This window comes from Rana temporaria, chromosome 5 (genome assembly GCF_905171775.1).
Source record: "Rana temporaria chromosome 5, aRanTem1.1, whole genome shotgun sequence".
Taxonomy (NCBI): domain Eukaryota; kingdom Metazoa; phylum Chordata; class Amphibia; order Anura; family Ranidae; genus Rana; species Rana temporaria.
In genome coordinates, this window is record NC_053493.1 from 241,363,483 (window position 1) to 241,507,661 (window position 144,179).

The 144,179-nt window shown below is 43.8% G+C and overlaps 1 protein-coding gene across 1 annotated transcript; it reads right to left on the reverse strand.

The window, feature by feature from the left end:
- Positions 1–4,983: 4,983 nt before the first annotated feature.
- Positions 4,984–120,772, reverse strand: PXDC1 (PX domain containing 1). The gene is made up of 5 exons (XM_040353646.1): positions 118,972–120,772; positions 46,685–46,776; positions 38,533–38,650; positions 20,227–20,338; positions 4,984–5,506 (listed from the first exon to the last, which is right to left on the reverse strand). Exons 1-5 carry the CDS (start codon positions 119,225–119,227, stop codon positions 5,389–5,391), a joined length of 696 nt encoding a protein of 231 aa, XP_040209580.1. The 5' UTR covers positions 119,228–120,772; the 3' UTR covers positions 4,984–5,388.
- Between the last annotated feature and the right edge of the window lie 23,407 nt (positions 120,773–144,179).

The window sequence follows — 144,179 nt, forward strand, 5'->3', positions numbered from 1 at the left end:
TCTCCAGCTCTAAGAGAAGTGTTGATTTGGTTTCATTCTTGTCTTTGTACTCAGTACCTAACCTCTGAAAGGCGTGTTTTGTTACATTCTGTTTCTAAACATCTAATCCAAACTCGATGAGAGTAAACTAATTTTCATTTTCAGCTGAGAAAACCCTGACATATTTCGCCTTGTTGTCAAGACTACGTGCTACCAATGCAAATCAAAGCAACAAGTACATTTTTATGTAGTGAGTTTTCTATTTTGGGTGCTTCATCACCAGCCAACTCCTACTCACTAATTCTCAGTTTGTGAATATAGAGGTCAGTAGATGACACAACAATGTCGCCAGTAGACTAAATTACTGACTGGTGTAAGCCCGCAATATTACAATGAAAAAGAAGGAGTACTTTGCATCATCGTAACTCAACAGTAACCTAAAATAACAAGGGATTGTAAAACAGAATATACCGTATATACTCGAGTATAAGCCGAGTGTTTCAGCCCTTTTTTTATGGGTGAAAATACCCCCCCTCGGCTTATATTCGAGTCAGTGAACCTGAATTCTTGACAGACGCGGCTTCCTCCTGGTGTTCCGTTCCGTGATAGGCATTTGATACTGTGTTCCGCCTATCACGGAGGTCCTCTCATCCTTGGACAGTTCCCCAGCAGAAACTGGGCCAGATTCAGATAGGTCAGCGGATCTTTAGATCCGCGTAACCTATCTGATTTACGTTACGCCGCCGCAAGTTTTTGAGGCAAGTGCTTTATTCAGAAAGAACTTGCCTCTAAAGTTGTGGCGGCGTATCGTAAATCCCCTGGCGGAATTCAAATTCCGCGGCTAGGGGGTGTGTAACATTTAAATCAGGCACGTCCCCGCGCCGAACGAACTGCGCATGCGCCGTCCGCTAAATTTCCCAGCGTGCATTGCTCTAAATGACGTCGCTAGGATGCCATTGGTTTTGACGTGAACGTAAATTACGTCCATCCGTATTCGGGAACGACTTACGCAAACAACGTAAAAAATTCAAAACTCGGCGCGGGAACGACGGCCATACTTAACATAGGATACCCCTCACATAGCAGGGGTAACTTTACGCCAGAAAAAGTCGAACGCAAACAACGTAAAAAAAATGCGCCGGGCGGTCGTTCGTTTCTGAATCGGCGGAAATCCTCATTTGCATATTCGTTGCGTAAAAAAAACGAAACGCCACCTAGCGGCCGGCCTGGAATTGCAGCCTAAGATCCGACGGTGTAAGTCACTTACACCTGTCGGATCTTAGGGAGATCTATGCGGAACCTGATTCTATGAATCAAGCGCATAGATCCGACTGACGGAATTCAGAGATATGACGGCGTATCAGGAGATACGCCGTCGTATCTCTATCTGAATCTGCCCCATTGTGTTCAGTATTCCGCCAATCACGGACGTCCTCTTGTCCGAGGATGAAAGAATGTCCGTGATTGGTGGAACACTGAACACAGTGTCTGCTGGAAGACTTAATCCGAGGATGAGAGGACCTCCGTGATAGGCGGAACACCTGTCAAGAATTCAGGTACTCGGGCACAGTGAGACTGCAATGGGCACAGTAAGGTATGGCACAGTGAGGTTGCAATGGGCACAGTGAGACTGCAATGGGCACAGTGAGGTATGGCACAGTGAGACTGCAATGGGCACAGTGAGGTATGGCACAGTGAGACTGCAATGGGCACAGCGAGGTTGCAAATGGGCACAGTTAGGCGTGCAAATGGGCACTGTTGACCCTCCTTTCCGCTTACAGTAGCTGCTGCATTCTCACCCTAGGCTTATACTCGAGTCAATAAGTTTTCCCATTTTTTTGTGGTAAAATTAGGTCCTCGGCTTATACTCGAGTATATACGGTACTTTTTAACTGTACTGTACACTTTTTCAATGGGCTCGTAAACAAAATATAACAAATATAAAACAACTTAAATATGAAGAGTGCTGTACTTGCACAGAAAATTATTTTTTAACTATGTTGTGCAGCCTACTGTACTATGTAAGCTGCCTTGAAAAATAATTCATACCTCTTGAAATTTTTCACATGTTACAACCAAAAACGTAAATGTATTTTTATTGGGCTTTTATGTGATAGACCAACACAACATGTAAATAATTGTGAAGTGGAAGGAAAATGATAAATGGTTTTAATTTTTTTTTTTTACAAGCATATATCTGAAAAGTGTGGTGTGTATTTCTATTCAGCCCCCATTACTCTGATACCCTTAACTAAAATCTAGTGGATCCAATTGACTTCAGAAGTCACCTAATTAGTAAATAGAGTCCACTTGTGTGTAATTTAATCTCAGTATAAATACACCAGTTCTGTGAAGCCCTCAGAGGTTTGTTAGAGAACCTTAGTGAACAAACAGCATCATGAAGGCCAAGGAACACACCAGACAGGTCAGGGATGAAGTTGTGGAGAAGTTTAAAGCAGGGTTAGGTTATAAAAATGATCCCAAGCTTTGAAAATCTCATGGAGCACTGTTCAATCCATCATCGGAAAATGGAAAGAGTATGGCACAGCTGCAAACCTACTAAGATGTGGGTGTCCACCTAAACTGACAGGAGAGCATTAATCAGAGAAGAAGGAGGGAAGGAGGGAAATCGACAGTGCTGTGGTGGGAATGTGGGGGGGGGGGGTGGTATCAGTCAGCAGAAGGACATGAAACCTGGAAAGGAGGCATTTTCCTCCTGAAGCCCCTGAATGCCAGTGGGTGAGAGATGAGGAGAAGCTGGCTGATCAGTTCTAGCAAATCCTGCCAATCCTGTTCAGGTGTGACAGGGAGGTCACACAGGCCTCCTGGAGCATGCGCAGCCACAGTCCGATCTGAATAATGTGTCCAAGTTTCAGACAGACTGGAACCCCGAGCACTATTCAAAACCTGGACAGGTGGCACTCTAGGGGCTGAACCCACCTCAATGTAGTGCGAGGGAGACACATCCTAGTTTTGTCTCTACCTGTGCTGTGGAAGGGTCAGATATGTGCTGGGGGGCTATTTGGGAGGAGAGAGAACTTTTGCTAGAAGGTGGGGTGGAGGAGGGGGCAAATATGTGCCGGGGGGAGGATTTTGGAAAAGAGTGGGCTTGTGCTAGAAGTTGGAGTGGGGTAGGGGAGAATGTGTGCTGAGGGAGTGCTTTGGGAACCGAGTGGGCCTTTGCTAAAAGATGGAGTGGGGAGGCGGATGTGTTCTGGGGGGTGCTTTGGGAGGGGAGAGGACTTGTGCTAGAAGGTGGGGGGGATTTCCAATCCAATCCCCTCTCTTCTAGCACAAGTCCTCCCCTCTCCCAAAGTGCCCCCCAGCACATATCCTCTTACCTTTGTTCTCTCCTCCCCAAATTTCTCCTCCATGTGTGCATTTTGAGCTGCCAGAAATGTACTCAATTCCTGTTGTAGGCTGACAACCAGTGCTGTATCTTGGCCTAGGCCTAGGCCTAGGGTGGCACTTTGCAGGGGGGCAAAAAAAAAACACCATCCCTGCATAAAGAGTCCCCACCACTTGCACTACTATTTTTAGTATAGCGCCATTCGTATGTGGCAGACTGGCCCGGGGGGCAGACCGGCAGCCACACTTTATAGAACTAGTATGGCAACCGCCAATACTAATAAGTGTGTGACACTGCAGCATAATGCTCCACCTACCCTCCTCCGTGGCATCCTTGGGAGGAAGTTATGATATATATTATAAATTAGTAAAAAATGTAAATTAGGGGGTGCACAAGTCAGGCCTAGGGCATCACATAACCTAAATATACCACTGCTGACAACACACAGCATTTTTGGAAAGGAATACATATGATGTATTGTAAATCAAAAGGGAAACGCTAAATACGTAATAATAACTAGTAATAACATGACAAACAAAGTTCTTAAATTGAATTAAACTAATCATTTATAAAACAGGCTAAATGAACACAACATGGGTAATGTGTAAAAAAAATCAAAACACGCAAAAGCAGAATTCAAATATATTTATTGAGGGTAATATTTTTTTTTAATTTCAATAAAATAGATTTTCGAATGTACTGTATAAAAGAATTAGGCTTTTTTTTCAATAATTTACTATTATTTACATTATAATGTTGTTTCTGTTAGTACACAGAACCGATACTCGTGTTCATTTCCATCCAGCAAATATATCTTTCCCATCACAGGAAATTTCACCCCAGCAGAAAGCCCCTTACAAAACAAACAATTAAAAATGTTAATATTGCACAAGAACTTACACTGGAATGTAGATGATGTAAGTGCAAAAAACAGCTGGCCCATTAGTGGGCATGTATAGAAGAGGGTCCCTGTGAAGGGACACTGTTTAGACCCTCATTTAAGGCCATTAGCTGTTTCACTTACATTCATGAGCTCTTGACGTGAGTGCCTCCTGTCCAGAGTCTTCCTCCGTGGTACAGCACATTGTACGTGCAAAGGCAACTGCCCATTGTACCTCAATCATTACCACGGACATCCATTTACTCCTCTATTCACTACAGATTTAACTTAACCTCAACAGTGCTACTGGTGCCACTTCCTCTGATGTTATCAGTACTAGTGAACCTGACTTTTCTTCAAACTAAAATAATAATACTCACTTGGGCGGTGATTCCCTTTCTCTACTCACTTGGGTCTGGTTCTTGCACAGAGGGGCCTTTATAATCGGCACTGACTGGAAGGGACTGTCTTCCTCTGTGTTGAGCACCAAGCCCATAGTATGGCTCTTGCACACCTCTAACGCACCCCCTAGTCCTTTTGGGCTCCTAAACGTGTAACTATCACTTTTTTTTATCTCACATACAATTGGCATATTTCTTAACATACTCATGTCCCTCATATCACAATATACTAAAATGGCAAATAAATCCATTTCATTTGGTCTTCATTGCACCTACTATGGATACATTGTGCACAACTGTAGGTAATGAAAAATTATAGCTTATGTTTGGTTGTTGATGATTATTCATCCAAAAAAAAAACCATAATGATTATTGTTCCTACGAAAAGCCCTTTCTCGTCAGGGTCTTTAACATAAATTACTGCAATATTATAACGTTGCTGCTGGTGTATGATGCTTTGATCTCCTGGCAACAATTAGGCAAACAATTCTGATCATGCACTATGTTCGGAAAAAGCCACGTGCATGCAATTAAAGCCTAGATAAGTATTATGGAATGGATATTTAGAACAAGCAAACCTTTATTTCAAGCTTTCCAGGGCATCTTCTGCCTCTCGTTCACATTAAGGCATTCTGAAAAGTCGACTGATCTTTTGCTAAAGTCTATGCGCTAGTTGCTAAGAGAAATGCATTTTAAAGTTTTAAAAAGGCCACAGGGATAGCAGCACTCAGGAGGTTTCACCTTCATGGTAAATAAATCCTTGCAGGTTCTTGATAACTTCAGTCTAAAATATCTGTTTCAAATGGAACCAGATGGTAATAGGACAAATTAGTAACATAAGCTGTTGGGTCATCGGCGTCCTCAGCCTCTTGAGGAAAATCTGTTCCATTTCCAAATCTGTAAGAAAGGACAAACAAAGGTAAATGAAACAATTGAAAACCACAGAAAAGAGTCTGAGACGTGCTGTGATAATGCCGCCTACTTGATTTGTACAAATTTTAGGAAACAGTTGGACATATAGGCATGATCTGACCTCCTTCACACAAAATACTTAAGCTGCTTGGTGCATAAACATGAACACTTAGGCCCCGTACACACGAGAGGATCTATCCGCTGGAATTTATCCGCGGATCACTTTCAGCGGATAGATCCGCTGGAATCCAGTCCAGGAGATTGATCCGATGGTCTGTACAGACTCACCGGATCAATCCGTCCAATTCCATCCCTCGCATGCGTCGTAATGATTCGACGCATGCGTGGAAGTCCTTATATTACAGCGTCGCGCACGTCGCCGCGTCATCATCGCGGCAACGGTGCGACACGTCACCGCGGAGGGAATTCCGCGCGGATTTTGATCTCATGGTTAGTACAACCATGAGATGAAAATCCGCCAGAGAATTTATAAATCCTCTCGTGTGTACTAGGCCTTAGACCGACCGAATCAAAATTTGTCTGGTTTGTCCAATTCATCTATGGGCAGGTTGGTTGTACTGAAGTTGATTTATCGATTGACTACAATACAGCCAGTCTATCAGGATTTTTCATGTGATCACTTCTGACAATTATAAGCACCAGCAGAGATCATTATATTCTGAAGGCGGGGAAACTACGGCTAAGGCTCTTTGCCGAAACGTGTCAGCGCTATAATTTTACTGTCACTGATGTAACCAATAAAGTATTTTTAAAAGTATTTCCTAAAGGATCACAGTGTTGCCATCTCTCTCCATTTCTGTTGCAGGAGGGATCTGTCAAGATTTTCGTCAACCCATGGTACCTTACAGTGGTCACTGGTTGAAGAACAAGCACACACAGAAACACTGCAGACTAAAAGTATAGAATTAGTTAACCTCCGTCCGGCTAGCCCCTTCTGACTGAAACTGAGTCTTTAATCTGCTGACTAATTCATCTAGACCAGGGGTGTCAAACTCAATTCCAGCGTGGGCCTGTAACAGGCACTCCTCGCGCCGTAACCTGTAGTGTGTTCCACACTGGCGCGCATTACGGCGACCGCGCAATGACGTTATCGGCCGGCACCGCGCGCATTCCACGGTGGAGTGTGGAAGTGCGCCTGCGCATCAGCGCTGGATTCGGTGCACCTGTTACCTGTCTAGAAAGGCATTCAGCTTATAAACAAGCCTGATTCTATTATTTTCAGCCGTACCGCTCTCCACGCTACAATACAGGTGTCTTTGCTGCCATACTGGACATCAACCTAGGCTGCAACATTATGGCCAGCTAGCAAAAGACCTTCACTACGTCCAGGCTGCCATCGCTGCGGACAACCTAAGAGATCTTTCTTGCTGACACCCTACACTACGGAATCCCTTGCTTCAAAACTCAAGCCTGCAAACGGATAAGTAGCAATTGTTTCACTTGTAGTTCTACAGGAAAACCTGCTACATATAATTACTCTTAAACATTTTTTGTAATTGCTCTTGCTTGCTAACTATTAAGATACTTCTTGGGATTGACTGGTGTGTCTTTAGCTGTCGCTGTAGAGCTTCTTAAAGGGACATACTCTCAAATTACCTGTGCTATAAATGCCTCTCTTATGCAATTAATAGTTGCTATAACTAACCATATTTACTACGTGCTTTACATAAGTTCTTACTTGTTTATGGGCCTATGTTACTGAACATGTTCGCCCTAACTTTTCTATGCTAAGGGTTGAGGTATTTCATACTTACTCCCTTAGCGAACTAATGCATTCTCTACGTTAAAGTGATATGATGTAGAGAACCCCCAAACTCCTGTTTGCGTGGAGTGACGCCCGGGGTCCCGTACTGATAATCACTATACATACAGCAGTGCATTGAAATCGTGATCTGTATGCTATAATTTTAAACGCTAAGCTTTGGTCACATGTTGTAATATGTCCAACCTTAGTAGCTCAACGCCTTTCTTTATGTGAGAGAGAGATGATGTAGAAAACCCCCCAAACTCCTGTTTGTGTGAAGTGACGCCTGGGGTCCAATACTGAATTCTCACATAAAGAAGTGCATTGAAATCCTTGCTAACTGCAGTTGTGGTTCTCTTCGTTCACCAGAGTTGTTACAGGGCCACATCGGCATTATGAAAGATTTTGACTATAGTAAGGGAAGAACAAAAGTACATATATACAATGCCTTTTGAAAGGTAACATTTGGCAATACAGAATTAGTGTGCCTAAATTTCCTTTCTGATATGTTGCATTCCCTTGAACTCCAGAAAAGCAGAGCACTTGATGGGAAACAGCTAGCAGCTCCCATAGTCGCTAGATCTGGACTGCTACTTTCTCACAACTGGTGCCTCAAATGGGCCGGTTGTCTCTGTAAGATTAGATGTCCAGCGCATTCCCCTCCCCATATCTTAGATGTCAAGAGCCACCCCACTATCAGAAGTTGAGTCCCCCACTCTCCCTTACATCACAGTGCACCCCCTTTTCTTATGCTGCTGCTGGGAAGAAGCTGGTTGCATTGCTTGAAAGCAGAAAGTAAGGGTCTGTAAAAGGACCAGAGGGCTGGAGCTCTCCTGCAGCTGCAGGAGAGGTAGGAGGGCCACATGCAATGGCCTGAAGGGCCTGATTCAGCCCATGGGCCTTGTGTCTGACACCTGTGATCTAGACCTATTGCTTTTGCTACAGAGTGACAGACGGTTGATGGGTGTGACTCCGTGTCTTGCCGGTATGTGTAATATTTCGGGCTACTTTTGTGTTTGGACTGTGATGGGACCCTTGGTGCCCTGAGTCTTATTATTACACTGAATTTATACCATTTCCCTGAAGAAGCCAATGTTTTGGTGAAACACGTTGGGATAATTAATTCTGTACTTGAAGTCAGTGTATTTGAATAGAACATTAATCTTTATATTTTGACAATTTTGTGTTTAAAAAAAATCTCTTTGTACAATAAATTACGTCTTCTTTTAAAAATGAAACTACTTGATTAATCGTGTGACTGGCACCATTATAATCCCAATCCTTCCTCCCTTTGCTACTACTATATCAGGGATGTGGTGCCATATCTAAAGAGGACACACTTGCCACCTTCCTTACACTTTTTACAGCATATGAAAATGACCCTAGGGCTTCTCCTGCTGATTGGATAAAAAAACATTATTTTATTTACAGTATATGCAATATTTCATATATACAATGCTAAAAAGATTTTGACTATAGTAAGGGAAGAACATAAGTACATATATACAATGCCTTTTGAAAGGTAACATTTGGCAATACAGAATTAGTGTGCCTAAATTTCCTTTCTGATATGTTGCATTCCCTTGAACTCCAGAAAAGCAGAGCACTTGATGGGAAACAGCTAGCAGCTCCCATAGTCGCTAGATCTGGACTGCTACTTTCTCACAACTGGTGCCTCGCTATTGTGATATAACTGATGAATTGCCTCAACCAACTAATACCAAGGTGCAGGAGGTGGGAGGAGATGGGCTACAGTCAGATATAACACATAGAAGACAGTTGACAATAAAAGTGTTATATTTAAAGCAGGGGTGCTCAACCTCTGGACGTGGCCCTCGGAGCCCTCTGATGTGGCCCTTGACCTCAAACTGAACGCAGAAGGTTTGCTGCGCTTTCAGAAAGTGCACCACACCCACAATATATAATAAAAGTCTTTGGCAAAGCAAAGCTAACCCGCAGGAAAGCTGCAGGTGCACTACTCTACTCTACACAGTGTTTGCAAACTGCAGCGTATACGTGTCAAAAGCAGCCTTATAGGGGGTTCAGGACAGTAAGGGCTTGTTTACATATGGGGTATGGAGGGGGTGAGTGGTTTTACCACACCCCCCCCAAACCACTGATGTAACAACAGGGGGGGCCAGGGTGGAATATACAGGAACTGATCCTCTCCCGTCTCCTCCTGAAACTGCTGAAAGCTCCTCCTCTTCCTCCTGCCGTCATTTAGCAGCTGCATGAATAAAATGTTCATTATGCTATTTAACCACTTGCTTACTGGGCAACTAAACCCCTTTCCTGCCAATTTTCAGCTTTCAGCGCTGTCACTTTGAATGACAATTGCGGTCATGCAACACTGGACCCAAATTACATTTTTATAATTTTTTTTCAGACAAATAGAGCTTTCTTTGGGTGGTATTTAATCACAGCTGGGTTTAATTATTTTTGCTAGAAAAACTAAAAAACTAGAAAAAAAGACCGAAAAAGCTGACAAAAAAAAGTTTCAGCGTTTGCTATAAAATGTCGAAAACAGGTAATTTTTCTCCTTCATTGATGTGCGCTGATGAGGCTGCACTGATAGGTGGCACTGATGGGCACGGATGGGTGGCACTGATGGGCGACACTGAAGGTCACTGATAGGTGGCACTGAAGGCCACTGATATGTGGCACTCATAGACAGCACTGATAGGTGGTACTGATGGGCACTGGTTGGTGACACTGATAGGCAGCAACGATAGGTGGCACTGATGAGGCACTGATTGGCAACACTGATGGGCACTGAAAGGTAGCACTGGTGGGCATTGATACAAGTGACAATGGTGGCCACTGATAGGTGGCACTGGTGGGCACTGCATAGCAGTAGTGGCTCTCCCCATTGGGGACTGATGTCCCTCTGACAGAAGCCAGTTATCAGCTTGTTTTTTTCTCCACTCCACTTCCATAGGCTGTGCAAAAATGCCCAGGTAGCCTAAACCCACTCTGTCCTGCCTATACGTCCAGATGGGCCTGGGGTTAGAAGTGCGTCCCCAGAGGGTGTTCTGGTTTATTCTGCACATGTACTCTTTATCCTTCTAGGAATGGGTGCTTCACAATGCTGAGCTCAGCCGCTGTTGCTACAGGAAGAGAGACCGCCCTGTGCATGCACGCAATTTTAATGACACTTTCAACCTCCAGAGGGGGTTCAACAACCTGGACGTTTTTGCAGACAGGCCAGCCCAGCCTACAGAAATAGAGTTAAGAAGGTTTTTTTTTTTAAAGCTGAACATGATATGCAGTGAGCTGGGGATGATGGATTGAATGGGGGTAGGGTTGTTAGAAATGTGCAGGAAAAGTGAACTAACTCCTTAACAGACCAAAATGAAGCAAAGAAAGGATGTTCATTGCTCGAGTTTACTTACATTTTAAATATGAACAAAGCATATCCCCTATCGTGTGTGCTCAATCCAGAGCACTAAGAGCCCTTTCACACTAGTGCGTTTTTGCCGCGTTTTCACGGTAAAAATATCGCTATTAAAACGCTCATAAAACGCTCCCCATGCATCTCAATGGACCCTTTCACACTGAGGTGTTGCGCTGGAGGAGAGTTGAGAAAAGTCCTGCAAGCAGCATCTTTGGAGCAGCTTTTGAGCGCTGAAAAAAACGCTCCAAATACGCCACTCTCCATTGAAATTGCGGTAAAACACGGTAAATCGCGGTAAAAACGTAGTAAAAATTGGGTTTTACCACTATTTTAACGCTCCGCTATAGGCGTTTCCAGTGTGAAAGGGCTCTTAGTGTCATTTCTGTCCACTGTCTTATTCTTCTGCTCTAACCACTTAAGACCCGGACCTTTAGGCAGCTAAAGGACCCGGCCAGTTTTTGCGATTCGGCACTGCGTCGCTTTAACTGACAATTGTGCGGTCGTGTGACGTGGCTCCCAAACAAAATTGGCGTCCTTTTTTCCCTACAAATAGAGCTTTCTTTTGGTGGTATTTGATCACCTCTGCGGTTTTTATTTTTTGCGCTATAAACAAAAATAGAGCGACAATTTTGAAAAAAATGCAATATTTTTTACTTTTTGCTATAATAAATATCCCCCAAAAATATATATAAAAAAAATGTTTTTTCCTCAGTTTAGGCCGATACATATTCTTCTACCTATTTTTGGTAAAAAAAAAAATCGCAATAAGCGTTTATCGGTTGGTTTGCACAACATTTATAGCGTTTACAAAATAGGGGATAGTTTTATTGCATTTTTTTTTTTTTACTACTAATGGCGGCGATCAGCGATTTTTTTCATGACTGCGACATTATGGCGGACACATTGGACAACTTTGACACATTTTTGGGACCATTGTCATTTTCACAGTAATTGCAATTTGGGAGTTAAACACAAGGGGGCGCTAATGGGGTTATGTGTGACCTCATGTCTGTTTCTAACAGTAGGAGGGTGTGGCTGTAGGTGTGACGTCATCGATTGTGATTCCCTATATAAGGGATCACACGATCGATCACGGCGTCACAGTGAAGAACGGGGAAGCTGTGTTTACACACAGCTCTCCCCGTTCTTCAGCTCCGGGGACCGATCGCAGGACTCCAGTGGCAATCAGGTCCGCGAGTCCCGCGGCCGTGGATACGAAGCTTCGGACCCGGTCGCGTGCACTCGCACGACCCCGCGGCTGGGCTTAAAGGGCAACGTACATATACGTTGATGTGCCCAGCCGTGCCATTCTGCCGACGTAAATCGGCAGAATGGCATGAAGGTTTGTTTCTTCTCTGTATATCACCTGAGGCCAGTTACTTCATCGATTTATTGGGTATATTTTAGGGTTTACAGCAACTTTAAGGTCAGCCATACATGGTTCAAATCTCAACCCTTTAACCTCCCTGGCGGTATGATTCTGTCTGGAATTACGTACCAATAGCGGTACAATTATTTTGCAAGGAAATTTGGCGTTTTATACTGTAGGCCTGTAATTCTTAGGAATAACTCATTTAAATCTGACCAAACAAGAGTCTAGTAGGCATCCCGGGTATGAATTTTTTTTTTAAAACAAAATTATAAATTATAATATAATAAATAATTATAACAAATAATATCATAATTAAAATAAAAATGATTCAATAATGTAATCAACTCAAAATCACTGAAATTTGTTCAGTTGCAGAATTGTCGCTGTCATTACTTTTATTTTCTTATGACAAATTTCCCCACAAATCACTATCGCTCAATTCTGCAAGTGATTATAATTTATTATCGCTGTTTTCTAGCTGCTCTAAAACCATTTCTGACATAAAGGGACACTTTTGGTTGCTATGGACAATCTACAGTTTGCAGTCAGAAAGAAAAGTTTTTATTATGTAAAAGTACATGTAGGGCACTGGGCAGACCACTAGGGACAAGGGGTGTGCGTATTTTTTACATACAGTACTGTAATCTATAAGATTACAGTATACTGTATGTAATGTGTTTGTTTACTTTTTTTAATTTGGCGCCGTTCTCCGCCCCCGTGCGTCGTAACGTCGCAGGGAATGGAGATCGGCGGCACACGGGGACACTGTGAATCGAGCGAGGACCCGTTCGCTCACACAGTGGGGAGACATCGCAGGATCCAGGGACAAGGTAAGTAACTTTGTCTGTGGATGCTGCGAAAGGTAAGCCGCACCGCTGCACGCTCTGCACTTCTACCCCGAGCGTGACTCGGGGATACCGATAGTAGCATGAAAAAAACACCCAGAGTCACGCTCGGGGATACCGCTAAGCAGGTTAATGGGCAGACTGAATGTACTCGATCAATCGATCAACTTGGGTACAACCAGCCTGCCGGATTCTCTTACGATTATCACTAGCGGTTGTTATCACTGTCTTCTCCTGGCGAGGATGGATTCTCCCGCCCACTGGGAGCAGATAATAGCTCAGCAGAAAAGATTCCCCAGTCAGCGCTATCTGTGTTGATGGGGGAATCATGGAAATTTCTTTTCTGTAACCCATAGTTGCAGGAATACAATTTGCACGGTGTATGGCCAGCCTAAGCCTGAACTCTGTGCTGTTCTGGCAGCCAAATCTCTTGCTATTGTCTAGAGAGACAGTTCAGTATGAACATGTGGGAGGTGGGATAGAATGGCAAGTTTTGACACTATGCTGAATTATTGGATCACTGCCAAGTAGAAAGGCCGAGAATGAGCCATAGCGGCAGGGTTTTGGTAGATGTTGCAGGAAGAGACAGGGTCACTTTTTAAGTAATATGAAAGTGTGGATCTTGCCAAATTGCATAGGCTGTCTGCTATGGAAAATCCATTTTACGCCATCTATAGTTCTCTAGTTGTTTTGACATGTTATTGACAAATATTTCATTAGATAACGAGCAGAAAATTTCATAGTCCTAAACCGAGAGCGGAGACAATTGACTGTGAAAATTGAAAATCCTTTTTCATTTCTTCTTTGAAACAGGAAGGAAAAAAAGAGAGCTGAACATAATTTTTGTGACTCTGTGGGCAGTGATAAAAATATCAGACTTTTGTCATCACAGAGGTTGTCATGAGAACAATCCAAAGACAAATAAGTATGACCTACTTGCATTACTTTAGCATATTATTTTTATATCAAATCTATATATAAATCAATTTCTTACCTTGTTCTATTTTTTTTTGTAATAAAATCTAGCTTTTTATAAATGTCACAGTCACATCACAGTTCTTAACCACACCTTTGACAGGATCTATTCTTTCAATATAAAGCTGGGGCACATACAGTTTCTGTGCCAATTTTCTTCTGGATTCATTAAAGTGGAACTCTAACTAAAACAATTTTATTTTTGCAAAAAAGTAGTGAACAATAAAAACGTTTGTCAGGTTTCTTTGCAACGGAGATTTCTCATTACTTCCTGTGTGAGCCCTAAAACAAGAAGTGAGGGGAAATCTTCCAAAGGAAAATATAGAAAGGATTTGCAAGCTTCCCCCCTTCTATCCAAAACACGGTTCCATGTTAACAGTTTGCTTGCCAGGGCCTGAAAAACTCCTGCCCAGCAACCTCAATGTGAAAGCCGGAGGTCTTTCACACAGATGCGATGCGCTGGCACAAGATAAAAAAAATCTCCTGCAAGCAGCATCTTTGGAGCGGTGAGAGGAGCGGTATGTATACCGCTCCTTCCCATTTAAAACAATGGGAAACCGCGGCAATATCTACCACAATGCGCCTCTGCATAGGCGCATTGCGGGCGGTATTAACCCTTTATCGGCCGCTAGCGGGGGTTAATACCACACCGCTAGCGGCCGAATCCCGCGGCAAATCCGACGGTATAGCGCCCCAGTGTGAAAGGGGCCTTATAGAAAAATAACAGTGGATTTTCCAGAAATGCAATCATCTTAAAAATTCTGTTTTGGGATTGTGTGGTGTCAGCCCTGCTCAGTTGTCTTTTGCTAAACTACTAGGATAGCCATACATGTTTACATTTCTCTCAGCCAAAGGTGATGACACCTAATGTAGAGGCTGTTTTAAATATCAAACTTGGAGAAACAGAGAGTAAAGCTGCTGTCTACATAATGATGATAATAATATCAAGGGGGTATCAAGGGGGTCGTCATAGGTGTTAAGCCCCAGGAACTGAAATCTTCTAAATAGTCTCCCTGTTAGATATTAGAAACTATTGGGTAGCTTGATACTTTAGAATCCTTACTTCGTTTTTTGTGGACTGGCCCTTGAAATGTCTAACATTGTTGCCAGTTGATAAATTGCATACAGAACGTATGTATTACCATGATTTCCAACACAACCTATATATTGTGGAAAGAACGTATAAAAGTAATTTGTATTAGGTAAAAAAAAAAAAAAAAAAAGTTTTATAGCCCCTTTTACATCTAATTCACTAAAGAACTGATGTAAACAACATTCAGTATAGGAAGGAAAAACACTTTCCTGAAGAGCCAGAGAGGGAAATCTTCACAAATTGCCAGTCTACCAGAAGAATCTAATCTTATCTGCGCCAGGCAACCTAGGCTTTGTTCAGATTGCTGCTTTGATCCCAAACTCTTTATCTGCAGACGTGCTTGGAAATTTATTAGCAGGTTTCTGCTGTAAATGTCAAAGTGCTGATGGGCACAGATTGCAGAGAACTGATTGCCTTGCTTCTCACAGATTATAGGAATCAGGTCTCCAAAATTTGGATGGCAGCACATTATGCGCTGTCCAAAAGCAGATGGAAGCTGCAGATTTAGGTATAGAAAGAAGCCTTTTGTGGGGTGTAACAGGTTATAGGGACACTTCAGAATAATTTTATTTTTTCAAAATCAAAATAAATTCTAAAACGAGTATAGCTATGCAGTCATGTAATGCTAAGATAACAAAATAAAGGGGTTGTTAAGGTTTGTTTTTTATTTTCTAAATAGGTTCCTTTAAAGGGGTTGTAAAGGTACTAATTTTTTCCCCTAAATAGCTTCCTTTACCTTAGTGCAGTCCTCCTTCACTTACCTCATCCTTCCATTTTGCTTTTAAATGCGGCAGAACAGCTTTTAAGTGCGGCAGAACAGCCGTCCGTGTGAAAGGGGCCTTACTCTTCGGGCCCCAGCTACTACTGGGTGGGGTGTGGAGGAAGATCACTCCACCAGGGAAGGTAAGGAGATAAACAGGCAAGTGGCTGGCTGGGACTTGAGCCAAGGCAGAAGAACATGTGAGTGGAGCTGAATTGGCATGCACCCGAAACTAAATAAATATTCCCTCCGCTCCAACCAGCACATGATCATCAGAAAGGAGCACAGATAATGGAAAAAATACACCCCCCTATGCTGTGTAATTCAGAATTTTTTTATTCTGCACTGACTGTCTTTGAAATTGCCAAAGTCCCTGTTCAAATCAAATCCGGAGACAAAACCAGGAACAGACTTGGTCCGGGGACAGTGTCCTCAATCTGCGGGCTGTCCCCTGAAACCGGGGGTTGTCTGGTCACCCTACCCTAAGGGATTCCTTTGATTTGCAATGATTACCTCTCACATCCTGTTTTGGCTATGGGACAGGAAGAAAGGGTAAATTTTTCCAATAGGACACCGATGCCCCCCCCCCCCCCCAAAAAAAAAGAAAAAATAACTTGACAGGGGTTACACTCTATCCAAAAAGAAAAAAATAGTTTTTCCTATAGTTCTACTTTAAATTCCAGTTAAATGCAGAAATACTTAATTGGTTGTTAAGGATTATTGGAGATTGGACTTTGCCTCTTTCAATTCAGTTGTAAAACAGACTTCATAATGTCGCTGAATGATTAAATGTTTTTAGTGTAAAAGCTCTTGCCACATTGGGTTTTCAGCTATATACTAGAAATGATATCCAAATCAAATATATTCTAGACTTCACTCTGGCCACAGTACATTAACAATATAAAAACATTTACTTGTATTGTCACATCACATCAAGTGATAACTTACAATAATCACAGCTTTAGTAACAGCATAAAAGGTTTGAAAGAAAGAACATAATCTTGAAAGAATCAAAGCCATATTATTTTTCAGCTATGATATGTGAGCTTAAATAATATATGCTGTATTGCCAAAACAACAAAGTGAATTAGGAAATTATTTTGTTCATCGGTTCAAGTGCCAAAATGTGTAATAGAGCAGCATGCTGCAGACATTTTGGCACCGAAGCTACATGATCAAATGGTTTAATTTTGTACCAGAGCCAAGTAAACAAATTCATAAACGTTCTCCTTCCTAATTCCCTCTCGGCAACCCTACAGGAGCTCGTCGTGGTCAGGGCAGAAGTGATCAGCAAGATATCAAGGAGTCATGTAACATTCAGGTGACCTGATCCAAAGCTGCAGAAGAACTGCCCCAGACCACTGCCATGTGTCTTGCCGTGAAAAGTCCATAACCCTGCTTTGTAATCTTGCTAACCAGTTCAGGTCCGACAGCAGTTAATCAATTCACGTTATCGTAATAAGACAGCAGCCAGGTGTGAGAAATAATATTCAGCTAGTAATGTTATATTTCACGGCTTTGGATAATGAGCAAGCTCATCGACTGAGGTGTCCCAGACACCAAAAATATTCACATAATGTGTTGTATCTGTGAAATACCATCAGTGTCTATCACATAAATGCTATACTAAAAGCTGTTTTTATTGAAAAATACAAACAAAGCAGGGGGACAATAAATTATTAAATATGCACTGTCACATAGAATAAAATTGTAAAAATAGACCAAAAATAGTAAATCGCAGTTCCGTTTAAAAACAAAGCAAAATGTAATGAAGAATAAAATGATCCACCATGGTTATAATCAAAATGTGTCAACTAATAAGGACAGAGGGATCCCTAGGTTAACCTGAGTCACAGGAGGACAGGATAGGTACAGTAAGACCCCTTTCACACTGGGTCGTTTTGCAGGTGCTATTGCGCTAAAAATAGCGCCTGCAAACCGACCTGAAACAGCCGCTGCTGTGTCTCCAGTGTGAAAGACCAGAGGGCTTTCACACTGTAGCGGTGCATTAGCAGGACGGTAAAACAAGTCCTGCTAGCCGCATCTTTGGAGCGGTGAAGGAGCAGTGTGTATACATCTCTTGTAATAGAAAAAAGCATGACAGGTCCTCTTAAATATGAGATCTGGGGTCAAAAAGACCTCAGACCTCATATTTAGACTTAAATGCAAAAAAAAAAAAAATTGTCATTTGAAAAAATGACAAGAAAATATTGCTTTAAGAAGCATGGGAGGAAGTGACGGTTTGACGTCGCTTCCGCCCTGCTATGCTATGGGGACAGGTGGGGGCCATCTTGCCCTCACTCGCATCCACAGCAAGCAGGAGAGAGAACACGATCGCCTCCGCCGCTGCCGACGGCTCTGGTAGCCAGCGGAGGGCGCGGAAGGGGGGGCCCTCTTCTGCCGCCGAATCTGCCACGGAGACCACTGTTATCGTTTACAGGACCGCTCAAAGAAAAGATGGATATCCCAGTTGTGGCAGCAGCTGCTGCCGTTACCGAGATATCCATCTTTAAAAACAGGACACATATATACATGAGCGGGTCCTAAAGTGGTTAAAGCGGAGTTCCGCTGCAGCTGCTGACTTTTAAAACAAGGACACTTACCTGTCCAGGGCACCCGCGATGTCGGCACCCAAAGCCAATCTATTCCTCAGCTCTCGGATGCTACCGCCACCATTCTTCTGGGACATGTGTGTCTCCCAAAAGACAACGGGGGGGAAGGAGAAGGCGCCGGAAGTGGCGTAGATACCCGCGGGTGGCTCGGATATCTATGCCCGGATGTGGGAGCAAAATACCTGTATTAGACAGGTATCTGCTCCCCCCTCCCCCTGAAAGGTGCCAAATGTGACACCGGAGGGGGGGGGGGATTACGAAAAACGGAAGTTCCATTTTTGGGTGGAATTCCGCTTTAACTCCTTTAGTAAATCAGGCTACCTACCAACATGTCTTTGGAGTGTGAAAGGAAACCAGATCACCCGGAGGAAACCCACGCAAGTACAGGGAGAACATACAAACGCCAAGCAGGTCGTGTCGTGGTTGGGATTTGAACCAGAGACCCTAATGCCCTTTGGTATCCCATGACCACGTCCCCTTCGAGACGAAACATAGGGAGGCGACGTTCTGACATCACCGCGCATTGTGATCTGACCTGGAAGAAACTGGCTGTTTGTTTGAGAGCTGGCCGGCTTATTTTACTGGATGCCTTTTATTCATTGACCTGATGTAAGTGCAACTCCTTTTATTACTTATTAAACGTGAGGATTTTACACTATGTGAGTCCCTTCCTCCTTCACATATACAGTACATCCCGTTTTGGCATATCGATTGAGACCATCCACCATTCTGACCATCTCGAGCTGGATAATCCCTCCTAGGATATCATCGCTTTATGCTGTATCTGATCTCCTATAATTTAGAGATCATTCAAATTTGGTAAGAGGCCGTGTGTGACTCTGGTGGAAGTGCCTTTATCATCACCTTTTTCCTTGGATGTTTCCTTGACCTTTTCACTTGGGAGACTATTTATTATGAACTTTCCTTCCTATATGGTGGACTTTATGTTGGATGACGATTCAATTACTACTGTTCACTGATTTTTACATGTATATTTGCATCAATGTATTTTTATTTTTACTATTGATCAGTACTTTCACTTATAATTTTTATCATTTTTTCAATTTTATTTTGAGGTTAGCTCTTTTCAGCACACAGCGCCATCACGCTTTATTAGCGCAACCTTCTTTCTATTTACCTAATGCCCTATACCCACAAGATATTTAAAGTGGACGTAGACCCTCACATACACCCAGTGAAGTGAATAGCCTCAGATGATACACAGGGATGAAAGAAATCTCCCCACATACATTTTGAATGTATATCTGCTGTCTTCAGCTTTATATACTGTTTAGAAAGTGCACATCATGTGAGAAATTTCTCTTCCTTATTCACCTGTGGGTGTGGATTCTTGCCAAACAATGTGAGACTGCTGATTGGAGGAAAGGCACACACCCCCACCCCATAGGCAGAAAAAGGAATAAACAATGCAGAGCTGTACTGTGAATAGACCAGCTCTCTGCTAATTTTTTTATAGCACCCACCCGACACAAAATTCAGCCTGGTTTTATCACAGTTGATGGAGAACTTGTCAGAAGTTTTAATGCAGATAACAGAAGAAGAGTTTATATCCACTTTAAGTAACTTTAAAAAAATTGTTCAACTGCTCTAAAACCCTAGGTTCTTTTTCTATGTATGCTATAAAAAAATAGCACCTATTCAAATCTAAGCTGGAAAGTTTGTTTCGTTTCATCTGTGGCCACGTGTGACTGTTGACATTTTAATATAGTTAAATACTAGGTAGAGTAACTGCTTTCCATATCCCAGGAAGTGAAATGACAAGGTAGGGTCATTACTATGAGTTTAGACTGGTAGTCTGGTAAGATGATATCCTGGCAAGCAGACAAACCCTGGAATTCATTTTACTGCAGTACAAGCAAAATACTCACAATGGATCTGTTGAATCTACGTCCAGGTCAGGATCCTTTACATGGGGAATGCTGTGGTCAATGACAATCGTTTCTGTATTGGCTAAACAAAAGCCATTGGAGCGCATGATTTCTATTAGGACAAAGAGGAAGGAAACAGAGACAAAATTACATGTTGAAGAATAAAAATAGTTTTCTTTCTATTTCAATAATTAGTCAAAGCAATATGTAATCTATTCTGTATCTGACTGTGGAAATAGTGGCCAGGCACTAATGCAAGATGTTGTCCTATGTGTGAGTAGTATCCATGAACCTGTGGAAGATATGCCCCTTGCCATATGTATATAGGTAACCCTAATAAATAGATTAGCCATAAAAGTGAGGTGTGCCGCCCCAATGGGGCATATAATGTATACATATATATATATATATTGTTTCTCTGAACCATTTTCTATGGACGTTATGTTTAGTTTATTTTCCCATGTTTCTTTTGTCTGATTTATGGCACACTTCCTTTCTATGTAATGCTCCACCCTTCTTCCTGAGTTCTGTACTTCCTGTGTAATGGAGACAGCTAACAGGCCACATGTAACATGGGCACATGTATTCTGCATAGTAAGCTACAGACAATATCATCTTTTGACCACATAAGTACCACAACCTATTCATCTGTTGTATCCTGTCATCTGTTATAACCCGATGTATGGAAAAAAAGCACCTCTGCGAATAGAATCAGTACTTGGTGAGTTCAAGCTATCTGATGAGGATTCCCTCAGTGATTATATCTGCTTATACAGAACAAAGACAAATCTCCTGCGCTCCGGTATTTTTTGGAAAGATGTTTGAAGAAAAGGTGAAACTCAATAGCAACTCAATTAAAAGGTATCTTCCAAAGTCTTGCAGCCCTCCTCTGAATCGTTGGAATTCATAGAACTAAAGGAAACAAAAAAGGAAAAACGGAGGGCGCACCGACCTAGTGTGATACTGATTGGTGGATTTTATTAAAATGGTAAAAACAAATCATAATACTCACAAAAGGAGTGTTAAAAACAGGCCTTGAGTCACAATGCAGCAAAGAACCAACACCATCGGCATAACACGATATTGTTTCGATCCGTGACCGTGGCTAGGGCTGACGCGTTTCAGGGGAGAACCCCTTTCCTCAGAGCTAAAAGGTCTGCAGTGCTTCCTCACCAAGGGACTTGTCTCAATAAATACTAACTTTAGGTAAGTGGTAAAGACACCCCTCCCATAAAGTAGGAGGTGCATGGCCGGAAACCCACCCACATGTCCACCACCTTTTCCTTTTTCCTCCCCTCCATGTCTATATCCAGCCATTCGTAGTATGAATACACAGTCCAGAATGCACTATACCCAGCAATGTATACAGAAATGTACATACAAATAACTACCACAATATGGCATCAATATATATACACACACACACACCACAAAATGAAAGACCTTTTCAATCAGAGCACTCAGCAGATTGCTGCCTCCAGGTACATGGTTACATAAAATCAGTAAAGTGTCAAAGTGTAGTGAAGCATCTCATAATCACCACTTCCAATAAGGGGTAATGGTATGGATGCACACTCTCCCCTTTGGGAACGTGCCATCTAGCAGGGAAGGAGACGCTCCAGCCTGCTGGTTCTACAAGCTGGAGCGCATTGTCACCGTATATGCGCCGCGCGCGGCGTCGATGACGTCACGCGCATGCGCAGTGGAACGCAGACTCGGCTGGAGCGCAAAAGACTTCCTCCACGTTGGGCGTGCGTTCCAGCAGCCACCTCGTCTAAGGAAGGTAGGCACAGCACTGCAAGTGGGGCTCGTGTGGCACATATGAGCAACTACATAGCCCCTTATTGGAAGTGGTGATTATGAGATGCTTCACTACACTTTGGCACTTTACTGATTTTATGTAACCATGTACCTGGAGGCAGCAATCTGCTGAGTGCTCTGATTGAAAAGGTCTTTCATTTTGTGGTGTGTGTGTGTGTATATATATTGATGCCATATTGTGGTAGTTATTTGTATGTACATTTCTGTATACATTGCTGGGTATAGTGCATTCTGGACTGTGTATTCATACTACGAATGGCTGGATATAGACATGGAGGGGAGGAAAAAGGAAAAGGTGGTGGACATGTGGGTGGGTTTCCGGCCATGCACCTCCTACTTTATGGGAGGGGTGTCTTTACCACTTACCTAAAGTTAGTATTTATTGAGACAAGTCCCTTGGTGAGGAAGCACTGCAGACCTTTTAGCTCTGAGGAAAGGGGTTCTCCCCTGAAACGCGTCAGCCCTAGCCACGGTCACGGATCGAAACAATATCGTGTTATGCCGATGGTGTTGGTTCTTTGCTGCATTGTGACTCAAGGCCTGTTTTTAACACTCCTTTTGTGAGTATTATGATTTGTTTTTACTATTTTAATAAAATCCACCAATCAGTATCACACTAGGTCGGTGCGCCCTCCGTTTTTCCTTTTTTGTTTCCTTTATATCTGCTTATACAGGCCAGGCATCAAGGTCTCACAAGGGATAAATCGCTTCACAACAATCGGAGTCAGAATAAGAGGTATTTTTAAATAAGGGAACTATCATGTTTTTTGCATGAAAAACAGGTCCTCTGATTTAAACCCTGCAACCTGTTTATTTGGTGGGTAAATATTTTTTTTTTGGGGGGAGCGGGAACCTAGTTTTGACAGGGTACCTGCCCCCAAATTCTGCTCGAATTTCCTATACGATCTGAGCGGAAGTTCTCTCCCCCTTTCTCCCTGCAATCTTCTGGGACACATAACAGGTTCCAGAAGATTTTCAGACCATTCAGCAGGCGCAGCACGACTCGCACATGTGAAGCCACAAGCCGTCACAGCCAGGTACCCACAGGTAAAATTCCAGCGCTGAGGAGAAGAGACGGAGAGAAACAATGGTTCAGGTGACCACATCGCTGGATCCTGGGATAGATGAGTGTGTGTTTATTTAAAGTTAGCAGCTACACTTTGTGTAGTTGTTGACTTTTAATAAACACAAAAACAACTAGAGCTCCACTTTAAGGCTGGGTTCACACTGATGCCAGATGCGGCTCGCAGCATCTGGCATCAGTGTCAGCAGAAATGTCAGCAGAAATTTAATATTTTTATATCAACATAAGTTTTAAAGGAAAGAAGTACAGTCAGGTGCATAAATATTGGGACATCGACACAATTCTAATCTTTTTGGCTCTATACACCACCACAATTGATTTAAAATGAAACAAGATGTGCTTTAACTGCAGACTTTCAGCTTTAATTTGAGATTATTTACATCCAAATCAGGTGAACGGTGTAGGAATTACAACAGTTTGTATATGTGTCTCCCACTTTTTAAGGGGCCAAAAGTAAAGGGACACTTGGCTGCTCAGCTGTTCCATGGCCAGGTGTGTGTTATTCTCTCATTATCCCATTTACAAGGAGCAGATAACATGTCCAGAGTTAATTTCAAGTGTGCTATTTGCATTTGGAATCTGTTGCTGTCAACTCTCAATATGAGATCCAAAGAGCCGTCACTATCAGTGAAGCAAGCCATCATTGGGCTGAAAAAAAACAAAACAAACCCATCCGAGAAATAGCAAAAACATTAGGTGTGGCCAAATCAACTGTTTGGAACATCCTTAAAAAGAAAGAACGCATCGGTGAGCTCAGCAACACCAAAAGACCACGGAAAACAACTGTGGTGGAAGACTGAAGAATTGTTTCCCTGGTGAAGAAAACACCCTTCACAGCAGTTGGCCAGATCAAGAACACTCTCCAGGAGGTAGGTGTATATGTGTCAAAGTCAACAATCAAGAGAAGACTTCACCAGAGTGAATACAGAGGGTTCACCACAAGATATAAACTATTGGTGAGCCTCAAAAACAGGAAGGCTAAATTAGAGTTTGCCAAACAACATCTAAAAAAGCCTTCACAGTTCTGGAACAACATCCTATGGACAGATGAGACCAAGATCAACTTGTACCAGAGTGATGGCAAGAGAAGAGTATGGAGAAGGAAAGGAACTGCTCATGATCCAAAGCATACCACCTTATCAGTGAACAGTGGCGGCTGGTGAAGTTTTAGGATGGGGGGGCGCAATACCCCGCCCTTCCACATTTGGTCCCTCCCACTTCTCATAAGCCACACCCCTTATAGAATCCACCACTCCGTCCCCTGTATTCCACTTGCTTCCACTCAATGTCAGGAGTATACAGCTCAACGTCACAGCACAGAGTATATAGCCCCAGCATCACAAATCATGGTATATAGCGCAGCCTTACAGATCGGTGCAAACAAACTAAAATATGACACTGTTAGTAATGAAGGACTCGAAATGGGCAGGAGATTACCAGAGACTGCGGACATACTGCACAAGATTACCAGAGACTGCGGACATACTGCAGGAGATTATCAGAAACTGCGGACATACTGCACAGGATTACCAGAGACTGCGGACATACTGCACAAGATTACCAGAGACTGCGGACATACTGCAGAAGATTACCAGAGACTGCGGACATACTGCAGGAGATTACCAGAGACTGCGGACATACTGCACAGGATTACCAGAGACTGCGGACATACTGCAGAAGATTACCAGAGACTGCAGACATACTGCAGGAGATTACCAGAGACTGCGGACATACTGCAGAAGATTACCAGAGACTGCGGACATACTGCAGGAGATTACCAGAGACTGCAGACATACTGCAGGAGATTACCAGAGACTGCGGACATACTACACAAGATTACCAGAGACTGCGGACATACTACACAAGATTACCAGAGACTGCAGACATACTACACAAGATTACCAGAGACTGCGGACATACTACACAAGATTACCAGAGACTGCGGACATACTGCAGGAGATTACCAGAGACTGCGGACATACTGCAGGAGATTACCAGAGACTGCGGACATACTGCACAAGATTACCAGAGACTGCAGGAATTACTTGTCCTGCGACTTGGGACTTAAATGTTGCATGACAAGTCATACCCCATGATTTCCAATGAGAACCGTTCATATCTGTGCGACTTCAAAGTAGTCCCTGCATTACTTTGGTCCCACATTGATGCAACTTGAGGTCCATAGACCTCCAGAATACACAGGCATTGCTTTAAGTCACATCAAAATTGCAGTAGAATTGTGCAACTTTCAGACTGCATTAGCCTGAAAGTCGCAAGATTCTGCCACAATTTTTTGGTGCGATTTTGCAGCGACTTGAAGCAATGCCTATGTATTCTGGAGGTCTATGGACCTCAAGTCACATCAAGGTGGGACAAAAGTAATGCAGGGACTACTTCAAAGTTGCACACATATGAACAGTTCTCATTGGAAATCATCGGGTCCAACTTATCCTGCAACTTTCCAGTCCCAAGTCGCAGGACAATTTGCAAGCGGGGGGTGGTGTGGTGTTGACGGCAGATATTTTCCCTGCACATTAAGTATAAAAAAAGTTTTTTTTTTAATAACTGGGGGGGTGGTCTGGTGGGGTAGTGTTACCGGCCACTATTTGTGCTGTAATTAATTTTTACATAGAAAATAAGTGTTGTTAATAAATGGGTAAATTAATTATAAAAAAAGTTTTTTTTAATAACCGGGGAGGGGGGGGGGGGCGGTTATTGAAAAAAAAGTTTTTTATAATTCATTTACCCATTTATTAACAACACTTATTTTCTATGTTAAAAATTAATTACAGCACAAATAGCGGCCGGTAACACTACCCCACCAGACCACCCCCCCAGTTATTAAAAAAATGCTGTCAACGACGCTTAGTAAAGGCAGCTGGTGTTGTTGTGTGGTGGGGTGTTGTTCCATACGGACATCATGGCAAGCAGGCAGGCATAGCACAGCTTACCTGTTCCTCGGTCGGGCGCACTGAGCTCCAGCAGTCCCGACGTCACTTCCTGTTTTTCAAGTGACGTCGGAACGAGCACAGAGACGAGCGGGTGCACATTGAAAGTGTGTGCACCCGCTCGGCGATAACAATGCTGTCCATTGCGCCGGAAGCAAGTGGCGCGATGGAGAACGCCACAAAAGCATTTTTTGGCTTTCAATGTAGCGCCGCGTCTGCAATCCCGTGATTGCACAGACGTGGCGCTACTCTTTCTGTAGCGCTGTCCATCGCGCCGGAAGTTAGTGGCGCGATGGAGAACGCCACAAAAGCATTTTTTGGCTTCCAATGTAGCGCCGCGTCTGCAATCCCGTGATTGCACAGACGTGGCGCTACTCTTTCTGCACTGTGCCCGGCGCGCGGACACAGTGCACATATAAGGCCCTTTTTTGGATTTTTTTTTTTTTAAAGGGACAGGTTTAAAAAAAAAAATGTTATTGACTGGGGGGCGGCGCCCGGGCGCCCCCTATGGACGGGCCGCCACTGTCAGTGAAGCATGGTGGAGGTAGTGTCATGGCGTGGGCATGTATGGCTGCCAATGGAACTGGTTCTCTTGTATTTATTGATGATGTGACTGCTGACAAAAGCAGCAGGATGAATTCGGAAGTGTTTCGGCAATATTATCTGCTCATATTTAGCCAAATGCTTCAGAACTCATTGGACGGCGCTTCACAGTGCAGATGGACAATGACCCGAAGCATACTGCGAAAGTAACCAAAGAGTCTTTTAAGGGAAAGAAGTGGAATGTTATGCAATGGCCAAGTCAATCACCTGACCTGAATCCGCTTGAGCATGCATTTCACTTGCTGAAGACAAAACTGAAGGTAAAATGCCCCAAGAACAAGCAGGAACTGAAGACAGTTGCAGTAGAGGCCTGACAGAGCTTCACCAGGGATGAAACCCAGCGTCTGGTGATGTCTATGCATTCCAGACTTCAGACTCTAATTGACTGCAAAGGATTTGCAACCAAGTATTAAAAAGTGAACGTTTGATATATGATTGTTAATCTGTCCCATTACTTTTGGTCCCTTAAAAAGTGGGAGGCACATATACAAACTGTTGTAATTCCTACACCATTCACCTCATTTGGATGTACCCTCAAATTAAAGCTGAAAGTCTGCTGTTAAAGCACATCTTGTTTGTTTCATTCCATTGTGGTGGTGTATAGAGCCAAAAAAGATTAGAATTGATTTGATGTCCCAATATTTATGGACCTAACTGTATAAGCAGGAACCGTGGAGTGAAGTTCCCACTGCTTTAAAACCTGAACTAAATTTTATGCAGCAGAGTTTGGGATGTATTTGTATTTTTTTATTTGACTTACTAATGCAGCGTGCACCTGCCTATAACCCTTAAATGCCAATGACAATTTATAGCTGTTGCAGGGGGAAGGCAGCTAGCATTGCCTGGCGTATTTATTTCAGAGTCATCACCATGAATTCTGTTACATTGCAAACTATAAAATCTGCCCTGGTGAAGCTCTTAATATAATAAATGCTGGAACATTATTTATAACCAGGTTAAACCAGCAACAACTAATAATTACAGTGAAACATCATTCTTGTAATAACCTGTCATGCCACCTAGTGGCAGAAAAATGTAATGAAGAATTTATCCATACTTCGAATCCCTTCAAAATAAAAATATTTTAACCGCTTCCCGTTCAGCGCAGGACAATGTACGTCGGCACAATGGCACAGGTGGGCAAAAGGGCGTACCTTTTCTTAGTGGGGGAATCGATCTACTGATCCCCGCTGAGCAGGCAGATGACAGGTCCGTCTCCGCTCACTGTGCAGAGATGGACCTGTCAAAGCCCCGCTCTTCTCTATGGGGGATTGGATGAAAACAGACCACCTGTCCATTTTCATCCTATTCACCAGACGGATGGAAAATATGGTGTAACGTGTCCCAGATGATTGCCGAGAGGGAGGGGGGAGAGGTGAACTTTCTTCTGGCGCTGCGGTGCCCAGGGAGGAAGTGGAAGCTGAAACCCTCTAAAAAGAGGGTTTGCGCTCCCCCCTCAAAAAAATGACATGACAAATGTGACATGTCAGGGGTCACCTTCCCTTAAAGCGGGGGTTCACCCAAAAAAAAAATACGGTTTGTACGGCAATTAAATAAAACATTTTTTTGGGCGAAACCCCCGCTTTAAAGCGGAAGTTCCATTTTTGGGTGGAACTCCGCTTTACAAAGTACTTTGAGTCACTGACTTATCTTAAAGAGTAGCTCCACATTCCTCTCTGGGTCATCTATGTACAATGCAGGGATTTTAACAAACTTTGTTGCAGATTCCTACATTTTGTTATTGTGAAGGAATAATTGTTTCTTTGCCTGTGTCCATGAACCTGTCTTGAAGTACTTTTATAATCATCAATCAGCTGCTGTACCCGCAGGGCTCTAATTAGAAAGTTGGCAGGGTGTGCATCCCTTTAGATGTAATTTCCCCTCGGGAGTATCGGACTATAAATTACCTTTTTGTTGCAGGGGATGCTCAAAATCTTATTTGTATCTTAGTGCAGACTTCTGGGGAAATCAGTAAGCCAATCACACAAGCAGGAATGTGGAGTTACCCTTTAAACTTTTGGATCTGCAAACTTGCTTTGGGTCAGTAAAAGAACTGATGCCAGGTTTTGTGCAAGATTAAGCACATGCTAAAGCCACTAAAAGCAAGTGTAAACTTGCTAACAGCTTGTTTAACCACTTCAATACACACATATATTTATATGACGTCCACAAGGTGGCTCTGCCATCCTGGGTGGACGTCATATGATGTGCTCGGGCCTCCTGGCCACTAGGGGCGTGCGCGATGTCCGCCAGGTACCCGCGATCGGCAGTTACAGAGCCAGGGACGTGGATCTCTGTGTGTAAACAGAGATCCACGTCCTGTCAGGGAGAAGAGACTGATGGTGTGTCCCTTGTACATAAGGACACCGATCGGTCACCTCCCCCAGTCAGTCCCCTCCCCCCACAGTTAGAATTACTCCCTAGGAAACAAAATTAACCCCTTGATCACCCCCTAGTGTTAACCCCTTCCCTGCCAGTCACATTTATACAGCAATCAGTGCATATTTATAGCACTGTTCGCTGTATAAATGTAAATGGTCCCAAAATAGTGTCAAAAGTGTCCGAACTGTCCGCCGCAAAATCGCAGTCCTGACAAAAATCGCAGATCATTGCTAGTAAAAAAATAACAAAAAAAAACACCATAATTCTATCCCCTATTTTGTAGGCGCTATAACTTTTGCGCAAACCAATCACAATATGCTTATTGCGATTTTTTTTTTTACCAAAAATATGTAGAAGAATACGTATCGCCCTAAACTAAGAAAAAATAAAATAAAATGTATTATGGCAAAAAGTAAAAGTCAGTCTATTTTTGTTTATAGCGCAAAGAAATAAGAAAACCGCAGAGGTGATCAAATATCACCAAAAGAAAGCTCTATTTGTAGGAAAAAAAATAACGTAAATTTTGATTGGAAAACCACGTCGCACAACCGCGCCATTTTCATTCAAAGCGTGACAGTGCCGAAAGCTGAAATTTCACATGGGCAGGAAGGGGGTTTATGTGCCCAGTAAGAAAGTGGTTAAGATGTGTATTTAGCACACCCAGACTGGAGCAGAAGGGTGCTGTAATACAGCAATTCAAGGCTTCACATGCCATGGCATATACAGGTCAGTGTTGCCAACCGTCCATATTTTTATGGACAGTTCGTAAAAACGGGCACTTTATTCCCCCGTTCGTAAATGTCCGTGGTTGCGGAAATGTGCCAGTAAAAATAGCCAAGATCGGTTCGGCTTGGAACTGCGCATGGAGATTGGAGGCAGGGGGTGATGATGGCTGCGGTGGCACCGTAGAGGGCGATGGAGGCAGGGGGCGATGGAGGCAGGGGGAGATTGGAGGCAGAGGGAGATTGGAGGCAGAGGGTGTTAGAAGCAGGGGGTGATTGGAGGCAGGGGTTGTTGGTGGCACCGCAGAGGAGGATGGTGGCACTGCAGAGGGTGGGGGATGGAGACAGGGGTTGCTGGTGGCACTGCAGAGGGGGATGGAGGCAGGGGACCTGGGGGAGATTGGAGGCAGGGGGTGATGGTGGCTGCGGTGGCACCGCAGAGGGGGATGGAGGCAGGGGGCAATGGAGGCAGGGGGAGATTGGAGGCAGAGTGTGTTAGAAGAAGGGGGTGATTGGAGGCAGGGGGTGTTGGTGGCATCGCAGAGGGTGGGGATGGAGACAGGGGTTGTTGATGGCACCACAGAGGGGGATGGAGGCAGGGGGCCTGGGGGAGATTGGAGGCAGAGGGAGATTGGAGGCAGAGGGAAATTGTGGCACTGCAGAGGGGGGTGAAGGCAGGGGGTGTCGGTGGCAGAGGGGGATGAAGGCAGGGGGTGATGTGACTAAATAATTTGCCCTTATTATATCGAAAATAACAAAAATATGTTTTTTTACCTTAATATCTCCCTTAAATCACATTGCTATTTGCCCAACATACTTGTTTGTAGCCTAAATACTGAAATTTGCACCTAAAAATTTAACATAGTAACTTTTGTGAAATGCCAGTAAAAACGTGGCTGCGCCAGTAAATTTCGGGTGTCATGCCAGTAAATTTTAATCTAGTAGGTTGGCGACACTGATACAGGTTTCTTTTGAGATCTTGTAAAAAAGATACATGAACTTGCTAAAACGCTTTGTAATTTCTGCTTTACATAATGCTCTTTAGATTAGCAGCTCCAAGCGGAAGCTTCTGTGTTTCTAGTTAATACAGACGTGCTACTACTATAAAATCTGGAAAACCTGGATAGTCAGGCACTTAAAGGATATGAGAAACACTGCTGTTAGGGAAGAGATGCATAAGAATGAATGCATATATGCCCACAGAACCTCTACATAAATATTTTATCCAGGGATACCACTGAAGTGAATGATTACTGCAGTGTCAGCTAACCAGTACTGCAGTCTGCAATCAGAGTACGCCTTTGGCTTCATCATCGATATACAGAGACCTATGGCTTTATACACCGATACCCCAAACACCAAGGAGTGCTCAGGGGTCATAGCTGCATCCTGCTGGAATGCCAACCCAAGAAAAAACGTCATCTTTCAGGAATGGCCATTAATACAATATTGAGGTTTCTCACCTTTTTTAAAAAATTACTATTTAAAAACACTTGCAATATGATCAATGTTTTAAAAGCAAATTTGTAAAATATTTAATGCAGTATTTCAATAAAAAAAAAAAATCCCATAATAAAAAAGGTTTGAAGGCTATTTTTATTTTGTATGGGGAAAAAAATGACTTCACCTCTAGGTGGCAATATAACATAAGAGATCCAATTTCTAACACAAATGTAGACGCTCACTCTAAATAAAGTGTGAAAGGGTCATCTAATTATCCCAGCAAATAAGAACATACTGCTTAAAGCAGAACTAATGAACTACTAATATACTTAGAGAAAACTTTTACTGTTCTGCTTTCCTATATTTTTTTGCTTTGCAATGGCACTTAGTCACACTAAAGTCACACTAAACTCTGGTTTAAAAAGAGAAAATGTTATTTAAGTACAGTGGAACCTTGAATTGTGAGTAACGCGGTTAATGAGCGTTTTTCGAAATACCAGCTTTTATGTTAAAAATCCTGACTCGGTCTGTGGGGTGCAGTACCGCATTTGGCCAGAGGTGCGGGGGCACTGGTGACACTCTGAGCCGTTCAGAGTTGTTTGGAAATACTTGTAAACACTCGTAAATACTCTGTTCTCAAGTGTTTCCGAGCCTTTCTGAGGGTTTCCAACGGCATATCAAACGGTCTCCGAGTGTCTGCGGCGCCCCCGCACCTCTGGCCACAAGCGGTATTGCATGCCATAGAAGTCAATGCAGAATGAATTATCTTTATTTCCATTGACTTCTAATGGGGAAGCTCGCTTTAACCGCTTCAATACAGGGCATTTTCACCCCCTTCCTGCCCAGACCAATTTTTAGTTTTTAGCATTGTCGCTTTGAATGACAATTGCGTGGTCATGCAACGCTGTACCCAAATGAAATCTTTATGGTTTTTTCCCCCACAAATAGAGCTTTTGTTTGGTGGTATTTGATCACCTCTGCGGTTTTTATTTTTTGCGCTATAAACAAAAGAAGAGCAACAATTTTGAAAAAAAAACACTATTTTTTACTTTTTGATTTTTAATAAATGTCACAATTAAAAAAAAAAAAAATTATATATATATATATATATATATATATATATATATATATATATATATATATATTTTCCTCAGTTTATACCGATATGTATTCTTCTACATATTTTTGGTAAAAAAAAAAATCACATTATCCTTTTTTATTGATTGGTTTGCGCAAAAGTTATAGCATCTACAAAATAGGGGATAGATTTATGGCATTTTTATTTATTTTACTAGTAATGGCGGCGATCTGCAATATTTATTGTGACCGTGACATTGCGACGGACAGATCGGACACTTTTGACACGTTTTTGGGACCATTCACATTTATACAGCGATTAGTGCTATAAAACTGCACTGATTATTATTATTATATTATACAGGATTTATATAGCGCCAACAGTTTATGCATACATACACATACTAGGGCCAATCAGGGTTGCCAACTTTCAGTAAATTTACGAACAGTTTGTAAAATCTGTACTTTTTGCATCTATCCTTGAATGTCCATTATGGACACGTAGACTGCATGTCCGTAACTGACATTTAGGCCCCATACACACGAGAGGATTTATCCGCAGATACGGTCCAGCGGACCGTATCCGCGGATAAATCCTCTCGAGGATTTCAGAGGATTTCTATGCGATGGCGTGTACACACCATCGCATTGAAATCCGCGCTGAAATCCTCTGCCGATGACGTGTCGCGCCGTCGCCGCTATTATGACGCGGCGACGGGCGCGACGCTGTCATATAAGGAATTCCACGCATGCGTCAAATCATTACGACGCGTGCGGGGAATCCCTTTAGACGGATGGATCCGGTAAGTCTGTACAGACGAGCGGATCCATCCGTTGGAATGGATTCCAGCAGATGGATTTGTTGAGCATGTCAGCAAATATCCATCTGCTGGAAATCCATCCCAGGGGAGATTTATCCGCGGATAAATATCCGTTGGCGTGTACACACCATAGGATCTATCCGCAGAAACCCATTTGATGGGATTTATCTGCGGATAGATTCTATGGTGTGTATGGGGCCTCATGGACAGATGCAACAATAATGGATTTTACAAACTGTTCGTAAATTTATTGAAAGTTGGCAACCCTGGGGCCAATTTAGACAGGAGCCAATTAACCTACCAGCCTTGGAGTGTGGGAGAAAACAGGGAGACCATGCAAACTCCAGGCAGGTAGTTATTGTTATTTTTATAGTCATGCTGGAATCTTACAGGATGGTAATGATGATTTTGACAATCTGGCAGACGGAGTGTAGGGATGTACTGGGAAATCCAGTAAGGGCAGGGTCGTCTTTAATGTGGGTCAAAAAGGGGTCGCTGCCCTGGGCCCAGTCATTGTTGCGGGGCCCAAATCAGCTGCCCACATCTAGTTTTCCCAGCCAGGGGCAGACTGACCATTCAAGTACTTGGACACTGCCTGAGGGCCCAGGGTCAATGAGTGGCTTCATGTCCTCCCTTCCCCCAGCTCCTCCCCCTCTTCCCTACTCCACGGATCTCCTGTCATGTGAAGAGCCCAGATAATGCCTGCTGCAGCTGAGCAGCTCCCTGATCTCCTCTCCAGCAATGATGATCTGTAATGGAGGACCTGCCTGAGCTAGCGCCTGACGATCTTCGTCTGCCAGAGCCTCAAGGTACTGCATGATGGTCCTTATCTGCTCGACACTGACAGCACCCTTTGAAATCAAGATGAGGGATGGACAGCGTGTTTAGTGTTTAGTCCGGGCTCGTGTTTCCATGACATTTGTCTCCCCCCCTTTTTTTTTTCCTTCCCCTCCCCCGTCCTTCCCCCCCTCCCCCCCTTCCCACATTTTTATTTTTATTTTTATTTAATTACATATGACGGGACTCACAGATCCATTAATATGCAGACACAGACAATCTCAATGTTTAATATTTCCATGTTCCATGGGGTATTACACCACAGGGCTTTATACTACGAGTGCATCTGTAGGTCGCATATTCATTTTTGGAACTATTTAGTTTTTGGATTTTCATATCCATTTTCCGTTATACACTATAATCGTCCTTTTTCATATGTTGTCCATTTGTGCTTTTCCACATTTTCACAGGACGGTTCGTCACCGCTCTACACTGCTTTATTGAGCATTTTTTTCTCAATTAATAAATTAACAAAAAAATGAAAAATGTTTTATATATAAAAAAAGATTTTCTCCACTTGAATATACCATAGATATACACTGCATTTTTTACTTACTTCTTTAGAATGCATCACTTTGCATCAATACACACTCACATATCACTGGGTTTCCTAGTTAATAAGAGGATCTATAGTACACCTCCTTTATTATTTTTTGAATCATCATTGGGATGAAGGTCTGCTTAATGGACACACCATTGCAACCATAGATACTTGAGTTTATACACTCATACAGCTTAACCCCCAAGATATTCGCACACTTTTTGGCATATATGGCCAATGTGGCAATCTAGAAATAGCATTTCACCACACGTGTATTCGTGTTTATATTTATTTCATCGCTTTATTCTTCTATATTCACGATCTATTTAACCTGTTGCCACATCTATACTGGCATATATTGTCTTGTTAAGAGGTTTGACAGTATTTATTCTCACTATGTTTATTTTACTCATATATGCTTAGTCTAAATAATATTTATGTGGATCACATCTGTTTTTTTGGCACCTTGGATTTTTGTTCAACAACATTTCACATTTGTTTTTTGTTTTTTTCTTTTTATGTTCCCTTGGATATGTATAGGCAGTCTGTAATCTGATATTGACTTCTGGTGTGCCCAATGATTGCGGACAACCCTCAGCCAATTATTCAATCAGGTCACACACTAGCCTCTGATCTCTATATATACTGAACAGTTTCAATGCATGTTAGCCATGAATAAGCACTGAAGCCAGTGCGAAACGTCGGTATTCTCCTGTTCCTATTGCTGTGATCTGCTGTGTTCTTGCTGTTGATTTGAATAAAGACAACCTGTTTGGTTTGGAGTGCGGCTGTCCATCCCTCATCTTTTTACCAATATTTGCCTTAGTGCATTGCCTGCACCCTTGGAGTCCTATATTTTTGAAACGACCCTACAATAGACCTACCTTGAGCGGTGATCTTCTCTCTCAATTACCCTTTGAAATCACCTACTGACCAAGGATGCCCCAAAAATCTCCACTGCTGGCTGCCCGTGATCTCACATACACAGCCCTGGTGATATGTATGCAATTCCACCGGCAGATGATGCCAACTACTGACTCCCTGTCATCATCATTATCCTCATTATCATCCATCTGTACCTGGCATCTCACCACCCTAACTCCTGTCATCATACTCCTTATAATCATACCCCCTGTACTGCCAGCTTCCTAACAACCTACCCCCTGTCATCATTATCCCCTGTATCGCACTGCCAGCATGTTACCCCCCATCATCATATCATCATCATCTTCAATCCTTGTGAAAAGGTTAAGAACCCTGATCTATGGTATTCGTTTTAAGAAATGTTTGTGTTCTAAAAGTGAAAAGGATAGAAAAGGAAACGGCTAAGAAACAGCATTATGTACCCAAACTCCAGGAGGTATTAGTGATTGTATATTTCTAGTTTCAGCACCAAGTATGAACAAAACCTATTCTTGCTTTATGGCGCTTTAGACTTGACTTACACCTATGGGCTTGTTAGGACGAGCGTATTACAGTACAATATATACAGTATGTGCATTGATATTCATATACGGTATAAAAAAAATGCAATTGCCCTTTAGTTCACCACAACGCACATCAATGACAAAAATAGTTCAGGTGATTTTTTTCATGCATTAAGGGTTGTCAAAGCGCATTCTAAGTGATTGTGCTACCCTAGCATAATGCACCTCAAGGCAGGAACAATGGGTCCTTAGTGTGATGGGTCTCAAAGACCTATAAGGAGGCTTAGGAGGTAGAAGGTACAGAAACAAGCTCAAATTTTCATATACAGTATCTCACAAAAGTGAGTACACCCCTCACCATTTTATAAATATTTTATTATATCTTTTCATGTGACAACACTGAAGAAATTACACTCAAAATAACTCAACACACAGCCATTAATGTCTAAACCGCCGGCAACAAAAGTGGGCACACCCCTAAGTGAAAATGTCCAAATTGGGCCCAAAGTGTCAATATTTTGTGTGGCCACCATTATTTTCCAGCACAGCCTTAACCCTCTTGGGCATGGAGTTTACCAGAGCTTCACAGGTTTCCACTGGAGTCCTCTTCCACTAATCCATGACGACATCACGGAGCTGGTGGATGTTAAAGACCTTGTCCTCCTTCACCTTGAGGATGCCCCACAGATGCTCAACAGCATTTAGGTCTGGAGACATGCTTTGCTAGTCCATCACCTTTCCCCTCAGCTTCTTTAGCAAGGCAGTGGAGGTGTGTTTGAGGTCGTTATCATGTTGGAATACAAAGGGAGGGAATCATGGTCTGCTTCAGTATGTCACCGTACATGTTGGCATTCGTGGTTCTCTCAATAAACTGTAGCTCCCCAGTGCCAGCAGCACTAATGTAGCCCCAGACCATGACACTCCCACCACTATGCTTGACTGAAGGCACTTCTCTTTGTACTCCTTAATTGGTTTCCTCTATATACGCTTGACACCATCTGAACCAAATAAGTTTATCTTGGTCTCATCAGACCACAGGACATGGTTCCATTAATCCATGTCCTTAGTCTGCTTGTCTTCAGCAAACTGTTTGCAGGCTTACTTTTAGAAGAGACTTCCTTCTGGGATGACAGCCATGCAGACAAATTTGATGCAGTGTGCGGCATATGGTTTAAGCACTGACAGGCTGACCCCTCACCCCTTCAACCTCTGCAGCAATGCTGGCAGCACTCATATGTCTATTTCCCAATATGTATATGACGCTGAGCTTGTGCGCTCAACTTCTTTGGTTGACCATGGCGAGGTCTGTTCTGAGTGGAACCTGTCCTGTTAAACCGCTGTATGGTCTTGGCCAACGTGCTGCATCTCAGTTTCAGGGTCTTGGCAATCTTCTTATAGCCTAGGCCATCTTTATGTAAAGCAAAAATTCTTTTTATTCATATCTTCAAAGAGTTTTTTGCCATGAGGTGCCATGTTGAACTTCCAGTGACCAGTATGAGAGTGAGAGCGATAACACCAAATTTAAAACACCTGCTCTCCATTCACACCTAAGACCTTGTAACACTAATGAGTCACATGACACCGGGGAGGGAAAATGGCTAATTGGGCCCAATTTGGACATTTTCACTTAGGGGTGTATTTACTTGTGTTGCCAGTGGTTTAGACATTAATGGCTGTGTGTTGAGTTATTTTGAGGAGACAGCAAATTTACACTGTTATACAAGCTATACACTCCTTTACATCGTAGGAAAGTGTAATTTCTTCAGTGTTGTCACGTGAAAAGATATAAAAAAATATTAACAAAAATGTGAGGGGTGTACTCACTTTTGTGAGATACTGTACCTTTAGATGCCTATATCTCCACATCTATGTGTTGTCAAAAGACAAAAGGTGCTTGTCACTGAAGATATCCACTGCTTGTGCATTTTTGTCATCACATACTCAGTTTGACTTGTACATGTTTTTACCGGTACCTAAAATGCGACAACATAATACAGCACATGCAGTAAACAACTGAATACTTCATTATGATTTATGAAGCATGAACAACGCAATTACAATAAGTTAGCACTGGCATGTTAAAAGCTGAAACTAAAAATAAGATAAAAAGGGAAGTTAATATATCCTTCAAGATTACGGTACTTTCTTCATAGCTAAAAAAAATGACAGCATCAAAAAAATAAGTATAAAAATAAAGAGCACAGCTAAACTTGACCACTTTAAGAAAATAAAGAAGGGCAAAGACCTACTATTATAACAGGACTTTCTGATTTTGGGAGTTTTTTGAACAATTACAGCCCAATTGACCTTTCTTATTCAGTTTTAGAATTTAGGGATGCAATATACAGTGGACTGAGGTTTACTTGGTATAGTTTACACATGCAGAGCAAAAAAAAGCCATTAAAACGAATACCATACTGTAGATATAAAGGTATATTCAATAAACCAAAAAGAAAGTATGGTAACCAACAATATCAAATCAAAAATCAATCATTTACATACTGATTGGTTAGGTTCTTGCACCTTGCATAGCATCAAATCTCTTTGTACTGCAGTACTGAAACAAGGGCAGTAATATTCAAAGCTGCAAATCCTCTTACCAGATATTTTAATAGGGCTCTGGAAACTTGGCTGAATCTTGTGAACATTATCATTTTTTAACACTTGGTCCAGTGGGGACCTCTCAAAGAAAGTGAGGACAACTTCTGATCTCGAATACTGTAAAAAATAAGAGAGAAAAAGACATAAGTATGAATAGGATGACTGAATAAATAAATAAATGAAGAGCTGGTATTGTTTGTACACACTGCTGCTTCAGAATACTGCTTACACAGGCATTTGCAATTTGTTAAATCATAAAAAGCTGATATTATGACGTCTATTCTAACAGCCCCCCAAACAAAACATTGCGAAAGTCTGGAAAGCTCCTACTTTAGATCCATTGGAGAGTAAAAACGGTAATGGATGATGTCAAATGATGACTATTTTAAATGACAAATTTGCCCTTTTTGGGAAGGCCTCCTTTTTCCACATCCTGGTTGAGTGAGGTACTGGTGATGCAACCCTGGCCTCACAGCTGCAACTTGGGAAGTTCCTGTCACATTTTGATGGAGGCAAACCCAGAGATTCAGGAAGTAAAGGGAGGCTCACCTGCCCTAATGCCCTGTACACACGATCGGTCAATCCGATGAAAACGGTCTGATGGATTTTTCCATCAGTTATCCGATGATGCTGACTGATGGTCAGTCATGCCTACACACCATCGGTTAAAAAAACGATCGTGTCAGAACACGGTGACGTAAAACACAACGACATGCTGAAAAAAATGAAGTTCAATGCTTCCAAGCATGCGTCGACTTGATTCTGAGCATGCGTGGATTTTTAACCGACGGACGTGCCTACAGACGATCGTTTTTTATCTATCGGTTAGGTATCCATCAGATAATTTTAAAGCAAGTTCCATTTTTTTTAACCGATGGAAAAATAACCGATGGGGCCCACACACGATCGGTTTGGTCTGATGAAAATGGTCCATCAGACCGTTTTCATCAGACAAACCGATCGTGTGTACGCGGCATTAGTGATGGCCACCATAAGTAGAAGGAAAAAATAACTAAGCAAAAAATAAAAACCCTGAAATTATCTATAAGTATCTGTCTGTAGATTGTCATAACTAAACATTTCTAAGGACCACCCATTGTTCTCTATGGGGCGGCAGATATCAGCAGACATGTGTCCGCCGTCACCCGCCGGCATCTGATCCAGTCTGCTAAAAACAGACTGATGGAGATACATTCGCCATCCGACTGCCCCATAGAGAGTAACAGGCTGTGTCCATGTCCATTCTGCATAGCTCCCTGTTATCCGCCTGCTCAGCAGGGATCAGCTGAGAGATCTCCCACAGAGCAGGTGGATCCACTTGGATGGATTCCATCCTGCGTGAAAGGGTGCCTTTGTTGTAATGTTTATGATATGGGTAAAGTTCATATTTATTGCGTTATCTCTGACCTAAGATCTATTATTAGGATTTGATTTTTGAGGTAATCGGCAGGAAAATTTGTTGTCAAGGTAATTCCACATGCTCAACTAGTGCTGACAGCAGGAAAACATGTATGAGACAGGGACATCCAGAAACAGTCCAAATACTTTTGTCCTGTACTTTTATTTTACAAGAAATCAAACAAACAGGCGGGCTTTGTACAGTAAATTTGTAGCATAAAACCTACATCTGCTCTTCTGAGCTAATTAAACGCAGGTAATCTCCTGACAAATAGGGCACTACTGGGTTTCCCAAATAAGTCAGCCAGGCAGTTTCTGTACCTCTTTAGTGTTCAGTCAATGACTTTCCACACAGTAACAGGTTCCCACAGCAGGAAAAATGAGAGAGAGAGACAGAAGCATCAATCAACTCATACATAAAGGCCGATGGACAGCTGAGATAATAAAGATGTCTGGCTACCAGGTAAGATGTGGACATAGCAATGGAGGCTTTATCCCAACAAAAAGCTCTACAAAGACCCAAGCTTCAAGACTCCAAGACTTATATTAAGATTCTGAGAAAACCAAATGTTTGTTTTCTACACATCAGCCATAACCCTCACCATGTGTCACTGAGAAACCTAGGTTACACTGTCCACAATCCTGACAGCCAGTGTCCCACAATATAGAAATATATAAACTGTATATTCCCAAGTGTGCTCTACATGTAAAGTATCCCCATACAAATGCCCAAAAATCTGAGACTAACAGGTCTTGAAACAGAGATACCGTATTTATCGGCGTATACCGCGCACTATTTTGCCCTGAAAGGGCAAAATCGTGGGTGCGCGATATACGCCGATACCCGCTTTCCCGCCACGAGTTTGAATACTGCGCCAGCATATACCGAACGCAGTACACTTGTGAATCTTCGGGCAGTCTCGGCGCCTCTCGCACTGACGTCCTGAGCGTACAGGACGTCAGCGCGACAGTTGCCGAGCCTGCCCGAAGATTCACGAGTGTACTGCGCTCGGTATATGCCGGCGCAGTATTCAAACTCGTGGCGGGAAACGAGCGGGGAGGACGCGAGGACGCCGGAGAAGGACCCCCGACCCGCCGAAGAGGACCCCCGACCCGCCGAAGACGGACACCGGACCCGCCGAAGAGGACACCCGAAGCCGGACCCGACGAGGCCGCCAAAGGACGCCGCACAAGACACAAAAACTGTAAGTACAAAAAAATGTTTTGTTCCACTTTAGGGGTGCGCGGTATACGCGGGAGCGCGTTATACCGCGATAAATACGGTAATTCAAAGTGGAAACATTTATTGGGATTAATTTACTAAAATTGGAGCGTGCAAAATCTGGTGCAGCTGTACAGTGTAGCCAATTAGCTTTTAACATCAGCTTTTTCAATTAAAAGTGGATGTAAACACGAAATGTTATTATTGTTTTTTTGCTGTCACAATGTAGAGTAAAAGATTTCCTATCATCTGTGCCCAGTCTTGCCACACAGAGTTAATCCACTTCCAATTGCATCTGTGTGAACTGAGCCTAAAACCTGAAAGCTGATTGGTTTCTATGCAGAGCTGCACGATTTTGCAGTCTCTAGGTCATGACAACACAGTGGGGGTTATTTAAGAAAGGCAAATCCACTTTGCACTGCAAGTGCAAACCTACAAGTGCAAAGTGCACTTGAAATTGCACTTGAAAGTGCAGGTGCTGTAAATCTGAGGGGTAGATCTGAAATGAGGAGAAGCTCTGCTGATTTTATTATCCAATCATGTGCAAGCTAGAATGCTGTTTTTTAATTTACCTTGCATATCCCCTTGGATCTACAGTGAGTGACTGCACTTCAAAGTGCACTTTCAGTGCAATTTCAAGTGCACTTTGTACTTGTAGTGTGCACTTGTAGTGCAAAGTGGATTTGCTTTTAGTAAACAACCCCCAATACAATTTTTACATTGAATTCCAAAGCAGACCTGCCAACATAATTTCTGATGCATTACAAAGGACACAGATCTCTCCTCATCTCCTCACACCCCAACTCCTTATCTCCATAACCCCATCCTGGGACTTGGGACTTGGTGTCACCCTTATTCGGAAAGGGGTACTACCAATTATTACACAAGCGTGATACTATTTAGACACCTTTTTGAATTTGTAATTGGCGCATGTGGCACAGTGCAACCTAATTGCTGGGGCTTCTACCAACCGCTTGTAAATTCCCATTAGATGGGGGGAGAGAGCCTGCTTGAGAAGTAATGAATTTCTTGCAGTGAGGTGGAAGGACAAACTGAACATTTTCGTTCCGTCTTCCATTCAAGCAGAAATGACAGTCCAAACTGCAACAGCGTGTTGTTGAGAAGCCCCTCTATGTCAAGGACTACAACCTTAACATGGGAGGGGTGGACTTCAAGACCAGGTGATGGGGTCGTACTTAGTTGCCCATAAGGCCAGACGCTGGTACAATAAAGTGTCTTTATATTTATTCCAATTGGCTCTGTTCAATGCTTATGTCCTATACAAAGCGTCAGAAAGAGGTGGATCCTTCCTAAAAAAAAACAGCAACAGATCATCACAGCCCTTTTGTATCCAGAAGGTCCTGTGGCCCAACTTCTCATTTCATTTGCAGTGAAGCAGCTGCATGAGAGGAATTTTCCAGATGTCCTCCCTGGTACCCCTACCCAAAGAGCACCCCAAAAAAGATGTTGCGTCTGTAGCAAATGCGCATATAGGCTTTTTTTGTCCCTGCTGTCCTGGCCAACCTGGTCTCTGCATCCAGGACTGTTTCTGTTGCTACCACACACTAGTGGATTAGTATAGGGTATAGCATGGCACAGTCTAGGGCACACATTCACACAGGGTCTTGAAAGATGTTAGATGGTTATCGCATTTTGAGAGACCCTAGCCTGGAACATTAAACGTTTTTTATAGTTAAGAAGAAAAAAAAAACATAAAAAATAAAAAAGCCAAAAATAGTTGTAGTTTTATTGAGTTAATGTTCTTATTGTTTTACTTTACTTTATACTATACTGCTATACTGTAATGTTTTATTGTTACTGTGTTTTATTGTTAAGCATTGTTTGCTTTGCAGGTACACTATTCTACTGTTTTACTGTACTGTATACTATACTGCTATATTGTAATATTTTATTGTTACTGTGTATTATTGTTAACTATTGTGTACTTTGCATGTATGCCATTCAGCTGCAGCAGTGACCTGTTTATTCTGAGAGCAACAGGGTTTGCTCTCAGCATACGTAAATCAGTGACTACATCGCTGTAGGAGATGATTTCACTACCACAGTTAAAAAAAGAGCATATATGGTGAAGCATCCCTATGCACCCTATGGGTGGACAGAGGGTAGACCGCCCCTATGCTTCGCCATATAATTTTTTCACTTTTATTGGCAGAGATTTCTTCATCCATGTTGATCAATGTGAATGGAGGAATCTGTTAGTTTTTTTTTTTTTTTTTTTTGGTTAATGGTCGGAACGAAAAAAAAAGAACATTGCATGTATGCACAGCATTAGAAGTAGGTGGATGCAGGGCGATATATTCTAATGGTGGGCATACCACACACTTTTTCTGGCAGAGATTTCTTCATCCACATCGATTGATGTTAATGGAGGAATCTCCACAGTCTGCATAAAAAAAAGAACATTACAATAAGTACATTACAAGCAGTGGGAGGGGATGCTCCCCCCCCCCCCACCCACCCATCACCTTCCGCATTTTTCTCGGGCTCTCCTGTCCCACTGGGGAACCCAAGAATGCAGCTGGTGGTTCAACCAACTGACCATGGAGCTGATCGGAGACCAGAATGGCTCCAATCATCTCTATGGCCTAAGAAACTGGAAGCTTCGAGCATTTCATCAGTTTCGACGGATATAACAGTGCCATTTTAAAATTGGGAAAGCATCTTATCAAACCGATCTTGGTGTGATCAGATGCTTTAGGGGCAGAGGAGAGATCTAGAGTGTAATAGACCCCAAATTTTAAAAAAAAGAGTACCTGTCACTACCTATTGCTGTCATAAGGGATATTTACAATCCCTGCAATAACAATAAAAGTGATAAAAAAAAAAGAAAGGGATGGTGTAAAACTAAAACTAAAAAGTAAAATAAATAATAATAAAAAATCATAAATTAAAGCACCCTTGTCCCCCTGTGCTCGTGCGCAAAGGCGAACACAGGCATCAGTCTTGTGTCGTATGTAAACAGCAATTGCACTATGCATGTGAGGTATCACCGCAAACGTCAGATCAAGGGCAGTAATTCTAGCAGTAGACCTCCTCTGTAAATCTAAAGTGGCACCATGTAAAGTCTTTTAAAAATGTATATCGTTTTTCGCCACTGCACAGACATGCGCAATTTTAAAGCATGTTGTGTTTGGTATCTATGTATTTGGCATAAGATGATCTTTTAGATTTTACCAAACAATTGGGCAATATATTGTCATGTTTTAAACACTTGTGACAAAAAAAATGTATATTCAATAGGCTCAATATGCCCCTCAGCTAATTCCTTGGGGTGTCTACTTTCTAAAAAGGGGTAATTTTTTTTTGGGGGGGGGGGGGGGGGTTATGCTGCCCTGCCATTTTAGCTCTTCAAGAATTGAGATAGGCATTCAGAAAGTAAAAGTTGCGTAAATTCCAGTATACTGTATATACCATAGTTTGTAGAAGCCACAACTTTTGCACAAACCAATAAATATACACTTATTAAGATTTTTTTTTTTTTACCAAAGACATGTAGATGAATATATTTTTCCCTAAATGTATGACAAAAATTATTTGAGATTTTTTATAACACAAATTTGAAAATATATATTTTTTCAAAATGTTCGATTTTTTTCCGTTTATATCGCAAAAATAAAAATAAAAAATAAAAGTGATCAAATACCACCAAAAGAAAGCTCTATTTGTGGGGAAAAAGGACATACATTTTGTTTGGCGTTGCATGACCGCACAATTACCAAGTAGCGCAGTGCCAAATTGCAAAAAATTCTCCGGACGGGAATGGAGTATAACCTTCCGAAGCTGAAGTAGTTAAACTGAAAAATCTAAAAATATAAGACATTCTGGCTATTAGTGACACATGCAGTAAGATAGTCTCAATGTTCTTCACATCAAAAGATGTATTTTGTTTGAACAAGGCAGCATTTCAAGAGGAAACGTTGAAATCATTAAAAATAATGGTATCAAGTGAAAGTAGGTTGTTAGATCTTCTTCTGGAAATTAAGCTGTTTAATTGTGGAACTTTACAGCTAACAACATGTTTTCATAGGTAGTTCTGTGATGTGTGAAGTCCAACCAATTTTTTATTTTTTTTGTTTTGGATTGTGGGAAAGGGTTAAACCATGTTCAGGTTTTTATTGCTATTTGTGTCCCCATTGGGACATCAACTCCTTCATGAAGTTTTACATTGTTTGATGACCCCCAAACATTTACATGAAAATAATATTTTTTTATATAATTAATTTAATAAATGCTGCTTTAAATATTAGTGCTATGATTTATTTATTTTTTAAATAATAATACTCTTTAATATCATTAACGTTGTTACAATGTTGAACTTTTAGTAAATGTACAGAAATCATATCTTTGGAACCACTCCTAGCACTTTGGGTGTTCAAACTGGCTCTCCAACAGTATTCGAAGTTGGGTGTACATTCAGTAAGGCTCCATTCAAACTAAGACAGGAAGTGCGGTGGCGGTAAATTGGCCGCTAGCGGTGCGGTTTTACCCCCCCCGCTAGCAGCCGAAAAAGGATCAATACTGCCAGCAATGCGCCTCTGCAGATTGATTTCAATGGGAAGGAGAATGGATGGAATGTATTTCCTTCCCAAAAAGTGAAGGGTGGAAGTTCAGAAACACACAACACATAGCTAGGCCAGTACCAACAAATGACAAATAGGGACAACTCAAGGCTGTCCACGCTATCTGGCTGAAAAGCCATGTGGGTAACACCATAGCACCTAACTGTCCCTGATTTCGAGGGACTGTCCCTGATTTGGAACAAAGTCTCTCTGTCTCTCTTTCCTCCTCATTTGTCCATCATTTTGGTCTAATCTATATACTGTATTTCTAGATAAAATGCACTATTTATCTTTCAAAAATTGTTTCCTAGTGCTAAACCTTTCATCCAATTTCTAAATTGCTGCATTTGTAAATTTCAAAAGCCGGTATAAAGCAATATAATAGTGGTATAAAAAAAACACATGTGGCTTTAACAATTTTTTTTTTGTATAATTCTCCTTTAAGGGGGGCGTGACAGAGAAATGTGTCCTATGCCTACATACTTTTGATAATAAGGGTCCCTCGTTCCCATCTCAAAAAGTTGGGAGGTATGGGTAACACTGTCTTGTAACTAATCACCTTACCTTGAGAATAAGGACTGGCATTGAGCGCTACAAAGGCCTTCATAGACTAATTTACTCCAATTGACCTTTCATCATTTATCAACCACCTATAGACCGCTCTTTTAGCCCCCAGTCATCCTCAACCCCTAAGATACTCTCATTGACTTTTGGAGGTTTTTCCATTTTACGGAACCCTTTTTTAAAGAGATTATGCCAGTCTAATGAAAATCTAGGTGTTATATGTGAAGCTTTATACAGTATATTTGGCTCCTTTGTCTACTTAAAAATGTGTTATAAAAATTAAAATGACGAATGAATAGACCAGGATACGCACATAAAATATACTATGATACTTCCACTCAGTTATCACTTTTTAACATATAGAAATGTCGTATATGACATACTTACTTTACAAGCCATATTTATGACAGTCTTCAGGAGTTTTTCAACTTCGTTCAGTCTTGACTCTATTTCATGGGCATCTTTTATTGTGATGAGTCCTGAAAAGGAGAGAGTAAGAGTTAAGAATGTGGGTAAATGTGTCTTTATTATTTCTAAGAAAGTTTAATTTATTACAAGCAGGCTTATTCAAAAAGGGATTACAAAAGCAAATATGGTGTGTTAACCACTTCCATACAGGGCACTTATACACCTTCCCGCCCAGACCAATTTTTAGCTTTCAGCACTGTTGCACTTTGAATGACAATTGCGCGGTCATGCTACACTGTACCCAAACTAAATTTTTATCATTTTGTACCCACAAATATAGCTTTCTTTTGGTGGTATTTGATCACCTCTGGGATATTTATTTTCTGCAAAAAAAAAAAAAAAATGACCGAAAATGTAGAAAAAAAAATGCGGCACTGATGGGCGGCACGAGTGGGCACTGATAGGCGGCACGGATGGGCTTGGATAGGTGGCACGGATGGGCACAGATAGGTGGCACGGATGGGCACAGATAGGCGGCACGCTGGGCATGGATAGGCAGCACGGATGGGCACGGATAGGCGGCACGGATGGGCACGGATAGGTGGCACGGATGGGCACTGATAGGCGGCACAGATGGGCACTGATAGGCGGCACGGATGGGCACTGATAGGTGGCACGGATGGGCACTATTGTATGTGTTTTACTAATGGATGCCAATCAGTGCCAAACAATGCCTGCCAATCAGTGATGCCCCTTGTGTCAGACTGACACCCTGCAACAACGATCGACGCGATGCGTGCCCCCGGGGGCCGCGCGGCGGCTCAGAATCCTGAGGACGTCATATGACGTCCAGTCAGGATTCTACAACCACTTTGCCGCCGTGAATTTGTCATTGGCGGGCGGCAAGTGGTTAAATAAAGTAACCCATAACAATACCCATATTTCACTTCACAGCAATTGAATCAAGTAAGCATGAAAACACTAATTGGTTACTGTATGGCACGCTGTACAATAAAGTGGATGTAAACCTCAGACATGAAATATGAATAAAGCATATCCCTCTATAGTGTGTACTTATCTCAATTAGGAGCGCTAAGTGTCATTTCAGTCTGCTACCTTCCTCTGCTATCAGCATGAGTCCCTTCTGACAAATTTTTATGACACAGAGAGAAAAAGGGTAACAGAGGAGGGACCCCCAGCTGATTGACAGCCTCAGCTCTGTTCCTGTGTGCTGTGTGAAAGGGCTGTGTGCTGTCCATTCCCTACAATCAGCTCTCATCGCTGAGCTTTGCAGAGTGTATTTTCAGCTCCCCCCCCCCCTTTTTATTCTCACAACTCAGACAAGATTTGTAAATTCTGGACTTTGAAAGGCTGTAAAGAAGAGAAGACTGAAGATAAACAGGTACAACTGATGTAGGAGGATTTTCTTCATCTCTGTGTATCCCCTAAGGCTAGTCATTTCACTATATATAATGGTTTATAATCACTTTAAGGCCAATGGTATGGTAGGAAGATGAAACCCAAAAACTTTAACAGTGTTCACTGTTGAAGAAAATGGCATAGATGTAAAGATGCCAGTGCCCTTCTCTACAGCAATGTTCTGTAAGCACAGGGTGCAGTGATGATGAACCCCCAGGAGTAGGTTTCAATGGGCAAGAAGGTTTAATGAAGGTTAAAACTACTTACAAAAAGGCAGGGGTAAAATTGCATATAAAACAATCACATGCAGACACCCCAGCGAGTGCGATAAAGTCAATGCTGTAGCTCCTCCTGACTAGTTTTGTTCAAAAGAACATTATCAAGTGATAAAGGAGTATCGGAAGTAGTGGGTCACATGCAGAACCTCTAGAAGTGGGTCACACAGGAAGCTAGAGGGTCCTGAATGCTGTAAATAATGGTGCATCCCTCCTCTCTAGTTATTGATATAGTGGCTATATAGAATTGCATGGATATGTAAACCTGAAGAATGGCTAACCAAATTTTTTGCTGTTTTTCTATTCTTTTATAAGAGTTCCATCCTTTTGCACTCTAGTCATTTAGGGCCGGTGCCCACTGGTGCGATGTCCAGCATCAGATGTGATTCCCACCGCACTGCAGAGCAAATCACATGCGATCTATGTGCAATGCGATTTCAGCCATACAGATAGTATGGCTGAATTCGCATCACATTCGGACCAAACCTGCACCTTTTTTTTGGTTGATCGGAATCGGATCGCATGGGTGTTCACACCTATGTGATTCGATTCCTGTCCGAATTTGCAGTTAGCACTGCAATTTGCAAACTGATTTGGGGGTGTAATTAACTTTCAATTGACACTCCCAGCAGTTTGCATAGGGCCGTATGAACTGTGGCCAGGAGACATGCAATGCGGGAACTCGCAGTGGATTTGCAATGTGAACCGAGCCTATATCTGACAGTTCAATTTATACCAACAATAGCAAAGCTTCAGTTTTGTTTTAACGTGTAAAGACCCCTTTGATCTCTATCTTGCTTAAAGGGGTTGTAAAGGTAAATGTTTTTTCACCTTGACCACTTGCCGACCGCCGCATGTATATGTACGTCCACAGAATGGCACGTACAGGCATATGGGTGTACATGTACGTCCCTGCCTTTCCGCGGGTCAGGGGTCCGATCGGGACCCCCCCCCGCTACATGCGGCGGTCGGATACCCGCGGGGAGCGATCCGGGACGACGGCGCGGCTATTCGTTTATAGCCGCTCCGTCGCGATCGCTCCCCAGAGCTGAAAAACGGGGAGAGCCGTATGTAAACACGGCTTCCCCGTGCTTCACTATGTCGCTGCATCGATCGAGTGATCCCTTTTATAGGGAGACTTGATCGATGACGTCAGTCCTACAGCCACACCCCCCTACAGTTGTAAACACACACTAGGTGAACCCTAACTCCTACAGCGCCCCCTGTGGTTAACTCCCAAACTGCAACTGTCATTTTCACAATAAAGAATGCAATTTAAATGCATTTTTTGCTGTGAAAATGACAATGGTCCCAAAAATGTGTCAAAATTGTCCGAAGTGTCCGCCATAATGCCGCAGTCACAAAAATAATCGCTGATCGCCGCCATTAGTAGTAAAAAAAAAAAAATTAATAAAAATGCAATAAAACTATCCCCTATTTTGTAAACGCTATAAATTTTGCGCAAACCAATCGATAAACGCTTATTGCGATTTTTTTTACCAAAAAATAGGTAGAAGAATACGTATCAGCCTAAACTGAGGAAAAAAATAAATTTATATATGTTTTTGGGGGATATTTATTATAGCAAAAAGTAAAAAATATTGAATTTTTTTCAAAATTGTCGCTTTATTTTTGTTTATAGCGCAAAAAATAAAAACCGCAGAGGTGATCAAATACCACCAAAAGAAAGCTCTATTTGTGGGGGAAAAAGGATGCCAATTTTGTTTGGGAGCCACACACCGCGCAATTGTCTGTTAAAGCGACGTAGTGCCGAATCGCAAAACCTGGCCTGGGCATTTAGCAACAAAATGGTCCAGGGCTTAAGTGGTTAATGCATTAAGGTGAAAAAACATCCGACAGCACCATCCCCTCAGCCCTTGTTTTACTTACCTCACCCCTCGAAAGTCCCGCGATCGTCCCCGTCATCCTCTTTGGTTCCCAGCCTGGCCGTTTATTGACTAGGTTGGACAGATTGATAGCAGAGCAGCCATTGGCTGGCGCTGCTGTCAATCACATCCGATGATGTGGTGCGCCGGGGGGCGGGGCCGAGTGATACGCGCCCGCAAAAGCTTTCCACCATGTGAGCTCGCTCGCATGATGGTGGAAAGCTCTTGCGGAGGGGGAGCCATGACAGCCGCCGAGGGACCCCAGAAAACATGGATCGGGGACACTCTGTGCAAAATGAGCCACACAGTGGAGGGAAGTATAACATGTTTGTTATTTTTTTTTTTATTATCTTTAGTGTCGCTTTAACTTGATGATAAACATTACAGTCAGTCAAATCAGACACACACACAGGTTATAATTATCCACTTTCTTATATAAAAGTAATATAAAATATGAATATCGTTTGGTTTGACTGAAAGAAATGTATTTGCCATTTTTTGTGCAATTTGTTAGACCACAGAACTGGGCATAGTAATCTAAAGCCACGAGTGACCACGTGTTACAAATAAGTGTACTGCACTGACTTGACTTCAATCTAATGCAGTTTAACCTAATTGAAAGCATATGCTTTGGCCTGAAGCCAATGACGAACTGTACTAATTAAACTATAAAAGCCTTAAGCTTAAGGACTTGTAAATCCTTAGTGTGTTAGCGCAGTGTGTGTATTCGAATATTTGGTTGGGATTTGCTGGTATAGTTAGAAAGTCAACCACATCATTTTACTACGGTAAACTCTGTGTTGCGAGGCAAATGTTCTTTGTCTTATATTCATTTATACAGTAGATTGACTTAAAGAAGAACTTTAGCATACATTTAAAAATTTGTGAGACGGACATTTTTTATTGCAAAAGACATACTATCTGGGATATTCATAAAATATCTTGGGCACTCTTTAGAATTTCCTTGCTCCTCCACACCACAATTGTCAGCGCAGGTGACAGATTTAAGTATCTGTTGGGTACAGGGACATTAATCTGGGGTGGCACCGACGCTGGAGTGTCCATACCACGGACCCTTTTGTTTACTTTCAGTTCTCGGCCCGGAAATTGGCTGACAGCTCACTGGGGCCAGAGTAGAGTCATTGGTTGTGGTGGCCTCCAGTGTTATAGCAACTACAAGCCCCATAGGGCAGGGGTGCCCAACCTTTTGAAGAGCGAGGGCCACTTAAGCGACTTGGTAACCGGTCACGGGCCACAATGAGCAGAGCGGGTGGATGGCAGCCCACTCTATTCTATACAACCCACTCTAATCTTTTATTTTTTTGTTTGCGGATCGGATTGGAGGTAGGCGTTTGTAAACGGACACAAGTCCATTTACATCCAACACTCCTTATGCCTCGTACACAAGATCGGTTTTCATGACAGGAAAAGTGCGATGTGAGGTTTTTGTCAGGAAAGCGACCGTGTGTATGCTCCATCACATCTTTTCTGTCAGTTTTCCTGCCAAGAAAAGATTGAAAGCAGGATTTTCGTGACAGGAAAAATTCCTATCTTAAATCGCGTTCGTCTGTATGCAATTCCGACGCGCAAAAAAAAACGTGCATGCTCAGAATCAAGCAGAAGAGCCAAACTGCCTATTGAACTTCATTGATCTCGGCTCGTCGTACGTGTTGTACATCACTGTGTTCTTGACGTTCGGAATTTCAGCCAAGATTAGTGTGACCGTGTGTATGCAAGACAAATTTCAGCCGTTTTCCTGTTGCTTCTCGGCTGGCTTCTCGGCTCATTCATTGGTTGATTGAAAGCAGCGCAGCCATTGGCTCGCGCTGCTGTCAATCGCATCCAATGACGTGGCGCGCCGGGGGGGGGGGGTGGGCCGAGTGATACAGTGAGCGGCTATAGCCGCCAGCTGTATCACTGGAGCGCGTCCGCAAGAACTAACCACCATGCGAGCTCGCTAGTATGAAGGTGATGAATTCTTGCGGGGAGGAGCCGAGACAGCTGCCGAGGGACCCCAGAATACCAGGTTCGGGTCAACTCTGTGCAAAACGAGCTGCACAGTGGAGGTAAGTATAACATATTTGTTATTTTTTTATTTTTTTTATCTTTAGTGTTCCTTTAAAAGCAGCCCAGTAACCACTGCAAAACAGATATGCCCATATATACTGTACACTGTGATTTTAGTAATAAACTTACCTTTAATAACAGTATTCTAAGGCCCCGTACACACGAGAGGATCGATCCGCTGAAATTGATCCGCGGACCGGTTTCAGCGGATAGATCCCCTGGTGTGTACAATCCAGCGGATATTTTTCCGCGGATTTTTTTCCCCGGGGATGGATTTCCAGCGGATCAAAATTTCTTAACATGCTAAGAAATCTATCCGCTGGAATCCATTCACACAGATTGATCCGCTGGTCTGTACAGACTCACCGGATCAATCCGTCCGAATCCATCCTCCGCATGCGTCGTAATGATTCGACGCATGCGTGGAAGTCCTTATATGACAGCGTCGCGCACGTCGCCGCGTCATCATCGCGGCGACGGCGCGACGCGTCATCGCAGACAGAATTCCGCTGGGATTTTGATCTCATGGTTAGTACAACCATGAGATCAAAATCCGCCAGAGGATTTATCCGTGGAAACGGTCCGGAGGACCGTTTCCGCGGATAAATCCTCTCGTGTGTACTAGGCCTATTCCATCCCAGAGCAGGAGATCGTGGGCCACATCAGAGGGCTCTGCAGGCCACATATGGCCCCCGGGCCACTGGTTTGTCACCCCTGCCATAGGGGAGCTGTCCATGGAATTGCTGTTCAATGCCCACTTTTACATTTGAATGTAGCACAACTCAAATGCATTTGTTTTCATATGCAAAAGGCTGCATTTGACCGTCTGCCTGCAATACAAACATATATATCTCCAGTGGAATCCACTGCATTCAGAGGACGGAAATCGCAGGATCACAATGCAAAGTAGGTCAAATGCAGCCCCAGAACTGGCATCCACTGTACCATTAAGGGAAATAAGACTTCTGAGTTGTATTTTATGAGCTTTGCAAACACTCGTTAAACTCAGGTTAACAATGCCTCTGAACACAAGCCATTAAAGAAAACGAAAAAAAGAAGACTATAATGATAAGGTTTACATTAATATATTTTTCTACAACTTTAGCTCTTTCTTTTTATGTTTGCTCTGTAGAAATGGTAATCTCACTCCCTTGGAAAATATTGTAAAGAGTTTTCCATGCCTATGCGTGTGAAAACAAATGTCACTGTTTATACCATCCCTTGAGTCCAGGTGAGATTAAAGTAGGAGAATGGGACGTAAAGGTTTAGGATGGCCTGTGGATGATGCTACTTCTGACATATCTCATTAAAAATACTAACCACTGTGCATAACCAAATTGTAATAGCATGTTCAGGGTCTTCCCAAGACCAGAAACAAATTATTACAAGCTATTATTTTAGAAGTTTATAAAACAGAAACTTAAAGCAGAACCAACGTTGAATATTTTTAATTCTTATGCTACTAGCATTAGTAAACGCATAGGAAAGTATATCATATTTGTTTGTTTTAAACTTTTTTTTCCTTTACATTTCTTCAGTTACTTTCTGGTTTCAGTGCCTATGAAATTGATGTCATACATCACAGGAGTCTTCAATAGGAGAGGGAGGGCTTTCTTAGCTAAGCACACCCTCTCTTGCTTGTATGCCTGAGCTATGGTCAGGTGGATTCCAGGAAGTAAATGCTACATGAATCATCTGCCATATTCAAGATGGCCACGGACAAAAGTGATTTCTCAACAAAATAAAGCATAGCGTTATGGATAGGGATGGGGGCGCTTGCTTTAAATATTAACAATTAATTAAATAGTGTTTTTGGTTTGTGGTGCCCATATGCAGTGTAGCTCTACTTAAAAGCCGAGGTCCACCCAAATTTTTGTTTTAAAAGCCAGCAGCTACAAATACTGCAGCTGCTGACTTTTAAAAAATGGACACTTACCTGTCCAGCGCGCCCGCGATGTCGGCAGCCGAGGCCAAGCGATCGCTCGTCTCTTGGCTGCCCCCGCCACCATCCTCGGTGAGGGAATCAGGAAGTGAAGCGTTGCAGCTTCACTGCCCGGTTCCCTACTGCACATGCGCAAGTAGCGTGGCGCGGCCTCACTAGTCCCCTCTCTCTTGGGGCCAGTGTGTTTCCCAGGAGACAGCGGGGGGGGGGGAGTGACGTGACTCCCACAGGAGTTTATGCCCAGAAGTGGGTGCAAATACCTGTCTTGGACAGGTATCTGCACCCCCCTCCCCCCTGAGGTGTTCTATCGGGTTGAGGTCAGGCCAGTCAAGTTCTTCCACCCCAAACTCGCTCATCCATGTCTTTATGGACCTTGTTTGTGCACTGTGGGAGTAAACAATGCCCCATCTTTGGTGTCAGTGAGAGGAACTGGGCTCCATTGTTTGTGCAATTGCGAGAAATTGTGCCCTATAATTGGTGTCTTTGGGCTCCATTGTTGGTGTCATTGGGAGGAACTGTGCCCCATTGTTGGTGATATTGGTAGGTATTGTGCCCCTTCATTGGTGTCAGTGAATGCAATAGTGCTTCCAGGGCCTAATGAAATCAAGCAAAAGGCTGGGCTCTGGCAAGCAGACTGGGTGGAGCAAGATGGCCGCCGCTCCGGAGCTAGGCCGAAGCCGGGGACTTTCCTAGGCCTAGGCTCCGGAGCGCTCCGCGGATCGCGGGGTGTGCCGATCCGAACGGGGTGGCCCGTTCGGATCACGGATCGGTGACGATCTGTTGCACCCCTAATTGGGAACACTGGCTGCAATGGGGACATTTTGCTGCAATGGGGACACTGGCTGCAATGGGGACATTTTGCTGCATTGGGGACATTTTGTTGCATTGGGGACACGTGGCTGCACTGGGGACACGTGGCTGCACTGGGGACACATGCTGCATTGGTAGACATTGGCAGGCTGCATTTTTGGGCATGGATAAAGTTGCTGTTTATATTTATAACTTAATTCTGCATAAAACATTTAAGTGTCATTTCATGAGATAATTTATGAGGGCGTGTCTAGGGGCGGGATTAGGGGGCGGGACATGGTAGGGGTTTGGCGGGGCAACTGGTGGCGAGTACGCCTTGAGGCCTGGCTAGTAGTTCAGGACTTGAAATTTTGAGCCCTGCTATAAAGGGCTAATTTTAGTTTTTTAACCCCATTATGTTACTGGCCAATTAATCGATTATAGAAATTGTAATCAATTCAGTTCATAATCGATTAGTTGTTTCGGCCCTACTCTCATCCCCTTTAACCATCCTAGCCAGCAAGTGCTGAACATCATGGTTTAGTATAAATTCAACAAAAAATAAATAAAGTGATTGTAAAGGATAATTTTTTTTTTAAGTAACAAACATGTCATATTTACCCCCACTCTGCAGCTCATTTTGCACAGTGTGGCACCGATCCACCTGTTCTGGGGTCCCTCGGTGGCTCTTGCGGCTCCTCCCCGCATTAGATAACCTCCTGGGTGACTCGCTCTGCCGAGGGGGTTACCTTGCGGGCGCACTTCTGAGTCATTCATTAGGCGTCCATAGCCGCCAATGTATGACTCTGCCCGCCGCCGCGTCATTGGAATTGATTGACAGCAGCGGGAGCCAATGGTTGCGCTGCTATTAATCTATCCAATCATGACACGAGACACAAGCCAGAGCTGGTGTGCTCGTCCCCAAGGAGAAGAAAAATGGGCTTAGTAAAACGGGTTGTGGGGGGGGGGGGGGCAGTGACCGCAAGAAGTTTTTTAACCCTAATGCATAGGATCCAAAACATGATGATTTACAACCCCTTTAATTTTATGTCATTACATAATTGTTAGTTAAACTTGATACAAACTTCTTTAAACTGGGTATTTTTTGGTGAGAATTATAAAATATAAAAAATCGTATTACTTTTTAGCAATCAGTTTGCCTATCACAGCCTTGGGAGCACCATGGGCATATAGGGTAATATCAAAGTGCTGGCCAGGATAACCAGAAGCAATTAATATACGAAACTCACAGAGAAAGGGAATGCAAAGCAGATTGGTGACTAGCAGGGATGGACTTTGGTTCGGCTCCAGATTCGATCTGCAATCATGTTGGGATGAACCCAGAAAGCAGCTGACATTAGACAACTTCCCTAGTGGGGCTCCCTTCTTAACCTTGGGACCCATATCACCCATGCAGTTTGTTATGGCTATAGGTACTCACTATCATATAGACATAGGAAATGATGGGAAATACAACATTTTAGAGATTCCACTAGAACAAGACGTGAAGATAAATCTTTTGCCGCGTACACAAGATCGGAAATTCCGACAAGAAAACCGTGGATTTTTTTCTGATGCAATTTTGGCCCAAACTTGTGTTGCATTTACTTTACACCTTATAGGCTTCATAAAATGAAACCCGAGCTCTCCGCAGATTGCTGAAGGTGTGGTGTCTCTCCGGGAGACTTTACACATATTTTCTGGGCTTGCCCTAAGATCCAGCAATATTGGACCAAGGTGCTAGATCTGATTGGTCTGGTCGCCCTGATTACAGTACCAATGACGATGGAGGTGTGCCTCTTGGGCCTGATAGAAACACTGGTGCCGACTGTTGCAAAGAGAACTTTGATTGAGTTATTACTCTTTTATGCTCGGAAAAATATAGCTATGCACTGGAAGAAACCCACGATGCCTTCTCTGACTCATTGGAAGCGCCTCGTAAACAAGAGCCTTCCCCTGTATAAAGATACATATGAAAATAGAGGGTGCCCCCTGAAATATGATAAAATCTGGCGTACATGGCTAGCGAAACCTACTACGGCTTGATAGTCAGGTGAAGAAGTTACGGATTAGATTTTTATGTGTCAGTTTCTAGGTACTCTGCCAAAACGGGGAAATGGAGGATTGTGTGCCTGATCACGGAATAGTTGGTTCTGATGATGGAGGAGACGTCTGACATGCTGGGTATCATGCTGTGTCCCGAGCATATACATGAGTTGTCCATTTTGCATGCCAATCATACAGAGATTTGTTAAGCACTATCTGATATGTTGTTTATGTCCCTGTTGTTCTCTCTCTTTTTTGTTTTGTTGTTTCTTGTTCAAAAATGCAATAAAAAAGATTTATAAGAAAAAAAAAAAAACTTGTGTTGCTTACACACGGTCACACAAAATTCTGACCGTCAAGAACGCGGTGATGTGTAACACTACAACGCGCCGAGATAAATCCGATGGGGCCTACACACGGTCAGAATTTCCGACCAAAAGCTCACATCCAACTTTTCTTGGAATTTCCGATCATGTGTACGTGGCATTTCAGTGGGGAAAAACCTGTGTAAGGGCCCTTTCACAGGGGGCGGATCAGTAATGATCTGCCTCCGTGTGTCCGTCAGCTCAGTGGGGATCCTCCGTAAAATACAACACGAGCACAAAGCACTTTTAGAATCACTCAGCACCTGGCAATTGGATTTGTTTACTTCCAATAAGGACATTATATTGCACTGGAAAAAAAAAAAAAAATGGTTTGTCAGCACATCTTTAAAGGGTTAATATAGGTACCCTAATGGTACAGGAATTTTACATTTTGCACATGTTCTTTACCTAGCAGTGTTTACACAATAGCACTTTAATTTGCACAGCACTGTGATATATATTTTATGCATTTTTTTATTTATTTTCATAGCTGCATTTATGATATATACTGTGGAATCATTCTAGTAGTTTACATAGGCACTTGGCATATTGGATTGTTTAGCACTTTGTGTATATTTTGCACACTGCACCTTATACTAGGAGCCTCTTTTATGGAGCATGTGGCTCCGTAGGACCAGCGCCAACTCTACTTTCTTTTTCTTCTCAACACTTCCTGTTAATGTCTTATTAAATACCATATTAAAGGAGAAGAATAACAAAAGCTATTTTGGCTTATCTTATCCTGGGGATCACAGGGGTGCAGTTCCTCACAGAGCCGGTCCAGGTTCTGAAAAGACCCCGATCATATGATGGGGATCCACCAAGATGCCTAGACCAGCGGCTGGCTCAGCCTGTCAGCAAGCCGTTGAGAGGCTGAGCCAGCCGCTTCGGCCCCTCTATAGCCCAACACTCCAGTGAGTGCTGGAGGAGCAGAGCAGAGAGCCGGTGACTGTCCCCAACTCTCTGCAGGCTGAATACCACGAGCTGAGCAATCAGCAGTCTTTAAGCTGGCGGGGGACAGATGCAGCATTGGATGGATACTGCATCCACCTAGGCGAGTACAATTTTTTCTAAAACCCTAACTTGTCTTTAAAACTTCACATACGCCAGGTCGCTATGGTGACAAGAAGTTTCATCCTGGCGCCTGGGCTGCCATCTGAATGCTCCCTACACCCTGCGCGTGCCCACCCCCCACTTGCCCATCTGCAGGCCCAAGACCGACATAGGGTACTGCCGGGTAAAGGGTTTTATGTAATTTTCAGGCCTAAAAAAAGTATTTTAACCACTTAAGGACCCACTCATGTATATATACGTCCTGTTTTTAAAGATGGATATCTAGGTAACGGCAGCAGCTGCTGCCACAACCGAGATATCCATTTTTTCAGTGAGCGATAAAGATGGTCTCCACGGCGGATTGGTCGCGAGATTACCGTTATCGGCGGCGTGAGAGGGGCCCCCCCTCCCGCCGCTCTCCCGCGCCCTCTGCCGCTTACCAGAGCCGTCGGCAGAGGCGGAGTGGATCGGTCCTCTCTCCTGCTCGACAGGAATACGAGTGAGGGCAAGATGGCCCCCACCAGTCCCCATAGCATAGCAGGGCGGAAGTGACGTCAAAACGTCACTTCCGCCCATGCTTCTTAAAGCAATATTTTCTTGTTGTCATTTTTTCAAATGACAATTTTTTTTTGCATTTAAATCTAAATATGAGATCTGAGGTATTTTTGACCCCAGATCTCATATTTAAGAGGACCTGTCATGCTTTTTTCTATTACAAGGGATGTTTACATTCCTTGTAATAGAAATAAAAGTGATCCATTTTTTTTTTCAAAAAATTATAAAATAAATAAAAATAAATAAAAAAAACTAACAATTTTTTTTTTAAATCGCCCCGACCCGACGAGCTCGCGCACAGAAGCGAACGCATACGTGAGTAGCGCCCGCATATGAAAACGGTGTTCAAACCACACAAGTGAGGTATCACCTATCACCGCTATCGTTAGAGCGAGAGCAATAATTCTAGCCCTGGAACTTCTCTGTAGCTCAAAAGATGCAACCTATATTTTTTAAACATCGCCTATGGAGATTTTTAAGGGTAAAATTTGACGCCATTCCACGAGCGGGCACAATTTTAAAGCGTGACATGTTGGGTATCATTTTACTCGGCGTAACATTATCTTTCACAATATATAAAAAAATTGGGATAACTTTACTGTTGTCTATTTTTTTATTCAAAAAAGTGATTTTTTTCCAAAAAAAGTGCGCTTGTAAGACCGCTGCGCATATACGGTGTGACAAAAAGTATTGCAATGACCGCCATTTTATTCTTTAGGGTGTTAGAAAAATATATATATAATGTTTGGGGGTTTTAAGTAATTTTTTAGCAAAAAAAAAACTGTTTTAATCTTGTAAACGCCAAATCTGAAAAACAGGCAAGGTCCTTAAGTGGTTAAACATGTGTACAAAATGCAAAAACACCTCTGAAAAAGGGTTAAAGGATAAGTACACCTTTGGGAACATGTTACATGTTTCACCCGTAAGATTTGTTCGTTTAAAAAAAAACTGTCTCCTAGATTCAAAGCAAATTTTTCAAGCCCTGACATACACAATTTACAATTAATATTTACACAATACCATTTGAAAGTATATTGACTTTACATCAACAATGATGATGGAAGACCCTACGTGTTTCCTTTCAATTTCTTCAGGATTATCATTGGTGATCAATCTTAAATATAACAGTAATGAGTAAGATGCATTTGTCATCTAATACATATATCTTCCATGAAATCCATTCAGAAGGAATTGTTCTCCAAAAATGATATGTATGGGTATTGATGACAAATGTATCTTACTTGTTAATATTATATGTTAGATTGGTCACCAACTGATACCCCTTGCAATCCTCTTAACAAAACATCTTAAGTATATTGCTCAGCTGGTCTTCCATCATTGTTGTTATTGTAAAGTTGATATACTTTGTAATGGTATTGTACAGCTAGTAAACCTTCAATTGTAAATTGTGTATGTGGGCTTAGTGTTGCTCACGAATATTCGTATTGCGAATATTCGGCTCGAATATGGCATATTCGAGTATTCGCGATATATTTCGAATTTCGCGGTGAATATTCGCTATTCCGAATATTCGAATTTTTTCAATTTTATTTTTAGAACAGATCACATCCTAGAGATCTCCATCGACGTCTAAAAGCATTGCTGGTATGATTAGAGACCTTGGGCCGAGTAGCTGAAGCGATCATTTTATCTTGACGAAAAATCGCAATGCGATTATTCGGCAATCGGAATATCGCGCGATTATTTTCTTCGCCCTATCTTCCGCATCAGAGCCAATCAGAGTGCTCCTACAGCAGTTGTCGAAATTCCGCAGTAAATATCGCATTCGCATTTTGCGAAATTTCGATAAAATATCACGAATATTCTGAGCCAATCAGAGTGCTCCTACAGCAGTTGTCGAAATTTCGCAATTATTTTCGCATTCGCAATAGCGAAATTTCGCAAACATTTCATTTCGATAGAATATCACGAATATTCGAATTTAGCGAATATTTCTCGAATATTCGGCTATATATTCGTGATATATCGCGAAATCGAATATGGCGTATTCTGCTCAACACTATGTGGGCTCCAACATGGTGTTTAATAAGGCATGAGCAGGGGTTGTACCAAAATGTATTTATTTACACTCATGAAGTGTGTTGTATGTCGCTTATAAATAAAGCTCTTTTAGTTTTATAAATTATAAGTATTGAGTCATTTTTGGTCTCTTGAAAGTCCAAAATTTTGAGTTTGAATATTTAATAGGGATGTCAGGAGATGCAATTATTTGCTGGATACTTTGGGTCCATATATGTCTATAAAACAAATAGGACCATTACATAAACTAAATCTCAGTGCCAGGGGTGGACTGACAACTCATGGGGCCCCCGGGCAATAGAAGATTATGGGGCCCCTGGGCTTACAGATGGCCACCACGCCAGGAGGCAGTGCAGAGGCAGGGCAGCTAAAATCTCAGGATTTTCACATCAAAAGCATGTCGGTTTTGGACATATCAGGGACAGATGTAAAAAAAACACAGATTTTTACATACTGTCTCTGGTTTTATTGAGCCTGGCAACCCTGATGGGGCCCCCTAGTGGCATGGGGCCCTCGGGCAGTGCCCGAGAGTCCCAATGGTCAGTCCGCCCCTGCTCAGTGCTCGTCTAAACAAAACATTACAATACAGGAGACTGAACAAGAGTATCTGGAGGGCAAAGTTGATATGGGCCGCACAAGCAGGTCTTCGTTCAGATAAATAACGTTTTGTTTCCACTCATGAAGTGTGTTTTATGTCGCTTATAAATAAAGCTCTTTTAGTTTTATAAATTATAAGTATAGAGACATTTTTGGTCCCTTGAAAGTCCAATATTTTGAATTTGAAAGTTTGAATATGTAATAGGAAAATGATTAGATGCAATTGTTTGCTGGATACTTTGGGTTCATATATGTCTATAAAACAATGAGGGCCATTACATAACCTAAATCTCAGCGCTCGACAAAACATAAAACAGTACAATACAAGAGACTGAATAAGAGTATCTGGAGAGCAAAGTTGATATGGGCAGCACAAGCAGGTTTTCGTTCAGACAAATAAAGTTTTGTTTCCAACGAAAATACATCTTGTATAAATACAACTTACTTAAAAAAGCAACTGTTTTTTTTATGCAAGTTTCACAAACTCTCCTTTTGCTGAAGAGTAGATTAGCTTACTTAAATTATTCATTACCTTTGAAGTAAGCTATAAAGCAGGTTCACTTATCATACATTTGGCAACGGCTGAAAGCCACTAGCTCATTAAATGATGCATGGGCCTGCTGAAAGGAAAACAAAAAGACAGCTTCACTGAAAATAAATATAGTATCTCGTCCAGTCCCTGCAAATTTCCACTTACTGAAAGTTTATGAAGAAAATGGGACCCAAGTAATTCCAGGATAGGTAGCCATACACAGTCAGATCTCAGGTGCCGAATGAATCAATGGAAAACCCTGATCTTTACAGCCTCATTTACACTTCTGTTTTCATGCTGTGTACGCGCAGTGCACTGCATTCATTTTCGATTGGCACCCCAACAACAATTGCATTGGACATCAGTGAACAAAGAAACACGTGCTGCATTCGGGGCCTGGACAAGGGGCGGGCAGAAAGGGATGGCTGCCCTGGGTGCACCAGGTATTGTAGAGATTGTGGCGCCGCTAGTTCCTTCTACTATAAGGCTGACAGGAGTAGTGACAGAGGCATCACTACTTCTGCCATCCCAGTGCCGGAGGGGGCAAGGAGAGGAGGAGAGAGCCGGGAGGAGGCGCAGGCTGTGCTTCCCCCCCACATAAGCTCACACATAATGCAATGCACTGAATAAAAATAAGACAGGTAAATTTTTTGGTTTATGGACACTCCTTAAGGACCTACTGAAAATGAAACACAGATGGGTACAAAAACGCAGGCACAAGTGTGAAGGAGCCCTAAGTGAATCCAGTACTATGAAAATATAAAAGCCTGTAACTGCTGACTTCAACTTCTAAAAACGCTAGTTACCTGGCTGTCACAGATCAAGAGCTCTGATTTCTCACTTTCTAATTTTCATGCTCAGTAACTGAGAAATTATTATTAATTACAGCTATTTAAAGTAGAAGTCAAGTCTGATTGGCGGCTTTGAAATCACACTGCAGTAGCGCGATTTTAAAGCTGCATACTGTGTGAACTGGGACTTACAGGATAGTTAGTATAGGGCAGTGATGGCGAACCTTGGCACCCCAGATGTTTTGGAACTACATTTCTCATGATGCTCAATTACACTGCAGAGTGCAAGAGCATCATGGGAAATGAAGTTCCAAAACATCTACAAATATTGACATTTTGGGCCCAATTTGGACATTTTCACTTAGTCGTGTACTCACTTTTGTTGCCAGCGGTTTTGACATGAACGGCTTTGTGTTGAGTTATTTTGAGGGGGCTGCAAATTTACACTGTTATACAAGCTGTACACTCACTACTTTACATTGTAGCAAAGTATAATTTCTTCAGTGTTGTCACATGAAAAGATATAATAAAATATTTACAAAAATTAGAGAGGTGTATTAACTTTTTTGAGATACTGTATATATTCTCCTAGTGTTTCTAGTATCAGGTATATAAAGATTATATATATAAATATTACCAAAAGTATTGGGACAACTGCCTTTACACGCACATGAACATTAATGGCATCCCAGTCTTAGGCCTTGTACACACGGTCGGACCAAACCGATGAGACTGGCCCTTCGGACCGCTTTCATCGGTTCACCTCTGAAATGGCCGTACGGCCTGATGTGTGTACACACCATCATTTCAAAATCCGATCGGGTCAGAACGCGGTGACGTAAAACACACAACATGCTGAAAAAAACGAAGTTCAATGCTTCCAAGCATGCGTTGACTTGATTCTGAGCATGCACGGGTTTTGAACCGATGCTTTTGTGTACTAACTATCGGTTTGGTCTGATCGGGCAGCGGTCCATCGGTTCGGTTTTGAAGCATGTTTAGAAATTTTGGACCGAAGGAAACCAGACGATAGCCTATACACATGGTCGGTTTGGTCCGATGAAAATTAACTTCGGTCAATTCTCATCGGACCAAACCGACCGTGTGTACGGGGCCTTAGTCCGTAGGGTTCAAGATTGAGTTGGCCCACCCTTTGCAGCTATAACAGCTTCAGCTCATCTGGGAAGGCTGTCCACAAGGTGTAGAAGTGTGTCTTTGGGAATGTTTGGGGTTGAGTCAGGACTCTGTGCAGACCAGTCAAGTTCCTCCACCCCAAACTCGCTCACCCGTGTCTTTATGGACCATGCTTTGTGCACTGGTCATGTTGGAACAGGAAGGGGCCATCCTCAAACCGTTCCCACAAAATTGGGAGCATGCAATTGTCCAAAATGTCTTGGTATACTGACACCTTAAAAATTCCTTTCGGGGCGTGGTCTGGACATGGCCGTGTGAAGACGCAGCTTCTTGGAGCTCCCGGCCCAGACCATCCCTTACCGGCTTTAATTGGCTAGAAATCGGCATGCAATCTGCCAAAAAGCGTAAGGGGAAAGCAGGTACCAGAAGAACCGGATCGAGTGCAGCAACAGGCGAAATTCAGCACTATTTCAGGCTGAACCAGCGCACTTCCCCTGGAACCCAAGCGACTGCACCACGCGGCCCTCCACGTGGAGATCCCGAGGAGGCCCCGGACTACAGTGAGTGGGCTGCAGCCCTTGACACCCCATGACACACCATATGGCACTCGCTACCCGGAGGCTGTGGATGGAGGGGAGACCCTGGGACTCTTTCGTGACGGACGTACGGGTAGATCCGGATCCGCGCCTCCCTGGAGTCTACCCCACCATCCTGTAGAGGTGGATGACTCCCCCCCCCCCTCCTCCGATGAACGCTGTTTCCTGCTACAATGGGGGAGAGATGGCGGGCTGCAGCCCGGATAGGTGAGACCACCGCAGATTCTGAGGGAGATCCCCACTGTCGCCCCCCTCCCCTTTTGCCCAGGGGTGGTGGGGAGAGCAGCTCATCAACCCGGGGGAGTACATGTGGAGGGCCCGGCTGCTGAGGAGAGGTGGGAGGACTATGGCTTTACGTGGAGGGAGGGGAGATGAACTGAGGCGGGTGTGGGGTTGCTCGCATCCTGAAAGAGCCAGCGAACATTCTGGAGCCGGAAACCACAGAACCCACTGACTTTCCTGAGGGGCCCCCACGGGGCTTGGGGCATGGCTTATTACAATGGCAGTGACACCTGTTTTTTTCTTTTATGTTTCTTTCTTTTTTGTTTTTCTTCCTCTTTGGGTGATCAATGGGGGGGCATGTACGGGGAAGCGGGCATATTGAGCCGCCACTATCTACAAGCCTGCTAATGGGGATGGGGCGGGAGGGAGCGAAACTGGGAGTAAGTTATGTACACCTGAATGTTATGCATACCGCCCTCCCTTTATAGCAGGTCGGCCAACTGCCGTTGAAATGCTCACAGTACCTGCACGATGTCAGATGGCTCCGCCTGTTCTGTTTGCACTGTTAACATTATTTTAAAGTTTTAATTGCATGTTAATTTTTTATGACCACTTCTCCTTTTTTCTCTACGGTTAGGCCCTATGCACTATATTGCCGTATCTTATCTCATCTTACCTGCCCGGATAGCCGGTGGGGGGTGGGGGGACCGGGAGCTTCGCTTCCCGGCTCTGTGTAACCCATCACCCAAATAGGATTGCGCTCGTATACCAGTGATCCGCTGGTGAGCGTTACAGCTAAAGTTAGCTAGATTAGCTCTCTTCTATTTCTCTGCCGCACGCACTAGTGCAGGCCTCCTAATCTCACTCTAACTACACTGGGTTCGCTTACCCAAGCTCTCTGACTCTCTTATACCCCTTCTTCCCCCTTCCATCCCCTCTTCCCTCCTGACACCTGTGAACATGGACAGGCTCACTATAATCTCGCTAAATGTGAAAGGATTAAATACTCCTGAGAAACGAAGGATGCTGCTTCATGACATGAAACGGCTGAATGCGGACATCGTCATGCTCCAAGAAACTCATTTTAGGGACAACAGTATACCCGTACTGAAAAATAGATTTTACCCCACAGTCTATCATTCCACATATACCAGGGCGAAGTCTCGAGGAGTCTCCATTTTGATCTCCGCAAGAGTGCCCTGGACAGCCACAGACACTGAAACCGATGACGAGGGCCGCCGTCTTTTCCTGCGGGGGACGATCGGGACAGAACGGGTCACGCTGGCAAACCTGTATGCCCCGAACAATCACCAGGAAAGATGGCTAAAACGCACGATAGAACAACTTGCACACTTTGGAACTGGACAGTTAATTGTGGGAGGAGACCTGAACATAGCCCTGACACCCTCAGAGGACACCTCCACTGGAATATCCTCGATGTCAAGGGAAGCACACCGCCACATCTCCGAGTCACTACACTCCTTACAGCTTATAGAAGTATGGCGGCTCTTCCATCCAGGGGAGAGGGACTATACGTTCTACTCAAAGCCCCACAAATCGTACTCAAGAATAGACTATTTCTTAATCCCCCACAGACACCTACATGCGGTTAAAAACACCACCATTGAGTCGATAACGTGGTCTGACCACGCCCCGATCTCAATGACGTACGCACTCTCGGAGGCCTACGGAGCGCAGAAGCGACCCTGGAGGCTGAACGAGAGTCTGTTGCAGGACGCAGACGTCTTGGCGGAAGTTGTTAGGGAGATCGGGCTCTACTTTCAAACAAATAGTACGGAGGATAGCGACCCTGCCATAGTCTGGGAGGCACATAAGGCGGTAGTTCGCGGGCTACTAATTAAGCATGGGACAAGACTAAAAAGACAGAGGACAGAACAACTAACGACACTTCTTCAAAAACTACAGGACCTAGAGATGAGACACAAAAGAGCCCCCTCGGGAGATCTAGGTTTGGAACTAGACGCAGTGCGCACACAGGTCACGGACCTGCTGCACTATAAGGCTAAGGCGGCACTACAGGTTTGCAAGCGGAGAATATACGAATCGGGGAACAAATGCGGAAAGATGCTAGCAAGGGCTCTCCGTGCGCAAAACTTAGCGTCATATATACCACACGTTACCTCCACCAGGGGACACAAAAAGACGTTACCTCACCAGATATCTCAGGAGTTCAGATCCTTCTACCAGACACTATACAACATACCCCCCCGACCTGATGACCCTAACCGAACGGCAGACTACTTAACGTCCTCTCTAATGCCAACGTTGACGAGCGAAGCGCGGACTCTGTTGGAAGAACCGATCACGTTATCGGAACTCCAGATAGCACTGAAAACCGCCAAGGCGGGGAAAGCTCCGGGCCCGGATGGACTCACGTCTCCTTATTATAGGACCCTCTTCCCTGCCCTTGGTGAGCGAATGGTGTCATTATTTAACATCTTAGGCACGGGTAAATCACTTCATCACACTACGCTTCTGGCACACATAGCAGTAATCCCCAAAGACGGTAAGGACCCTGGACAATGTGCGAGCTACCGCCCGATCTCCCTGCTAAACACCGATTTAAAACTCTTTACAAAAATCATCGCCACAAGACTGCAACAACACCTCCCTGACCTGATTCACTTAGACCAGGTGGGATTCGTCCCGACGAGAGAGGCAAGGGACAATACAATTAAGGTACTCAACTTGTTGCATGTTGCCAACACCACAAAAACACCGTGCGTTTTTGTAAGCACGGATGCCGAAAAGGCATTCGATCGAGTAAACTGGAAATTTATGTTCTCCACCCTAGAGCATATAGGCTTAGGCGAAAAAATGAGATGTTGGATCGCGGCGATATACTCCAACCCGACGGCGAGGGTAAGGGCGAATGGCGACCTCTCGGAACCATTTGCTATATCAAATGGGACCAGACAGGGCTGTCCACTATCGCCCCTCCTATTTGCGCTCTCGCTCGAGCCTTTTCTGAACCATGTTCGGCTGAACACGGATATTAGAGGGGTGGAGGTCGATAAAACACAATACAAAGTCTCGGCATACGCTGATGACTTACTGTTTTCCTTGTCGGAACCAACGGTCTCCCTGCCCAAATTGATGGCAGAATTTGAACGCTACGGGGAACTGTCAAACCTTGAGATAAATTTGAGCAAATCAGTGGCGATGGGAGTGGGAATACCGCTAAAACATCTGTCCCGCCTTCAGAGTAAATTCCATTTGAAATGGACAGACGAGGCACTGACATACTTAGGTACTCGCATACCGTCCAAGCTATCTCAGGTTTATAAACTGAACTTCCCTCCATTGCTAAAGACCATCCAGGGCCTACTGACGAAGTGGACTAAAGGGCTGCACTCATGGTTTGGGAGATGTAGCATACTGAAAATGACGATTTTACCAAAATTCCTGTATCTCCTTCAAGCCCTCCCGATATCCATCCCAGCAGATTACTTTAAGCGAGTATACACGACTTTTAAAACATTCCTGTGGGCGGGGAAACATCCTAGGATACATAAGAAAATGATTTCCCTACCCAAGCGACTGGGGGGCATTGCAATGCCCGATGTCCGGGCCTACTACTATGCGGCACAGTTATGCCGACTAGTGGATTGGTGCCGTCATGGGGACGTCAAGCTCTGGCCGAGGCTGGAGCAGGCCCAATGTGATATCCCCTTACAGCGGGCTCCCTGGTGTTACTCCACCATGCGAGGGGCCATTGGGCGACACCCACTCATAGGAAACACCATCGCGGTATGCACGAGACTTCTGACGAGGACAAATATGAGTTCTCGGACTTCCCCACTGCGCCCTGTTCTGGGAAACCCATCCTTTGATCCAGGAATACGTGACGGGAAATTTAAGACCCTGAAGGCACTAGGCCTTTACCAGGCATCCCATTTCAGTGTGGGAGGTAGGTGGAAGACGAGAGAGGAATTAATGGACCCAGGGGGTACATACTGTTTGGACTTTCTAAGGGCTGAACAATTAAGCCACTTTCTTGGAACTCTGACGCCGCCCTCCGCGACGGATCAACCTCTCACGTTACTAGAAGAATGGTGTACTGACACAGGGGTCCTGCCACATACCTTGTCCCTTGCACACGAGCTGGTAATTATGCCGCGGGAAGACTACCGCCTCCCGTGCTTCGCGAGATGGGAACGGGCGCTAAACTGTACATTCTCAGAAAAGAAGAGGGAAAAAATCCTTTTTCACACGCACAAATCTTCCATATGCACCAAGGTGCAGGAGACTAATTACAAGATCCTAACCGGGTGGTATAGGACCCCTGACCTGCTGCACAAAATCTTCCCTGCGACGTCGGACAGATGTTGGCGGTGCATGGAAGATAAAGGCACACTGCTACACATCTTCTGGTCCTGTCCTCGACTCCGGAATTTCTGGAGCGAGGTCAGACGGATTACGCAACAGTTTACGAGCCGTGAGATCCCTGATGATCCAGCATTCTTCCTTCTCCACGCGACTGACGCCCCTGCGCGGGTGTACAAAAAATCAGTAGTTCGCCATCTGTTGGACGCAGCCAAGGCATGCATTCCGATCCGATGGAAATCGCCTTCCCCGCCGACTATTGCCATGTGGATGCAGAGAGTAGGTGAAATCAATCGCATGGAGGATCTTATCCTAACAAGCCAGGATAGGCATGAGGCCTACACAGACACCTGGCGTGCATGGAATATCTTCTCATACTCCGATGAGGGGATGGCCCTTAGAGGAGAGAGGACCTAGACCTACACCCCGCGATTATATATATAGTTGACCCACCACAAGGGGAACAGGAGGCGACACAGTAGTGCTGGCCCCCACTGGTGGCGAACAAGATGAGATGCCCGTGTTCACAACCCCCCCCCCCTCTCCACAATACCCATACTCACACCCCCCTCTACACTTCAGACTTTTCGTTTCCCCCTTCTATTTACCCTTTTCTTTTTTTTTTTTTCTTTTTTTTTTTTCTCTTTCTCAGGCTATACTTTCTAAGAGAGTGTTTGCTCTCTGTCTCTACCTATTCCTTTCTGTTGCTACATTCTATATATATCTGAAAAGTTAGGGAATCGGGCCCATAGGAACGTGACGACCAGTATGACTCTAGATGTGCGTGCCGAACCGCACATGTAAACGGAGGGGAAACAGGGAGAGAGGTTGGCACTGTCGTTAGACATGCAGACCTGTCCCCATGCAGACAAGTGAATAGCTGTCCCCCTCGTTGTGCTGAACACTATTGGTTTACACTGACTACGTTGACTCATCTTAGACTCTGTGTTAGGCACTTTGATGTATCGTTCTAATTATTATATAACTGATTGTATTGTTGCGGAGGATCCTGTGGACCCCCTTTTCCCTGTTTATAAATAAAAAATTAAAAAAAAAAAAAAAAAAAAAAATTCCTTTCACTGGAGCTAAGGGGCCAAGCCCAACCCCTGAAAAGCAACCCCACACCAAATGATTTGAACCAGTACACAAAGCAAGGTCCATTAAGACATCAATGAGCGAGTTTGGGGTGGAAGAACTTGACTGGCCTACACAGTTTTGACCTCAACCCGATAGAACACCTTTGGAATGAATTAGAGTGGAGACTGTCAGCCAAACCTTCTCGTTAACATCAGTGCCTCACCTCACACATGCTCTTCTGGAAGAATGGTCAAACATTCCCATAGACACGCTCCTAAACCTTGTGGACAGCCTTCCCAGAAGAGTTAAAGCTGTTATAGCTGCAAAGGGTGGGCCAACTCAATATTGAACCCTATGGACTAAGACTGGGATGCCATTAAAGTTCATGTGCGTGTAAAGGCAGGCATCACAATAATTATATATATCATGGATATGCAATTAGCGGACCTCCAGCTGTTTCAGAACTACAATTCCCATGAGGCACAGCAAGACTCTGACAGCCACAAGCATTACTACCAAAGGCAGAGGCATGATGGGGCTTGTAGTTTTGCAACAGCTGGAGGTCCGCTAAATGCATATCCTTGATATATATATATATTCTTTATAAACCTGATGCTAGAAACACAAGATTTTCCTTTAATAATCATTCCTGCTATTGCAGCTTTCTGATCCCACACAAACTATTCTTTGATGAATAAGCAATAAAAAGGCAGCACATCTGGAAACAGCAAGCTTGGCCTCTGATGTGTACAATCGGTTACTAGCTGCTCCAAGTGTCTCTGCCTGAGGCATATGTAATAGTTGGCTTTTGTCCTGGACCTATAGATAATATAGCTAAAAAATGACTTTTCACATGAAAGAGCAGTTTGTAATGCATCTCATATCTAGGGATGAATGGAACATACATGCATGTGGCAGACAGTTCTCTCCACCATTTCATTTATTTTACAAAGCTGTTGAGTGAGCCATACTCACTGACCAGACAGATGTGAGGACCTCCAGACAAAACACAATGTGGTAATTATACACTGCATGCTATGGAACTGTACTAGTCATAGCAGGGTTTACTGGGGCACGAGTTATAATATGTACTATGAAATCAACTATTATAAGCAGGATATTATAACTTCTGCCAGTATCTTAACTTGTTTCTAATTATAAAATGATACGTGGCTATATGTTTTTACAGTTAAAGCACTCATCAATTTATGGGCAAATGTTTGGTCAAATTCTTGATTATATTAACCCTCTAAGACTATATATATATATATGTGTGTGTGTGTGTGTGTATATATATATATATATATATATATATATATATATATATATATATATATATATATATATATATAAAGTTTCTGTTTTCTTTATAATTTTATATATTCAACTAACTATCCATGCCTACAGTTTGAACCCAATTGGGGTAGGCTGGTCTAGGCTATCCAATACTATATTTTTTATAAGATTAATCTTTAATAATAATTACAAATGACTAACATGACAATGTTGATCTGTATTGTTAAGTAAATAGTTTCAATAAAAATGTATTGTTCAAAAGAAATAAAATCATAACAGTGTCTTTTTTTCCCCAAAAACTGTAGGCATGAAAAACGGCTGCAGTGTGACATACATTTTTTTTCAACAATTTCTATTTTATTGTCTAGGATCTCTGCTAAAAAATATATATATAATGTTTGGGGGTTCTAAGTAATAATACTGTTTTTTACTTGTAAACAAAAAGGGCCAGAAAAAGCTTGGTTCTAAAGAGGTATCACTCGCCTGGACAGCGCAGTCTGTTATCCTGGAAAAGTGGGATGAGAAGAAGGGGCAATAGAGTTCCTAAGCTATGGAGCTGCGTGTTTCTATGGTTCATTCATAAATAATAACATATTCGATTTTCCACTCCAGCAGTATATAATAAGATTGCAAACTGTAGAGACATGTTAGCTCTAAAATGTATTGGAGATTTAGTTGACTAAATATGACTAAAACCTGGTATCTTCATATTTTTGGTAAAAAAATCGCTATAAGTGTTTATTGATTGGTTTGCGCAAATGTTATAGCGTCTACAACATAGGGGATAGTTTTATGGCATTTTTATTAATATTTTTTTTTACTAGTAATGGCGGCGATCAGCAATTTTTATCATGACTGCGACATTATGGCGGACACATCAGACACTTTTGACACCATTTTGGGACCATTGTCATTTTTACAGCGATCAGTGCTATAAAAATGCACTGATTACTGTAAAAATGACACTGGCAGTGAAGGGCTTAACCTGAAGGGGGCGCTGAAGGGGTTAAGTGTGTCCTATGGAGTGCTTGTAACTGTTAGGAGGTGTGGCTTGTCGTGACACGTCACTGATTGTTGTACCCGATGACAGGGAACACGATCAGTGACAGTGTCACCTAGGCAGAACGGGGAGATGTTGTGTTTACACTAGAATCTCCCCGTTCTTCAGCTCTGTGACCCGATCGCGGGACACCAGCAGCGATCGGGTCCACGGGTCCCATGGGCGCCGTCACAGAGCTCACGGCAGGCCACACCTCCTAACAGTTATAGCTCAAAAAATAAAAACCGCAGAGGTGATCAAATATCACCAAAAGAAAGCTCTATTTGTGGGAAAAAAAGGACGTCAATTTTGATTGGGAGCCACATCGCAGGACCGCGCAATTGTCAGTTAAAGCGACGCAGTGCCGAATCGCAAAAAGTGGCCTGGTCTTTAACCAGACAAATGGTTCGGGGCTTAAGTGGTAAACATTGAATAAGTGCTTACGCTTTATCTTTTCATTGGGGTCCAGTGTTAATTTTGGCATAATATTTTGATTTAGTTTTAGTCTTAGGACTAAAATTGCATTTTAGTTTTAGTCCCATTTCAGTCTTCTACAATTGTTTTAGTTTTAGTCATATTTAGTCAACTAAATCTCCAATACATTTTAGAGTTAACATGTCTCTACAGTTTGCAATCTTATTATATACTGCTGGAGTGGAAAATCGAATATGTTATTATTTATGAATGAACATGCACTACAGACCAGTGTTAATTTTAAAGCCAAATAAAAATGTAGTTTTTGTTTTAGTCATATTTTCGTCATCTCAATGGTTTTCATTTAAGTTCGACTAAAATAGCATTCATTTAGTCGACTAAAAAGTTTTAGTCAACAAAATTAACACTGTAGGGGTCCAATTAACCACGTCCCGACCGCCGCATGTACATATACGTCGGCAGAATGGCACGTATAGGCACATTGGCGTACCTGTACGTCCCTGCCTAGACGTGGGTCGGGGGTCCGATCGGGACCCCCCCCCCCCCGCGACTTGCGGCGGTCGGGTCCCCTCGGGGAGCGATCTGGGACGACGGCGCGGCTATTTGTTTATAGCCGCTCCGTCGCGATCGCTCCCCGGAGCTGAAGAACGGGGAGAGCCGTGTGTAAACACGGCTTCCCCGTGCTTCACTGTGTCGGCGCATCGATCGCGTCATCCCTTTTATAGGGAAGACACGATCAATGACGTCATTCCTACAGCCACACCCCCCTACTGTTGTAAACACACACACAGTGTACACCAAATCCTACAGCGCCACCTGTGGTTAACTCCCAAACTGCAACTGTCATTTTCACAATAAAGAATGCAATTTAAATGCATTTTTTGCTGTGAAAATGACAAAAATCCCAAAAATGTGTCAAAATTGTCCGAAGTGTCCGCCATAATGTCGCAGTCACGAAAAAAATCGCTGATCGCCGCCATTAGTAGTAAAAAAAAAAATAATTTATAAAAATGCAATAAAACTATCCCCTATTTTGTAAACGCTATAAATTTTGCGCAAACCAATCGATAAACGCTTATTGCGATTTTTTTTCCAAAAATAGGTACAAGAATACGTATCGGCCTAAACTGAGGAAAAAAAAAATTTTATATATGTTTTTGGGGGATATTTATTACAGCAAAAAGTAAAAAATATTGCATTTTTTTCAAAATTGTCGCTCTATTTTTGTTTATAGAGCAAAAAATAAAAACCGCCGAGGTGATCAAATACCACCAAAAGAAAGCTCTATTTGTGGGAAAAAAAGGACGCCAATTTTGTTTGGGAGCCACGTCGCACGACCGCGCAATTGTCTGTTAAAGCGACGCAGTCCCAAACTGTAAAAACCTTGGGTCTTTAGGCAGCAATATGGTCCGGGGCTTAAGTGGTTAATGCTTATCGGTGGCCCTGATGGAAGAAGTCTAAGTTCTTCATTCTAAATACCGTATTCTAGATTTTCTCATACAGACCATATCAAATAAATGAATTTTGTTGCTGTATCTCCAGAACTGAGTGCCAGCAGTCTGGCCAGTCGCACTATTTAGCTAACAAGGCACACGGTATACAATATACTCACTGGGGGACATGCACAATACTTTCTATGTGACCTGTTTAAAAAACACAGGATCAAACTACAATCAGCAAAACAGATCCTGTTTCCACTAGAATAATGAAGGGCATGCAGAATAAAACCTTTCTCCATTGAATCAGATCTCTTTATCCAATGAGGCTGGATAGATCTAATGCCATTTAGCGATAAATATTACACACAACATCTGCTTGGGTGGAGAGAGACAATAACTTTCAGTACTGAAAAGACTTATGGGGCAAAGTTGAAGTTAGGAGTAAAGAGCATCCCCAGGCACACTACAGGGCGCACACAGAGCTTCTCTGTCAGCATCTGGCATCTTACTGATGCTTCCCTGCCAAATATACGGGATCGCTTTCAGGGCGATAGAAGAGGAACAACAGCAATTTGGGACTGTGTTAAAAAGAAACCAAGAGAAATGTGCTCATCAAAGTCCAGAACGGCAGCGAAGTGAGGGATTTCAGGGTTACCGGAGAAAGGAGATGAGGTCATTAGACGTTAAATAAAACGTATCTTGACACTTTTATAATGACCAAAACCTGGCTACTGTTACAGGACGCCATTTCCCTGAGGTCATGCTATATCAACGCTTGTCCTCCTTGTTTCAGTCAAGGCTCCCTTTAAAATTATGCACAATCCATTTAAAAATGTATCACGCATAACGCAGCAGGCTCCAAAAATGTAGGATACCCAACATTAAAGGGGATTTATTTTTACAATGCAGATATGCCTTTGCACACTGTCAGGCCTCGTACACACGACCAAGTTTCTCGGCAAAAAACAGCAAGAAACTTAGGGGTTTTTTTTGTACATTTTTCGACGAGGAAACTATCGAGGATCCCGTCGAGCCAAAAAGAGAGCATGTCTTCTTTTTCCTCGACGGGAATGGAGAAACTTGCCTTGTTGAGTTCCTCGACAGCCTAACAAGGAACTCGACAAGCAAAACTATGTGTTTCGCTCGTCGAGTTCCTCAGTCGTGTGTACGAGGCTTTACTGATTGTATTCCAGCATTCCAGCTTTTCTCTTCTTTGTCACACAGCTAATGTGACCCCAGTGCTGTTGGAGGAGTAAAACAACGAGGTGCTTCTTCTATGACATCATTGGTTGTAAGGAGGCAAGCGGCTAACCATTCCGGCATTCAAGGTTTTATTGCTGTGTAAAAAAAAAGCAGGCTTGATCCACCCACTGGTTAGTTGTCAATTTTTGGCCAGCTTTGGAGCAATTTTTAGGCATTTTTCCACAACATTTCTGAGGAATCCAGAGGGAACCCCAGGGTGTTGCAACACCTTCAATGAAAAAGACTGTGCTCTCCATTGAGGGCTATAACCACTTGCCGACCAGCCGCTGTCGTTCTACTGCGGCAGGTTGGCAAGATCCCGCGAACCGTCGTAGCTGTACATAGGCCCCATGAAACGGGATAGCAGGCACACACGCCCGCTGCATCGTGGGGTTGCGATGCTCATGACCGGCTGCCGCGAGCGATTGCGGGCACGAGAGGCAGAACAGGGACGTGTGTGTGTAAACACACAAATCTCTGTTCTGTTCTGTGAGGAGAGACGGATCGTGAGTTCATATTAGCTAGGAACCGCGATCTGTCATTTCCTCTACTCCAGTGGTTATCAACCTTTCTAGTGCCGTGACCCCTTGATAAAATTTCCCAAGTTGTGGGGACCCCTAACATTAAAATTATTTTCGTAGCGTGGGTTGTCAGCATCCAAGGCAAGACAAGTAATTTACGCTCCCTTTTTCTTTGTTCCTCCCCCTCTTTTCCTCTCCCTTCCATGTATTCTCTATTTGTATTGCTTATCTTACTCCTTGGTGGGGGGCTGCTGCGAAGAGGCTGAGTGGGTGGCCGCAGGCTCCAGGGACAGCCCTGTTGGGCGGCGGCAAAAAGGCTGGGAGAGCAGTGTGGGCTTCAGGACCAGCCCAAGATTTGGTGACCCCTGGCAAATCATCATTCGACCCCCGAGGGGGTCCCAACCCCCAGGTTGAGAACCACTGCTCTAGTCAGTCCTCTCCCGCCACAGTTAGAAACACACCTAGGGAACACAAGTAACTGCTTGATCGCCACCTAGTGTTAACCCAATTCCATAGCAGTCACATTTACACAGTAATCAGTGCATTTTTATAGCACTGATCGCTGAATAAATGTCAATAGTCCCAAAAATGTGTCAAAAGTGTCCAATGTGTCTACCATAATGTTGCAGTCCTGATAAAAATTGTAGGTTGCTGCCATTGATAGTTAAAAAAATAATAATAATAAAAATGCTATAAATCTATCCCCTATTTTGTAGACGCTATAACTTTTACGCAAGCCAATCAATATACGCTTATTGCAATTTTTATTACCAAAAGTATGTAGAAGAATACATATTGGTGTAAACTGAGAAAAAAAATTGGGGTTATTTATTATAGCAAAAAGTACAAAATATAGTGTTTTTTTTCAAAATTTACGCTTTTTTTTGTTGATAGCTCAAAAAAAAAATTGCAGAGGTGATTAAATACCACCAAAATAAAGCTCTATTTGTGGGGGAAAAAAAGACGTAAATTTTGTTTGGGTACAGCGTTGCATGACTGTGCAATTGTCAGTTAAAGTGACGCAGTGCCAAATCGCAGAAAATGGCCCAGTCATTGAGCAGCCAATTCTTCCGGGGCTAAGGTTGGCCCTTACGGTGCCCAAGGTTTTATTGCTGAGCAAAAAAAGGCAGGCTTGATTCACCCACTGGCTAGTTTTTTTGGGGGGCAACCTTGGAGCAATTTTTAGACATTTTTCCATGACACTGCTGAAGAATCCAGAGGGAACCCCAGGGTGTTGTGTCACCTTCATTCAAAAAGACTGTGCTATCCATTGAGGGCCATATTTTTTAAGCAATTAAAGCAACCTTTCTCAACCCTTTACCCCCAAGGAACACTTGAAATTTTTGTAATTTTTTTTGCGAAAAATATTACACCTGAAGCTCACAGTATATCAACACGATCAGTAAATTTTACACAGTTCTAAATAAAATGACTCCAACTCTGTTGAGAGATTCATAACTTCTCATAATGCAGATAAAATCCTCTTGTTGCTGTATCTTAGAATACTGAGAACTGTAAGGTAACTTAACGTTTTCGTTCTTGCCAAAGATGTATATAGGTCGGTTTGTCTTTTATGCGTAGTTTCTCTTCTTTTGCTTTTTGTATAGTCAATTAGACTTGGGCTGTTTCTGATGTCTCTATGTGCATACATGGGTGTCCGTATGGGGGGCAAGAGCCCCCCTGGAGCAAGGTGTCCACACACGGATACTCAGGGCCAATCCTGGGTGAGTGCCCAGGTTGCACTGCACCCGGGCACCGCAAGCTGCCGCAAAGGAGGGGGGATGAAGCTTTGGCAGTCACTTACTGTTACATTCAGCATCAGTGGCGTTGCCCTGACTCCCTAGACTCTCTTATTGCATCGTCTGCTGGCCTATTTGCTGCCCGCTGCACTGGTTGCTAAATTCACCTGCTGCCTGGCATCTAGCAACCAGTGACGTCACGTCATGAGGCTTAGGCGAGTCCACAGATTTCAGAGGGGAAGAGGGACTTCTTCCTCCTTCGCATCTGGTCAATTTTGGCTCCACCCACCTCCTCCATCTTCTCCAGGCAGTGTGGCTCAGAGTCTGAGGAAGGGAGCATGCCTGAGGAGCTGAGTGTGAGCTGTCCACCTGCACCAGCACCTGCCTGAGGTGAGTTAGCCTGTATCCATGTTCTGGAGCTCACCTATACTTGTATAATTGGGTCAAGGTGTAAATTAATTATTTCATGGTAGATATGCAGGATATATATATATATATATATATATATATATATATATATATATATATATATATATATATACAGAGAGAGAGCATTATAAAATGATGTATTTATCTTCAGAAAGATTATTAACCCTTGTCTGCAAGAAATCAGGTCCTAAAGAAGTAATTTATGTGAAATGCGTTGACCTCTTGGATCAAACTAAAGAAAGGAGTGATGTGAATGTTATATTTTTACATATACTACTTTAAGTGATGTAACAAAATTGGGTATTCCCTAGTGGTGTTTTTATCAATGCTTGTTTTTTACTATGTAATAAACTGATTGTATTTTTTTCAAAGTAAATGTCTTCCTTGATACCAGTAAAGTCCGTATTTTCCCTTTATGGGTTGTTTTTTCTGTTCTTGCCAAAAAGTTATCCCAACTTTGACGGATGCTGACTGGGAGAAGTTTAGCAATTTCTTCCCCCCGTAGTCTCAGGTAGATAGATATGTTCAGCCTGATGTCCTACGTGCCAGCAGGAAACCAGTACATTCCTGCACATGGTCTGGTCCTGCACCTACCTCCACCTGAAGTTGTGGCGGATAGCAACATGGCGGGGGGTCTGACCATAGCAATGGACCCTTTAGTGATCCTGTTAGGCATTTTAACATGATAGCCACTACTAACCACAAGAAGCTATTTATATTTAATGCTGCATTCTACTCTAGAAAGGCTTTTTTGTACAAATGGAAACAACAGGACCTTCCCGCCATCTAGGTATAAACGTACATAGACAGTATGGGCCAAAATTGCCCTATGAAGTTTGATAAGATATGGGATACTTAGGTAGAGGCTAGAGATCTAACACTTTGACACTCTTCCACAGGACCTAGTGTCCTCTCTTTAATAGGTTAAATGTAATAATATATATACAGCCCTCAAAATTTTCACTCGCCTACTAGCATTTGGCGAGCGGATTTAAGCTGGGGGCGAGTGATGACAGGGCTGACCAATCTCCCTCCAATCTGTGCCTACACTTAGAGTCCCGGTGAGATTGGCGGCCGAAGAGGAAAGGTGCATGCTCGGGAAAAGTAGTCTGGTGAGCCGCGCACAGGCAGAGCAGTACACAGGTGCTCTCCTTATAATTCTCATTAAGCCATGGGACCTAACAGTATGACCTCTCTGAGCCTGCCCCCCTCCCCCGGGCCCCGACCAATGTAGCAGAAAGTAATGAGTGAGGTGGAGGATTGCAAAAATTACCACTCCGGTGCATCGCTCACTGAAAGTTGCCCTGACATGAGAGCGGCAGCCTTCTAGTTTATGCAGTTTTCTTCTCCTTGTGCTTTATGTAAGTGTCCAACAGTTTAGCCTGAGCACTGTGAACAGACTGGTCTCAATGTGTGCTGTGTGCTGTCAGTGTGTGCTGTGCTATGGTGTCAATGGCTGTGCAGTTGTGTGGACCTCAGCGCTGGATTGTACTCCCTCCCGCTGTGCTGCAGCTCCTCTCTGCCAGCCTGAATAAAAGGTCTGGTCTGCCCCCAGTGCCCTGTCTCTCTGGTCTGCCCCCAGTGCCCTGTCCCTCTGGTCTGCCCCCAGTGTCCTGTCCCTCTGGTCTGCCCCCAGTGCCCTGTCCCATTTTGTTGAAGTTGTTGTTGTTGGTAATATTTAATTTTGTAACTTGATTCTGCATAAAACATTGTCATTCCATGAGATAATCTATGAGGGCGTGTTTACGGGTGCAATTAGGAGCAGGGCAGTGTATGAATTAGGTGGAGCAACTGGTGGCGAGTAACTCTTGAGGCCTGGCTAGTAGCTTAGAACTTGAAATTTTGAGCCCTGTATATATATACACACAGTATATATATATATATATATATATATATATATATATATATATATATATATTTATTTCTTAACAAATATTCGCGCATAGATTACGTTTTTGACCTAACCATCTTGAAGGACGCCCACATAGGGACACAAACAATATCAGACCATGCCCCTACTTCAGTGACATTGAGGTTACAGGATAAACCGGCGAAACCATGCATGTGGCGGCTTAACCTGACTTTATTGACTGACCCTCTGACTCTGAATATATATATATATTTATACATGTGGCTGGAAAATTAGAAATTAATTGTGATTATAATATACTTCTCCTCTTCTGGAGATATATATATTGGCCTCTTCTGCTGAGTTGGATCAGAACAGGAATCTAAACCTAAACGAACCTGGGTGAGGGCAGATCAGCCATAGAGATAAATTGTGTTCTGTCTAGCTCCATAAAAAGAACGAAGACACAAAATGCTGAATTAAAAGAGACATTAGAGGTTGAATCCATAACAGATAAATATTCATTGTGCATTACTGTGGCATAGAAACATTTCACACATTATTAAATGCTGTATTATCACAGCAGAGCAAACTGTTCTGTAGCCGTTTAGTAAATTAGGATCATTAGTTCTAACCTTACCACCAGGGCTAATCTAATGTGTCACTTTTAATGAGGCTAATCTAACGCACCATGCTCAGCCAATACAAACCAACTAAATATACTGAAAATAACATAAGGAACTGTAGGGAGAGCCGTTATGCCAATGCCACATTATATGCATTTATGGTGCTAGGAATAAGTAATCCTAATGAACACAATGCTAATATCTATATTTGAGTACCTTGTACAGAGCCCAGAATAAATCATCTAAGGATGCATAAGGGCACATTTGTTACAGAAAGAAAAAAAAAGTCTAGCCAAAACATTTTTCTTAGTGGAAAAAGGTTACCATCTACAAAAATTCCCACCACTTCCTGTTTTGGTGACTGTACTACTTGTTAACAGGAAGTGATGTTAACAGACAGCAATAACGTTGTTTTTTTTATTTTTTATTTTGTATTATTGTTATTAGTCTATTGTTAATAGTTCATAAATCAATTCCCATAAAGACTGTCTTAATCCATGCTCACTTGTATCCAATGAGCATACATCCTTATGTGCTCAGCAGACAACCCCAGCGCATGGATACATGGATGTCTTATTTTAAAGGAACTCTATGGTCACCACATACACTTTCAAACAATAGTTATAAAGACTATGCAATAAAAGCTTACTTTAAGGCTTCATGCACACTAGTTTATTGTAAACGCTGTTTATCCTGACAGGACAAAATCAGCGTTAAAAACACAAAGGGGGTAATCTAAAGCGCTAGCCAATAGTGAAAACGTGAAGAGTGAATAAATAAATTAAAATAAAATAAAAAACGAATCTGCTGCTCAAATCTAAAATGTTACTAACAACAAAACAAATGGTATGAATAAAAAAGTGTGATGAGCGCAAATCAGATACTAAAGTGTTAGCCTCAGTAAGGTGAAAATAAGTGTAAACAAATAATGCAAACAAATATGACTAATCAAAACAGTCAATAAGAGATCACTAAGGCTGCATTCACACCTAGGCGTAGGCGGTTTGCGGCGGTTTTTACTGCGATTTGCCGTGACAAAACGCAGCGTTTTTAACCGCGGTTTTGTATAGGTAATTGTCGGGTATGGAGAACGCCGAAGCCGCCCGATATGCCGCGACAAAAAAGGGACCGGGACTTGTTTGAGCTTCAGGCGTTCGGCGTTTCGGCGTTCGGCGTGGAGATGTGAACCATCTCCATAGAGAATCATGTTATTTCTCCCCTCCAGCTAATTGTAGCGTCGCGCTTCAGGCGTTTTGTCGCCTAGGTGTGAATGCAGCCTAAGGGATCAAAGTGAATAGGAAACCAAAAAAGATAAAATGAGAAGCTGCTATGAGGCAACTATAAAGTGTCCATACACATAAATGAATCGAGTCCATCAATTAGAACATTGCAAGAAATCACACAGCAAAGTGAATGTGGTTGAAAAAACTTCCCAGGGCGCTGAGCTCACAGAGCGCTTACCTCCCTGATGTAGGTAAAATGCCTAGAACACATCCACAAACGAATGAGAAGACTGTTGGGCTTTACCACTGTAATCCACAATGTCAGGCTTCAGAAAGATGGAGGCTCGCCAGAGGATGTTAATAAATATCAAAAATAGAAGAATAAGAGAAAAGGGACTCCCATCGTGAAGTTGAAAAAACAGGAGCAATTTATTATGTAAAAAATATGCTTACATGCATAGTAAAACAAACGCTGAATAACGATTCCGGGTTGATGAATAGGGTTCCGCGTCACTTCCGGTTTACGTCTAGCTTACGGCCTTACGCGTTGCGTCACGTCACGTGACTTCATCAGAGGCTAAAAACACACCTAAGCTGCATTTTTTCAAACCCGTTCAGGTGAGATTAGCAGCATTTGGTGTCTGGGAGTTTGTTTATTTCATTGGCCAGAATTTTTATTTATTCTGGCAACTGAAATGAATAAATGCTGAAATGCTAAACATGCCTAGCATTTAGGTGCGTTTATGAGCATTTAGGCACATGTGGTGTTTTTTTTTTTTTATGCCCAAACGCTTCTCTTCTGAACATGATTCTTCTGTATTTAGGAGAGGAGCCAAATTTGACTGCCTCTAAATTCTGCTGCTCCTAAACTCTGGTAAAAGCCTATGGGGTTGATTTACTAAACACAAATAGACTGTGCACGTTGCAAGTGCAGTTGCTCCACAGCTTAGTAACTGAGGAGAATCTCTGCTGACTGCCATCATCCAATCATGTGCAAACAAAAATGTTTTTTTTAATTTGTCTTGCATGTGATTGGGTTTTCTTTGCAAAGTGAAGCTTTGCCTCTTTTACTAAGCTCTGGAGCAACTGCATCTGCAAAGTGCAGTCTATTTGCCTTTAGTAAATCCGTGTGCATGGATACAGGGGGGCTGATTTACTAAAGGCAAACAGAGTGTGCACTGTGCAAATGGTCGCTCCAGGACATAGTAAATGAGGGAAGCTTCACTTTGAAAAGATTGCCCAATCAAGTGCAAGGAAAAAAAATGGATGATGGAAGTCAGCAGAGCTTCTGGTCATTATCTAAGCCCTGGAGCCACTGTTCTTGCAGAGTGCAACTGTAGTCTATTTGCCTTCAATAAATCAACCACTTTTATTGAGTTAAAGCGGAGTTCCACCCAAAATAACAACAATATCCTATCACTACACTACATACATGTGTAATTGCCACAACAATTTTTTTTTTGTGATTTAAATACTGTAGTATTGCTGCTTAAAGTCCCGCGGGAGAAAGCGTTTCTACTGCATTCCCCGGCGCCGCTATGTTATCTGGGAGCTCACCGCAATGTCTCCTGGGAGCACAGTGTCATGCTTCCCAAGAGTCCATGCAGAATGCCGTCCCGTTGTGATGGCAACACTGAGTATGAGCTGGGCAGATCGAAGGGCCCATAGAGTAGCCGTGACCTGTCATCTGCCCGCTTCGCTCATTGTGGCCCACGACTGGTTACCAAGTTGCTTAACCACTAGCTGACGGCCGTACGACTTTGTACGGCCTCAGCACGGCTCCCAATCTCTAACAGGCCGTCTTTTTACGGCCGCACCTTTGCACGTTCCCCGCGCGCTCCCGAGCGCGCAGCGGGGAACTGCTGTGCTGGCCGTGTCCTTTGGACACAGCCAGTCACAGATCGCCGTGAACGGCCAATCGGAGCGGCCGTTTCCTAGGCGATCTGTGCGGCCAATGAGAGATGACCACTTACCTTCTGAGTACACATCGATTTCACCCTTTTTTAGGGGTCTTTATTATATTTTTTTGGGCGCTACATTTTCTTTTTCACAATGAGAGATGATCTCATATGTTTACATATGAGATCATCTCTCATTCCCGGCTCTCGCAGACAGCGGTGCTGTCAGGGGAGAGAGGAGACAGATCTGTGTCTCTTGTACATAGAGACACAGATCGGTCACCCCCCCAGTCACCCCCCTTCCCCCACAGTTAGAACACTAATTAGGCTACACATTTAACCCCTTCCTCACCCCCTAGTGTTAACCCCTTCCCTGCCAGTCACATTTATACAGTAATTAGTGCATATTTATAGCACTGATTGCAGTATAAATGTGAATGGCGCCAAAAATGTGTCAAAAGTGTCCGATGTGTCCGCCATAACGTCGCAGTCCCAATAAAAATCGCAGATCGCGGCCATTACTAGTAAAAAAAAAAAAAAATAATAATAATTCTGTCCCTTATTTTGTAGGCGCTATAACTTTTGCGCAAACCAGTCGCTTATTGCGATTTTTTTTTTTTTTTTTACTAAAAATATGTAGAATACGTATCGGCCTAGACTGAGGATAAAAAAAAAAACGTAAAAAAAAAATTGAGCTATTTATTATAGCAACAAGTAAAAAAATGTTTTTTTTTTCAAAATTGTCGCTCTATTTTTGTTTATAGCGCAAAAAATAAAAACCGCAGAGGTGATCAAATACCACCAAAAGAAAGCTCTATTTGTGGGGAAAAAGGGACGTTAATTTTGTTTGGGAGCCACGTCGCACGACCGCGCAATTGTCAGTTAAAGCGACGCAGTGCCGAATCGCAAAAAGTCCTCTGGTCAGGAAGGGGTTTAAGTGCCCAGTAAGGAAGTGGTTAAGTGGCCCTCGCTATTCAAAAGGTTAGGCGCCCCTGCTCTACAGCAACAGTAATTGCAGATTTTGATGGCTGTTTTGACAGAACACTGTTAGCGTGTACAGTACGGTAGACGATATAATGAGTAAATATAGTTAGTCCACTTGTGCTAATAACCAACAACAAGGCGGAGACAACTTTTTTCCTCCTTACCCAGTGTTCTGTCAGAACAGCCAACTCGTCGTGTACCGTTGAGTATACGCTGGCGGTGATAACAGCCAATTCGTCAAGCTCTAAAATGACAGTTGCTGGAGAGTCACAGGAAATTACGTGGTTGGAGATTTTGACGAGTTTGATCTTTTGACAGAACACCGGCTATCTCTTTCCACAGCTTCCTGGATTCCCTTTGTGTTTTGCAGCTTCTCCTCTACCATTTACTTTAATTTTCTAAGAAATACATACCCCATGGTACCTTACTGCCTGCAAGCAGTGATTCTTGTACTGACTGAGCCTCCTGAAACACCTCCTCTCATCACCTCTGTAGTTCAGAAGGCACGCTCTGTGTAATATGTGACATAGCCGTGTCTACTCACAGGGTATAGCAAATTCAAGGATGTAAATGTGTGAGAGTCTGCATAAGTTTACATTTTTCACAATCGTTCAGATTATTGGAGTGGGCTAGAAATAATTGAAAAATATAGAAATTAATATTTGATTTTACATTTTCACCATAGATACGCTTTAACATGCAGCATATTCCCATTTTGTACAGTAATATGTTAGAAATAAAACTCCGGGAATTTTGCATTATTTAACAGTGCTGGTAAGCCTGAAGCCAAGAAACTATATTTACATTTTCGATCAATTTTTATTCCCTCAAGTCTTGCTGACACAAAAAAATGGCAAGCTTTCATACCTGTGGTACATTTCTGTTAGCTTTGGACAGAGCAGTGAAAGTTGAAAGGTCCAGTCAGGTTCATATTGCAGTCTGGAGAGATTTCTCCTTACTATGGGTGTATACACACAGGCCATTTACTATGCCTTGTGCACAATTTGCACCCAGGAAACCGCACCTGGCGTGTACACAGGGCCGGATTCCAGACAAGGCCAACAAGGCCAGGCCTCGGGGCGGCAGTGGGTGCAGGGGCGGCACTGCGGCTGAGAGGAGAGGACACTTTCTCTTTAATTTACGGAGTTCCCCCATGTCATGTCACAGATGGTGAGAGGAGAGAAAACAGAGGGAAGAGGAGGTGAGATCCCCCCCTGCTTCTCAATTTTCGGCAGCAGCACCCCTCGACTCTCAATGCCATATTCGGCAGCAAACCCCCCCCCTCCTTCTTCATGTGTTGCCGAAAAAGTCCCCCAGCAGATAATGTCCCCCCTGTACTGCGCAGACGGGGGGCGGCATTGAAGGACCCGGCCTTGGGGTGGCAAAGGGAGTAAATCCGGGCCTGCACGGTGTACAGGCTGCCATGCAAGTGAATGGTTGTCAAGGCCACACTTCCTTGCATCAGCATTTTCCCTTGTGTAGCACTACCCCCAAAGGAGCTGCTGAATATTTTTGGGTGGCATGTTACCTCTATCTTCTCGCCATCCAGGGTGAAGTGAGAGTTTGAAGAATTTCAATGTCCACACAATGCACTTCTTTTTCTGGGATTTATTTGTAGAACTTCAACAGAAAGAAGTGGGAAGGGGTGGAAGGGTAGGTAGGTTCAAGTGTATATTCACAAATAGGCAAACTAGCGGTGCTTTACCGTTATCGCTCCTACAGCGCCCCTGCCCATTGAAATCAATGGGGCAGAGCCTCCAAACCACCCGCAAAGCTCTGGTCCAGGCTCTGGAAAAATACCAATTCTTAGTGTGCTGAGCCACTCCTGCCCCGTTCACAGCCCAGCACTCCAGTGAGCACTGGAGGGACAGAGCAGAGAGTGGCAAATGACAGTCACCGGCTCTCTGCTCACTGAAGTCCGAGAACTGAGCGATCAGCAGCCTTTGGTAGCTCAGTGCTCAATCTAGAGGCGATGAGGACAGATGCTGCATCCATCTATGAGGGTATAAACGTCTATTTTGTTTAAATCGCAAACTTCTCTTTTAATGCAGAGAGTGCACTGGGACGATTTTCAGGTGCTTTAGCGCTGGTAATAGCCTCTGCTAAGCGCCTGAAAACCGCCTCCCATCCATTCAAGTGTGACCTTTCACACTGGGGCGGTGTGCTTGCAGGAAGTTCCGAAAAGTCCTGCAAGCAGCATCTTTGGGGCGTTTTTTTAAAGCACGGTATTTAGCGCTCCCAAAACGCCCTGACCATTGCAATAAATGGGCAACGCTTTTGAAGACAAAATAAAAGTCTTTGTATACTCTTTCTTTATGCTGGCGTAAGCAGCAGTGGCAGGAGCAAGTACAAGAGAGAAAAGTGTTTGGTCCTTTCAGAAAACAGATCATAAGTTATTTATTAATCGTAATATCTGCAGAGGGAACACCTTGTGGAAATGATCACCCTCTATCTGCCCCAAGTGCACCACGATTGCCTCCTGTTGCTTTTTGCAGGGAGTGTGGGTGATAGTGTGAGGTTGTTTTGGGGCATTTTTATTTTTCTTATAAAGGATGCAGCAAGTAAATTCTGCACTGTGGGCACCCCAAACTTGAAAACAAGTCAACCTAAACACAAAATAAAAACCAATGTACCACCACCGTCACTACCAAACAAAATCCTTACAGCAAAAAGGTGGGAGGGGGTGTTACAGATGGGTCAACAGCAAACAAAATAAAGCCCTAAAAAATAATAACACAAGAATGCAGCACATGGGATGACTGCCCACGAGCTATCAATCAAACTTGTTGCTGACACAGATAGTAGAGCTAACAAGGACTTTTAAGTTTAGTTAAGACCTAAGAACATGGGGGGGGGGGCACACATAAAAAATGTACTGTACCCCACAGCTGCAATTCACAGAATTTAAGCACAGTTTGCCAACTTAGGCGAAGTTTACATTTGTGGTTGGGGAAGGGGCATAAAACCACACGGTTGAGACATGTTTTCACCGGCCCCAAGATGCAAAGCCAGACGTTTGGGGTATACACAATGTAGCGCCCTGCTCCCAATGACCAGGCGCTATGTCAAATTTAGAGGGTGTCTGAGCTGGTAGTTTAGCTCAGACTCTGTTAATTGGGGCTAAATCAACCTCTGTTCTGGCTGTGCCTGGAGGGATTTCCCTTTGTTTGCCTGTAGGTGGTGGTACCGCCACAGGCCAATGTTGGAACTAAGGCAAGCCAGTGTGTATTGGGTGTCTTTCCTCGTGACAGCCCAGTGGGAGTGGTCTCCCCGCTGGGCATGCTGGGTAAGGATACTTATGGGGCAGACGCCATTTTACGGGCCCTTTCTCGTTTTGTGGCCCTCCTGGCACGAGGTATGTGTGGTGTGATTTTTTAGCCTGTGGACTACGCTGGCCCGAGGCTGCATTTCGGCCTGGTAGGCCCAGTTACCCTGACTGGGGCCTACGCCATGGAGGTGATCCTGTTCTGTCTGTCCTGCGGGAGGAAGCCACTCAATGGAGGAAGCCAGGGGAGAACCTGTCCTGGAAAGGACCAAGCGGAAGGCTGGTACTTTGGGAGAGGCCTGGTAACTTAATGAAGGATGCATCGTAGCCTACAATACCTTACAGTGTGTCGGGTTGGCTTAAAGGCTCTAGAACTGTAAGGCTGGATCTCCAGGTATCAAATCCTGTGGCAGAAGATTCCGGAATCCCTTATCTGAACTTGCAACCAGTCTGTGGCAGAGACTGAGATTATCCTTGTCCGTGCATCATCCCGGCTGCTAGGCCATGTGAGAGGGGCCTATCCGGGTGAGCAATACCCACTTAAAGGGTTTTTAAAGGTTTGTTTTTTATTTTCTAAATAGGTTCCTTTAACCTGCCTAACGGTATTCCCGAGTGTGGCTCGGGGTGAGATTTTTGTGCTGCGATCAGTAACCTCGAGCCACACTCGGGTTTGCCTCGCTGGATGCAGAAAGAGGTGACTTACCTTTTCCCTGCGATCCAGCAATGTATTTCCCCAGTGCACGGCGGCCGGATGTCCCGCCCGATGCACTGTGTTCCCCTGATTCCCTTCCCTGCAAACGTCGCGATGCAGGGGGGCGGAACGGGGGGGAACGGCGCCAAATTTAAACAGTCAAAGGTAAAAACAAAGTAAAAACACACTGATACAATTGGATTACAATAAAAAAAAATATACAGTGACCTTTGATTGCCCCCCAGTGCTTTCTTCAGTGCCCTTGTCTGCAGATTTACTTGTGTCTGTAAACTGCACAGCCACCATGGTATCAAAAAAAACGCGCCTCTCCCTCAAAATCGCTATGCGACCTGCTGGAAAACAGCGACAGCAAAACAGAATCGCTTGCAGAGGAGTTGAGTGACAGTGACGCGTGGGAAAGTTCGTCATCAGACGCAGAAAGTGATTTGAGCGACGATCCTGCGACTGTGCCCAGCGATGTGCGGACTTGCTGCGCAATTGATTGCGGTAAGGAGCACGTAGCGCCCCCAAGATTTCCATTTACAGGAGCACCTGGGATCAAAGTGGACGTTGAGGGTGACAATCCCTTGGAATACCTCCAACTTTTTTTAACGCCAAAATTGTTTTGGAGACAAATCGCTACCAGGAACAACAAGCTGCTACCCATCAGCGATTTTTAAGGCGCAGAAAATGGGAACCTGTAACCAGCGACAACATCTGGAAGTTTCTTGGCCTTAAAATTTTACAGGGAGTGGTGGGGAAACCCCTGAAAAAATGGTATTGGACAACCAACAAATTATTGGCCACACCTTTTTTTGGAACCGTCATGACGGAGTATAGATTTACACTGAACATGAAGTATTTGCACTTTGCAAATAATGAGGACTTTGATGAGAGTTCTCATCCAGCTCCAAAGCTGAAAAAAAATTGGGAGGTTTACCAAATTATTTTGCAGAATTTCCAGCGGACCTATATTCCTGAGAGAGACATTACTATCGATAAAAGTCTCATGGCCTGCAAAGGTAGGCTCAGCTGGATACAGTTCATCGCATCAAAGCGCGCTCGCTTTGGCATAAAGTCATTTATGCTGTGTGAATCCAGCTCTGGATATATCTGGAACTGTACACCGGGAAAGGGACCAAATTCTGCCAGCGATTCAGTGGTTTTGGAATGGCAACCGCTTCGGTTTACTGACTAATGATATTGCACCCTTGTTTGACCCCCCCCAAAAAAATCTGAGTTTTTGAATATATTATTTACTAAAATGTATTGAATAAAAAGTATTGTTATTATTAAATTATTATTTGTTATTATTTATTATATTATAATTTATAATTTTGTGTTTCAAACTTTATCATAGTCTACCAGACTCTGGTTTGGACAGATTTAGGTGAGTTATTCCTAAGAATTACATGCCTGCAATCTAAAACGCTAAATTTCCATGCAAAATAATGGTACCGCTTTCAGCACCTAAAATCTGAAAGAATCATACCGCCAGGGAGGTTAAGCTAGTGCATTGTTGGTTCACTTACCTTTTCCTTCCATTTCCCTTCTAAATGTTTTTTTTCTTTATTTCCTTTGTCTGAATTTCTCACTTCCTGTTCCTCCTCAGTAAGGTGTTCAGTAAGCTGTTCTAAATGACTTTCTACCGCTTGGATGATGGTGGAAAGCTTACTGAGGAGAAACAGGAAGTGAGAAATTCAAACAAAGAAAATGAACATTTAGAAGGGAAATCGAAAGAAAAGGTAAGTGAACCAACAATGCACTAGCTTAAAGGACCCAATTTAGAAAATAGACAAGAAAGAAAAACGATTACCCCCAGATGGGACTTTTAAGGCCAGACTCCAATGTATATATAAAATTTTTTAATTTATTAGATATTTGCACCAAGATGGGTAAACACTTAATTACAGAGTAATTCTGGATGTTGGATTACAGAAATCTTCTGGAACAGTCAGAAATTATGTATAATAAGAATAAAAAACATATAAGAAGTAGTGATAAAGTGACACCTGGGGCACACGTCCCATGTGTGAACCCAGGAGAAAATAGGAAACAACAAGAAAGTACTCAAATAAAACCTCGTGAAGATACAATACAATTAGATTAAAAAACACTCTGTAGAGAGTAGTAGAGAAATGCCCGACGCGTTTCTGGTCTATTGATGGAGCAACAGACCTTCATCAGGGGCCACAGGAGTGTGTGATTACAAGCTGTTTTTCTCTCTCGTTTGTGGTAAACCAGGGTTTGAAAATTGACCCTCAACTTGTCGGTTTAGGATATCCCCAGGGCCGACTTATGGGGTCTCATAAGTAAGAAAAGAGAAAGGGGAGGGATGGCTCCGATTGATCCCAAACACACGGTATCCCAAATGTAGGGCTTGTTAGGGCAATAGTGCAGCAGGTCAGGGGGTTTTTCTGAGTCCAATGCGGACGATCCTCTTAGAGTTGCTAGGGGGAATCCCGAGCTCTATATGTAGAGAGGAACCTGGTGCCGAATGCCGTGATTGGGGTATTGTAATACCAGCGTTACTCCCTTCAGCTCGCAGGGTCTTTTATTTAGAAAATAAAAGACGAACCTTTACAACCCCTTTAAGAGAAAGTCGTGGGTGTGACTTTGAAGTTCAGCAATTGCCCAGTGATCTGTTTTGTGTGCCTGAACCTTCCCCTGATCCTTCACCCCTCTACTTCTACAAGTTGTTTGAAAATAAAAGCAAAAGAAAAGGAACTATAACTTGTGGACATTGAACTTTTTGCTGACTCTAAACCCCTAGACGACGAGGAACGAGGTAACGTGCAAGGCCCAAACTAACCAGCAGCTCCTAAGGGGGTAGTGCTACACACATACTGTGGCTGCATTGCATTGCATTGTGGCACAGCAAAAATGAACCCTGCCCAAAGCCCATATCGCCTCCTCACCACCAGGGCAATGCTTGCATAAATGAGCCCTAATCTCCCCCGCTTCTCTCAGTAGCTCATAAACAACTGGCACTATGGCTGAACTCACACAGGGTGTTATGGGTGAGTGACAAATGCTTTACACCTAAATTCACCACTCAAACAGGTGTGCGGCTGTGGCCTAGTGAAAGAACCAGACTCCCCTGCAACTGAGCATCGTATTGCTGACAGAGTAGAGTTACATCTTGTCAGCATTTAAAGCAAACCTCCAATCTAAGAGCCGGTTCACACAGGGGCGGCACGACTTTGGGGGCGACTCGGCAAGGCGTCCTGAAGACGACTTCAGAGGCGACTTGCAAAATGACTTCTGTATAAAAGTCAATGCAAGTCGCCCCCGAAGTCGTACAAGAACATTTTTCTAAGTCGGAGCGACTTGCGTCGCTCCTATTAGAACGGTTCTATTGACTAGAATGCGACGCGACTTGTCAGGCGGCTGAGTCGCCTGACGAGTCGCTCCAGTGTGAACCAGCTCTAAGCAATCAGCAGTTAGTGTATTTCCTTTTGATAATAACCTGCTGAAGAATCACCCTCCTACACCAAGCAGCTCCCAAAGACCAACACGGCTGCAATTTGTCACTTAATGACCAAGTTAAGAACTGCTTATGTAACCATCAAAAACATCTTCCCATGTTTGTTCTAGGTTTCCACTTCAAATGCAACAAAGCCCCAAATGCACACAAGACTTTTAATACAAAACTTGCTGAGGGACAGGCAGAATTTATACCATCAGAATAACAAAACATTGGTGCCAGTTATTATGCAACACGCATACTTTAAATGCTGCCAGGCTCAAAATATGCTCTGTGACGGATTCTGCCAATGCACGCTATCTACGTTCGGAGCATAAATCTGTACTAGTGCTTTAAAGGGGTTGTAAAGGTAAAAAAAAATCCCTAAATAGCTTCCTTTACCTTAGTGCAGTCCTTCTTCACTTACCTCATCCTTCCATTTTGCTTTTAAATGTCCTTATTTCTTCTGAGAAATGCTCACTTCCTGTTCTTCTGTCTGTAACTACACACCGTAATGCGAGGTTTTCTCCCTGGTGTGGAGAAAGCCTCTTGAGGGGGGAGGGGGCGAGCAGGAGTTTCAGATAGAGAAAGGAGCTGTGTGTTAGTGGGCGTCTGACTCCTGACACTCCTGCTCGCCCCCTCAAGAGTCTTTCTCCACACCAGGGAGAAAGCTTTGCATTACAGTGTGTAGTTACAGACAGAAGAACAGGAAGTGAGGATTTCTCAGAATAAATAAGGACATTTAAAAGCAAAATGGAAGGATGAGGTAAGTGAAGGAGGACTGCACTAAGGTAAAGGAAGCTATTTAGGGAAAAATGTATTACCTTTACAACCCCTTTAAGCAACCCCCAGCACACAACCGTATACAGCTGCATCTTCAAATTCATCTCAATTGGCGACTGTGCGTGGTGGCTGTGAGTACCGGGACATTAATCACGCAGTGCAAGAAGCCATCTTTATATCTTCTGGGCTTTTGAAGTTAGTTTTTTTTGGAAACAGCATCTTACGGTTACCTACAAAAAGTTGTTTAGGAATATTACAAAGTATAGGTGCTGTCTTCCTACTAATCCTAAGTAAACAAAGTCAACTTTCTAACTTTGGTACAGCAGCATGGTCGTCTCAAGTCGCAATCATGGAGCTAATGTCTGTAGTACATTTTTGGCCCAGGCCACCATCACCACAACAATCAATAAAGTTGTGCAGCCCAGCCGCCTGCATCCTAGCAACCAAAGCCACTGTGTGGCTCAGGTCACCAGGAACCTAGCAACCAAATTCTGCAGCTTGGGCCACCACCAGTGTCCCTGGCACAACCCAGAGTCCAGAAGCAGTGTTTAATCTACAGCCTTAGTAACCCACTGAATATTTCACCTGTTGCCTAGAAATTTTTAGGGCTCTGTTTACACCTATGCAGGTACAATGGTGCGCTCTGTTTTTGCCCCTTTAGGTGCATCATGTTTAGGGCAGCCTATTATTTTCAGGAGACAGAGACACAGAGAGGGAGCTGACAGGCAAGGAGGAGGTGATAAGGGGAAGAGAGGAGAGCAGAGTGGACAGCTGCGTATGACGGAGGGACGCACTCTGACCATGGTGGTCAGGGCCCAGCAGCCCTGATTTTTGAAAGTACAGGAAGTGACAGGTTCAGGGAGTTTTTTTTACAGTTTGGAGGGGGGCAGATTACACAGCACAAGCACTGTGCTGTTTAATCTGCTTTAAGGGACCAGGATCTTCATTTTTTGTGGGGGTTAACAAACATTTTGGCCCTTTTCACACTGGGGCGTGAGGTGTGCCATTTTTAGCGGCGATATATCGTCGAAATTGCGGCGGTATTCAGCCGCTAGCGGTGCGGTTTTAACCCCCGCTAGCAGCCAAAAAAGGATTAATACTGCCCGCAATGAACCTCTGCAGAGGCACATTGCTTGCGGTATTACCGCGGTTTCCCATTGCTTTCAATGGGAAGGAGAAGTGGAGGAGCAATAAACACACCGCTTCATCACCGCTCCAAAGATGCTGCTAGAAGGACTTTTGGAGCGGTCCTGCTAGCACACCGTTTCAGTGTGAAAGCCCTCGGGTTTTCACATTGAGACTGCAGGCCAGGAGTTTTTCAGGGGGTATTTAGGCGCTATGTTTAGTGCTAAAACGCCTGAAAAACTCCTCAGTTTGAAAGGGGCCTTTAACGGGGCCTTAAATTCCTCTTCATATGCCTGGATTCAGACAAACATCCTGTAACAGGAGTCACTTTTGGGCACAGATTGAGCCAGGAAATAAAGAGACATATGTTGGATTGTTTTAACATGGACAGTAATCTACAATATATTCTTTAATGTCTGCAAAGAATATTCTGACCCTACCGGTCAATAATGACTCTTTTCAATGATTAGCCCTGGCTAGTGAGTTGTTAAATGAGGCTGGCTCTTGAAAGGCCTTTCATTGTGTGATAACACTGTTTAAAGCCTATTGAAGCTCAGAGGTGTGAATACCTTTCTGTCGGAGACGGACCGTCTGTCTAAAGATGTGGATTGAGAAGAAATCATTGTGTGATGGTGTTTTGTTTGAATTCTGTTAATGAAGGAATGTGACTTCTCAGGTGGAGTGATTAGGTCATGATAATTATAGACCGGCGCCGACATGTCTGGAATGTTTAGCAATTAGCCATCTGAAGATGTATTGAAGCCCCCCCCCCAGGGTGTGATGGGTGGGTGGAGAGTTTGATTGTTCCTGTGATCACTGAACCATGCCTTGAAAACGGTATATAAACTTGAGAGCTAACCATTAAAGTTGTCTTGCATTTGAAACCAGAACACAGAGTAAGTCTCGTTATTCTGGGAAATGGGATGTCTGATGTCTGTTGGATGGTTGGAGAGTCAGATGAGCTGTCGTGGGTTGATGGAAGGTCGAAGACGGTGGTGACCGTTACACATCCCTTCACTTCCAACCTCACCTAACAATCCAAGAATGTTTATTGCCACATTATACCTCACAGTAACCAATAAAGCCTTTAACCTCCCTGGCGGTATGATTCTGTCTGGAATTACGTACCAAAAGCGGTACAATTATTTTGCAAAGAAATTTGGCGTTTTATACTGTAGGCCTGTAATTTTTAGAAATAACTCACTTAAATCTGACCAAGCAAGAGTCTTGTAGGCATCCCGGGTATGATTTTTTTTTTTAAACAAAATTATAAATGATAATATAATAAATAATTATAAATAATTATAACAAATAATAATATAATTATAATAAAAATTATTCAATAATGTAATCAACTCAAAATCACTGAAATGTGCTCAGTTGCAGAATTGTCGCTGTCATTATTTTTTTTTTTATGACGAATTTCCCCACAAATCGCTATCGCACATTTCTGCAAGTGATTATAATTTATTATCGCTGTTTTCTAGCTGATCTAAAACCATTTTTGACATAAAGGGACACTTTTGGACAATCTACAGTTTTTAGGCAGAAATGACATTTTTTATTTTTATAAAAGTACATGCAGGACACTGGGCAGACCACTAGGGACAAGGGGGGTGTGTATTTTTTACATACAGTACTGTAATCTATAAGATTACAGTATACTGTATGTAAAGTGTTTGTTTACTTTTTTGAATTTGGCGCCGTTCTCCGCCCCCGTGCGTCGTAACGTCGCAGGGAACGGAGATCGGCGGTACACGGGGACACTGTGAATCGAGCGAGGAGGACCTCCTCGCTCACACAGCGGGGTGGCATCGCTGGATCCAGGGACAAGGTGAGTAACTTGCCTGTGGATCCAGCGAAAGGTAAGCCGCGCCACTGCACATCCACCCCGAGCGTGACTCGGGGATACCGATCTTAGCATTGAAAACCAACCCCGAGTCACGCTCGGGTTTACCGCCAGGGAGGCTAGCACTCTGGGCATTTAACCTTAGTCCATGAGGCTTCAGCATTTAGCCAAGATACATGAGGCTCAGGGGTTAATGTGCGGATGGAAAGTACACTGTCCAGCTCCACTGCCATCAGCCTGTAAAAAGTCTACGAGAGGCTGACAGCTGCTATGGCTGGGCGTAGACTGGCATTCGTGACACATAATGCCCTAAAGGTAAGTACCGGTCAGTGCACTAACCTGCCATAGCAGCTGTCAGTCTCTTTTACAGGCTGCTGCCAGTGGCGCTGGGTGGTGTGACTGTACCTTCCACCCACTAATAAACTCCAGAGCCTCATGTATCTGTGCTAGGGCCGTCTTTAATGTTGATTGGACCCGGGGCAAAAAAATTCTTGGGGGCCGCCCCCATGCAATTTTGCTCTCCACCTGCTCTGAGACATACAATAAATATCAGCTAGACTTAAAATCAGTTTACTGTATCAGATCAGGCAGTGATTGCGATTGGTTGCCAGAGGTTACATCATATCATTACCACTTACTGACGGGTTGCTAGAGGTTACAGCACACATTACGGCTCACTGATTAGTTGCTAGAGGTTACAGCACATGATTTCTTCTCGTTGATTGGTTGCTATAGATTACTGTACAATAATACTGCTCACTGATGCTAGAGGTTACAGCACATCATCTCTTCACTGCAGAGGGCAATGATATACATATGAATGCCGCCTTTATTTACATATGAATGCTGCCGGCCTCAACTATTTACATATGAATGCTGCCACTATTTACATATGAATGTTTCTGTTATTTACATATGAATAGCGGTTATTAACATGTAAACACAGGGTCTGCAGGTGAGTCATCTGTACACAACAATATGGCAGAGCTGTGCAGCATTAGTAGCAATACTTCACACTGAGATATCAGGTCACAGCAGAGGACTAAAACTTCAAGGGAATTTAAACTGGCATATTTGGCAAGTATGAGGCAGCTGCTTTGGGCCCCACAACAATGACATGGCCCAGGGCAGCTTCCCCTTTTGCCCTGCCTTAAAGACGGCCCTGATCTGTGTTAAATGCTGGAGCCTCATGCGCTGAGGCTAATTGCCCAGTGTGATCGAGACCTACAGCATCTCCAACTGAATACATAGGCCCGGATTCAGAGACAGCGGCGTATTTTTGTGCGGGCGTAGCGCATCTCATATGCGCTACGCCGACGTAACTCTGAGAGGCAAGAGCAGTATTCACAAAGCACTTGCTCCCTAAGTTACGTCGGCGTAGCGTAAATGGGCCGGCATAAGCCCTCCTAATTCAAATTAGGAAGGTAGTGGGCGTGTTGTATTAAAATTAGCCGTGACCTCATGTAAATGAATTCCCGAACGGCGCATGCGCGCGCATGCTCAGAATCACATCGCATATACTCCCTAAGATACGTGAGCTCAATGCTTTCGACCTGAACGTAACCTACGCCCAGCCCCATTCACATACGACTTACGCAAACGACGTGAAATCCGACGGCTGTTCCGACGTCCATACCCTAGCATGACTTACCCCTGCTTTATGAGGGATAACTATACACTGGACGTACGCCTTACGTAAACGGTGTAGCTTACTGCAACGGGCGCAAGTACGTTCGTGAATCTAGGTCATTTACATATTCAATGCGTAAATCAATGGAAGCGCCCCTAGCGGCCAGCGTAAATATGCACCCAAGATACGACGGCGTAGGAGACTTACGTCGGTCAGACGGAGCCAGAATTCAGGCGTATCTGGTTTCAAGAATACGGCGCATAGATACGACGGCGCATCCTAGAACTTACGTGACGTATCAACAGATACGTCGGCGTAAGTTCTCTCTGAATCTGGCCCATAATAAACTGGAGGTCTTGGTGATTCTGAGGCCGGGTACTCACGACCAAACATGTTCGCTGGAAATGTCCGACGGGCTGTTTCCGGCGTACAAGGCTGTTTTTTCATTTGGCCCGCTGGCTTGTACACACCAGCGGACCATATTTCCCGGCGGACTTGAACGCGTGCACGTAATCCACGTTTGACATCACTATAAAGGGAAAGGCCAAAGTCAATGGCGACGCCCTCTGTTCCGCTTTTGCTAGTTACGGCTTTGCTCGTGTTAGTGAAGGTTTGGTTAGAGCTGATTCGCGCTTCTCGGTCTCCAGGCTTTAGCAGGTAGTATTTTCTCGTTCAGTGCGTGTGCTTGTGGGTACGTAGTTGGCATTCGGGTACAGGCGTGCAGTTCGTTCTGCTTTGCAGTTTCGTACTGTGCGTTCGTATCTGTGTGTCGTGCGTTCTTTGCAGGTACCGCTGGATTTGATTGTGCTTTCTGTTGGAGTGTGTTCTTGACTGACCAGCCGGCCGGTTTGAAGCCATGATGGAGCAGCAGCGTCAATTTTCGCGAGTTGGTGCTGTTTATGGGATGGCTGCTGGATATGTTCATTATTCCAGTACTTTGGCCAGAAACAGGGGGCGGAGGCGTTTCTGGACCAAGAATTGGTTGCGCCAGCGTGACCAGTTCTCACATATGCCTCTGCTTAGGGAAATCCAGGAGAATAATCCTAATGACTATAGGAATTTTCTCCGCATGACGGACCCCGTATTCAACAGTCTGCTGGAACTTCTGTCCCCCTATATCACGAGGCAGGACACTGTGATGCAAAAAAAGTGTATATACAATATTGCGCAAACCAAATATTGGGTGTAAATCAGGCTGCCAACATACCATATGGATATAAGGTGAAAAAGTGTGAAAAAGAAAATGTAGCGCCCAAAAAAATATAATAAAGACCCCTAAAAAAGGGTGAAATCGATGTGTACTCAGAAGGTAAGTGGCCCAAAGTTCAAGCCTAATACCACATAATACACAATAGTGAAATTGTGGAATTAATTAACTGATACAAATCCGTGCTGTGAAAATCAGCAAGTAGGTATACATATGTGGAATACCTGTTGTGTAATCACATGTATGCAAACAAATGTGTAATATATACAGCAATGTGATAAAAAACAAAGACTGGATGTTTGATACTAAAACGATGCAGAGTCAGTTGTAAAAACAATCTTCAAATAGCAACGTTCCACTATTCCACTATTAATCAGGTGTGCCTCAAAGGCCTCAACCCAATCGTGCAAATACACAAAGTCTGCTGGGAAACGTGGGTTCTAAGTAGTACATATAAACTTCCAGTGTTGGGTGGAGCAGGTGTCTTCAATGTTAGAACTCTTCAGTATCGGACAAATAAATGGATAAATAAACGGGTGGGTACCCTTACCAGAGTTGGTGGACCCTCTCAACCACCATACGGTGGGAGGGTCATCAAGGCTTGTATAGACCGATTGTCTGGGTCCAGGGGTCCTCACTCCGCGTGTCCAATCCAGAAATGGTTACTGAAGCACTTGTTCTTTCAAATTGGATAGCTGGGATCGATTGATCGATAATGGCTCAAAAACACCCAAAGTAGTAAGAGAAAAAATAGAGGTGCTCCTCATAGTGTAAAAACATTTAATAAAAGCGTTGCAAATATACACTCGTGGCAAAAATTGCAATAAATATAAAAAAACTTCAAATGACCACACATGAGAAAAGTCACTCTGCTAACAGTCAAAAATGAAAAAAATAGCAAAAAGTATAAGTACAGCAGCGAACTCCCACCTTGGATAAAGGTGTAGGGAGTGTACCAACAAAGTTTGAGAATGCAATGGGGATGCAAATGGAGTAATCACCCGACCGGTTTCGTCGCTAACGGACTTCGACTGGGGTATCTGGTCCTCCTATGCTCCCCCCATTGCATTAAATACCTTGAATCCAGGTCCCTGATTGCTGGCATCTGTTCGTCCATAATCGGCGTGCGTTCCATAACACGGAACTGCAGGCATCACCTGCGCTCCTGAGGCCGGAAGTAGCAGGGCGGGGCCTAGCGTAAAAAACGTCCAACGTCAAGACGCATCATCGTCAAGACACAAGATGACTCAGTCACTCCCCTTCTCTGTGGTGTGCAGAAGATAATCTGCCGACCAATGGGCATCCATCAGCAGCCCTTCCGCAGCGTCATGACGTCAGCGCCGTCACGCCGCGTTCCACGATGCGCTTCAGGAATGTCTCAAGCAAACGTCAGCATTAATATACAGACGCTCTCGGACGCCTAGCGTCATGTATCAGCCCAGAGGTAGAAAAGAGCCCACCGGGGTGGTTAGAGATCACTCCAAGTCATCCCAAACTCCTAGAACTTAACAAAGGACCAATATAGATATATAATATACAATACTATATATGAACCAGATGAAAGTAAGCAATCATGGTAATGGACTCAAGGACCCACTGAAAATGTATACAACGAATAATCACAAAACCAATTAAAGATACAGACATATATATAACATCTTCAAAAAGTTAGAAATTTATTTTGGTTGTTATTAGTTGTTTCCTCTAGATCCCAAAAAAAGTAAACGAATCAGGAGAAACAATCTTGGCTGTAACAAACATAGGCGATTCCAAGAGTCAAAAAATCATAAAAAATATGAAAAATAATGATTTAAAAAATCAGGACTGATTAATAAATGCATTCACGTCCCATTCGACATTGAGTCCAAATGGGGCGTAACTTTTAAGAGTGTATATCCAATACACTTCTAACTTTGAGACCCCTCTAATACTAGATTCACCCCTCCAGTGTGGCACAAATTTGTCAATGATCAAAAAAGAGGTGCCTGTCAATGACTTATTGTGGACCTGTAGGTAGTGTCTGGGCACTGTATGTTTATCGTTGCCTTTCTTGATTTTTGCAACATGTTCACCCATGAAGCAATTTTCCACCTGTGCTTCTACATACATAGTTTATTTGATCACCTGCCCTTGTGGAAAACAATATGTGGGTCGCACTATCCGCAGTTTTTCCACAAGGGTAGGTGAACATGTTGCAAAAATCAAGAAAGGCAACGATAAACATACAGTGCCCAGACACTACCTACAGGTCCACAATAAGTCATTGACAGGCACCTCTTTTTTGATCATTGACAAATTTGTGCCACACTGGAGGGGTGAATCTAGTATTAGAGGGGTCTCAAAGTTAGAAGTGTATTGGATATACACTCTTAAAAGTTACGCCCCATTTGGACTCAATGTCGAATGGGACGTGAATGCATTTATTAATCAGTCCTGATTTTTTAAATCATTATTTTTCATATTTTTTATGATTTTTTGACTCTTGGAATCGCCTATGTTTGTTACAGCCAAGATTGTTTCTCCTGATTCGTTTACTTTTTTTGGGATCTAGAGGAAACAACTAATAACAACCAAAATAAATTTCTAACTTTTTGAAGATGTTATATATATGTCTGTATCTTTAATTGGTTTTGTGATTATTCGTTGTATACATTTTCAGTGGGTCCTTGAGTCCATTACCATGATTGCTTACTTTCATCTGGTTCATATATAGTATTGTATATTATATATCTATATTGGTCCTTTGTTAAGTTCTAGGAGTTTGGGATGACTTGGAGTGATCTCTAACCACCCCGGTGGGCTCTTTTCTACCTCTGGGCTGATACATGACGCTAGGCGTCCGAGAGCGTCTGTATATTAATGCTGACGTTTGCTTGAGACATTCCTGAAGCGCATCGTGGAACGCGGCGTGACGGCGCTGACGTCATGACGCTGCGGAAGGGCTGCTGATGGATGCCCATTGGTCGGCAGATTATCTTCTGCACACCACAGAGAAGGGGAGTGACTGAGTCATCTTGTGTCTTGACGATGATGCGTCTTGACGTTGGACGTTTTTTACGCCAAGCCCCGCCCTGCTACTTCCGGCCTCAGGAGCGCAGGTGATGCCTGCAGTTCCGTGTTATGGAACGCACGCCGATTATGGACGAACAGATGCCAGCAATCAGGGACCTGGATTCAAGGTATTTAATGCAATGGGGGGAGCATAGGAGGACCAGATACCCCAGTCGAAGTCCGTTAGCGACGAAACCGGTCGGGTGATTACTCCATTTGCATCCCCATTGCATTCTCAAACTTTGTTGGTACACTCCCTACACCTTTATCCAAGGTGGGAGTTCGCTGCTGTACTTATACTTTTTGCTATTTTTTTCATTTTTGACTGTTAGCAGAGTGACTTTTCTCATGTGTGGTCATTTGAAGTTTTTTCATATTTTATATTTATTGCAATTTTTGCCACGAGTGTATATTTGCAACGCTTTTATTAAATGTTTTTACACTATGAGGAGCACCTCTATTTTTTCTCTTACTACTTTGGGTGTTTTTGAGCCATTATCGATCAATCGATCCCAGCTATCCAATTTGAAAGAACAAGTGCTTCAGTAACCATTTCTGGATTGGACACGCGGAGTGAGGACCCCTGGACCCAGACAATCGGTCTATACAAGCCTTGATGACCCTCCCACCGTATGGTGGTTGAGAGGGTCCACCAACTCTGGTAAGGGTACCCACCCGTTTATTTATCCATTTATTTGTCCGATACTGAAGAGTTCTAACATTGAAGACACCTGCTCCACCCAACACTGGAAGTTTATATGTACTACTTAGAACCCACGTTTCCCAGCAGACTTTGTGTATTTGCACGATTGGGTTGAGGCCTTTGAGGCACACCTGATTAATAGTGGAATAGTGGAACGTTGCTATTTGAAGATTGTTTTTACAACTGACTCTGCATCGTTTTAGTATCAAACATCCAGTCTTTGTTTTTTATCACATTGCTGTATATATTACACATTTGTTTGCATACATGTGATTACACAACAGGTATTCCACATATGTATACCTACTTGCTGATTTTCACAGCACGGATTTGTATCAGTTAATTAATTCCACAATTTCACTATTGTGTATTATGTGGTATTAGGCTTGAACTTTGGGCCACTTACCTTCTGAGTACACATCGATTTCACCCTTTTTTAGGGGTCTTTATTATATTTTTTTGGGCGCTACATTTTCTTTAGGACACTGTGATGCGCCAAGCCATCACGGCCGAGCAGAGGCTTATTGCCACGTTGCGGTACCTGGCGACTGGGAGGAGCCTGCAGGACCTCAAGTTCTCGACAGGCATCTCTCCGCAGGCGCTTGGGGTCATCATACCGGACACGTGTGCTGCCATCATCAAAGTTCTGCACGAGGAGTATATTAAGGTAAGTTCCCTCATTTTAACCTCACAATGTGTCTTTAATAATGTTGGCAACTAACATTTTTTTTAAGTTCCCAGATATGCTGTGTGTTTAACTTTTACGTTCCCTTTTCTCACTATGCATGTTGATATCAGCTTTTACATGTTCTTTTTATTTTGGCCTACCTGCATATTTGGATCTTACCCAATATTAACCTGTCCAGCATGCTATCTTCGTGCCAACCCCCACCTTGCCACTTTATATTTTTTTTTTTTGTTTTCTTAAAACAGTTTAAACACCCCCCACCCCCCCTTCAAGTGTTTTTGTCCCCATCAGAGGGCTGTGGAGTCTCTTATTAATTAAGTGGGCGTATCTATTTGTGCCCCGAAATTCTCCCTTCATAATTTGAAAATGCTATTTTAAAAATGTAAAGTTGCACAAGGATGCTTGTAGGATTATGTTTGCAATGTTTATGTGCCAAAGTACTAAATCTCTTTTTTTGTTTGTCCCCACAGCTACCCTCCACACCACAGGAATGGCAGTCTGTGGCTTCCCAATTTGCCGAGCGGTGGGATTTTCCTAACTGCGCTGGAGCAATAGATGGGAAACACGTCCGCATTGTGCCCCCACCCCACTCGGGGTCCTTCTATTATAACTACAAGGGTTATCATAGTATCGTGTTGATGGCGGTGGTGTCGGCACAGTATGAGTTTCTATATGTGGACGTGGGGAAGAACGGCCGGATGTCAGATGGGGGAGTGTTCTCACGGACTGATTTCTATGATCGTCTCCAAACTGGTGGTCTGGCATTGCCACCAGATGAAGATAATGTAGAAGGACTTCCGTTTGTGTTCCTAGCGGACGAGGCTTTCGGGCTTGGACCTCACCTAATGCGGCCTTTTCCCCAGAGGACCCTCACCTTAGAGAGGAAGGTGTTCAATTTTCGGTTGTCCAGGGCTCGGAGGGTAGTCGAGAATGCCTTTGGGATCCTCTCCAACCGGTTCCGCCTGTTCCTGACATCGATACATTTGGCGGAATATAAATTGAACACCATTATATTTGCCTGCTGCATTTTGCACAATTTTCTACGCAGGCACTCCCAGACGTACCTAGCCCCCATGGGCTCTGAGGCAGGACTACCCTCAGAGAACATTCCTGGCCTGGACACTGGTCGCGCTGGCTTGGCCCCCCAATCTGCTCGTGAGGTACGCGACAAATATGTTGAGTACTTCATGGGTCGGGGGGCCATTGCTATGCCAGATCATATTTCTTTCTAATTCGGCCCCCAAAAGAAAGGAATATTCTCAGAACTAATAAATAATTAGACCATTGGACTTTATACAGTTGTTTGTCATTACTGCTTTTTCTCTATTTTTCTGTCTTCCAGGTTCTCTCCAAAAATAGTGCACTTCTAGTGCCAAATTTACTTACTCAGATGTATTAACTAACCACATTTGCACATTATTCACTCATCTACAAACTGGGTATTCAGTCTAGAAATAAGAAGCCACTAATTTTTCAGCTTTTGATGTCACAACTATATTTTTTTATTTTAGTCCTTTTTCCCCAAAAAATGTGTCTTTTTTGGATTAATACATTTTTTTTGAATTTTGTGTTGTAAATATTTGCTTTTAATTCTTTTATTTTTTTTCTTTATTGACAGTGATTATCAAGAATACTGATCGAAACACAATGTAATAATAATTTCACTGAAAATATACGCCAGAATTTTTTGGCTTGTCTCCTATATATCTATCTCTATATATATATATATATATATATATATATCTATATCTATATATATATATATATATATATATATATATATATATATATATATATATATACACACTTCTAAACATATATTTTTACTACTTTTGATCAAAATTAAAGGTATTATTTAGTTTGGTTTTCAGTAACCCAGAATAATTTATATGTTTCTATTTTTTTTGGGTGTTTTTAAAAATATTTTTTAGATATGTTTTTAAAAAAAAAATTTTTTTTTATAAGAAATTTATTTACATTTAAACATTTTTGGGTATTGTTTTTCTACAAAACATTTTTGTGCTTTGTATTTTTTTGTGTATATTTTTTTTTTCTAAATTTTAACACAACCAAAAAGTTTGGTATTTTTTTAAGCTAATTAGTTAACTTATTTCTTTAGGTGATATTTCTTGTTCGTTTTGTGATCTGAAACTGTAAACATTTACAACCAAAACAAGATCAACACCAAACCAAAATATAAAAAAAGAACAGCAGTCAGTCATGGATGGTGTGCTTTCACACTGGAACACGCCAAAATTTCTAAATGCACACATTCAGTGAAAAATCGCCAAATGTCATTGGTTAAACAGACAAATGGCCACATGTGCTATGTGACATCATGGGTGATCAATGTCTGTGTTTTGTGGGAGCAAACCCTTCTTCCTCTCAACTACTTGAGGATCGAGGAGGGGTTTGTACCCACAAAGCACAGACAATAGATAGTCTGTGATGGCAGATAGCACATATTGGCACACTGTGTGTGCATTTAGAAATTTTGGCGTATTATAAAGTACAAAAATTAAAAATGGTTTTGTGGGCGGGGGATGGGCGGGGGATGGGCTTTTGTGTTTCAGTCTTTGACACGGCCCATCATGTCAATGATATTTTTGAAATTCTGTTCGATGACTAGCATCCTTTGGCGCATGTTGTCCATTTCCGTGCTGCACTCTGAAATGACATTTCGAACATTCTGCTCCATGACAACCATCCTTTCCCGCATATTGTCCATTTCCATGCTGCACTCCATTACTTGCTGTACAATTATTGAAGCACTTGCACGTGAAAAATGTGCTACACCATCTTCATCCCCTAAAAACAAACAAATTGGCATTCAAAATATGTAAAGAGTTTCCGGCCTATCTGCATATATTTGGCCCTATTAATGTTGGGGTGACACTGACCTGATGGCCTGATAATTTCCACATCAACAATTTCACAATCTTCTATGACTCCTTCTTCCACCACCTCAGCCTCATCCTCCACGACTCCTCCTTCTTCCACCACCTCCCCCTCATCATCCACGACTCCTCCATCTTCTTCCAGAACTCCTTCTTTATCCATCACTACCCCTTCAAAATCACGCAATTCTGCTTCGTCCAGTTCCGCCTCATCTTCACCGAATTCTAAATCCAGAGTTAAGTCTTCCTCCTCTCTTCCTTCCACATCCTCCTCTCTTCCTTCCACATCCTCCTCTCTTCCTTCCACATCCTCCTCTCTTCCTTCCACAGCCTCCTCTCTTCCTTCCACAGCCTCCTCCTCCTCCACATGTGGAGGTGTTTGATTTTGTGGGTGTCTGGCCCTCTCTGCCTCCTCCAATTGCTGGCGTCTTCTTTCCCCTATAAGAAATACGAAAAAACAAAAGGTATACTCATCAGCACACAGATATTGTATATCATAAATCGCACACATTGCATAGACGATACATTTATGATGATTTTTGTTTGTTTATTCTTTCAGCAATCCTCCATTTTTGGCGTAGTTCTAGGCCAAGCTCTGATCCTGCCCCTTTTTTGCAAAGAAGTGACACACATGGATGTCCCCCCAAAACATTAATTCTCGTCGACCCTCCAAATAAATATCCTTTGATTGTTGAGACACAGGTGCTTTGCATTTCCAGATGTTAAAACATCAGCTTTATTTGCATTTTGGAGAATTAATCTTGTTTGCCTGTCACATGCACTCAAGTAAATTTCTGTGATTTTGCTATTCAAAAATGTTTGCAAACAAAGTTTGTGGCCAGTCAGCCATGTCCAGGTGTGTTGTTCCTGGACTAACCTCGCATTTCTGCGAAACAATGTCATATTACGCGTGTTTACTATTTCACGAAATTTGGTAAAGGTTGTTTTTTTACATAAACACAATACAGTATCTACACGTGTTCAAAAGTACAAGCAGGCCAAGGAGGCAGATGTCAAAAACTACATGTCAACACATTATTGCAGACATTCCCCCCCCCCCTTAAATAATATGGACTTACTTTTACGCAGAATTTTGAGGATCTTCTTCATGTGATGTGGCTCCCTCAATTTTAAATCGGACCAACGCTTCCGGAGTTGCTCCTTGGACCTGGTGACACCAAACATTCTCCTCATTCTCCTTGCCACCTTGTCCATTATGTGTGACTTTCTACGGTTCGGTGTTTTGTAGGGCCCACATTCACCATCATAATCCTTCCTCCTCATGATGTAAACCAACTCCACCATTTCTTCAAACGCCATATTAGTGGCTTTATATCTTTTAGGCCTGGATCGGGACGGTCCTGCCTCTGTCCCTTCACTTGCGCCATGAGAGCTCCGTGCCCGCTCGTGTGACATCGCCATCTTTCCTTCCCACAGAGATTAGGGGCGTGGAAACGAGGAAATGTCCCGTCATGGGCGGAGATGAGGGCGGGGATTCTTGCATATGCGGAGTGTCGCGAATGCCAACAACGTATTGACGTAGGTTACGCGGAGAATATTCGCGCAATTCCAGAACCTACACAGTTAACGCCATATTTACATTTTCAATTGATTAGGGGCATGGCAAAGGTGACGAGGGCGGCGTTTCATACATACGCGGAGTGGATAAAAGGCGCATGACGTGATTACGTTGGTTACGTGTTAATTCATCGAGCGTAACAAACGAGGATTTTGAGAGAGGCAGGTAAGAAATTTAAACATGGGATCAGCAGCGGGCTATAAAATGTAGAGCCATGGGATGGGGGTTTGGTCTGTTGGTTGCACAGTTTTATTAAGCTATTATGTCTCTTGGATACCAGAATGTGATTTGCGTACCCAAATGCTTTTGTAGACATCACAAAATATAGATGTCAAAAATGATGTAACTCATTAGCAATTATGTAGGGTGTATTCAGATCAGGCCAAGTATTGTTCTGTGTTGGTTGGACAGAGGTCATTCGGAAGTGTCTTTCATGTAATCAATGCTGAGGGGCAGGATATCTACACATGCAATAGTGCCTTGAGGAATGCTGTCATTTGTAATAATTGTGTATGGTTGTATATTTCTATTATTTCCTGCAATGGAACCAAAGGGGCGGCATGTATTTAAAAAATGTTAGCTACAACCAACCAATGGGGCAGAGCTGGCCAGCATTTTGTAAACAAGAGACACTGTGTTTGTATTTCTATATAGGTCCTACTTTTTTAACAACAGATTCTATCAATGTAAATGCTGAGCCTTTTTTAAATCGTGTTTTTGGTTTCTTTTTCTTTTTGTAATCTAGACTAAAATTACAACAATAAAAATTGTAAATGGATCTAATGCAGACCCAAGACATTATCCAGCACTTGCTGGATAAATTCCGAGAAATGCCCATCCTGTGGGATTCAAAGCAGCCCACCTACCACAACAAGGACGTACGAGCGGCAGCACTTGAACAGCTAGCAGCATACATGAGGACATGGGTGCCAGAATGCAGTGCCAACATGGTGAAGGATAAACTTGCCAACCTCAGGGGCACATATAGGAGAGCATACAAAGCTCACCAAAAGCAGCTAAGATCTGGAGCAGCAGCAAGACCACCAAAGGAACCCAAGCTGTGGTATTACAACCAGATGTCATTTTTGCGGGATCAACTGGAAGGCAGGCCATCTATGTCAAGTCTGAATCCCAACCTTCCCTCCACGCTACCTTCCAGCGGGACTTCCCCAGATCACCACAGCCCTGCAGAGTCGGATGAAGAGGGCCTGGCTGACAGAGAGGCAGATCTGCGCCTCTACGATGATGAGGTATAGTAGTTTCATAACTATTTATGGAATAATATTAATTATTGTTTGATTCTTGACTTGATATTGGTTAATAAAATACAAGCTGGGAAGCAAAAATCAAAAGTCGTGGGCAAACAAATAGGTGTCAGGGATGACAACTGCAGGGGTCAGAGGGTGAGTCTGTTTTCAAGTTTAAATTAGCGGCAAAAAAGAAAATTCAAGCATGAAAATGTGAGTGATTATATTTATACATATATTACAACATGTCCCTTTTTTTTACACAGGAAGAAGAGACCAGCCAGGAGGTGGCAGATCCTCTCCTCACTGACAGCCAGGCCGAAGGGGTCAGTGGCAGCCAGGAGGAGGCCGGGCCCAGTGGCGTTCAGCAGCTCCCCAGGACAACCACCACCAGCCAGGCTCCTCCCCTCCATATTAGGCCACCAGGCCGAAAGAAGAAATTGGGGGCAGTGGAGGAAGCCAGCCTCCAAATGATTAGGAAGGCGAGTGCCATCATGAGGGCCCCCCTCAACCCCACTGAGGCCTACAGTGCCTCCCTGGCACACGATCTAAATAAAGGCACGGAGGAGCAGAGGCAACTGGCAAAGGGTGTGATCAACCAGGCCCTTTGGTGGATGCAGAGGGAGCTGCTGACCCCAGACACTGGGCTATGTGACCCGGCCCGGCTTGCTCAACACCATACTCCTGCTGCCACATCATCCCCACCTGCAAGGGCCCAGGGAAGACCCGCTGTAAGGCAGCCTGGAAGGAAGGTTGCAAGGAAGAGGAGACGTTGATTCCCTGCCTTCCATTTGATCCCCCACAAATGGCATCTTGTTTGGACTACCACAGCTTGGGTTCCTTCGGTGTTATGTGCTGCTGCTTCAGATTTTAGTTTGTGTGCCTCCTGAGGTTGGCTAGTTTAGCCTTCACCATGTTTGACAATGCAAGTTTGCATGTATTTTGCTAGCTGTTCAAGTGCTGCCATTCTGTTTTTGTTCCTTTTTATCATTTGCTAAAATAAAAGCCTTTTTGTTGAATTTAAAAACGTGCCTATTGTTTGTAATACTGTGGGGATTATTTTAGGCATCAAACATTACAAACAAATAAAATGTTTCATCTAAAAAATTCACTAACTCATGTGGGGGGGGGGGGCATTTGGTGTGCCAACATGGTAGACAATTTAAACAACCTTCAAAATAATCCAGTTAAATATACAAACAAAAGCAAAATCCTAACAATTTGCTATTAAAAAATTCTAAATGGTGACATAACTATAAACACATAAAAAAAGTGGCAAAGATAAACATTAAACCTTAAAAAAAAAAAATTATACATGTGGAGGACCACTAAAAATATGATACGTCGGGCCAATAAAAGATTGCTAAAATCTTACTACATCACAGCTAACAAATGTCACTTTTCAGTATGGAACAACTCAGTTGAAATAACATGAGCTAAATAACTGATTATTTCTAGCAAGAGAAGAATGAATAAAACGACGGCATCAAGTGTTGTTTATTGTGTGGTTTGCTTCAGTGTTCTATTGCTAGAATTAATCTTTCTATTGACGAATGTGCCATATCCCAAACAAACGTGAGTTTTACCTGAACGAGCGCTCCCGTGGCCTCATTTAGTCTGAGCATGCGCTGGGTTTTTGTACGTTGGTTTTGTGTACTCACCACCAAACATGTCCGTTCGGACAGGATTTCAGCGGACGGTTTTAAAACAAGTTTGGAAATAAATGTCTGCTGAAAAACGGCCCGGCGGGCAAATGTACGGTGAAATTCTGTACGCTCGTAACTACACACGACCAAACATGTCTGCTGAAACTGGTCCGCGGGCCAGTTTCAGCAGACATGTTTGGTCGTGTGTACGGGGCCTGAGCTGCACTTCAGCAAATTCTTGCGTGGCTTTTGTACAGCACTCTGTTTATTGTATTTGTTTTTATCTCCTTTTAACATGTCCCACAAAGCCCATATACTGTAGGTCATTTAGTATGTTTTCAGAAGGTTTCAGGAAAAAGCAATCGTTAGACACAGCAATTAACATAGAAGACTATACAGTGCTGCTGCCTAGAAAGCAGGAAGTGATATATTGTTGAAGGAAGTCTGTGCCTTAAACTAGGCGGAAGAGCACATCTGTAAATACTTAACTACGATTTACTCCATCTGGAGTAGCCAGGTATTCTTTTCACAATCATTTTTAAAGATAAAGCAATTCTTATATACAGTACACAGCAATGAAAGTGTGTTTTACATATTTTCTAGCAATGTTTGCTAGAATGGGATTGGTTCATAAGGGCAACACCTACTCTACACTTTTATTTCCATGAATTGCTTTAGTTTCACCCTCATTGATAGCCATTACAATCTAAAGGCAAATGCTATGCTTTGGCAAACTAGCATAGCAAAATTTCATAACAATTAAACTTAAAGCGGGGGTTCACCCTATCGACGGGAATTTTTTTTTTTTTTCTTTTACCTTAAAATCAGGCATTGTAGCGCGAGCTACAGTATGCCTGTCCCGTTTTTTTTAGCCCCATACTCACCTTGTAGTCGTCCATCGAAGATACCGGGGAATGGGCGTGCCTATGGAGAAGGAGGATGATTGACGGCCGGCTCTGACGCGTCACGCTTCTCCGGAAATAGCCGAAATAGGCTTGGTCTTCACGACGCGTGCGCATAGCCTGTGCGCAGGCGCCGTGAAGAGCCGAGACCTACTTCGGCTGTCTTCGGGGAGAGTGACGTGCCAGGGCCGGCCGTCAATCATCCTCCCTCTCCATCGGCACGCCCATTCCCCGCGGGAGCCGAAATCTACGATGGACGACTACAAGGTGAGTACGGGGTTAAAAAAATCGGGACAGGCATACTGTAGCTCGCGCTACAATGCCTGTCTCGATGGTAAAATGTGTCGGGGGGGGGTGAACTACCGCTTTAAGATGCACCTATTATTTATGAACACTGTACGTATCCACTGAAGGATGCAAATAGAAGGTTTTTCATACACCATACATTTGGTTTGGCCATTAGATCTTTGTTAGGCTGTATTACTTCATGATTTTAGGACCGGTTCACACCTGAAGCGCACAGGAACGTGGTCTGTGTTCCTGCGTGATTCCTGCGCGTTCCTGTGCAGAGACAGCACAAAAAGAAGTGCAAGCACTACTTTAAAAAAAAAAACACACAGCACAAAATCGCATTGTACTATGGTACTGTGCGATTTGGTGGTCACAAATGATCTGCGTTTGGGGTGTCGAATATATTGCTACCCGCAGCAGATCGCAAAGGCAGTGCGTTTTGAGCATTCTGTGCGAGAAAGGCCCACAGACTAAACTTGTGATCTGTGCAAAATAGAAGTAGCTCATCTTCTGAGATGAGACTCAGAACATTTTGGGCTGGATTCACAAAGAGTTACGCCGGCGTATCAGTAGATACACCGACGTAACTCGGAATCTAAGCCGTCATAAGTTTAAGTGTATGCTCAAACTGAGATACACTTAAACCTAGCTAAGATACGACGGCCTGCGCCGTCGTATCTTAGGGTGCAATTTTTCCGCTGACCGTTAGGTGGCGCTTCCGTTGATTTCGGCGTAGATAATGTAAATGACTAGATACGCCGATTCATAAGCGTACGCTTGCCCGTCGCAGTAAAGATATGCCGTTTCCGTAAGAGGTACGCCGCGTAAAGATAAAGCTGCCCCCTAGGTGGCGTAGCCAATGTTAAGTATGGCCGTTTAAATTTGAAAATTTTACGTTGTTTGCGTAAGTCGTCCGTGAACTGGGCTGGACGTAATTTACGTTCACGTCAAAACCAATACGTCCTTGCGGCGTACTTTGGAGCAATGCACACTGGGATATGTACACGGACGGCGCATGCGCCGTTGTAAAAAAACGTCAATCATGTCGGGTCACCAATCATTTACATGAAACACGCCCCCCTCATCCTCATTTGAATTAGGCGCACTTATGCCGGCCCCATTTACGCTACGCCGCTGTAAGTTAGGAGGCAAGTGCTTTGTGAATACAGCACTTGCCTCTCTGACTTAAGGCGGCGTAGCGTAAATACGATACGCTATGTCGCCGTAAAAATGCGCCGAACTACGTGTACGTGAATCCAGCCCATTGTTTTTCATTGAAAGAACAGTCAATACTTGAACTTGGTTTTATCTATCCATGTGCATGTAACATTTCAATGATAATTTTATATTTTGGTGTTTATTTTAAATGTCTTTGTAATGATAAAAATGTCAATAAAAAATATTTTATAAAAAAAATAAAAAAGAAGCTCATCTTCTATTATAGCAGTTAAGTTCAGTATAAAGTATATTAATTAGTCTTCCTCACTGGATATTGATCCACATCTGAATTCATTCATGTCCAATAAACAAGCATTACTGGACCATCTGACAGCCTAATTGACTGTCACCACCTCTATTAGCTTCCACTGACCATATCCACTGTGACATGGTCCACTAAAATAGTGTTTCCTTCATTTACATCACCCTTTCTCAATCTTTTTTTACCTGATGAACCCTAAAATTATTTTCAGGTCTTGGGGAACCCTTGGTACAACCAAGTCTTTGGGGTCAGTGGGAGAAATTCTTACATTGATGGCCAGTAAGAGGAATGCCCCACACATGGGTGGTTAGAATGCTACACTAAGCAGGTGGTTACAAGGGCAAAATGAAATAGCCGGCCACATTCGATAGGTGGCACTGCCGCTGAATATGACCCATTCAAGTGCTTCGTTGACAGCCAAATATAACATCGGTAATCATGCAGCATGTAGCTCTGCAACCATGCATCCAATGGTAGAAAAATTAGGTGGGTGACTACCGCTAGATAATAAACTGGGTACCCAGGCCACATCCCGAAATGCAAAGAAAGAACAGAGGACATGCGCTAGGGATTTTGTGGGCCAATGCTGGATACCAAAATCAACGCGGTTCCGACGTCCATACTTAACATTGGCTGCGCCATCTTTTATGGTGGTTTATCTTACGCCTGAAAACGCCTTACGTAAACGGCGTATCTTTACTGCGACGGGCAAGCGTACGTTCGTGAATAGGCGTATCTCGCTGATTTACGTATTCTAGGCGTATTTGAGAATTTGAGAATACGCTTAAATATACGACGGCACAGATTCGGAGTTACGACGGCGTATCTACTGATACGCCGTCATATCTCTACCTGAATCTGGCTATAAGTGCCTGTTCACACAGGGGCAGCACGACTTCCAGCGCGACTTTGAGAGACGACTTTAGCGCGACTTGGAGCGACTTACAACACGACTTCAAGTTGCCTCCAGGACAGGTGACTTTGCCAGTGGCCAATCAAACAATAATCAGCTCTGTAGGAGGGAGGGGTTTTCCTGAGAAAACTATTTTCTCTTCCTGTAAAGTTGCTTTGGTTAAGACAGTGATCTGACTTTGAAGGCGACTTCCATTGAAATCGATGGGTACAAGTTGCCTAGAAATTGCCTTGAAGTAGTATGGGAACCTTTTCTGAAGTCGTAGCGACTTCATTAGTGTACATTAAAACGGCTCTCATTCACTTCAATGGAATTTCTCATGTCACGCGACTTGGGGCAACACAAGTCAGATCCCAAGTCGCTGTAGTGTGAACCGCCACTAAAGATGTGTGTTTATTTTCTGAATTGTTCCTGTGACCAATTTCAGCGGTGAATTTTCAAGTTTCAACATTGTGTTCTTTTTAACAGTTACAATTTTTTAACACTTAATGTAAATCAGAGTGACATTTTGTTTCCGAAAGCACTATGTATCATAAATAATTTCCACGTTTCTTTTTCCATAAAGGGCCACTGGCATCTTTTTTTCAAATCTCAGAGCTGCTGATCTTCTCCAGTCACTTCCTGTCTACATGCATATTAAGGGGGGTTATTTACGAAAGGCAAATCCACTTTGTACTATAAGTGCAAACTACGAGTGCAAAGTGCACTTGAAATTGCACTGAAAGTGCACTTGGAAGTGCAGTCGCTGTAAATCTGAGGAGGGAAATCTGAAATGAGGGGAAGCTCTGCCGCTTTTATTATCCAATCATGTGTAGGCTAAAATGCTGTTTTTTATTTTCCTTGCATGTCCCCCTCAGATCTACAGCGACTGCACTTCCAAGTGCACTTTTAGTTTGCACTTGTGGTGCAAAGTGGATTTTCCTTTAGTAAATAACCCCCTATGTGTCAAAATTAAAAAGCCAGTTTTTAGAAGTATGGGTTCATGCATATGGCTGCATTTGCACTTACAGCACCAGAAGCCAGAGCATTTCAACACCCAGGAGTCCACAGGTGCTGCATACAGCCTCAGCCAGCACCTGTGTGTCCGCGTACAGGGCTGCTCATGTGTCCCTGCATGTATATAACCAATAACTTGTGTGATTACAAGCGTACAGCTGTGGGATTTGGCAGCCTGTCTTTGATTTGTACTTCCTGTGGACTCCTGGGTACAGAAACACGCTGGATTCTGCCAGCTGCGGCAAGATTTCAGTGGATTCCTACAGCTGGATTCAGAGGTGGGTGGTGCACAAAGCAATGACAGGGTGACAGCTAATGCAGATGTCTGGTAGTGTCTGTGTGCAATTGCACATGGAGCTGTTACCAGAGACAGATGATAACCACAGGACACAGACAGCTTGGATCCAGGGGCAATCTCTCCTTAAAGGGGTTGTAAAAGTTTTTTATTTTCTAAATAGTTTCCTTTAAGCTAGTGAATTGTTGGTTCACTTACCTTTTCCTTCAATTTCCCTTCTAAATGTTTTTTTTCTTTGTTTTCTTTGTCTGAATTTCTCACTTCCTGTTCCTCCTCAGTAAGCTGTTCTGAGGAGAAACAGGAAGTGAGAAATTCAGAAAAAAAAACATCTAGAAGGGAAATGGAAAGAAAAGGTAAGTGAACCAACAATGCACAAGCTTAAGGGAACGTATTTAGAAAATAAAAAACAAAACTTTACAACCCCTTTGACCAGAAATAATGGCTTTGTGTTGTCACATCTGTACACCCATAGACAGCTGTGGCCGTATTCAGCCTGTCAAAGGTTTATAACTTTCCGCATTCACCTGTGAATCCAGATGTGCTGTATTCTTGCTGTAGCTGCCACTAAGGCCCCATACACACGAGAGGATCGATCCGCTGGAATTGATCCGCGGACCGGCTCCAGCGGATAGATCCCCTGGTGTGTACGATCCAGCGGATCTGTTTCCGCGGATTCTTGTCCCCGGGGATGGATTTCCAGCGGATCAAAATTTCTTGACATGCTAAGAAATCTATCCGCTGGAATCCATTCCAACGGATTGATCCGCTGGTCTGTACAGACTCACCGGATCAATCCGTCCGAATCCATCCCCCGCATGCGTCGTAATGATTCGACGCATGCGTGGAATTCCTTATATGTCAGCGTCGCTGACGTCGCTGCGTCATCATCGCGGCGACGGCGCGACACGTCACCGCGGACGGAATTCCGCTGGGATTTTGATCTCATGGTTAGTACAACCATGAGATCAAAATCCGCCAGAGGATTTATCCGCGGAAACGGTCCCCCGGACCGTTTCCGCGGATAAATCCTCTCGTGTGTACCCGGCCTAAAATAACACAAAGGGAATTTAATAGAATTGGAGCAGCTGTGTATGGCAACCAATCAGCTTTTAGCTTTCATTGTTAACCACTTCCGGACTGCCGCATGTACATTTACGTCGGCAGAATGGCACAGACAGTCACATCCACGTACCTGTATGTGCCTGCATGTACCCCCCCCCCCCCCCCCGGTACATGCAGCGGTTCCCGTGGCTGTCCGAGCGATCCGGGACGAGGGGGCGGCTGTTTGTTTTTGTCCGCCCCCTCTGGATCGCTGTCAGCCAATCCGCGCGCTCCCCCTGCGTGTCACTTCCTCCTCCTGTGTAAACACAGGAAGAGGGAAGTGATGTGATCTCTCCTCTCGGTGGTATTTACAACCGCCGCTGAGGAGAGATCACATCTCACAGTGAGTCTGCACAACACTACACTGACACCAGGACACACAGGCACATTAACCCCTTGCGATCACCCCCCTGTCACAGTGTCACTGAATGCAGTGATCATATATGTACTGATCACTGCATTTAGTGTCAGTGTGACAGGCAGTTAGTGTTAGGTCCAGGGTAGCCCCCGTACCCCCCCTAATAAAGTTTTAACCCCTTGATCACCGCCCTAGTTAAACCTTTCACTCCCTATTGCCAGCGTCACTAAGCGATCATTTTTCTGATCGCTGTATTAGTGTCGCTGTTCCCGCTAGGTAGCTTTTTTTTTTTTATTGCGATTTTTTTTTTACTAAAGACATGTGGCTGAATAAATTTTGGCCTAAATGTTTGACTAACATTTAGTTTATTTGATTTTTCTTATAACAAAAAGTAAAAAATATAGATTTTTTTTCAAAAATGTCGCTCTATTTTTGTATATAGCGTAAAAAATAAAAATCGCAGAGGCGATCAAATACCACCAAAAAAAAGCTCTATTTGTGGGAAGAAAAGGATGCAAATTTTGTTTGGGAGCCACGTCGCACGACCGCGCAATTGTCTGTGAAAAAGACACAGTGCCGAATTGTAAAAACCCCTTGGGTCATTTAGCAGCATATTGGTCCGGTCCTTAAAGCGGATGTGCCATGGGAAAAAAATATTAAAAGCCAGCAGCTACAAATACTGCAGCTGCTGACTTTTAATATTAGGACACTTACCTGTCCTGGAGTCCAGCGCCGATCGCAGCAGAGGACGAGCGATCGCTCGTCTCTCTGCTGCTCCCCCCGCCATCCTCAGTGAGGGAACCAGGAAGTGAAGCGCTCCGGCTTCACTACCCGGTTCCCTACGGCGCATGCGCGAGTCGCGCTGCGCCCGCCGATTGGCTCACACGATGTGTGCTGCGAGCCGAGTGTTCCCAGCACACAACGGGCGACAGACGGGAAGTCAGAAAAACCTGTCTTTTGCCCGTAGCATGTGGCCAGAAGTGGGTGCAAATACCTGTCCCCCCTCCCCCCTGAAAGGTGTCAACTGTGAAACCGGAGGGGGGGGGGGGTTCCGATCAGCGGGACTCCACTTTAGGGTGGAGAACCGCTTTAAGTGGTTAAAGGGTAACCGAACAAGCCAAAGAAAGAAGCTGATTGGCTACTGTGCACAGCTGCGTGACATGTTGTCTGCTTCAGTTTTAGTAAGTTCCCCCACTTGTATATGAGGCCTAGTAGTTGCAAGGGAAACTGCAAGTAAAGTATGCTGTGATTTTGAGTGCTGAAGATTCCAGAAAAATAACTGCAACAAATCAACAGAACATAAACTGCGGAAAGTTGCACATGATCACACAACCATGAGATATTAATTATTATTATTATACAGGATTTATATAGCGCCCACGGCATTAATTATGATATAGCTGTGTGCAGGGAAAGTAGCTCTAATTGTAACAAATACTTTTAAATTACAGTGTTTACTTTTATACTGCAAAGAACACAAATTATTATTTTTTTCTAGAAAATAAACCTAATAAATAAACTGTAACTTTGCAGTTATTGTGACTAATCACAAGCTGCCTTCACCATTGCCCAATTAGATTCTTACAAATAAGTAACCGGCCACAGATAAGACTGTGCCCTACTGTGTGGCCTTCCTGACAAATGACCAACCTTCCAGCAGAGACGACTGTGACAGCTCCCCATGGTCTTCAGGAAATGATTCCAGCAACTTCTTAAAGAGCCTCCCCAAGTCTGAGTAACTCCTGTGCAAATACAAAATATTCCTGTCCGACCACTCAGTCCTGATCTCGAAGAATTCCTCCTCGTCACCTTTCCGGTTTATGATAAGTCTCCTGATCCCATTAACCCAGCAGTCCTTCACAAACATGTTCACCAGGGAGGTGCCCTCAAACACAACCGATGCCATCCTCAGCCCCCTGCAGACCCTGGCACCCACATCCCAACAGGATTTCTCTAGATGGTCCCTGATGTGTCTAGATGTCTGATCTCTACTGTGCCAGTGCTTTAGTTGGTCCTTAATGTGCCCAGATGTCTTATCTCTACAGTTGCAATGCTTTAGTTGGTTCTTGATGTGCCCAGATGTTTGATCTATACAGTGTCAGGGCCAGATGTCTAATTTCTACAGTGGCGAGGCTTTAGATGGACCCTGATGTGGCCAGATGTTTGGCCTTTACAGTGCCAGGGCCAGGTGTCTGATCTCCACAGTGCCAAGGTTTTTGATGGTCCTTGATGTGTCCAGGTATCTGGTATCTACAGTGCCAGTGCTTTAGATTGCCCTGCTGACTGATCTCTACAGTGCTAAGGCTTTAGATTGCTTCTGATGTGCCCAGATGTCTGATCTCCACAATGCCAGGCTTTAGATTGCTTCTGATGTGCCCAGATGTCTGATCTCCACAGTGCAAGCGCTTTGATTGCCCCTGATGTGCCCAGATGTCTGATCTCCACAGTGCCAGGCTTTAGATTGCCCCTGGAGTGCCCAGATGTCTGATTTCTACAGGGCTTTGGATTGCCCTAGATGTCTGATGTCCACAGTGCCAGGGCTTTAGGTGGTCCCTGATTTGTCCAGATGTCAGATCTCCACAGTGCCAGGGCTTTAGAATGCCCCTGATGTGCCCAGATGTCTGATCTTCAAAATGTCAGGACTTTAGATTGCCCCTGATGTGTACTGATGTCAGATCTCCACAGTGCCAGGGCTTTAGGTGGTCCCTGATTTGTCCAGATGTCAGATCTCCACAGTGCCAGGGCTTTAGAATGCCCCTGATGTGCCCAGATGTCTGATGTTCAAAATGCCAGGACTTTAGATTGCCCCTGATGTGTACTGATGTCAGATCTCCACAGTGCCAGGGCTTTAGATTGCCCCTGGTGTGCCCAGATGCCAGGTCTCCACAGTGCCGGGGCTTTAGCCTGCCCCTGATCTGCCTAGATGTCTGCTCTCCACAGTGCCAGGGCGTAAGATTAGCCCTGTTGTGCCCAGATGTCTGATCTCCACAGTGCCAGGGCTCATCAGATTGCCATGTAACTAGATCCAGGCTGGCCAACACACATCCGTATCGGTTACATGTGCAGTAGCGGTGCCACCCGACCAGCTCTTGTTGTGAGGCTTATACTGTTACTTTGTAACTTGTGTGAGAAGTTCCATCCACAGGGGCTTCTCCCAGGACTGCACCCACACACATCCACTCTCCGATCCGTTATGTCACGAGTCCGGGCCAATCATTACTTTCCATAGGACGATGTGAAGTTTGCAGACAGGCAGAATAAAGTGTCTCGGGTTGGGTAGAAGATGCCCGCAGAAGCGGCAGGAAAAGGGAAGATGCTGGGAGATGAGGGCGATGGCAGGCAGCTACGTGTCCGCTTCAACTTCTTCACTCCCACCCCCTGGCTGACTGTGGATGTCTTGTGTTACTCAGCACACTGGACCTCCCTCCCTCCCTCTCTCCTACATACTGATCACTGGCAGGAAGACAGAGGCAGGCAATGCTATGTATCCGCTCTACAATGTCAGGAATGCTGATCACTCCACACTCACATCACACTCACATCACTCCCTACCTACCACTACTGGCACATGCCAACCTAACCACACACTCATCACCAGCCTTCCTCTATATCCAAATCATGCAAAGAAACAAGAGCAAATACATTGTGCATCAAAGACTCAGATTGAAAGGAGATGAGTATGCTAATGTGCATGGAAATGATGTCATTCTCATATGTGTGAGTGAGATTATATAGTATGGGCTAGATTCAGTAACACTTACGACGGGCGTATCAGTAGATACGCCGCCGTAAGTCTGAATCCGCGCCGTCGCAACTTTAAGCGTATGCTCAAACTGAGATAAGCTTAAATGTTGCTAAGATACGACCGGCGTAAATGTCCTACGCCGTCGTATCTTAGGGTGCATATTTACGATGGCCACTAGGTGGCGCTGCCGTAGATTTCAGCGTAGAATATGCAAATGAGCTGGATACGCTGATTCAGAAACGTACGTGCGCCCGGCGAATTTTTTTTACGTCGTTTGCGTAAGGCTTTTTCCGGCGTAACGTTACTCCTGCTATATGAGGCATAGCCAATGTTAAGTATGGACGTCGTTCCGCGTCGAATTTTTGAAAATTTTACGTCGTTTGCGTAAGTCGTTCGCGAATAGGGCTTTGCGTAAATTACGTTCACGTCGAAAGCATTGACTATTTGCGACGTGATTAGGAGCATGCGCACTGGGATACGTTCACAGCCGGCGCATGCGCCGTTCGTGAGAAACGTCATTTTCGTGGGGGTCATGTTTTATTTACATAAAACACGCCCACCTCTTGACAATTTGAAATCGGCACGCTTACGCCGGCAGATTTACGCTACACCGCCGCAACTTACGGAGCAAGTGCTTTGTGAATACTGCACTTGCCTCTCTAAATTGTGGCGGCGTAGCGTAAATAACATACGCTACGCCCGCACAAACTTACGTCCCCCTACCTGAATCTAGCCCTATATATATATAGTATATAGATCGGTCTTTGTATGCCACGCCAGCTATTAATATGTTTACAGCAATTATTCTCACCCGGGGGTTCCTCCAGAGGTAGTTGGGGGTTCCTTAAACATGTCTGATTGACCTCCCTATTGATAGTGCATACATAGTTCTGGGGCTAACATCATTTGCAGAGCCAGCAGCATGAAACGAATATTCTATTTTAGGCCAGGTTCACACCTATGCGAATTGAATGCGTGTTTCTCCGCATTTAATTTGCATAGCAGGAGAATGTGACTGGCTCTCTATGGAGCCGGTTTACATATCTCCGCAGCGGGTCCGGTGCGGTGTGCCAGAAAAACGCGTGCCCTTTTTGGTGCGTGTTTTAGGTTCGATTTCAGCCCAAAATTCGGGCTGAAATCGGACCTGAACCGATGGACCAGCACAGGCACCGGCGTGTGTGCCGCATGTGGCGACAGTGTAAACGTGTAAACTGTAAGGCGGCATTTGTCCCTGACCAGATTCTAGATAAGGGGAGCATTCTTCCTTGATCACCAATGTAAAAGGGCATTTGTCCCTCCCTGGCCATCTAAACAAGGGGAGCACTCTTCCCTATTCACCAACTTAAAAGAGGCATTCATCTCTGACCATCTAGATAAAGGGAGCATTTCTCCCTGATCATCACTGTAAAAGGGGCATTTGTCCCTGACCATCTAGACAAGGGGAGCATTCTTTCCTGTTCACCAATGTAAAAGGGGCATTTGTCCCTGACCATCTAGATATGGGGAGTATTCTTCCCTTATCACCAATGTAAAAAGTGCATTTGTCCCTGACCATCTAGATATGGGGAGTATTCTTCCCTTATCACCAATGTAAAAAGTGCATTTGTCCCTGACCATCTAGATAAAGGGAGCTATCTTCCCTTATCACCAGTGTAAAAGGGGCATTTTTCCCTAACCATCTAGATAAGGGGAGCATTCTTCCCTGCTTGATCACCAATGTAAAATGGGTATTTGTCCCTCCCTGACCATCTAGACAAGGGGAGCATTTTTCCCTTATCACCAACTCAAAAGGGGCATTAGTCTCTGACCATCTAGATAAAGGGAGCATTCTTCCCTTATCACCACTGTAAAAGGGGCATTTGTCCCTGAACATCTAGATAAGGGGAGCATTCTTCCCTGATCACCAATGTAAAAGGGACATTTGTTCCTGACTATCTAGATAAGGGGAGCATTCTTCCCTGATCATCAGTGCTTTAACTGGGCCGGAACGCGGCGGTACTCAGTACCGCCACTTCCAAAAATGGCCCTAGAGAGTACCAGCACCTCTCCGTGCGCCCAGTACGTGGGTTTCCCATACCGGAACGCAGCCCCAGGCCAGGAATATGATGATCAGTGGCGGAACTACCGCCATAGCGACCCACGCGGGCGCTATGGGGCCTGCAGCCGAGTGGGGCCCGCTGATGGGGAGGCAGATCGGTGCACTTTGACAGTTACAGAACCGATGCTGTGTATCTCTCCCTCCTGTCGGCATCATTTCTGTAACTGTCACAGCGCACCGATCTGCCTCCCTGTTCTAGCCACATGTGATCCTCCTATAGGTGCCTTATCTCCCCCCAGCGCTGCCTGCTTTCCTCTCCCTAAAAGCTGGGGGACACTGTAAGAGCGGGGGAGGGCTTTCCTGTCTTAATGCACAGGCACTTCTGTGAACTGCCCAGGGGTCCTAGGTGCATGGGGGGCCTTTGAAGTTTCCACCCAGCAGGTTCGGGCAGCAGTGGTAACAGGTCTCCTCACGTTGGCTTTACAGGTCAGTTCTGGCTGTGTCTGCAATGCTCTCTCTCTCTCCCTGGCATCTTCCTCCCTTCCTCAGCCACTATCTGGCCGGCCGTCCTGCTCCCTGTCGTCCTCACACAGACCCATTCATCTTTGCCTGTCACACTGCTCCTCTCAGATGGTTGTTATCTCTCCCCCTCCCTTCCCTGACTTTTCCCTGCAGACACTTTACCTTCACACATGTGTGTGTGTGTCCCAGGATCTACAAACATTGAACAGTGGCGGCTGGTGCTCAAAATTGGGGGGGCGCAAAAAAAAAAAAAATTGAAGCCTCACTGTGCCCATCACATGCAACCACTGTGCCATGCCACCAAATGCAGCCACTGTGCCATCAATTGTCACCACTGTGCCATGCCATCAAACAGCAACTGTGCCATCAATTGTCACCACTGTGCCATGCCATCAAACGCAGCTACTGTGCCATCAAACGCAGCCACTGTGCCATCAATTGTCACCACTGTGCCATGCCATCAAACGCAGTCACTGTGCCATGCCATCAAACGCAGCCACTGTTCCATCAATTGTCACCACTGTGCCATGCCATCAAATGCAGCCAGTGTGCCCCTCAATTGTTGCCACTGTGCCAATTGTCACCACTGTGCCCTTTAATTGTCACCACTGTGCCCCATGATGCCACTGTGCCCATTGTCACCACTGTGCCCCATGATGCCACTGTGCCCATTGTCACCACAACTTTTCATGTTCAGTATTGGGGGGGGGGGGAGCACCGGCTCCTAATAGAGTACCGCCACCTCTTTTGGCCCACTTAAAGCACTGCTGATCATCAGTGTAAAAAGGAGCATTTGTCCCTCCCTGACCACCTAGACAAGGGGAGCATTCTTCCCTATTCACCAACTTAAAAGAGGCATTTGTCTCTGACCATCTAGATCAGTGGTTCTCAACCTGTCTAGTGCCATGACCCCTTGATAAAATTTCCCAAGTTGTGGGGACCCTAACAGTAAAATTATTTTCCTATCAGGGGTTGTCGGCACCCAAGGTAAGACAAGTAATTTGCGCCCCTAACCCACGGACATTTAGCTCTCCCTTCCACTCGTACAATATTAAAACCCCTTATAGTACATTTTAGGATGTACCACTGTTTCTCTTTGTTCTCCTTTCTTTCCCTATTATCTCTCTCTATCCCAATTTCTTGTTTGTTATCCCCATCCCTCTCTAGACGTCTTTCATGTTCTCTTATTCTTTCTCTCCCTTTTGCTTTGTTCCTCTCCCTCTTTTCCTTTCCCTTCCATGTATTCTCCATTTTTATTCCTTCTCTTACTCCCAGATGGGGAGTATGGGATCAGTGGCAGTGCTGGCGGGGAGTATGGGATCAGTGGCAGTGCTGACGGGGAGTTGGGATCAGTGGCAGTGCTGGCGGGGAGTTGGGATCAGTGGCAGTGCTGGCGGGGAGTTGGGATCAGTGGCAGTGCTGGTGGGGAGTTGGGATCAGTGGCGGTGCTGGTGGGGGGTGAGATCAGTGGCAGTGCGGGCAGGGAGTTGGGATCAGCCAACTTAGGTCATCTGCTGATCTGAGAACTGTAGTGGAGACTTTTAAAAGGCAACTCTAATCACAGGTAGTGTTACTCATTGTGTCTCCGACTTTGTGGTTTCTCGTAGCAGTGACACTTATGCTGAAATCAGCAGATAGGGTCTCCTGCAGCCCCTCCCACTTCACATTCCTCACCAGTCAGCTGACCTCTAGTCCCTGCTTCCCAGCTATGCCGTGAACTGAATGGGCGACTGTGAAGAGGCTGAGTGGGCGGCCGCAGGCTTCAGGAACAGCCCAGGTTTTGGTGACCCCTGGAAAATCCTCATTTGACCCCCAAGGGGGTCCCGACCCCCAGGTTGAGAACCACTGATCTAGATAAAGGGAGCATTTTTTCCTGATCACTACTGTAAAAGGGGCATTTGTCCCTGACCATCTAGACAAGGGAAGCATTCTTGCCTGATCACCAATGTTAAAAGGGCATTTGTCCCTGACCATCCAGATATGGGAAGTATTCTTCCCTGATCAGCATTCAGCAATGTAAAAAGGGCATTTGTCTCTGACCATCTAGATATGGGAAGTATTCTTCCCTGATCAGCATTCAGCAATGTAAAAAGGGCATTTGTCTCTGACCATCTAGATATGGGCAGTATTCTGGTTGCATCAGTTGCTGCAGATTTGTCAGCTGCACATCCATGATTCAAGATTCAAATCTCCCATTCGATCACATCCCAAAGGTACTCTATTGGATTGAGATCTGGTGATTGTGGAGGCCATTGGAGTACAGTGAACTCATTGTCATGTTCAAGAAACCAATTTGAGATGATTTGAGCTTTGTGACATGGTGCGTTATCCTGCTGGAAGTAGCCATCAGAAGATGGGTACAAGGTAGTCATACAGTGGTCAGTAACACTACTCAGGTAGGCCAGCCCATGACGTTTAAATAATGCTAAATTAGTACTAAGGGGCACAATGTGTGCCAAGAAAATACAGTATCACCACCACCAGCCTGAACCGTTAATACAAGGAAGGATGGATCCATGCTTTCCTGTTGTTTATGCCAAATTCTGACCCTACCATCTGAATGTTGCAGCTGAAATTGAGACTCATCAGACCAGGCAACGTTTTTCCAATTTTCTATTGTCCAATTTTGCTAAGCCTGTGCGAATTGTAGCCTCAGTCTCCTGTTCTTAGCTGACAGGATTGGCACCCGGTTTGGTCTTCTGCTGCTGTAGCCCATCTTTTTCAAGGTTCGATGTGTTGTGTATTCAGAGATAGTATTCTGCATACCTTGGTTGTAACGAGTGGTTATTTGAGTTACTATTGCCTTTCTATCTTCTCAAACCAGTCTGTCCATTCTCCTCCGACCTCTGACACCAACAAATCATTTTTATCCACACAACTGCTACTGTCTTGATATTTTCTCTCTTTTTTTTTTACCATTCTCTGTAAACTCTAGAGATGGTTGTGCATGAAAATTCCAGTAGATCAACAGTTTTTGAAATACCCAGACCTGTCCGTCTGGCACCAACAACCATGCTACCATGTCACTTAAATCCCCTTTCTTCCCCATTCTGATGCTCGGTTTGAACTTCAGCAAGTCGACTTCACCACGTCTAGATGCCTAAATGCATTGAGTTGCTGCCATGTGATTGGCTGATTAGCAATTTGCATTACCAAGCAATAGAACAGGTGTACCTAATAGAGTGGCCTGTGAATTTAAGTCAATTGACAATTTTTTTTAAAGTTGTTGTTATACATCATAATGTCTTCTATGACCATGATATCTGGGGTGCAATATTCTGTGATGACACTGGGGTCCCTAAAAGTATAGGGATATAACTAAGCCAGCAGCTAACAACAGTGCAGAGTTAGCTGGCAGGCCCGAGCATAATATGAACAAAGTCTATTTTCATTCTGCTCTTTATCTTCCCAGAAATGTGTGTGTTAGGTAGGACAATAATCCATACCGACAAAATTAATTATTACCTGGAACATGAACACGAGTGGCTATATTATTTATAAAGACTTAAAGACCACTGTATGGTTAAATTTTACACCAGCCTAGAGTTCAGCGCATATTACATAAATCACTAAAATCTGATTTATGCTTTAACAATTTAATAAAGTGAATTCTGGCGCATAATCTGTAAAACACATTAATAATGTGACAGATAGTAAATGAGTGATAAGTAAATGGTGATCAAAAGTGGGATAAATAAATAAAGTCCATATGTGATAAAGCAGTAAATACTGCCTAAGGCCGCGTACACACGGTCGGTCCATCCGATGACAACGGTCCGAAGGTTAACGGTTAACCAATGAAGCTAACTGATGGTCTGATGTGTGTACACACCATCAGTTTAAAAACCGTTCGTGTCAGAACGCGGTGACGTAAAACACGACGTGCAGAAAAAACGAAGTTCAATGCTTCCAAGCATGCGTCGACTTCATCTGAGCATGCGCGGGTTTTTAACCGATGCTTTTGCATACTAACCATCGGTTTTGACCTATCGGTTATCAGTCCATCGGTTAAATTTTAAAGCAAGTTCTTTTTTTTTTGACCGAAGGATAACTGACCGATGGGGCCCACACACGATCGGTTTGGACCGATGAAACGGTCCTTCAGTCCGTTTTCATCGGTTTTGACTGACCGTGTGTACGCGGCTATAGAGGAGAAGAACTCAATATCCACAGATCTTAGAGATGGATGAGTGACTTAATCACATGTGTGTCTGGTCTCACAGAACTCTCACCTCACTAATGAATAAAATCAGCAACAAGGATGATCCTAGAGAGCTTCACCTTCACAAAGAAAAACGTTCCACACTATCCACACTTCCACTGGTGCCTCTCAACACATATCCAGGCTCCTATAGATTACCACAGCCTTATCCAGTCTCCTCGATCAGTCCCTGTTAGAGCTCCATCAAGAAGAACAAGAGAAGGAGAGAAGAAAGAGGGCCTCCAATAGTGTAGTATTCAAGTAAAGGGGAACGTTTATTCGGGTGTTAATGCTCTTACATAGGTAAATAAAAATGAGTGCAGTATAAAAATTAACAGCGGCGTCCTCTGCGCCTTCTCACGTCACTCCAGGTGTACGTCTGCCCACTGCCAATCCCTACGCGGTACGACACAGTCACGTGTCTTCATTTGGGGCCCCTGGAGCTCTAACAGGGACTGATCGAGGAGACTGGATAAGGCTGTGGTAATCTATAGGAGCCTGGATATGTGTTGAGAGGCACCAGTGGAAGTGTGGATAGTGTGGAACATTTTTCTCTGTGAAGGTGAAGCTCTCTAGGATCATCCTTGTTGCTGATTTTATTCATTAGTGAGGTGAGAGTTCTGTGAGACCAGACACACATGTGATTAAGTCACTCATCCATCTATAAGATCTGGGGATATTGAGTTCTTCTCCTCTTAGGCAGTATTTACTGCTTCATCACATATGGACTTTATTTATTTATCCCACTTTTGATCACCATTTACTTATCACTCATTTACTATCTGTCACATTATTAGTGTGTTTTACAGATTATGCGCGAGAATTCACTTTATTAATTTGTTGTTGTGTATTGTAAACACTATGGCCCAGATTCACGTACAGCCGTGTATCTTTGTGCAGGCGTAACGTATCCTATTTACATTACGCCTCCACAACTTAGACGGGCAAGTGCTGTATTCTCAAAGCACTTGCTCCGTAAGTTGCGGCGGCGTAGCGTAAATAGGCTGGCGTAAGCCCGCCTAATTCAAATGTGGAACAGGGGGGCGTGTTTTATGTAAATGTTATGTGACCTCACGTGATTGGCCTTTTTTTAACGAACGGTGCATGCGCCGTCCGTGGAATATCCAAGTGTGCATTGCTCCAAAGTACGCAGCAAGGACGTATTGGTTTAGACGTGAACGTAAATGACTTCCAGCCCCATTCACGGACGACTTACGCAAACGACGTAAAATTTTCAAATTTAGTCGTGGGAATGACGGCCATACTTAACATTGGTACGCCGCAAATACGCCTCATATAGCAGGGGTAACTTTACGCCGGGAAAAGCCTAACGTAAACGGCGTATCTGTACTGCGTCGGCCGGGCATACGTTTGTGAATTCGCGTATCTAGCTGATTTACATATTTCTAAGCGTAAATCAGCGTACACGCCCCTAGCGGCCAGCGTAAATATGCAGTTAAGATCCGACGGCGTAAGAGACTTACGCTGGTCGGATCTAATATAAATCTATGCGGAACTGATTCTAAGAATCAGGCGCATAGATACGACGGCTCAACTCAGAGATACGACGGCGTATCTGGAGATACGCCGTCGTATCTCCTTTGTGAATCTGGGCCTATTAGTTTTTGCTGCATTTTCACCACTGTTTGTTTTGGAAGACTTTATTTGTTTATTTATCCACTGTTTAGTAGCGCGAAAGACATTATTCACTATGCTTTAACAATATTAAAGTAATTTCAAAAGTTGTTTTCAATATTTTTTAATCTGCAGCTTTCATTTAAAAATGCCATGGTAATCCTGAAATCAAGGTCCTTGTTCCGGTATTTCCAGTTATAAGGTGTATACTGTCTCTCAACCAGGGTTTTTTTTCAGCTGGAACTTGGTGGAACCCAGTTTCACTGTCAGGTCTCTGGTGTGAGGCCGGATTGCTAAGAGGGTGCCCCTTGCGACTAAGTGTACCGCACCCCTGGGCATGAGACAGGGAGTGCGGGGCCCAAAGGTGCACGGATTGCCGGTACTGCTGCTGACTGGGTAGATGCAGGCAATAGGTAGCTGGGGTGCGCTGGAAGAGCGGACTCAGTAGCCGTGCAAGGAAGGGTTTTGGTGCGGTACCGTAGGTAAACCAAGAATGGAGTTTGGAGCCAGGCCAGGGGGCATACACAGGAATCAGTCCAAGGGAATTTACAGGTACAAGCCAGGTCATACACAGAAGCAGTAAGTATAAATGTAGCGCTGGTGTTAAAAAACTCAAAATCAACTGAGTGACTAGAAAAAATTGAACAAAATGAACAAGAAGTCCATAAAAGTGAATAGGTGATGTGAAACAGTGTCCATTAATATAAAATGAAGATAGATGCTGCGTGAGTCATCATGGAACCAACATTGCTTATCGCTCAAAGAAGTAGATGAAATGAATGGAATACCCTTACCGGATCTGGAGGATCTAACTGTCAGCGACAGTAGATCGTACAAGCATGAACGCTCCCAAGCGAAACGGCTTGACTGGTCTGGCGATTCTGAAGGGCCATGAGCTTGACCTCACTGGAACCCAACGATCATTCGCTGGAAACCTCTCACTGGGTAGATGGCAATCCGAATGGCAAGAATGGACCAGGAGAACCGTAATAGCTCTTTTCTTTCCGGCAGGTGTTATAAATGAAAAACCAACGCCCACAAAGTGAGGAACGAGGATGGAACTCCAAAAAACCTTAATCCAGCAGGACATACAAGGAAAAAAGAAAACAGGGCTCCCAATGGTGCAGGTCAAAAATAATCTGGGTTTTATTGTAATAAAAACCAAATAAAAATGACATAAAAGTGATCACAAAAACGAATAAAAATGGATAAAAGCAATATAGGGAGTAGGTGTACCAAGCCCTATGCGTTTCGTCCGAGGGGACTTCAACAGGGGCATCTACCTGCTCCCCCATACTGCTCATATATATATAATAAATAATACTAATTAGACTGCGGAACTGGCCACTCAGACAAATTCCCCAGTGTATGTCTGTGATTGGAGGAGAGTCCATCATATGACAATCACGTGACAAACTGGACTCATGTGATCTTCCGAACAAAGACCAATCAAAATAAACTCAATAAAACCCATCCTGGGTCACATAATGACAGCATCCTTTGACCCGGTATTAATCCTCCTTGAACCAATAGTACATGTTTAAAAGAACCGCTGAATAAACAGAGGATGGGCTAGAAGGCATGCACCAATAGATACCAACATATCCCCTCATCACATGTCTAGAGGCCAATGGAAAGGCCTAGGCATAAAACATACATTCAAAAGGCTTAATTACTCGTTTGTTATCAGGTTGCTTTAATCCGGTTGTGCCACCCCATCTGAGATTTTTTGGCAATTTTGTGGATTCATGTGTATCTTTTTTGTCAATTTTTTGTTTATTTTTATTTATATTTTTTCATTGTTCTAGTTTTTGAGAGGGCGAAACAGTTTTGTGTAGGAGGTTCTCTCCCTTACAGATCTATGGCCACTTATGTGGCTTTTGTTGGCCGACACCTTCAATGGTGCGGCTTTACATGGCTGGATGTGGATGTGTGCAGTGCCTTATTTTTTCCTTAAGGTGGCGCTGCTCTACCCTACCAGTGGCCACGTCAGTTCAGCCTTTTTGTCAAATCTGATTTATTTATCTTTTTCTGTGATGGCCTTCTCTGGTGCCTCCCCATGTGTGACGTCTTGACGTTAATACGTCATGACGTCGCATTCGGGCGTCTTCCGCGCACGGCTGAACGCATAGCGGTTCACCACTGCGCTCCATGTGGCATTGGCGGCACTGCCGCGGACGTCGTGGCGTCATGTGTGGTGCGATGCCGTTCCGATTTAGGTATTGGTCGCCTGCACGTCTTCTGCACACGGCTGGATGCGTTGGCGTTCACCTGTGCGCTCCACGTGACGTGGATGGCATTGTCGTGGATGTCGTGACGTCATGTGCGGTGCGACGACGTCCGGTTTACAGCCGGACGACGTGTGATGGTTTGGACGCCGGTGTCCCCACGGTGGTGTCCCTACTGTGTCCCATTTGTGCACCTTCCTGTGGATGGTCTATGCTTAGGCTTCCCCATTGGCCACCTGATAGGGGACAGGGGGACAGGTCGTCGCCCATTGTTGCACGTCTTTCAGCCCCTCCTCCTTTCATGGTGTCCCTCTACTGTCCCGTTTGTGTGCTTTTGAATGTATGTTTTATGCCTGGGCCTTTCCATTGGCCTCTAGACATGTGATGAGGGGATATGTTGGTATCTATTGGTGCATGCCTTCTAGCCCCTCCTCTGTTTATTCGGCGGTTCTTTTAAACATGTACTATTGGTTCAAGGAGGATTAATACCGGGTCACAGGATGCTGTCATTATGTGACCCAGGATGGGTTTTATTGAGTTTATTTTGATTGGTCTTTGTTCGGAGGATCACGAGTCCAGTTTGTCACGTGATTGTCATGTGATGGACTCTCCTCCAATCACAGACATACACTGGGGAATTCGTCTGAGTGGCCAGTTCCGCAGTCTAATTAGGAGTATTTATTATATATATATGAGTAGTATGGGGGAGCAGGTAGATGCCCCTGTTGAAGTTTCCTCAGGCGAAACGCGTAGGGATTGGTACACCTACTCCCCATATTGCTTTTATCCATTTATATTCATTTTTGTGATCACTTTGATGTCATTTTTATTTGTTTTTTATTACAATAAAACCCAGATTATTTTTGACCTGCACCATTGGGAGCCCTGTTTTCTTTTTCCTTGCATGTCCTGCTGGATTAAGTTTTTTTGGAGTTCCATCCTCGTTCCTCACTTTGTGGGTGTTGGTTCTTTTCATTTATAACACCTGCCGGAAAGAAAAGAGCTATTACGGTTCTCCTGGTCCATTCTTGCCATTTGGATTGCCATCTACCCAGTGAGAGGTTTTCAGCGAATGATCGTTGGGTTCCAGTGAGGTCAAGCTCATGGTCCTTCAGAATCGCCAGACCAGTCAAGTTGTTTCGCTTGGGAGCGTTCATGCTTGTACGATCTAGTGTCGCTGACGGTTAGATCCTCCAGATCCGGTAAGGGTATTCCATTCATTTCATCTACTTCTTTGAGCGAGAAGCAATGTTGGTTCCATGATGATTCACGCAGCATCTATCTTCATTTTATATTGATGGACACTGTTTCACATCACCTATTCACTTTTATGGACTTCTTGTTCATTTTGTTCAATTTATTCTAGTCACTTGGTTGATTTTGAGTTTTTTAACACTAGCACTACATTTATACTTACCACTTTATTCAATTTTGTCACATTGCTGTGTAGCAGCTCACTTTGTTCAGATAAGCGCAGTATTTTTTCTTTTTTTACATACACATGAACAGAAGATACTAGAGTAGTCAGCCAAGCCGGGGTCAGATGCAGAGTCACAGGTTCAGAAGTAAGCCAAGGGTCAAGCCAGAGATTCAGGATACACAGGATACAGGAGACACAGGAGACACAGGAAGCTGATGATAATCCAGCAACCTGTATGCGCCAGTGACAGGTTTAAATAGGCCGGGGGGGGTGTGCCCACACAGTTAGGCATCTGTGCGCGCCGTCTGGCGTGTATAGGCAGCTTCTGCGCATCTGCGTGCGCGCATGCGCATGGGAGTTAGTCACTGGACACTGGCAGAAATGCCAATAACTTGGCTATTTCCCCGACATTCACCACCTCTGGCTCAGGCCCTTTGCTCCTTGCTGACCACTATCACTACAAGTGACAGCTTGACTCTCAACGACTCCCATAGATCTAATCTCCTGAATGACTCCCACTGAGTACAGGATGGGGACAAGGGATATGCATGTGCTTGGGGTGAAATGAGGATGCTGCCACCCCCAATGGATGATCTCCCTGCAAGCGAGAGAGGTGGAGCCACCTACAGTGTGTGGAAAGGTATTAGAGGCGACTGGGTGCTTCAACTTAATACAGCAACAAAAGTAAGGTGGAAGATGGTGGAGCGTTTAAGGAAGGGGGGATAATATGGGGGCAGTCATGGGGGTTGCATGCAGAGGTCAGAGCTGAAGAGGGGTGAAAGTGAGATGTGGAATGCAGAAGTTAGCAGCTGTGTAAGAAGGCTAAATCCTGCACTCTGTGTGTAATGCACCCCTGAATTCTGCATGCATCGCAACCTTGAATTCTGCAACTTTGCAATTCTGTTCCCCCCCCCCCCCCCATCTCTGCACATAATGCACTTCTGATATTTAATACCCCTTTAAGACCCTCCCACTGTTAATGAAATTTGACCACACCCACTATTTGATGCAGTTTGGAGTGTGTGTGTGGGGTGGAGTGGCGTGTGTTTGAGTTCCAGTACCCGTTTTCCGAGAAAAAAAGCCCCACTCTCAAGTGTTTTTCTTCATTGTCACTCTGTGACATGCGTCTCTGTTGAAGACTACAAGCGGCCCTGACAACACACTTTTCACATCCTCACTATCAGGAAGCAAGCCCAGAGCCATGATGTGCAACTAATGCTGTAGGGAGTACTATAGACAGGAAACCGCTGGAAGAGATCAGCAGTATTGAGTTATTAAAAAAAGGCGGAAAAAGTATTTATAGAGAAAAACAAGACAATTTTTTTAAGGTATACATTTCACATTGCAAGATTTTTTATGAGTAACATCTATTTTTTTCTTATCTATGGATAAAATGGAAAAGTCATTTGGAGCTTTGTCTAGTATTTACTCTTGTCTAGGTTCCCCTGGGATGTTTCCCATACTTCCTGTTCTGGTAAGCATAGCCAATGGGCCAATGAGTGAGATGAACGTGTGCAAAGGGTATGAAAAGGATATGAAAAGAGCAAATTAAAATTGGCACTTAGTGGCGGTTCACACTACAGCGGCTTGGGATCCGACTTGTGTTGCCCCAAGTTGCGCGACATGAGAAATTCCATTGAAGTGAATGAGAGCCAAGGTTCCTGTACTACTTCAAGGCAACTTGTAGGCAACTTGTACCCATTGGGGTAGATTCAGGTAGCAATTACGCCTGCGTATCCATACATACGCAGCGTAATTGCTAAGTAGCGCCGGCGTATCGACTTTCTGTATTCAGAAAGCTTGATACGCCGACTGCAGCCTAAGATATGACTGGCATAAGGCTCTTATGCCGTCGTATCGTAGGCTGCATTCTTACGCTGGCTGCTAGGTGGCGTTCCCGTAGTGGTCAGCGTAGAGTATGCAAATTGCATAGTCACGCCGATTCACAACCGTACGCGCGCCCGGCGTTCAAATTTTACGTCGTTTGCGTTCGTCGGTTTCTGCGTAAGGCTGCTCCTGCTATTAGCAGGCGCAGCCAATGCTAAGTATACCCGTCGTTCCCGCGTCGCGATTTTTGAAAATTACATCGTTTGCGTAAGTGAATCGTGAATGGTGCTGGACGCCATTTACGTTCACGTTGAAGCAAATGATGTCCTTGCGACGTCATTTACCGCAATGCACGTCGGGAGTTTCCCGACGGAGCATGCGCACTACGTTCGGCGCGGGAACGGGCCTAATTTAAATGATCCACGCCCCCTACGGGATCATTTAAATTACGCGCGCTTACGCCGGCCACTTTTACGGAACTCCCCCGCAAATTACGGAGCTACTGCTTCGTGAATGAAGCGTAGCGCATGTAATTTATGGAGGCGTAGCGTAAAAACGGTACACTGCGCCTCCGTAGTAGTGCGCGCCCCTACCTGAATCTACCCCAATGATTTCAATGGAAGTCGCCTCCAAAGTCGGATCACTGTCTTAACTGTATAGGAAGAGATAACCGTTTTCTCAGGCAAACCCCTCCCTCCCACAGAGCTGATTATTGTTTGATTGGCCACTGGCAAAGTCGCCTGTCCTGGAGGCAACTTGAAGTCGCATTGTAAGTCGTCCCGCAAAGTCGCGCTGGAAGTCATGTTGCCCCTGTGTGAACCGACACTAACTCTTGTTTATCCTTTAAATAAGGTGTTTTTTATCACTGTGTCTCCATTGGAGATATTTTAAGGGATACAGAAAGCAATAAAAATCGGACAGATGTTCTAACCCTTCCCATTCACTCGCCGATGTTCTATATAATAGTATATCACTGTTGTCACATAAGAACGGGCTTTAAGTTAATAATACCATAGCATGGCCTTATAGCCCTTTCTTACTGTTTGCTTTTCACAGGGCATGTAACTAGTTTCCATAGAATGTTTTGTTTAAATAGTGACAGTGGATTTTATGAAGTGACTTTCACTTATCTCTGATTGATGATATAGTACATGCAACCATATCTGCTTCAAAGTGTCTGTGTTGTAACAGCAGCAAAGAGTTACCAGTTTGTAGTGAAATTCAGTTAATCTGCTGAGACAGCGGTTATTGTTGATGCGCCAGATGGTTTTATTTTTTCAGGCAAGTCGGAGGACCAATTTCCTGTTGCCACATGGACTGACAACAGCCAAAGCTGTAGGATTTGTGAACATTCTGAATCTTTATAAGTTAAGGTACTGATGAAGTACCCCCCCCCCCTTGACTCTACCCCCTTTGTCCTGCCCATGTATACCACACTTTTTTAATAAAGCGCCCATCAAATGAAGCCTCACTAGCGCCCATCAAATGTAGTCTCACCAGCGCACATCAAATGCAGCCTCACCAGCACACATCAATGCAGCCTCACCAGCGCCCATCAAATGCAGCCTCACCAGCGCCCATCAATGCAAACTACCAGTGCCCACCAAATGCAGCCTCACCAGCGCCCATGAATGCAGCCTCACCAGCGCCCATCAATGCAAACTACCAGTGCCCACCAAATGCAGCCTCACCAGCGCCCATGAATGCAGCCTCACCAGCGCCCATCAAATGCAGCCTCACCAGCGGCCATCAATGCAGCCTACCAGCGCCCATTAATGAAACCTACCAGTGCCCATCAAATGCAGCCTCACCAGAGCCCATCATTGAAGGTTTGCTTGCTTCCATACATTTGGAAGTCGGACACAGACCTCTGCCACCGGTGCACTCTATGTGCGAACAGAGTGGCGGCTGCCTGCTGAAGCTGAGACATAGTTGCTTGCTGCCGATAGAAAAGAGTAGGAACACAGGTGGCCGGGCGCCCTAGGCAGCAGTGCGCCCTAGTTTGCCTAGTGGTAGCACCGGCCCTGCGTGGAATTGTATACAGTAAATTACCTCAAAAGGTGATTTTCCAGAAGGCTTAGGTATCTAACAGTAGACAAATTTGTTACATGCCAACACTGTGTCTATTATGAATGCTGCTGCTAGACTTATACAGCTTATCAACCAATCTGTGACTGCTGTCCCTCTCTGCCAATTCCTTCATTGGCTTCCACTAGCCCAGGTGTCTGCAACCCGCGGCTCCGGAGCCGCATGCGGCTCTTTTGAACCTTTGCCGCGGCTCCGGGGCACCTTTTAAGGGTAACGAGTAATCTACCTGATTACTCTTACCCTTGCAGTAACGCCGTTCCCATTACTTGGGCGGCATTACCGCAATTACATCTACCGTGCGGGGGGCAGGGGGGGTCATCTGGCCTGTGATTCGGTCACGGCGTGTCATGTGACTGGCCACAGAGCTGGCCTCTCTGTGCTCGCGGCCCGGGTGTCACTGGTGCATGCATGCGCCTGGAGTCTCCCGCCCGCCTGTCACGACGAGAGCTCTCAACTCTGCCGCCGACATCTCCCTCGCGGAGACAATATATGCAGTGTTATATTTGTTTTAAATGTCGCAATGGTTTTGCGGCTCCCAGTTTTTTTTTCCTTTGGAAACGGGTCCAAGTGGCTCTTTATGTCTTAAAGGTTGCAGACCCCTGCACTAGCCCAATATATACAATCTCCAACCTAAATCACCAACCTTAACCTGCAGATATTGCCCAAATCCTCCTCTCCACTTCTCCCAAGACACCTTGCTCTCTAGCTCCCTTGTTACCTCCTCCCATGCTCGTCTCCTCAATTTTTCAAGAACCTCTCCCATCCTCTGGAACTACCCCATTATGTCAGCTTCTACCCTGTCCGCCTTTAGGCGATCCTTGAAAGCTCATTTATTCAGGGATGCCTACCCCACCTCCACCTAAAAACTGTACTTGAGTCATCTCCATCAGATCACTCCCTGCAGTTGTTTGCTTTTGTACCACCTTCCCTTGCCTTTAGATTGTAAGCTAAATAAGCAGGGCCCTCCTATTCCTTCTGTATTGAACCGTGTTGGAATTGTACTGTCCCCCTTCACATTGTAAAGTGCTGTGTAAACTGTTAGCTCTATGTAAATCCTGTATAATTTAATAATGATGGGAAAAGTCTACAACTGGGTATAAACCCAATAGCTCTCTAAACCAGTGGTTCTCAACTAATGGTCTGCAGTCTTCTCTCCCCTGGGTCTCCAGCCAACCACAGATCCCTTGACTACCCACCTTACCTCCCAGTAGTGCCCCCAACCTCCCATAGTTTCCTATAGTACCACCCTAGCCCCCTGAGAGCCTTCAAACTCCAGAGTGCCCCCAAACTTTCCTTGGAACTGACCAGTGTTCCCCAGCCTGCTGCAGGGTCTCTAGCCCTCCATAATTTCCCCAACCTCCAACAGTGTCCCATAGTACCTTAAAACCTCCCTCTATTCTCCCTAGCCCCCTCTAGAAACCTCACCCCTTACCTACAGGGTCCCAAGTCAGCTGCAGAGCCATAACCTACGCCACAAAACAAGCCCCCCCCCCCCCCACACACAGTGACACCCAGTCCCCTCCAGAATTTCAGAGCATGTTTTACATTACCATACTTGGATTGTTTGGATATAAACTTTATTATTAATATTTTTTATAAAGAAAAAAAACTGTATTCTTTACTCTTGGGGCATGGAAGTTTGCGGAGGAATTTACCAGGCAGAGGTCTCAAAAAGGTTGAGCACCCCTACTCTAAATCAATAATGTGTAGCTATGAGAACTGAAAACCTGGAGAAAGGACAGCACACCGATGGTGACCTTAGTGTGGTGGTGTTCCTTTACTGTCCAGTCAGCAAATTAGGGGCAGGTCAGTGACCAAGCTGTGCTGATAAATTGCAATCACGATAAGTGAGGTCACTGACCTTCCTTTACTGTCTAATGGGGGAAAAGACTGGCTAAGCAGGATTATTGAATATTTTAGAGAGGAAGGTTTGCATATACGTGTGTTAAGTTTGTGCTCAAAGTTCAGCTTTCAGGAAAGAAAATATTTCTAAAAACGAAATCTGGCAAACTGAAAAGTAACAATTTTTTTTTCCTGCTCAACGTGTTTTTCAGTTGAAACTAAAACACACTTTCGGAATAAAAAAAAAAAAAATGTTACCATAAATACCTGTAGGTTTAAGAGCGTCAGATCATGATCAGTTAAACATTCTCTATACCTTCAACTTTAACAATGCATCACTTTCCAAAGAATGCGTTTGTGGTCAGAAAATTATTAATTTGAAATATTTTAATAATTGTTTGGAAATTAAACAGCTCATTTGCAAAAATACACAGCCTTCATACAGGCGCAGACTTGTGGAAAGGGAAAACAGATGGAAGTATAACTACTGCCATAATAGGCCTTTTGGCTGTTTGAAGGCATGGAGTAAGGATGGAAATCATGGTGGGCTTTTAGGGGACAGTTCAGTTATATTTTACATCTGAAATCCAGCTTCATGTCTTTAATTAAATCTTGTTCAGTGAATCTCTGGAAAAAGTCAATCAACTGAACCTCTTCTGCTTCCCCTTGGTGCTAGTTAATGATCCCTGTTACCATGGCAGCCATGGTAAAGGGGGTGTCCTCTTCCTGCAATGTGGTCCCAAGTGATAGTCATATCAGTAGAGTGTGATGTATGGGTGCCATTACTTTCCTCCCATTGGTCACATAACCTGAAATTAAATGTATTTTTAAGGAATATGAGATTACAATTTATTTAAAAAGTTAACTAATTCTGTCTCAGTCCATGACGAGTAATGATGGCAATGCAAAACCCATATTCATGGTGTTCTGCTTTAATCTCTTTGCTTTAATCTTTGTTCCATTGTATAACAGGAATATGCACTGACCAGTAATGTATACAGATGGCATGCTTGCACTGACTAGGGATATAATATAAAAACCCATTTATAATAATGCAGAGTGCTAGGCCTCCTTAAAATATTGATGTGGGACTTACAGTAATGTCCCTGAACACAGACCTAGGGTGAAAAACTTTAGGGGGACAGGAGCCTAACCCCAATCTTAGCTTTTAAATTCATTCATCATACAAAAGTGACATACATGTGTATAATTGATATTTAGATAATCTCTCATACAACTATACCTGAAGAAGGTACCGTATTTATCTTCATATAACACGCCCCAGCGTATAGCGCGCACCCCCAACCTAGAAGGAAAATTCCTGGAAAAAAAAGAAATACTTACAGTTTGGATGCCCCTCGTCGGTGTCTTGCCCGACGTCCATCGGCGGCCTTATCCGGTCCGGCGTCCTTCTGCTGCCATCGTGGTGTCCTCCCCGCTGTGTTTTTCAGCCGATCCCTGCTTCCTGCACTGTGTTTGAACCACTCTGCCGACATATACCGAGCGCAGTACACTCGGGTATACTCGGGCAGGCTCGGCTCCTCTCGCGTAAAGGACGCACAGGACGTGACCACGAGTGGAACCAAGCGTGCCCGACTATACCCGAGTGTACTGCGCTCGGTATATGTCGGCGGAGTGGTTCAAACAGAGCGCCGTAAGCGGGTATCGGCGTATATCGCGCACCCACGATTTTGCCCTGATTTTAAGGGCAAAAAAGTGCGCGGTATACGCCGATAAATACGGTAGATATTTCGGAGGATGTCTACCAACTAGCAATAACACTGAAGCAAAACATTTTCAACATACTTCAAAATGTCTGTCTCCAATGTAGTATACTGTAAGCATTGAAGTTTCCTAATACAGTAAAGCTTTGGTTTGCTTCCTTCCAGAAACATGCTTGTAATTCAAAGCACTTGTATATCAAAGCATTTTTTTTACAGGGTATAAAAGAGAAGAGAGGCACCTCTAAGTGTAGCAATAAGTTGCTAAATGTTGTACCTTCATTAAATGTAATCATATTGCTACACTTAGAGCCTCCTCTCTTCTTTTTATACTCTGTTGTGACATGACGCTACTCTTATATCAAGACATCGTTTGTATATCAAGGCAAAATTTATTAAAACATTTTGCTTGTCTTGCAAAACGCTCTTAAACCAAGTTACTCTCAAACCAAGGTTTTACTGTATTACTGTGGGGACTAATCATAAAGAACCATGAAAAAAAACATCATGGCCAAATGTTTTCAATTCTCAAAAAAGAAGCATAACTATTCTTTTATTACACTCATGAAAAAGTGTTTATTCTTGCACAGTTTTATCAGAGTTTAGGATCTTGTGTGTCCTGCATATGTTGCAGAGTTTGATAAAAATACATAGAGCTGACAGATTTTGGTGCACAGATAAGATTTTTGGCATATTCGGCAGAAGTGGAAAATACAATTTTGTTCAGCTGGACCTAGAATCAGATATATTTTTATGGTTAATGAATGTATGCTAGTCAAAGTGTAAATGTAACACTTACTGGTCTACGTTTCCTTCCATAGATGAAACATCACAGTTCTCCCCAAGACAATGCCTTAATCTGATTTTCTTGTCACGAAGACATAGAAAAGAGAATGAGGAAATGCTTCTTCCTGCCTGTAGCAGACTAATGACATCTTTGTCTGATTCCTCTTCTCTTCCTTGTCTAGGCAAGGTTACTTGACTGGAGATTTTAGGCTAGGCCAGGGCCGATCCTGGGCTGGTGCACAGGGTGCACCGTGCACAGGCGCCGCAAGCTGAGGCCATAGGCATGCGCATAATCACGGCTTGAGGTGCAGATTCCCCCTGCTGATATTGCACCAATGCCCCTGAATGGGGCTCCTAAAAAAAAATATATATAAAAAAAAAAAAAGATTAAAATAATAAAAATAAAAAGCTATCGACACCGTCCATGGCCCTACTGACACCAACCACTGCTCTAATGACACCATCCATGTTTTATAACATTTGGGGTGCATGCCCTAATGCAATAGGCTGCGCACACCTATGGCTGAGGCAGAGGGGGGCACCAAAGCTCAAGTTGCACTCAGTGAGTGCTACTCACTTACATTCAGCTACGTGCTGCCTCCCTGGGCATGGCACCACGGCACTTTAAGTTTCTATGGCACACTGTAATGCCTAGGATTGGCCCTGTGTATGGCTGCACCCAGCCATCGCACCTGCAGAGCCCTGACCAGCTGTCAGTGAAAGCAGCAGGCCACACCTTTACTTTGTCCCTCTGCACAGTGATTGGCCGCTGGTGACAGGTGAGGATGAGGCTACTATAAAAGCGTCAGGAATGCGTTTATGTGGTGACCACAGAGAGCGAATCATCCCTGATTCTCTGACTATGGAGTTTCTGAGGTCACTTTGCTACCCAAGGAGATATACAACCTCATCAGGTACAAGATGGGTGGCAATGTGTGCACATAGTTCTAGTTTATTATACTGTATATGAAGACAACCAGTACTCGGCTCATCCATGAACAATAAATCCCTGTTCTACTTGGAGGGGGGGGGGCGCCATCCTTGTCCCAGTCAGGTGTCCCTTCATGTCCAGGGCTCTCACACACAAAGTGGCCGGTGGTTTTGGTAGCCCTGGCACACTGAGTGGACACACTGACTGCCGCCTTCTGTGTAATCATAAAGTAGAAGTGAGCGTGTGCGTGTGCTGAGCACGGTGCATTGTGGGTGTGTGGTACCTGCGGGGGGAGGTGGATGGCGAGCCGGTAAGTGTGAGAGAGGGAGGAGAATCAGATGAATAAGAGGGGAGGGCGTCCGCCACCGCTACTTAAAGGGGAACCGTTAACTAAGAAAATAGATCTGGTGAGTAGAGCCCCTTCCCCTAAACCGGTGTGTGTCTGGGAGGTGGGTTGCCGGGGGTGAAGTGGGGGCGAGGCTGTGCTGCCTTAAGGCTTGGGGGGATTGGAAGCCGGACTGCCTACATCTTTCTTCATCACTGGCCTCTACCGAGGGCCTGAGTGACGGGCTGGGTCAAGCCGGGGACACTGGAGGAGCCTCCCTGTGACTTTAACATTTGTAAAGGCGAGGAGTTAGTAAGATGACCATGCCCATGTGGGGGCGCCCAAAATATTTATGCACCCAGGCGTCTGTGACCCTAGGATCAGTCCTGGGCTAGGTTCACAGTGATGCAATCCAATTTTGATACGATTTTTAGTGTTATTTAGTGCAACTTGGATGTTGTTTGCATATTCTATGGGGCCGAAATATTGCTGAAATCGCACCAAATGAGTACAGGGACTTTTTCCAAAACCGCGCCGTGTTAAGTTGCATTGATGTAAATAGGCACCATTGAAAATATTGTGATTTCCATTGTGATTTATTTTTTCATACCATTGTTGCATCGCACTAGTGTGAGCTCAGCCTTATTTATGAAAGGTACTGTTTTTTTTTTGCTGTTAAATTATACCATTGCACTTGCAAGGGTATTAAAAAGTTCACTTTAAAGTGTACCTGGGTTCTGGGCATTTCATTACTGTATCTGCCACTGAAGGTTGCCTGGTAAAGCTCCTGTACCCTAACTTGTATAGATGGACTGAGCGTACAATTCTTGCTTGTATTAGGATGTTTTAGTCTTGCTTTTACTGTTTAATTCCTATTATTTTGTGTCTCCGAGCTTGGGTATGTCCAAGAGGCTCTGTTTTGTAATCTACACCTAAAAATTGCAATGAAAAGAAATAAATAAATCACATATGTAAAAAGGTTCAAAAAAGGGACGTGTATTTCAGGTTCAGCCTGATTTTCCTTCAACAATCAACCAATTTCTAGAAGTTTCAGTCTATGGGTGCACCAAACGAAACACTCTGGGCAGCTGCTGCTAATCTGTAACACAGGTGAAAACTGCAATCCCTTCTCACTCTCCAGTGGAAGTTCGATCAATTCCTGGATTTAAATATATTTGCATATCATCCCTTGTTAAATGTAACTGTGGGTTTCATAAATAACAAGGAACTCAGTCAGTCCTTTTTTTATTCCATTATTCCACTATTATTAGTTTTATTACTATATAAGGCACCAACCGAGACCAAATATGCTGATCAGAGAAGTCAGAAGTTCTGATCTACTTACTGGCTCTGGTTCAATGAATAAAAGGGGGCGATTTACTAAAACTAGAGAGTGCAAAATCAGGTGCAGAAGTGCATGGTAGCCAATCAGCTTCAAACTTCAGCTTGTTCAATTAAGCTTTGGCGAAAAAAAACAAAAGAACCTGGAAGCTGTTTCTATGCAGAGCTGCACCAGATTTTGAACTCCACAGTTTTAGTAAATCAACCA

Bases quoted from the DNA above. Each gene is read 5' to 3' on its own strand.
- PXDC1 (XM_040353646.1), bottom strand. From the start codon at position 119,227: ATGGCATCGGTTGTGTTTGAGGGCACCTCCCTGGTGAACATGTTTGTG. The intron at 46,777-118,971 runs GTTGGTCATTTG...TCTCCTTTTCAG, and splicing joins ACAGTCGTCTCTGCTGGAAG to GACTCATCACAATAAAAGAT. The intron at 38,651-46,684 runs GTAAGTATGTCA...TATTTTTTACAG, and splicing joins TCATAAATATGGCTTGTAAA to TATTCGAGATCAGAAGTTGT.